We start from the raw sequence: 144,179 nt of genomic DNA, 5'->3' as shown, positions 1-144,179 counted from the left end.
GAATAAAGACCTGACTCAGGTTGATGCCATAACAATGATGCCAATAAAATGCCTTTGGGTTTATGCAGCACTTCACCATTTAAAAAGTGCTTTCAACAACTCTATAAAGACAAATTTAATCACCTAGGTCAAATTGAACAATTGCTTGAAAGTCACAATTTGCTGAAACTCATATAAGAGGAAATAGAGAATCTAATTAGGCCTATATTTATTAAAGATATTAAACCAATGATCAATAACCTTCCAAAACAGAAAACACCAGGCCCAGGTGGTGAGTTCTACAAAACATTTAAGGAACAAATTATTTCAACTCTCTACCACCTCTGGAGGGGCAGTCAGATGGTTTGATTCAGCAGTGTTAACATGCAACATTAAATCTTAAGCCCTGCAAATGTTGATCACCTCACCAAAGTTGGTGCACAGATGGCAAATAAGTACATGAAAAGATGCCCCACATCACACGTCACCAGGGAAATACAAATTAAAACCACGATGAGACACCACTATAAACCTATCAGAACTGCAGAAGCCCAAAACAATGACACCACCAAATGCTAGTGAGGGTGCACAGCTACACAAACCTTCATTCACGGCTGGTGGGAACGCAAAATGGTACAGCCACACTGGGAGAAGTGGTATGCTTTTAAACACTCTTACCACGTATCCCAGCAACAGTGCTCCTTGGTATTTACCCAAAGAAGCTGAAATCTTGTATCCACACAAAAACCTGCACATGGATGTTTATAGCAGCTTTATTCATAATTGCCAAAACTTGGAAGCAACCAAGATGTCCTTCAGTAGATGAATGGATGAACAAACTATGGTAGATCCAGACAATGAAATATTGTTTAGTGCTGAAAAGAAATCAGTCATCAGTTGTGGAAAAACAAAAACAAGGAGGAAACTAAAATGCATATTACTAAGTGAAAGAAGCCAATTTGAAAAGACTACAGACTGTGTAATTCCAACTACATGACACTCCGTTAAAGGCAAAACATGGACACAGTAAAATGATCAGTGATTGCCAGGGGTTAAAGTAGGTGGGGATGAACAGGCAAAGCACAGAGGATTTTTAGGGCAGTGAAAACACTCTGTATAATTTTGTTAACCAGTGTCACTCCAATAAATTCAATATAAAGGAAAAGGAAACACTCTGATACTATAATGCTGTACATCTTCCAAACCCACAGAACGTACAACACTATGAGCGAACCCTCGCGGAAGCCATCGACTTGGGGTGATGACACGGTAGCGACACAGGTCCTATAACTCTAGTCAACGTAACACTCTGCTGCGCGATGTTGATAACGCAGGAGGCCACGCACGTTGGGGTGAGGGGAAGAAGGGGAAGAAGGAAAAATCTGCGTATCTTCTCCTTAATCTGGCTGTGAGCTTAAAATTGCTCTAGAAATTGTCTTTAAAAAAAGCACTTCCACATACATTACTCTTATAGCTGTGTGAAGTATGTGTTTTATAGAAGTCTTGTTTTGTGTAAAGTCTTTCATTCTTATTAGTGCATTGTTGCTTTGGAAGTGGTAGCAATTCCACATTCCTGCCTCTCTATAATTTTCTATTTAGGTAACTAACATTTATTTATCCTTTCAAGGAACTTTCTCAAAGAGTTTTTTATTTAAAACTCAAAAAGGGTCTAATGGTTTCAGTTTTACACATGAGGAAAGGTTAGCACGTGGTTAGGAAAATGCTAGGCCCATCCTGGACCTGAACTGCTGACTCCTGATCTTATCGGTAGGCCACGCTCTTGTGTAATAAGGTGTATCACATAGGGCATCTCTTGATGCCTCGTTCCAGGAAGCAGCTGGGAAAAGGTTACAGGAATGGCGGAGGCAGGGCAAAGGGTTCCTGCAGGGCGACCCTGATCCCTCTGTCACACGAGCCTCCTGGAAGAGCTGGCCCAGGAGATACTCATTCACCCAAAGATGAGGAAGACCTGCAAAAGAACCCACCCAGCAGTGACACCTGGAGAACCTGGGCTCTGCTCCTCTGATATTGGCCGTGGCTCACCGTTCAGGCCACAGGGGCCTCTCCCAGCTCCAGTCAAGGCCCTGACGACGCCAGCTCTGCTCTGGACCCCTCAGAAGGTGAAATGACAGCACCGCTCCATTCTGGCTCTCCCCGGAGGCGAATGTGACCCTGGGAGCTTTTTCCTCACCAGGGTCAAGTGAGCACGGGTCCAGCAATTTGAGGGGGTCACGGTGCAAGGCGAGACTGTGGATGCCCAATAGGGTTGTGAACTGTGAGCCTGTAATGAGCTAGTGGAGTGCCCACTCCCAGAAAGTAGGAAGGTCTTTGGCACGCTGCAGCCAGGTCAAGAGGTTGTTTCCTTTCTGAGAGGACTCTAACTGAAAATACACTGCCTCTCAGAGAAGGACATGCCCTTCTGGGGGGAAAAGCGCCCAGCACAGGTGTCAAACACAAGACCTCTCAGGGCAGAAGCCAGCCGCTCTGTGCCAGGTGGTCAGACCACATGCGGCTCCAGCTCACAAGCTCAGGACTTGTCTGCGCTGAGGGTGAAGAATGCAGTGGGACCTGGGCCTGAGGATTCTCCCTCGTTCCTGACAAGTGGGGTCCAGGAAGAGGAGCTAGGAGGGCATCACACAGACGGGAGGAGGCCTCCGAGACCACAGGCCGAGAGAGAAGCTGGCCCTTACCAGTGTTTTTCTGGGAGACACATTTAAAACCCATTTCATAGTTTACATGCTTGGATAGTAAACTGATCTCTTTCCTTCTTTTTTTGAGGGGGTTATGGGGAGAAGTGGAAAGAGAAGCGAGGCCAATAACAAAGCTGACAACGGCTGAATTAAATGTCTTCACTGTATGGGAAGAAAATATTTGGCCGTAGGATTAAAAACGAAAAACCTTAGAATAACAATAAATACAGCACAGTGGACAAGTGCCCCAGGGGAGGTCTGTGCACTTGATCCAGAACTGCAAATGTAAACTTGAAATCTCTTTGAAGTCTTAGGCTTGGCCTTTGAAATTCACGTAATTTTGCATTCTGCCCATTAGTGTTTATTTTAATATGAAAATAATATTTTCCCCCCAAACCTTCAAATAAAGCCCAGTGCTTCAGGAAGGTGTGTCAGGGGCTCCACGGAGACCAGTATGATATAACCGGGAGTTTGAATAATCAGGTCTCCAAAACTCTATGTGCATCTAGAGTACCTGCTGGTTGACAGTCTGGCTGCCACGTGTGACATGGAGACAGTAGACACAGATCCCAGGCTCTGAGTGGCATGGGGACCGCAGAGGACCCCTCCCCACATGACTGTGGGCAGACACGCTGCCGAGCACATTCCATAAGGCACACCAGGTAAACACATTGTATCTGGAAGCAGACACACACGAAGGTCTCAGGGGTGGCTAGGACCTTGAGTGTCCTTGTCATAGTCTGCGTTAGTTCAGGTGGGCCAGGTTGTCATAGCAAAACACACAAACAGGCAACGGCTCAACACAATAAAAATGTAACAGTCCTCAGGAATTCAGGGAGGCAGCTCTGCTCCACACAGTCAGATAAGAGCACAGGCTGATGATGGCTCTGCAATCTTGAACATGTGGCCTCCAAGGTCACCTGGGGGTTGCCGCCCCCATCACCCAGAAGAGGAAAAGAGCAGTCAGAAAATGAATGGGAAGTTTTTACAGGCCAGGCCTGGAAGTGACTCACACAGACTTCCTGTTCACATTCCATTCATTGTTACTCAGTCATATGATCATACTGAATTGCAAGGAAGTCTGGGAAAGCAAATCTTGCTGTATGTTCAGGAAGGACAGGCAAACACAGATCTTATAGACCAGCACTCTGCCACATCACCTGAGGCCAGGAAACCCCACAAAGCTATGTACATTCATTTCTGAGTCGTTAAATGACATAGTGGCTACGTGGGGTACCAGCACAGTTCTGGGTCCCCTCCAATACTCTAGTTATGTTAAAGACATTCTGCCCCAAATCAGTAAATTATGGGGAAGTTTACTGGTTCTTTTTCTGAACATCAAGTTTTCCAAAAGTTTAACCTGATTCAGTTAATTCCAGGCCCTCTGTAATGCAATTAATAAAAATGCTTGTCACTCTAAGACCTAACTTTTCTTCCTAAAACTATCTCTTTACTTATAAAACTGTATTCCATTTTAACTTCTTAAAATATTTTATTTAATTCTTTTTAGAGAGAGGGGACAGGACAGAGAAAGAGAGGGAAACAGATGCGTGAGAGAAACACTGATCAGTTGCTTCTCACCTGCCCCCAACAGGGGACCTGGCCCATACCCCAGGTATGTGCCCTAATGGGAATCCAACCAGTGACCTTTCGGTTTTTCGGAACAATGCCCAACCCACTGAGCCACACTGGTCAGGGCTCCACTTTAACTTTAAAAAAATTAATTAGTAACAAGCATTTCTCTGGAGCACAGGAAGTACCAATGAGACATTCAAAACAGCTTGAAAAAACACAATGATCCTTTACATATGATCACTTTTTATACTACGTTCACCTTCCTGACTTACTTCATTGGTTAGGCTACCACAACTGTAATTTGTAGTTTTGAAAGTTGGAATGATAATTACTTGCAAAATGTCACCAGCATGACATCTATGACAGAGCTTCCGAAATGAAACACACTCTATTCAGATTTAGAGTCAGAACTGGCATAAACTGCTTTGCTAGCAGCTCTGACTAGAAGGTAAGTGTCCTGTACCTGTACCTCTCAGTCCTCCCCAAGGCAGATTATGTAAGCCCCGCATCCGAGACTGAGGACACCTTGGATGTGCGCAGTCTCCTCACCAGGCTCTGGTTTCTGGAACAATGGCACCCATCTCAAAGCTCAGACAAGTCTGCTGATGCTTTTACCCCTCCTCTCAGCGATACCGTGTCAAGCCTTGCCTATCGTACATCCTGAGCTGCACCTTTTAACCTTTACTAAAGGCCACCATGTTGCACAATTCCAAAGCACATCACCATGTTCTCTTGGGACATGAAAGCCCTCCCTTCATCCTAGGAATTCAGGAGGGTTGCATCTGAATTCAGGTGGTTCTTCATACTCCAGTTACATCACACAGGAAATATTACAGCAGCTGCAACTGACTGTAAAGTGGTGAGGGGTGGTGCCAGCAGGGGGCAATTTTAATACAATGGTTTAGAAACAAAACGACTACAAATATTTGGTGATACAAATAAAATAGGGCAAATATGAGTTTAAGTGTAGCTTGGAGGAAAGTGAAGGAAATCCTAGAAGTCAGAAATAGTGAGCTAAAAACCAGAGCAGCGAGCATATGATCTGATAATAGGAATGCCCCGGAGGTGAGATGGTCAGCCCCCAACAGCTTGACGCTTGAATGTCAAGTAATCCCGCCACGGCAGGAGGCAGAGTTTCAGTCCCATGTGAGTAAGGGGGATCAAGACTCCTATAGCAAGTGGGGGCCCTTCAAGAATGACACCCTCAATAAAAGACTAGACTAGATAAATATCCCATGAAATCACTTACTGCACTGGGAGTCCAAAAAAAAACCCTTCCAGGGAATTTACAACTGTACTTCATGCATACTTGGGGTTCGATTTCACACTAACAACATGTTTCAGGAAAACCCAATTCAAGAAGAGAATATAAAAATTGTTCCAGCCCATGCAACTCCCCAGGACACCGAACTCAGGCTGCACAACACTTCCACAGAGAATGAGCTCACAGCCAAAACTCTTAAAATGCCTGTGGAAATAATCCGTTATGATGAAGGGCCAACAGATATAATAATAAACAATAGTGTTATAACCAAAGAAGTTTAGGTAATTGAATAACTTTATAGATAGTAAAATGAGAATATCTGACATGATTCATACCAAAAAGAAAATGAACTCATAAGAAAAAATAAACATATCAAAAATGAAACCAGGCAAGAAATGAAAAATAAACACAAAAATTTAGAAATAAGAAGCTAGCAATGGAAATTAAAAACTCAGTGGATAGGTGTCATCTAATAAGACGAAGCTGGTCTGAGCATCAGCACACTAGAAAGCAAGTGTGAGGGAATTATACAATATGCACTACACAGATGAAGTGATGGAAAATATTAAAGAGAAGTTAAGAGATACTCAACTGAATGAAAACTTCCAAACATATCTAGCACAAGTTACAGAAAAAGACAACCAAGGTTTGAAGAGAACCAGTATTCATAAAAAGAATGACTAAACATTTTCAGAATTGATCATACTAAATAAAACACATCCATACCTGACTGCACCATGGTAAAACTGTAAATCAAAAGGCAAAGAGAAAAACTTAAAAGCAACCAGTGAGAACCTCCCTTAGACTGGTACAGATATACCATAACAGCAGCAATAAAGCCCAGAAAGACAACACTAAATAACGATGACGTGTTTGCAGAGAGTGAGGAGGGACAGAAAGTAAAGCACCACGAGTTCTGTGATGTGTAGGAGGAAGGCAGAAAAAATGACTCAGCACACATTTCCTGAATTCAGGTACAAGTTAAAAATTAAAAGGTAACTGTGAAAAGAATAGAAATAGAATATACAAGTTCCAAAGCAGTGACAGCAAAATAAGGAAAGAGAATTAAGAAAACTTAATCATTCTAGCACAAAGCAGAAAAGGAGAATATAAGAAAAAAGAGCCCTGGCTGGTGTGGCTCAGTGGACTGAGTGCTGGCCTGTGAACCAAAAGGCCGCTGGATTGATTCCCAGTCAGGCCACATGCCTGGGTTGCAGGCCAGGTCCCCCCAGTAGGGGGAGGGAGAAAGGCAACCACACACTGATGTTTCTCTCCCTCTCTTTCTCCTTCCCTTCCCCTCTCTCTAAAAATAAATAAAATCTTAAAGAAAGAAATTTCCATATAATAAGCATATATGTTATGCACAAAAATGCAAAATAATATGGTATAAAGTTTTAAAATCATAATAAATATGGAATATATAAATATGTATTAAAATAAGTATTGTATAATATAAATTAATTAAACCTATGTTAGATTTAATTTAATTCATAAAAAAGGATGCAACTCACAAAAGACTTAATACAATTGAGTGTAAACATACGGAATGAATTCTCAGCCTCAGAATAATTAAAGAAACAATGAATTCACATATGGATCTGAAAATGACAATCCTTAGTGTGAAGGAGTGGGCAAAGTGACTTTTTCTAAAAACCATTGAATGTAAAGTGAATTGGAGCAAATTTCTGAAATATGGTTTGCAACATGCATTAAAAGTCTCAACATACACACATCTAGCAATTACATGTTGAGGAAATAATCAGTCATGTGTGCGATAATTTATCTCAGTTATAGTATCAGAAACCTGAACTCTAAATATCAAACAATTAAGACAGCTATGAAATTACTACTGCTGCTGCTACTGATGGTAATAACAATAATAGTAATTAAAGATAATATTTATTAACAGTTTATTACCTGTCAGGTATTGTTCCAAATGCTTTACTGATTAACACATTTTAATCTCCATTATAACTATGTAAGATATTAGACTCATTCTTGTTTTATAGATAAGAAAACTAAGGCACACAGAATTTAGTAGTTTGCCTGGTTACTCAGTGATCAGGTGGAATAGTCCCTTCCCCGTTTTTGTTTTTTTCCTTTTTAGGAAGGTACTGTTTTTAGCGGTTTGTGCTTTCCCACTTCAAATGCTTTTTCAGGACACTCATCATGGCTGAGAGCCAAGGCCATGGGCAGACAGGTGGTTCTGAGGATTCGGTAATAACCAACATGGCATGTATGTAAGTAATGCCCTCGAGTTCCCTCCCCCAGTCTGTCAGGCTGTTTTATTTTTGTCACCTCTGTTTAATCTTAAATCATTCCCAGGATAAAACTTTCGCAGAAGACAAAAGGAAACTGGAAAACAGGTAAGACTATGAAGCCGGCGTGAGAGCCAATCCAAGCAGCTAGCACTGACTGGGACAGATTGTCCACGAATGTCCACAGCAGTGTTTTCCCCTCTCACGGACTCTTCCAGGACCTTGCTTCTCCCCCACCAGGAGGCGGAATCTGTGTCCCCTTGAACCTGGGTGGGGTCTTCAAAATCACTGTGGCACATGTGTTTGTTAGATTATGCAGCCTACAAAACATGCTCTAGGGAATACTGTGTTTTTATGACACTAAATACATGAAACAATACAATTAATAAATCCTAACATGGCAAAGACACATTATGCATGTTAGTATAAAAGTCATATTTTACACAGGCCAGAACAAGCATGGATGCACCATCACTGAAATAGTAACCATCTCTGCTTTGGGCACCGGGATTATGGGGAACTATTTAAAATTACTTTTTATTATCTCTACATGAAGCATATGAGTATATTACTCATGCACTTTGAAACAAAAAACTTCTAATTTCAAAGATAAATTGATGTGGCTGGGGAGATGGCTGGGGGAGGGAGTCAGAGTTAAAGGGAAAAGACATCTTCTGCCTGCCCGGCAGGAAGCTTCTTTGTTTCTGAGGTTTCCTGGTGCCACGTTTCCCCACCACCCCAGTTCGGCAGGTTCCTTCCCATCAACCCCCAGCATCTCCAGCTGTGCCTCTTGGCAGCTCTGGACTGTCCTGGGTCAGCTGCCTAGCCTTTGTTCTCTTGGTCCAATCCAAGAAGATGCTGAATTACCATGGGAGTCACATAGGTATTTCCTATATGTCATCTGAGGAAATGGGCCCAGGTATACAGTCCATAGTGGGAAACAATGGCAATTCATTAAATCCATTCAACAAATGTTTACTAGTGAGCGCCTACCATGTGACACACGCCATTTTTCAAGTCAAGCAACTCTGAATTCAAGGACAGTAAACTAAATCAGCCTCTTTCAACACACTCCTCCAGTACTTTTCTTTTTAAAGCATACAGATCACAACAACAAAGTTGCCTTCAACATAAACCCTGATCTTCTCCTTGGGCAAGATCATAAAAGTTCTACCTCTGAAAATAAGACTTTCCTGATTTATAGGTAAGCCCATGCACAGTGACAATGTCCAAGTAAGTATCTGATTGCAACTCATTTAGCTTCTTGAGTTCCTCCGTTTTCAATCATGCTTTACAGCATCCAAGCCCATCACCAAATGAAATAAAAGCCACAGCAAGAGGCACTGCTCACCTACTGTGTGCTACTTTCTAGCCTCACATTTAAGCAGTGAGCTGTTTGCCTCATCTGGGCAGAAAAGTCTTGCCTTAATGAAAGTTTAGAAAACACTTGCTGCTGAAACCACATTTTCCACCTCCAACTTGCCTAAGTCTAAACCAGCAGTCTTATGGGGCCGGCAGCCCTCCCAGGTTCAACCCTACCCTCAGGAAACGCTGCCAGCCTTTTTGGATGCAAACCTGGACAGATTCTTCAGAGCCGTCACATTTTTTCACCTTTGGCTCATGTAGGTCTTTCTAGCACTTCCTACTATGGACCCCGAGAAACAAGAAACTAAGAAGGGCTCTTGGTGGCTAATTGGGCTCAAATAAAAATGAATAAACAACAACAAAAACAGAGCCTAGCAGCCATTTCTACATAGCTCTCCTGCAAACTGCACTTCAGGGAGAAGTCTGCACTGAGCTCCCTGCCTCTGGGCTACAATGCCTGCTCGCACCGCCTTTCTGCCCTCTGAGCCAGCCCTTACAAAGCAGTTCTTGGAATCCTATTCGAACAAATAGGACTAAGGCTTTCCCATCCAATTGGAGCTCCAACCAACCAGAGCAGCTCTATTCTGACCAGTCAGGACGGGGCCTTTCGGATAATCCAACTGTGCATATTTGGAGTCCTTGTTTGCCTGAGGACAGACCAATCAGGGACCAGGGGCAGGGACTGCTGTCTATACAAACCAGCTTCCTTCTGGCTCTGGGACTGCACTTTCCCTTGAAGACTATAGACATCGATTCCCTGGGTGGTGAGCTCAAACCCGGAGCAGAGCCAAGCAGACCTGCGAGGGGCAGAGCAGAGCTGTGTAGAGGGAGAGGGGCCTGGCCCCAGGACTGCCTCACAGCCAGCACAGCACAGTTTGCACAGCTGTGGTGCATCGCAACTGGGGGTCTGCACTAAATAAAGTTTCCTTCTTTATGGCACCCAGAATTGGGGATTCCTGTTGGAGTTGAATTGGTGCCAATGACCACCAGTTGGCACTACAAAAGCAGTGTGCAAATCAACAGCGTCCAGGACTCTTTACAATAGCTGTGCTTCTCCTTAAAGTAAAATGCCGCTCAGAAAAATGGGGTTTAGTTTTTTATCTCTTACAAATTCTATACTCAATTTTTGAGATGCTAAAGAGACTTCATTTAATCTAGCAAGGAATCATTTAATCAATAAGAAATCAATCTGAGAAGGTACAAATAAAACTTTTTAAATAATATTTTCCTTGGCCTGTGTTTCACAGTTGGTTTTTAATGTACTTACTTAATTAATTTTATTTAATTTAAAAAGCATCTAAGTCAGCATAAACTTGACTTCCTTAGAACCCCAGCACTGATCTAAACTAAATTAACATAAGCTCTGAATAGATTATTGCTTTCCTGTTTCTCAGGGTGATTTCCGTGGTTATTAAAAGTTTATGTGAAATAATTTTAAGTGAAAAGAAAAATGGCTTTTCTTACTCAGTCAACAAAGAAACAAGGGAACGTGCCCCATAAAGTCGAGTCCCTTATGTTGTTTAATTGGACCAAGAACGAAGGAGCATGGTCATTCCTGCTCCCTGTATCCCTCTGTCTCCTTTCCCTCCCCACACAAAGAAACAAACAGCCTCCGGCAGTCAGACTCGGCTGTCCTGCTCGCACTGGTGTGAAGGGCCCTTTCCCTCAAAGCTGGAGGACAAATCTCACACACGTAGTGTAACGGAATCGAGGGCTTTGATACGTGTCTCAGTTCTCACCAGAGGGCCCTGCTGCTGAATCCTCTTCTGTGTCTTCTAGTGTCCTTGCAGCAAAGAAACATCCCCCCTCTGAGAAAAGTGTAAGCGATGGGTTTTTTACGTTTTTTTAATTTTTCTCCAGTAGGCACTAGCAAGTGCCAGTGCTACCGCTTTCACCCTCTTCACTTCCTCCAAGTGGATGGAATAGGTGGGCTGAGGTAGCCAATACAACATTTGTTTTATCAAAAGCTAAACATGTCTTGCCATGCCACGCAGGGCATCTCAAGTTGTGACCAAAATTTTACATGGACAGTAAAAAGACCATGAACTGGCCTTTTTCATTTCTGATTCTGTGCTGGGAAACTGAGCCCCAAGCAGCTCTAGAATAAGCCATTTCCTTTCAGGGGACTGAGGAAGGTTTTGTATTCTTAGCCATTCTAGATTCAACTGCAGAACCTCCTGTGGATGCAAGGCCATTCCTGCCCAGCTCCTCTCCAGCTATGGAAGTGGTCCTGATGTGGATTTCACTGGAAAAATGCTCATTACTTTTCAAATGGAAGTTGCAGTGTCTAATTACCAAAGAGACAAGAAATAACAAATGTTGGTGAGGATGTGGACAAATAGGAACCCCTGTGCACTGTTGGTGGGAATGCAGATTGGTGTAGCCACTGTGGAAGGCAGTATGGAGGTTCTGAAAAAATTAAAAATAAAATTACCATATAACCCAGCTATTCTCCTTTCAGAAATTTATCTGAAGAAAACAAAAATACTAATTTGAAAAGATATATGCATCCCCCTGTTTACCACAAAATATTTATAGTAACCAACACATGGAAACAAACTTAATGTTCATAGACAGCTGAATGGATAAGGAAAAGCATGGTGTGTGTATATACACTGGAATATTATTCAGCCTTTAAAAAGAATGAGATATTGCTATCTCATGCATGGGCCTTGCTGGCAATGTGCTAAGTGAAATAAATTAAACAGAGAAAGACAAATTCCATATGATCTCACTCATACATGGAATCTAAAAACAACAAAACACACATATACAACACACTCCAAGCTTATAGATACAGAGAACGAATTAGTGACTGCCAGAGGCAGAGATGGGGCGGGCTGGCAAAATGAATAGAGGGGGTCAGAAGGCACAGACTTCCAATCATAAAACAAGTCAGTCCTGAGAGGTAATGGGCAGCATGGTGGTTGTAGTTAATAACATCACACTGCATGTTTGAAAATTGCCAAGAGAGTAGTTCTTAAGAGCTCTCATCATAAAAAAAATTTCAATAATGTACATTGTTGGATGTTAGCTAGACTTACGGTGATGATCATTTTGCAATATATACAAGTATTGAATCATTACACTGTATACCTTAAACTGACATATCAGTGATACCTCAATTTAAAAAAAGAAAGAAAATTTGAGAGCCCCAAATGTTTTGGGCAGTAGCTCTCTGTGTATAGAGACTAGAAGGAAATATATTAACAGTGGTTAGCTCTGGGTTAGAGATTACGGGTAACATTTTTCTTCTTTAATGTGCTTTCAATTTTCAAAATTGTCTACAATGAGTATGTATTACATTTATAAGTTAAAACAAACCATTTAAATAGAGGACAGCGGACGATGTGGAAATGACAATGGCTCTCTCTAGAGACTCCAAGGATGCTGAGTTCTCAAGAAGCCAGAAGACTTCTTGCGGTCTATCGCTAGAAGGGAGATTTTCGGGAGCCTTTCAAAAGCCCCAGAGAGCACATCTGAATAAAACCCTGCATGCACTGACCCCGACTCCCAGGATGGTAATCTAGTACACGGTAAAGCAATAGGGAACGGAAAAACTACTTTGACTCTAAAAATAGTTCATAAGACACTGGGCTGGATACACAGCTCTAAAGCCTGTATTAACCAAGGAATTGGAGAAAAAAGGTCCATCGAGCTCCCTCTGCAGGTCTATGATAGTATTAACTGCCCGCCTATCATTCTTGGCTTCCTTAAAAGAATCCAAGACCCTGGTCAGCCAAGTGTAGGTTGGTTATTGCAATGTGAAATGAAACGTGCTGATGCCAAAAAAACTACATTAAAAAACTCTCCCTTGAGTTTCACTTTTGAGTTCATTCAGTTCCATAATGTTTGATTTTTTAAATGTGAGTATGTATTATATGTATAAGCTTTTTTCACTTTAAGAAATCTTTATAAATCAATAATTTTATAATCCAAATTACATTTCCTTGCTCAGTTATTAAATTCTGTTATTTAAAACAGAAGTGATATTCTGAGCTATCCCACTATAAAGACTTACAAAATTAAAGAAAGGAATGCTTTAAAGTTTTGTACCTGCTGAAAAAAATTTTTTGAGTCTATAAAACTGATTGATACAATAGGGTTCCTTTGTCTACATATCAAAATATTAATAGTGCTTATTTTACTAAAAATAATTTAATTAAAGCAAATACTTCCTCTTGTACATTCAATGGTAGCAAAGCAACACTGTATTTTAAACAAGCACAGGAAATAGAAATAGCCCTTCTAAATTCAGTCCTATAAAAAAAATTTAGTAGGGGGTGACTAAAATAGCATTATCAATAAATACTCAGCCCTGGCTGGTGTAGCTCAGTGGATTAAGTGTGGGCCTGCAAACCAAAGGATCGTGGTTCAATTCCCAGTCAGGGCACATGCCTGGGTTTCAGGCCAGTTCCCAGTAGGGAATGCATAAGAGGCAACCATACACTGATGTTTCTCTCCATCTCTCCTTCCCTTCCCCCTCTAAAGATAAATAAATAAAATCCTTGAAAAAAATAAATAAATACTCAAAATCAGAGCTGCAAGCCATCATTTCCAGCTCCAATAGACAAAGGCCTCCCTCAAGTTCTCAAGCTGCGTCACGGGAAAGGAATTGGTAAAGCAGGATGACAGAATCTCATGGAATGTAGTTTTCTCCTTTTTTTCCCCCGTAAATTTAAAAGTCAGCTCCTTGCTAATGTGCATCATTCCCCTCACCAGTAAAATGAGAGCAGGTGAAATCATGTCTGGAGATTTCTTTAAGCTTTAACCAAAAAAACCCCACAAATATGCGATAGTAATAATATATTTTGTTATCCAAGTATATATCAAAGAATGGATAGTTTCTATCCATAAACTGGGGCAAGAGGTGTAATCAGAAAACCTGGGGTCAAGTTTCATCTCTGCCACTTGCCAGTGTGCCACAGTGTAGCTTCTCTTGGTGTCTGTTTACTAAATGGTAACCCTGGGAATCCTAAAAACAGAGACGTAAAGGAAGAAAAGCTCCCATTTCCACAGCAGCAAGAAAAGGGGTACACCACCTAGGAATGCACATCACAAAAAACAAGCATGATTTGTTTGATGAACACTTTAAACACACAACTGAGAGAAGAGAATTTAAAGAAATGGAAGGATACCATGGTCTTAGATAGGCCTACTCAAGCTCATATTGCTGCTAACTCTTCCAAAATTAATCTACTAATTTAATACAATCCCAGTTTAAAATGCCCAGTTAGGTTTGAATGAAACTTGGCAAACTGATTCTAAAGTTCATATTAAAAAGTAAATAAACAAAATTAGCTAGGAAGATTCTGAAAGCTAGGAGCAAGAGAAAAATAAGCCATTTCATATATTAAAACAAATTACAAAACTATAACCTTTATTTATTTATTTAATTACTTACTTACTTACTTACTTACTTACTTATTTTTAGGCAGAGGGGAAGGGAGGGAGAAAGAAAGAGAGAGAGAAACATCAGTGCGTGGTTGCCTCTCATGTGCCCCTTACTGGGGACCTGGCCCATAACCCAGGCATGTGCCCTGACTGGGAATTGAACCAGCAACCCTTTGGTTTGCAGGCTGGTGCTCAATCCACTGAGCCACACCAGCCAGGGCTAAACCTATAATATTTAAACAGTGGAGTATTGGTATATTGATAAACAAATCAATGGAAGAATGTGAAAAAGCAGAAATAGACCCCAGTTCAAATAGAAACTTATATAATAAAGGTAGAATTATATAATGAAGGTAGATTTATTATATTATTATATAATAAAGGTAGAATTTAAAATCCATGAGAGAAAGTTGTGTGATTTAGACAGTAGTGTTGGTGCAGCCGGATAACCATCCAGAAAAAATAATGGCTATGAATTTTATATATTATACCAGGATAAATTCTAGATACATCAAGGGTTTAAACAAAAGAAATAATACTTTTTAAAGTATTAGTATAAACAAGATATGTTTTCAAAAATAATCTTGAAATGGAAAAGGCTCTTCATTCTATTTCATTGCTGTATATGTCTGTCTTTATGTCACTGTTTTGATTACTATAGTTTTGCAAAAAGTTTTGAAGTCAGGAAGTGTGAGTCCTCCAATTTTGTTATTTTTCAAGATGTTTTGGCTGTTCAGAGCCACTTAAAATTCTCTACAAAGTTTAGGATAGATCTTATAAAACATTATTAGAATTTTTTAAGAATTTTTCTTGCAAAGAAGCAGTGGATTGCTTTGGGTGTTATTGATATCTTAACAATACTGTCTTCTAATCCACGGACATGGAATGCTATTCCATTTACCAATGTCATTCATTTCTTTCAGCAATGTTTTGTAGTTTTCAGAGTATAAGTCTCTCACCTCCTTGGTTAGGTTTTCTTCCTAAGTATTGTATTGTATTGATATTTTATTTATTACTATTATTTTTTAAATCTTCACCAGAAAACATGCTTATTAATTTTAGAGAGAGGGGAAGGAAGGGAGAAAGAAAAAGAGAAACATTTCATCAGATGCCTCTTGTACGTACCCCAACCAGGGACAAAACCCCAACCTAGGCACATGCCCTGACTGGGAATCAAACATGTGACCTTTCATTTGAGGGACAATGCTCCAGTTGAGTCCCATTGGCCAGGGCTAGAATTGTTTTCTTAATTTCCTTTTCAGATGGTTTGCTCTTAGAGTGCCTAAATGCAGCTGGTTATTGTGGCTGCGATCCGTAATGTCCTTGCTTCTTCTGCAAGCCTCTGACTGCTGGGCGGTGTAACTAGCCAAATCAGGGTGTCCTTCATAAAAATTCTCTCAAGTTTGGGCAGGATTATGTTTAATTAGTTTCTCCCCAGTGTTTTCAAGTTTCTATTTTCTTGCCTCATTACGCTAGACAGGACTTTCAGGGTAATGTTTTATGGAAGTGTTAATAGTACACATTCTCTATAATTGGGTAGAAAACATTCAATAATTTAGTGTCAAATATGATGTTAGTTGTATTTTCTTGCATCTATTGATAGAATCATACTTTTTTTCTTCTTTGCTCTGATTTTAAAATATAAAACCAAGTTTGCATTTCTGGTGTGAGCACCACTCAGTCACAACGTGTTACACTTTTTACTTATTACTGAATTCAATTTGCCAATATTTGTTTATGTTTTTATAGGGGAACATTTTGTGCACAGGAATGCCCCACATTATTTCCACCTAAACCCCACTGGCCAGAACTCAGGCCAAGCTTAGCAGCTAGAGAAACTGGAAAATGTGAACAAATCACTAATTCTACCACAGAAATAAGAGATGTGAGGATAGAAATGAGCATGTCCATTCTTTAATCAGTCTCGCAGTGGGTAAGAGCATTCAAGTATATTAAGGAGAGAGTATTTGACTAGAACTTGCTGAGAATTTCCCAGAACTGATAAAAATACATGAATCCACATTCAAGAAAAACAATATATTCCAAGAGGGGCAAGTTTAAGGAAAATCCCTGCATAAACACATTATAGTAGACTACAGAACAGCTAAAACAAACAGAAAGAGAGAGGAGCTAGAGGGAAAAACAGCTCACTCGGAAAGAATTGCCAATATAACTAACAACAAATTTTCAATAGCAACACCAGATGCTGGAATAGTATGCAATCTCTTCAAAACACTGAGAGAATATAACCAAAAGCTTCAAGAATTAAGCAAACTGATCCTTCCCGAATTAAGATAAAATAGAGATACTTTTGGAAAATCAAAAACTGATACAATCTACCAAGAGAGCTACACTAGGGAAGATGGAAAATTATAGTATTTCTAAAATGCAAGTAGAAATGTAGAACAAATAAAACAGTAAAAAAATTTATATAAATGCCATTTACATAAAATAAAAATATTTAATTTTTAGGATTAAAGAAAAGAATAGAATTGGAACACTGAGTAACAAGAGTATGTAAATTGGAGAAGAACAAACAAAGCGAAAGTGTTTTGTGTGGTTTGGGAGAGTTTATTGGCTGAACATGTATGGCAAAGCTGTAAAGGTAACTACCAAAAGGGCTGAAGTAGTGTACACATGCCAGGGTGGATAAAAGAAAATTAAATTAAAAATTAAAGAACAAATATTCAATTTAAAAAGGGGAAAAACACAGATGAGTAAAAGAAATACAAAAACAAAGAATAGAAACAAGTTCAAATATAAAAATAACCACAATAAATATTTATATACTAACCTCATCAGTTAATAAGCAGAGATAACAAGACTGGAAAAAAATAAAACTGTCTAAGGGGACACACAAGAATGTTAAAAATACTGAATACTAAAAATAAAGGAGTGGATAATAATATACTGGTAAAATACTACTCAAAAATTTTTGAGGTTACATATATTTTTTAAAGATTTTATTTCTTTTTTAGAGAGAAAAGAAGGGACAGAGAGAAACATCAATGTGTGGTTGCCTCTTATGCGCCCCGCTACCGGGGACCTGGCCCCAACCCAGGCATGTGCCCTGACTGGGAATGGAACCAGCGACATTTTGGTTCATAGCTCAGTGCTCAACCCACCAAGCCACACCACTCAGGGCAAGGTTACATATTAACATCAAACAAAACACGATAGAACAGGAATAATTTATTAGGGACAAAAGAGAGTCAGTACATTAGGATAAACTTTGAATAATTCTAAAATTTAAGCAAATAAAACAATTGCATTGAAGTACATAAACAGCTTTTGTTTTCCTGTCTGGCATAGAGAGGCTTGGAACTTATGATCCCAACTTAACAACAATTGAAAAGCTGAACGACCTGAAAAATCAACTCTTTCTAGATCCATCAAGCATGTAAGGCCACATACTACCTCCCAAAACTGCAGAGCAAGACAGGCAAACACAGAAAATTATGCCTCACTGGAACAGAAGCATCTGTGAGAACCAGTACCAGGGTAGAAAATTCCTAAACTGTAATTGATAAATTGCTAGAGGCTCAGTGCGGGCAAGTCCGGGAGTAAAAACTGCGGGGAGGAAGGGGCACGCTTCTGTGACGTTAACCCCCAGAAGCTGTACCAGGACCTCACAGTGAGTTTCAGGGGAAAATCCCCTCCTGCTTCTGGCAGGGAGAAGGGACGCTGTCTTATGGAGATACACCAGATCATTCTGTTCTTCACAGCCAGGCCTGCCCTGAACAGAAACTGGCTGATCCGAGGTTAGCCTGTTGGGAGTTTTATTTAAGCTTAACCAACCCGGAGGGAAGGGAAATGCCCAAGTCCACCAGGCTACAGCCATCCATGTGAGACAAGGGAAACACCCAAGTCCAGCCACCCTCCCCCACCCCAGGGTTCGAGGTACGGTGGGAAAACACAACTTCAGCCTTCCTTTGGCATCCCGTCCCAATGAAGGAACTGTGGGGAGAGTCTGAGAACCACCTGAAAGTTCACAGCCCAGGTCCATGATTTACTAATACACTGAGACCCAATCATAGGACTATAGAACACCTTCCCTCCCCTCACACTTTCCCACTACATTATTAAAAGCCTGTTTACCAGAGTTCCTTTTACCCAGCACATCATGTCTGGCTTTCAGTAGAAAGGCACAAAGCATACCAACAGGCAAAAAAAAAAAGAAGACAGTTTTGACAACTTCACACTTATTCTGGGTAAATATTAACAAACTAGGAACACTTAACCTGATCAAAGGCGTTCACAACCACTTAAAGCAAACATCCCCAGTAACAGTGAACGCCTTCCCCTTAGGACCACAAACTGGGCCGGGCTGCCCTCCAGCCGCATACTTGTCAGCGGAGCACTGGCGGGAATGGCCGGTGCAGCAAGACCAGGAACAGAAATCGGCACTGTGGTCGCTGGATGAGGGGAAACAAGACTGTCCTAATTCACAGATGCTGTGACTCTTTATAAGGTGGGAGAATTTAACAAGGTCACAGAGTACAAAATCAATGTTCTGAAGTTAGATTCAGGGAGAAGTGTAATTTCATGTAATGGAATCGTATGACCAATTTTTCATGTAACCAAAAGTGTAACATATCTATGACTAAATGTTACACAAAGATTGTGGGAATTTATTTTTAGTAAGAATTTTTTAAAATTTAGATACACACTCTTCTTAGACGGAAAGACTCAATATCGAAAAGAGTCAGAAATTCTAACTCACACAGAGTCCATGTGATTCTGAAAAAAACCCCTAATAGGTCTTCTTTTGAGACTTGCTGGGCTGACCTTCAAATTGTATGGAAGAGCAAAGGGCCAAAGAGTCAAGATTTCTTGAAGCCCAAGAAGCTGAGGGAGTATAGCAAGAAGTCTGACTCTGCTTTTTGACATTTTTGATTGCTGAGAACTCCTAAGCCTCACCCCTCCTTCTTCCCATTGTGCCCACATCTGGACAAGCTGCTAAGAAGAGCTGATGGAAGGAGGGGTCCTTCGATCCCAGCAGGAGATTCAGTCCAGACGAGTTCCTATCCCTGCCGCCCCAGTCCCAGACCTACGCACAAAAGAACCAATTCCAGTCTCTCTCCTTGGTCTCTCAAGCCTTTTTGGATGGCGTGGGACGTCTGCCCCCGCTCTCCCCAAGGACCTCAAGGAACTCATAAACCTTGACATGCCCTCTTGGAGCTCATGTATGGCATTTGAGTCTAGACATCCGAAGCAAACTTTGGGCAAAGAGGGTCCATCTGCCTTGAGTAACCAAACAGAGAGCTCGCCTGGATGGGCAGAAGGAGGTCTGCAGTAGTTTGTTTGGAAAAAGACGCACAGGTTACAACTACCGCAACAGCTCTATTAACTGTGTGTCACGTCCTCACAGCTGTAAACCTACTTTTGCCTGCCCTCGTCTATCAAGACTTACTGAGAGCAGCTCGGCTGAGGGTCTGCTTGAGAATGGCTCTCTCCTGCGGGACCAGGACTCCCGGGTTGTTGCACATGGCCCTGGGGTAGGGTGGGTGGCCCTGATCACACACAGGTTTGTACGTAAAGGTGGGCAGTCTGGGTTTCATTTTCAGAATGAAGGAAAGCCATTGGGGAATTTCAAACAGGAAAAAAAAGTCATTTGATGTAAAGATCCATCTAACTATTATGGACTAAACTGAATCCCCCTCAAACTCATGTATTACAGCCCTAACCCTCAAGGTAACTACTGTGTTTTTTGGACTATAAGATGCGCTCCCCCCACAAATTTCAGGGGGAAATCAGGGTGCGTCTTATAGTCCAAATGTAGCTTACCTGGCTCATTGGGGGGGCGGGGGTGAGCGGCCATGAGTGGCCTCACAGGTTATTAAACATTTTACCTCATTTTTTGCTTCAAAAATTTTTTTCCTATTTTCCTCCTCTAAAACCTAGGTGTATCTTATGGTCTGGCATGTCTTATAGTCCTAAAAATACAGTACCTTTGGAGGTAATTAACAGGAAATGAGGTCCTGAGGGTGGGCACCTAATCTAATAGGACTGTCATCTTTACAAAAAGTGAAACAAACACCAGAGATTTCTGTCTCCACACTGTGAGGACACAGTGAGCAGGAGGCCATTTGCTCCCTGAAAGTTGCCTTGGGGGCACCTCGATCTTGGATCTCAGGATGGTGAAGATAAGTCTCTGCTGTCTAAACTGCCAGTACGCGGCACTTTGTTAGGGCGACCCAAGCAGACGGAGACACTAACTACCGTGCACACAGGGAAGGAGGGAAATCCGAACTGGAAGTGAGGGGGGCAGTGAGGAGACGCAGCATCTTGAGAGAGGGCATCAGCATTGCGGTGCCGGAGGCACACACGTCGGGGCTGTGCTTGAGGACAGCCCACGGGGCATGGTGCGGACTGGAGCTGCAGCACGGGGGAAATAAAGGACCAAATTCTAGATGTGTAGGTGGGTCAACAAATGAGACCAACCCTCTGTTTTTAGTTTGGACTTTAAGAAAAAATAACTGGGCTAACAAATAGAAATAAGCTTGAAGATGAATCAGAAGATATTTGCAGACAGAAAGGACAGTAAGAGTGTTGTATAAGTACTCACTAGCATTTGACAGTATTTGTAATGCATTTTTTTACGTACAGTAGGACACTAAAATCTCAGAGTAAGTCGAGGCAACAGCACCTGAAGGGGACGTGAACCACCGCTGCCCGAGGCTCCCACAGCAAGGCCTCACCTACGCTTCCTCTGCACGGCGGCCAATGACCCGAGCCCTCAGTGCGGGGACATGTACCTCTGACAAGTTCATACTGCTCTGAAATCATCTGGGCATGTATGAGAATAATTAACATTTTAATGAGCTTCCAGAAAGCTCTGTGAAGCCACTACTTGGATCCCAATGCCATCATTTTCAGAGAACACCAGCCCTCTTAAGAATAAGATTTCTAGTCAACAGAAGCAGCACAGAATGATTAAGGAGCAGAGAAAAACGGAAGTCATTAGGTTTTATGGAGACATATTTTTCCTGTTACTGAAAGTGTGTCCTGTTCTGGTCATGTTGAATGGCTTCTGAAAGATGACACTGTATGACCAGCCCTCTGCACGCCCAAGGGGCCGGTGTTCTTTTAATTCTCTTCCCTCCTTGCTGGGAGGAATGAAGCTGAGGCAGAAGAAACATACTGGAACACTCTTCCACGAAGCAAACTGCCATTCTTTCGTTATATGTCTGATTGGGCTTTAAATTTATTCATGTATCCCACTTACCATTCTAAAACCACACAATCAAAATTGAAATAATACCTTCAATTCATCCACATGCCGACACTGTAATTCTGACCTACTGACCAATATCCAGCCTTACTGTCTGCCGCTGTGGTGCAGGGAAGTGGTCAGAGAGCACAAAGGATTGTGGCTTTTCTGCATGGATATGCATATTGCAGCTTTTATTAGCAAATATTACCATGGAACTCATTACTAAAATCTTCCTACCCAAGACTAGTTATGTAAATTGCTTACTTAATCACTATAAACTTTTTGTAGATTACTATTTATGCCAAGAAATATACAACATAATCAGTATTATGTCAAAGTGCATTATAGTTTATTAATGCATTTCAGAACCAAAGATTATTACTTTGCAATGTATGAAGCATTATTTTTTCTTATGTCACATCTAGAATATATATAATCAACCTATAGTAAGTAGTAAAATTAAAACGCTATCCACCACTGTTTTCTTTTCATTGAAATGAACAGAGGTGTTCTCCACCACACACTGGCCTTGATGATATCATCCTGAGATAAGTCACACAGAGAAACAAAAATACTGTATGACATTTCTTATCTGGGGAATCTAAAAAGAACTAATCTCAAAAAACAGAAGGTAAAATGGCGGTCCCAGGGGGCTAAGGGAGGGGAATGGGAGAGCTGCCAGGTAAGGGGGCTTGCAACTCACAGATGAGTCAGTCCTGGAGATCTCACACACAGCACAGCGAGGACAGACAACAAAACTGTTTTATAAACACTACACTTGCATAAGACCCGATCTTCATTGTTTCCACGATAGAAGAGACAATTACGACTTGACAGAAGTATTAGCGAGTGCTACAATGGCAATCGTATGGTAATTGAATGTATCATATTAGTAAGTTCTATAAACTTAGTTATGTCAATTTAAAAAAAAGTAAAAGCCTCAATTGTATTGTAAAAGATTTGACTAAACACTTCAATAAAGAATATATAATTATAAAGGTTTAAAAAAGTATATTTTACATAATAGTAAGAATATAACAAAGAAGATATAAATAGGATACCAGCAAGGTGATTGACTAGAAGCTCCAAACCTAGATCTTCTCAGAAGCAATAATGTAACTTCTCGCAGACCAAAATACCCCTAGGAAGACTGGAGTACAGTAGGCATCTGCAGAACCCAGTGGAACACAAAAGCCCAGGATGGCTGCAGAGAAAAATTCGGGATGTATTCTACCTGGGCCATGCTGGCCCCAGGCCATAGTCACTTGGCACCAAGAGATCCCCTTGTCCCACAGACAAGGAAGGAAAGAAAACCAGGGAAACAGTATCTCACCAAGTGGAGAATATCAATTAAGAGACAAAAACTAGGAATAGAAACCAAATAATTTATAGCAGAAAATGATAACAATTAAAATTTAAAAAATTCACTGGAAGGAAATAACAAAAGATGTGAGCATGCAGAAGAAAGAATCAGTGAGCTCTGGGTCGGTAAGTTGAGATTATCCACGGTGGAGAGCAGGAAGACAAACGCACAAGCCTGAGGGAAAGGGGTCAGGACTTGACAGATCTGTGGACTCTGACCAAGCCTGTCAACATGCCCCAACAGAAACCCGAGGAGAGAGGAGAGAAAAGGCGGCAGAAAGAGCAGGTGAAGAAATACTGGCTGAAAACCCCCCAAATTTAGTGAGAGATATAAACCTACACATTCAACAATGTTACCAAACTCTAGTTAGGGTAAGTTCAGAGATCCATCCTAAGACACTCTATAATTAAACCATCAAAGCCAAAGTGCCTTGGAAGCACCAAGAAAAAGTAATTTATTGTGAACAAGGAATCCTCAGTAAGATTAAGAGCTAGTTTCTTATTAGAAATCATGGAGGTCCAAGGCAGTAGATATATTTAAAGTGGTAAAAAGGAACAAAAAATCCCTGTTAAACAGGAAGACTGTATCTGGCAAAACTATCCATCTTTCCAAAAATGAAGGAGCAATAGGACTTCCCTAGATAAACAGGAGCCCAGGCAGGTAGGTATCCGTAGACCTGTCTTACGAGAAACGCTAAAGGAAACCTTCAGGCATTATCTAGAAATAAAGAGCATCATAAATGTGAATACATGGGTAAACAGAAGAGCCAGAATTATTGTATTTTTTGTTTGCAATTTTTATTTTCTATATGACTTAAGAGATAAATGCATATATTAATTATAAATCTGTGCAATGGCCATATATATATAAAGATTAATTTGACAATTTAATTTGAAGGTATAAAGGGGACAGAACTATATAAGAGCATAGGTTTTTGTACACTACTGAAGCTAAACTGGTATTGATTCAAACTAGATTGTTACACATTTAAGATGTTAATTTTAATCCCCAGGATAACCATAAAGTAAAAAATATACAGAAATGTAAATAAGAGTATCAAAATAATATCCTAGAACAAATAAATACAGGAATTAAAAAAGTAAAGACATAGATAGCAGAATGGCAGAAGTACTTAATCAGTAACTGTTTTTAAATGAAAATAGATTAAGCTCTCCCATTAAAAGGCAGAGTTGGCAGAACGGTTTAGAAATATAATCCAACTAAACGCTGTGTGCGCCCTCTTCTCCAGCATTCTGCACAGCAAAGCACTGCGCACTCGTTTCCATCTTCTTCATTGAGGGAGTCCTGCTTCTTCCCAGAGCTGCAGCTGGAAACCCTCAGGGCAGCGCACTGGGAACACAGCAGGGCTCCTTGCGTTTCTTTCCTTTCTCTTAGGGCTCACTTTTTCTTTCCCTTTAGATTCAAATTCACGAAAACGTTTTTTGTTTTGTTTTGTTTTCATACCGTTCGTCTGGTATTTTAGTTATTATGAGGAAGAGTAAGTCAGTCCCTGTTACTCCATCTTGGCTGGAAGCAGAAGCCATTTTTTTAATTAAAATGTTTTTTGTCTATGAAAGTTATAGTTCTTAACCTATTCAATTTGTATTTTATTAGTCAACTTTGGTTTTCACTAATTACTCTACGAACTAATATAATAACCTCGTAATTGTCTAAGAAAAAAGGTATTTCTTTGGCCTTTAAAACGTCACTTTAATGACAAACAAAATCTTTTGATCTAAAAACATTAACTGTATTACATAGCAAAAAATGGATCTGGACATTTTTGGATACTTTTTAGGTTTAATGAAAATAATTTTGTGTCTGTCTATGCTCAATCTCTTCCTCTGAAAGCAGCTTTAGATGTGAAGACCCAAGTAAGAAAACTGCATGTGGGAATGTGAAAATACTGTTTTCAACCCTCGATTGGTTTAACCCAGACACAAAACCTGCAGACAGGAAGGGCTGACTGTATTTACTGAAAAAACCCACACCTAAGTGGACCCGTGCAGTTCAAACAATGTGGTTCAAGGGTCAGCTGCCTGATCTTATAGTGTCCTCCCAGCTGGAACCCAGGCCCCTGATTTCTTGCTAGCTTATGGCAGGGAGTGCTCTTGGCTCGTAGATGTCACCCTCAGGTCCTAGCCATGTCGTCCTCCACAGCATGGCGGCTACTTCTTCAAAGCCACCAGGAATTTCTCTCTCTCATCTGCTAAGGAGTCTTAGGTTGTAACAATCAAAGGAAAGATTCAGCCACCACCTTTGCTATTTGAGACAACCCCATCATCCATGGGCATGTGGGGTCCCATCACAGTCACAGGTCTGGTCACAGGTCTGTCACACCCAAGGACGGAGGATCACACAGGATGTAAACTCAAAGGTGGGAGGAGTCTGAGGGCTGTCAGAATTCTGCCTACAACAGCACGCATCAATTTCGATCTTCCTTTCAGAAAAAGAAGTTTCAAGATTTAAATGGAAGCTGAGCTCTTAAATTTTTTTAATTTTAAATTTTAAAGATAGGCTCTGGCTGGTGTAGCTCAGTGGATTGAGCATGGGCCTGCAAACCAGAGGATCGCGGTTGGATTCCCAGTCAGGGCACATGCCTGGGTTGCAGGCCAGTTCCCAGCCAGTTCCCAGCAGGTTGCACACAATACATTGTGTGTCCCCGGCACAGGCAACCATACATTGATATTTCTCTCCCTCTCTCCTTCCCTTCCCCTCTAAAGATAAATAAATAAAATATTTTAAAAAAGGATTTAAAAAAAAAGATAGTACTATACCTTTAAAATCATGGACTAAGATAGTGCAGAGAAGGGGTTAAGAGAAAGAAAAGTAATGCTTGACTACTAAACATGTGCCAGGCACTGTGCTGGGTTCCTTTATTTCATAGTTTATTCCACATCAGAGAAAAGAACTGCATTTGAACCGAGGAGGTCCTGTAAGAAACTTGTAGCCAAATCAAATATTAGACTGCTCTTAAGGCTTTCAAGTAGAGATAAGAAAATTACATGGTGATAACAACTGTCATTAAGCTGAAAGGCTAGACTAGTCTTTCTAAATTCTCCTTACTGCGTGATTGGGTCTGCCTTTGATCGTCTTAGAAAACAAATACTCTACACTTCGCAGCGTAATGAGCTTTATTTTTTCAAGAAAAGCAAAACATTTAATTACAGAGAATTTAAAACAGACTGTAGCTTATGTAACTAAATTTAATAACCTAAAATATTTTCTCCTAAATCAGGCTGTGCATACTTTATGAATCTATGAATAAGATTTATTTCAGAATGGCACTATGTGTATTTACATGTACATAATCATGGTCAAATCTATCTTCATCTGGATGATCAAATATAGCTAATACTGCTTGGAAAATGGGCACTTCAAAGGACTTTAGAGTTAGATAACATTTTAAACCACACATTTAAATTCAAATATTACTGAACATAACTTTCATCTTGAAGCATTGAGAAGTTTAAAGTACTGCCTTTGTTTAGAGCAATCAAGATAAAAACATCAAATAATCTGTTTTCAAAAATGATTTTATTAAATATTTACAGGCTTGAATTAAAGTCCCTGGTAAGACAGTGATGCTAGAATATATGTGACAAGTTATAACTACAAGTTGAAAACTCAAAATAATGATGGTTATTTTAATTTTTCTTTGTTAAAGAAATATAGGCTGACAACAGAGCTGAAAAACTACAAGTGTAAAATAACCAAACATTAAGAGAAATAACTGGCTCATATGATAGAAACACCTACATTATTTCACTGGTGTAAAAATGCACTAAAATTTCGTTCTTGGATAAGATATCCTGATAACATAGGCTTAAAGTTCAAGAGAATTTCTATACTTTCTCTTATAAACCATAAATTTTCCAAGATGCATTTTGGCCTGAAGTGCTTCATTCTTGTCTCAACCCCGATAAATATTTTGGAAAATTGGAAGAAAAACTGTGCTTCATAGTTGTTTGAACTGTCTCAATATGGTTGGAAAAAGAAAATATTTTCCCCATTCTTATTTGGGCATTTTGCACTCATTCACACATGGCATAAATTTAAACTTTGAATTGGCATGTACAAAATCCTCTATGAGGACATCACAGTCCAGAAATAAATGCTGGCACTTTTCTAACTTCTGAAGCAGGGCACAAGACACGTGCACTGTGCAACGTGCAGTGTCCTTGGCGGTGTGAAATAGGCATTTGTTCAGCCAGGTGTTTGCACTGTGACCCAAAGCCCAAGCCAACACATAGACAGCACATAGACAGCATTTGAAAGCTCTTTACAAGAAACCAAACTGAATGCATAATACACATCATTTCTATAGTTTAACGTACATGTGAGGATCAGAAGCTGGAATGGCAAAGAACTCAATGGTTTCCATAATGGCAGACTAGGTAACAGACACCCACTCTCTCACTGAAAACTACAAAAGCTCGGCAAAACAAAAGTCTGCACACTAAGCAGGCAGTGAAAAATGACAGGACTGCGGAGAACTAAACTTACACAGGTCAGCCTAGCATTTGGGGTGGCACTTTCCATAGGGCCATCTGCTGATGGGGCAATTCAGAATTTCAGAGTTAGCAGAACTTTCCAAAGACTCACTGGGAAAGTGGACCAACCCTGGAGCTCAGGGGCTACCAAGGAGAAGGGGTACTTTGGACTGGGCCATACTCTGAGTAAAGATGAACTAGAATCTGGAACTGAATCCAACTTCGAAACCTTGAGCCTTTTCTAAAATAGATTAAGTAGATCCAGGATCGTAAGTACTCCTACCTGCCTCCCCCAAGCAAAACTAAATCAATTGAAGCAAGACTAGCATCAGTCTTCCCAAAATAATCTTTGATTTCTCACATATGAAATAAGAACTGTCAGGATGGGTGGGGAAGGACAAAAGGGCCGCTGAACTACAACCCGGAAGAGAGGGCTGACGTCAAACCAGGGAGCCAGAGCCTGGGCTTTGCCAAAACGGTTCTCCGCATAGCAACCTGAGCCCAAGGAGAACCACCAATGATACATTGCCACTTTGTTCAGAGGGCACCAATCCCCAGCTCCCACGGAGAGAGCCAACGAAAATAAAACCCCACCAAATTCCCTGCTGGGGCAGCAACTTCTCCGGCCCCGCACTTTGCGGACCTTGGAATCTTGCCCAGGTGCGCAAACTCTATACTGCCTGACTTTGTGGCTGATTGGCATTTCTTCCTCGGTGAAGCCTAAGAAAACCTTTCAAGAACGACCAGGTAGGTGTACTGGGAGAGAAATCAACTGGTGAAAAACAGAGACCCAGAGAGGAACCAGATAATACAGTTATCAGACACAGCTTTAAAATAACTGTGTTTAATACTAGAAAATCAGACAAGATTGAGAATTTTGTCAGAAAATCAGAAAAAAATTAAAGTGTCAAGTGGAAATTCTAGAATTGCAACAGAAACCACAAAAATTACTGAAATTGATAATTCAATGAAAGGCTTTATAAAATTAGACATAACTGAAGAAAAAACTGGTGAACTCTAATACAGGTCAGGAAAATATTCAAAATGAAGAAAACAAGAATAGGAAATAATACAGGAAAGACTATGGTTCAAAGTTTTCTAAAACCTGATAAAAAATATTTTTAGGCCATTAAGTAATATCGAACAGCTCCGCAGCACATAATCACCGGTGCTGACACCCTCGGCACAAACCATGATGCGGGAAATCCCTTAGAGCAACTGGGATTTTTAAGACATCACATAAGAATTGCCCAGACACTTCAGAGACAGACCAAATATGCAGACGGTAAACAGATCCTTATTCAAACAAATACACTTGGGGAAAAAACAATGGTGATATCTAGGAGACAACTGAAAATTTGAACACTAAAATTGTTTTTGTTTTTCCATTTAGGTTTGAAAATGGTTTGTGATTATGTTAGAAAAAAGCTCTTATGGCCCTGACCTGAATGGCTCGGTTGGCTGAGCATCGACCTACAAAGCAAAAGGTTGCCAGTTTGATTCCCAATCAGGGCACACGCCTGGGCTGCGGGGTCAGTCCCTGGTCAGGGTGCGTACAAGAGGCAACTGATCAGTGTTTCTGTCTCACATCAATATTTCTCTCCCTTTCGATGTCCCTCCCCTCTCCTCTCTCTAAAGAATAAATTTTTTTAAGTTGTTATGATGTTAGAAAAAAGCTATTGAAGATATTTACATATTTATGAAATGACAGAATGACTGGAATTTTCTTAAAATAATACACAAGGGATAAGAAATGAGGTGGAAAATGAAAGACAATTTTCCGTAAGTGGATTGTGAAATGGGTGACAGATTTATGCAAATTCATTATACTTTTCAGTGTACTTGTGGATGTTCAAAAGGTTCTTAATAAAGTTTCATATAATTACTGGTCAGCTTGGCCATTGTAGTTTACTTGCCCATTTTAATTGCTTTAATAAGTTATCTTTACCTTTGTTTTTGCCTATTATAAATTTGTAGAGCTCATTATTTCTTAGAGAAATAAGGCCTTTTCCATTAATATCAGAATTTTTGAGCTGCATGAGGGTGTGTGTGTGGGGAGGGGCACAGTTCCCCATTTAGTCGGATGTATCAATATACAGTCAACCCTGAACAACACTGGGGTTAGAAGTGCTGACCAACTTATTCAAAAGTTGTGTGTAACCTACTCGGCCACCCACATTCACAAATTCCCAATTCCCAAGGGAGTTGATCCTTCAACACTGGTTTGACTGCATGGGTCAATTAAAAAAAATCCTGCACATAAGGACATGCAAAGTTCAAACTCATATTGTTCAAGGGCCAACTGTACTTATATAAATTCAAGTCATGAACAGACATACTCCCTTACTCCAAGTTTCTAATACTTATCCATGACTTTTTACCTTTTGATGTCCTTTCCCCTTCCACCTTTAAATTCCACCCCATCTGGAATCTATTTGGGTGTAAGAGTGAGAATGGAACCAAACTACTTTTTTCCAATAGCTACCAGTTGTCCCAGCAACTCACTGAGAATCCACCCTTCTGTTGATGTGAATGCTGCACTTTAGCATATTATTAAGTTTCCATGTACATCTTGAGTGTGTGTCTGCACTGTTTTATTGACTGGTCTACCTCAAATCACTAGCATTCTGTTTAAATTAGTTTTGTCTATTTTAATGTTATTTATCAAAATTAATTTTTTTCTCGTAGCTATTTTTGTATAATTGTTCTTCCAGATACACTTCTGGTGACTTTTCAAATTTTTTTTCAAAATGCTTATAGGATTTTGACTGCATCATTAATTCATAAATATATGTAAACAGAACTGTTACCCTTGCACTAAGTCCTTCTATTCCAGAATAAAAATCAGTTTTCCAGCGACTCCTACGTTAGTATGTCCTGATTTATGGTATCTGGTACATATAGTAAGCTGGGTACATGTTCATTGAATGAATGACTCCACTGCACCAGTATTTGGGGATTAAGGATATTAGAGAAGTCTGAAAATGCTACAGTCAGTGGCATTCATAAACAACACTTTTTGGATGTTACAGGAAACAGTTCTGTGCATTTTACTAATTAGAACCTTTAATCAGTATCTTTCCTGTACACCTGTACAAAAATGTTCACTGACACTCAGAATGACCTTAAAGCTCTGTACAATTCCAAGGTATCTTTACAGTCACAATAAACCAACATGCCATTTAATGCTGGTTTACCACAAAATGCACTTTCTTAAATCCCACTCCTTTGAAAATTGACAGTTTAAATAAGTACACGGGAAAGGGGAAAATTAGTTTGGGAAACGAGCTAATAGATTAATGTTCTGTTAAATTAGAAAGAAGTAATAAAGACATGAATTAAGCTAATGACAACAGAAATAGAGTGGAAAGATTTATCAGGTAAGGTGGAAAAGGGGGTTTGAAAGGATCCCAGAATTTGAGCTATGCTGGGAGAAAACAATGGCACTAACAACACGAAGAGGCAAATTATGAAGTTAGCCAGTTTTAAGGAATAAAGTTTTAATTTAACAGAGGCTGAACTGAGGGTAGAGGACTCTAGTTAAAGCAGAATAGAGATGAAGTCACATGCCCAGAGGCGATAACAAAGTTATAGAAATCAATGTTATCTGCAAAATGTGTTTATCTGAGCCCACCTTACCCTGTGCGCCAAATGAAGCCTAACTGCTCAAGGTTAAGTGTAGTTACTTCTTTTAAAAAAAGGTAGTCAAATCATACATACAAAATATAAAAATACACAAAAGGGGCTATGGTTTTCTCTTGTAAAGACTCAACTATATAAGCCTGAAGGAAACCACTCAATACTAGTAACTTTATAACCACTAATGCCAAAGAATCAGCACAGAATCCCCAAAGATGCTCACTGTGAGTTCAATTAGATGATAACAGGGAGGGGGTGTGAAGGGACATCATCGCACACTCATTCTAAATCGCCAAAAATAACTGCCAAAGGGCGGGGGGGAGGCGGTAAAAGGTGAAGCTTGAAGCTTGTTTTATATCATGTGTATTATAAAAATAACAATATACATTTTGAATGGAGAGGAAAAGATCAGGCTTTGAGTTTCAGATTCCATTGCAAGACACCAGCCAGCTTCATAATCCACACTTTACTGTTTAAAGACAGTTTGAAGGAGAGAGAGAACATTTCAGTATACCATTCTACATCATACTCCAAGTCTTTGTGTAAACTAAGCAAATATTAATTAAAACACTCATTACTAAGCTGTATTAATCTAAGCCAAGTACCTTTAATATAGCTTTGATTCCAGAGTTCTGAAAGGTGGATTGGATACATATACATAGTTAACACAGGGATCACATTTAAAATACAAATACTGAATTTTTGAATTTTGTTAATTTTAAGAGAGAGGACAAGGAGAGAAAAATCCAGACTTGTTATTCCACTTGTTTGTGCATTGACTGGTTGCTTCTTGTATGTGCCCTCACCAGGGATCGAATCCAAAACCTTGGTGTATGAGGACAACACTCTAGCCAACTGAGCTACAGGCTGGGCTCAAATACTATATTTTTAAATAAATTGCAGTGATCTTATATATCTGGTATCATGGATACTTCAGATTAAAAACTTTATCTAAAATAAACAATTTCCGGAAATTGCTCCATGGGAATTCCAGAGGAACATTGTAATGTTTATATTCTTTGGAATATGTATCTTAAGTAATTGAACTCAGCATGGAAACCAAAATAAGCTTTTCAAGTATTTAAAATAAATTTTCTAACGTCATCCCAAGGTGAAAAGTAATTTCTGGTCATGTTTTCATTCCTTTCCAAGTATATATTACAAAGAATTTCTCATTAATAAGTCTTTACATAAAATTATGTATGTTGACCTAGTATTTCCTGATGATAGCTTTAAACTACTTAATTTTTACTCCCTTATTAAATATTAAGATGACTCTTCTGAGGTATATGACAGTCAGTTTCTGGACCTTTATGGAAGACTTAAAAGTAAAGTTTTACCTAACTTAATGATGAGACTTATCATGGGCAATTTGTGGGCAAAATTAAAAAAAAGAAAAGCTGTGATCCGAAACTACTTGGTATCAACATACTGTCTAAAAGCATTGCTTTAATTTTTATTCACCTTATACCAAAACCTTCAGTAGTTTACCGCTGAAAATATAGGCTGGGTCAAAAGTAGGTTTACAGCTGTGAGTACGTGAAAGTTTATTCTTGTACCATTTCCAAAAGAACTGTAAACCTACTTTTGCCCCACCCTGTACATTCGTCTTCTTACAACCTGTTACTGGCAGCCCTTCACCTTTTCACTCGACCTCAACTCTGCTGAGCATCACAGGAAAACTGTGTCCCAGTCTGAACTGTCCTCCCCAGCCCTGCCCCTCTTTCCTGACTCCCACGAAGGCTGTTCTTCGTTTCCCCGCAACAGTCCCTTTGCCCTCCTGTGGCCCACGTAACATCCCCTCAACACCTCCCCTCACCTACCCAGTATGATAAAGCTCTGATCAGCTCAGGCAGAAATGGCTTCATTTCTGTAGCATTTTGAACATTCCATGCCTACAACCTTTCCTGACTGAATTGAAATACAATGACAGCTACTCACTAACCGAATTGTGCCAAACTCTGGGCAGGGAGTGGAAAGCTGCCCCGGGACAAGCTGCCAGTGCTCGGTTGCTCATCCGGTGGATTTAGTGCAGATGCTTGGTGGGCTGGCTTAAATTATTCATGCAAATGCAGCTTCTCCCTACTAGGGCACCAGCAGGCCCCAATGAACTGAAGAGAGCTGTGCCTTTCAGACCACGGAATTTCAAGAAGATGAAGTGACTTGAAACAATTGAATTCTATTAGCACTGGACTACAGCCCTAGAGCAAAAAGAAGAGGCGAGTAGAAAAAGACAGCAGGAGAACGTCCTACTTAAACTGTCTTTATTCTCTCTCCTCCACGATGACTGAAGGTCTGTGAGGAGAGATTACACATTGCTTTTTTTAGAACGTCTCTGGCCAATTCTCTAACTTCCTAAATTTAGGCAGGCAATAACTCCAGGAATCATACTACTGAGCTTTAAATCTGTAATGACGTATAACTGATTGATATACATCTAGTCTGTGTAGGCTCATACCAAAACTACTTTCATATGCTGAATAAAACTCATTGTAAGTGAAAGTTACTGAAAGTCTACTAATAGCTAAAAAAAAAAAAAACTAGAAAAAAACTTTTAACTAAAAAATGATAATCACAAGTAACTGATTATCCCCAAGATGTAATAAAAACTATCTTTTAAAAATTTGGAATGTGAGAGAAAACTAGTATGATGGTAAACAAGACTTACCTCCTCACAAAACCACATCAAAACTGCAACTAAACTAATTAACACCATCATTCAGAACTGTCAGAAATCAAGCTGAATGGAAGTCCAATGGAATTAAAGAAGAAACCACATCTAGGAAACCACATGGTAGGAAGATTGGAGACACGGAACAGGCTTGTCCCTCACCCACATATGGCAAGGAAAATCCAGGAGTCAGGGGTCCCAGCCCCACAACAGGCCTTCCAGCCCACATTTCAAGCCAGGAAGACAAATCTCCATAACTTCTGGATGTAAAAACCAGTGGAGGTTTAGGCTGTGGAAGGCAAAACCTGCTGGATTCCCAGGCAGTTCCTCTCAAAGGGCCTGTGCACAGACTTAGTCTCACTCCCTCTGAGCTCTAGTGCGGGGACAGCAGATTGAAAGGCACCAGAAAAATAGAGGGAGAAACTGAATTGTGGCATCAGGAGAAGAGCTGGGGAGCAGCGTTCTCCCAGACAGAAGTGCTGGCAGAGGCCACTGTTCCTTTTCTGAACTGCCCTACATAGAGTCGGCGGGTGGGCACCATATCTGAGATTCTATTAACTTAGCTTACTCTGTTTGTCCCACCCTGGTGATTCCTTGAGGCTCTGCCCCACCCAACTTTCAGGCCTGCCCACGCTGTTTCCAGGGGCTTTCCCATACAAATAGCTTGTCTTGGCTTATGCTTCAGGTTTTCCTAAATTCTCTCAAGCAAGCGGCCGCTGGTCTCAGGAAGCCTTATACCTATTGCTGCAGCAGCCAGCCTTGGTTCACAGGTTGGCCTCGCTGAGGTACCTCAAGCCCAGCAAAAGTAGCAGCCAGGTAGCTGTGCAATGAACAAAGGCAGTGACTGACACTGGCCTGCACCTCCTGGGAAGCCCTAGAGCCTCATACCCAGTGGACAGCTATAGACCACGTCAGAGTACCACCACCCAACCACCTCCACAAGCAACACACTGAAGGGGAGAACTCAGCAGGGACCAAAAAGTCCTGCTCTGTGGAGTGGGCCCCTGCACAGCTGTACCTCCACAGTGGTTGGAAGTTGGTTCTAGCCAGTCCTTGAAGCAGATCAGCCTGGGTTCAGTCCCTCCCACTGACCTGCCAGCAGCAATCAAGGCTCAACTACAAGAGGAGGGTGTACACAGCCCACACGGTGGGCATAGCTCACATACCCAGCTTGGGGAATAGCAGAGGGTATGCCATTGGACCCTATGGGACACTTACTACATTTGGCGACTCTTCCAAGCTAGGGAGTCATAGCACTCTACCTAATATATAAAAACAAACATGGGGAGGCTGCCACAATGAAGAGACAGGGAAGCAAGGCCCAAATGAAAGAACAGAACAAAAATCCAAAACCAAAACTAAACAAAATGGAGATAAGCAAGCTATTCTAATGGAGAGAAAGTAAAATGGAAAAAACAAGCTATTAGGTACAGTTTAAAACGCTGGTTATAAGGATCCTCGAGGAACTTAGTGGAAGAGCAGATGAATTTCAACAGCATGGAAGAGGGCATGAAATCCATAAAAACAGAACCAGTCAGAAATCAAGAATACACTAACTGAAATGAAGAACAATTTACAGGGAATCAACAGTAGAGTGGATGAAGCCAAGAATTAAACCAGCAATTTGGAATATAAGGAAGCAAAAAACACCCAATCAAAATAACAAGAAGAAAAAAGGAATTAAAAAAAATGAGGACAGTACAAGGAGCTTCTGGGCCAACTTCAAGCATACGAACATTCTCATCCCGGGGGTGCTGAAGAGAGACGGCAAGAAACAGGACCTACTGGGAAAAGTAATGACAAAAATGTATCTTGGTGAAGGACACAGACATACAAGTCCAGGAAGTGCCGAGTCCCAAACAAAATAAACCCAAAGAGCCTCACACCAAAACACAGCATAATTAAGATGCCAAAGTTTAAACACGAAGAAAGAATCTTAAAAGTACCAAAAGAAAAGTAGTTACTTACCTACAAGGGAGTTCCCATAAGACTGAAGGCTGAGTTCTCAACCTGTGCGGCTAGAAGGGATTGGCAAGAAACACTCAAGGTGACAAAAGCAGGGACCTGGAGCCAACACTACTCTACCCAGCAAAACTACCATCTGTAATCATAGGGCAGAAGTTGCCCAGACAAGAAAAAGTCAAAGGAGTTCATCATTACCAAACCATTATTATATGAAATGTTAAAGGGATTTATTTAAGAAAAAGATTTTTAAAATGAGCTATAAAATGGCAACAAATACATTTCTCTCAACAATTGAATCTAAAACACAAAGTAAAATAAACAAGCAGAGCAGAAACAGAATCACAGATACAGAGATCGTTTTGATGGTAGCCAGTTGGGAGGGCGGTTGGGGGGATGAACTAAAAAGGTGACGGGATCAAGAAGTACAAATTGGTTGTTACAGAATAGCCACGGGGATGTCGAGTACAGCACAGGGAACAGAGCAGCCAAAGAACATGTTTGCATGACCCTTGGACATGGGCAACGGTGTGGGGACTGCCTGGTATAAGGCTGGGTGGAAGGGAGCAAAGGAGGAAAAACTGGGACTACTGTAAGTGCCATAATCAATAAAATATCATTTAAAAAATGAAAATAAAAAATTTGAGTGATACAATGAACTTATAAGAAAACGTTAAATTTGGTTATAGTCCATATTCAGTTAAAACTTTATATTAAAAGATCACTGTATAGAAAAATTAAGTTTGATTCTGAAAAGTAAAACAGACCCACAGGGCCAAAAATCATTCTATAAATTATAAAAAAGAAAATGCTAGCACATACATATATTTTATGTACTTATATGACCATTTTAGACTTAACACCAATCTAAGAGAAAAATGCCCAAATAAAGAAAAAAATCGTACCATTTAGAAGCTGTTAAATACTTATGCTTTTAAAACCTCTCTTAAGAATACTGATACTTATTTGTTGGTTTCAGAAGTTGGCTATACACAGAACTTCTTTGCCTCATAACAATTCTATTAGTTTCCCAAAATAACCAAAGCAGAGCTCATTATAGTTTGTGACTGAAAATTTACGTGGGAAATTATTTTGAAAAACACTATATACTCTAAATCTGAATTCTGAGCAGTCAAGAATAGTAATCACATACCACAAACACAAAAAAAGGAATAGCTACAGAGAAGTACCAAGTACTATATGTCACGCTCAAGACATATGTACCTCACTCAGTCAGTCTTCACAAGAAGCTGTGCAGTGGGCACCACTGTCATCCCATGGAACAACTGGGAGCCCACGGGGACCAAGTAATTTACCAAGAAGCCCGTCTAGCTCAAGTCCGTGTTTTCAAACACCACACTTCTTAAAATGGAAGTTACTTCATAGGAAATGTAATGGAATTATATTTCAATACACATCTATTTCCTATAGGAAATAAAGAAGTTTTCAAAAAAGAAGAGATACCAGAAATATTACAGATTAATAGTAATAGGGTTTTAATGTTTAAAACAGAAAAACTAAATATTTAAAATACAATGTACCAAAATGGCATAGAACACCCAGAACACAGTGACTTAAGTGTCTGCATTCATCTTTTAAAAACATGAACATTTTTTCAAAATCATTACCAACTCCCTTTAGTTTATATGTGAATAAAAGCACTTTGCTCACAGAATACAAAAACACATACCAAAGAGTATTATCAAAATGTGAAGCTTTATTGCATTAATCGACTGTACATAAACCTAGGGACTGACAAGGGTGTTGACAATGATTCTAAAACAAATTTGTTACCATTCGCTTTGTACAGTGTATCTATTAAAGTACATTTCAATCTTCATCCACCTGTTTCTTGTAGCTGATGTTTTAATAAAGTGCCTGTCTCGTAGCCTTATCAGCCTGAAAACGTCCCAGAACTTGAGACCGGATCAAGGGCCCGGGGAGAAGACTGAAGATCACGAAAAGAGGAGACACCAGGTGAAAGTTGAGCTTTGTGAAAACTCTACCAGGCATTTTCTAGGATACAACCAGCTCTCAAAGCCAAGCAGCAGCCATTATGCCTGAGTACTAACTGTTCTTTTCCCACTGGTGTTTGTGGAATTTTCTGTACTGCTACTTTTTATGGATTCCAACAAGTTTTTAACCCTTTCACTTGCAGGCTTCTTCCTTTTCTTCTGGGCATGAGACATGCTGTTTGTCACAGAAGGCAGCAGCAGGGCTGCCAGCCCCCATGGCTGATTACTTGATGGGGAAGGGTGACTTTTATCTTCCTGATGTAAAATCCAGGCACTTTCTCTGGCCAGATCTACAAATTTTTGCAGCTGGCTTTGGCTTACATTTTTGCTGATGTTGAGAGAAGTTTCAAAAGGGTTCTGAATGTGCAGTGGAGAAGATTCAGGTTTGTTCTGTTCCCTTCCCTATAGATTATTACAAGGAAGAAAAAACATATACACACATGAAGGACTCAGAATTAAGAACAGTTTGCCTTAATAAAATGTCAAAAACATGTAAAATACCAGCATTAACTTCACAGAGTAAAGAATTTCTTTCCGAAAAGGACTAGGTATGTATGCATGTTTTGCATCTGTGTGTACATACGCACTGCTGACTTATTTCCATCAGTTTTATGAGCATTCTTTAGAGAAAAATTCATCTGGTTTATGAGCTATGGACAATGATGTTCAGTTGAGAGTATCTGGACTAAGTCAATCAATAAGAGTATTTTAAAATAACATCTTTTAACAGGATAAAACTGGGAAGGAAAAAAAATGAAAAAGAAAAATGGCAGAATGCAAGGTAAAGATACATTTGTTTTCCAGATTTGTTAAACATACATCTACTACAACAGGAATAGAAGCACACAATATGAGAGTCCTTAAATTAAATATAATAGCGTGTTCTGGGTATAAAATCAGAAAAGAAACAGGATTACCCATCATTCACTTTAAAACACTGAAACTTTCCTATTTCATCATTCTTGAAGATCCAACTTAAGTAAGGCTCTGCCATGTATGACGGCTCATAGGGAAAACAGAAAAAAACCTGCAGCCATGACTCCATGAACTGACATAATCTTTTCCTTTCAAAATGACACCATTTCTTATTTAAAATTACAAAACAAATGCTCAGGATTCTGCAGCGTGAGCAAGCACGTGTTTATTCCCTAACTCCTCTCATTCTACTGCTCAGCAGAGCTCCTGCCTGTCTGTCATCTCTGAGCCCTCAGGGGTAAGAACACAAAAAGGATAAGGAATTTCAAGCGTTCAGTGTCCTTTTTCTAAACTGGAATCTAATTACTAATTAGATTGTATTCCAGAGCTCTGTCTTAGCCCCTCTCCTCCCCACATTTTTTAAAACAAAATCTCCATCAGCAGGATAAAAGTTAAGAAAGAATGAAAAAAGGAGAGCTGAAGGAACAACAAATCTGAGTATGTGTTTTAGAAAGCCAATCTTATAAGGGTTTAATTGAATGTCCAAAATGGCCAACAGGATAAACCCAATCAGAGAAGGATCTCAAGTACCCACCTCCACTTACAAACAAATTTTGCCTAGGGGGTCTGCGATTTCTTTTTCAGAAAAATGTCTATCGCTCTAGCTATTCAGAAGAACCAAAATCAGAAATCCACTTACCTAAATAAATTAAAACCTAAGGGCCTGAATTGAGGAACTCACTAAAATCTAGCTTTGAGACCAGAAATCCAATTTGTTCTCTAGAACACAAATCCCATTTAAAAAGAACTCTATGTAAAATTATGCTTTCCAGAAAACTTTTCAAAATATATTTCATGTTTTGAAAGATACAGTATTAAATGTTGAAAGATCTGGCTTTTGCTCTTCCAAAAAAAAAAAAAACTAGATGATTGATCTTGGTCAACTTATGTATCTCCTCTAGGCATCAATTTCCTTATTAGTATCTATTACTGTAAAACTGAAATGTAGTAACATTTTTTAAAGTGCTTTGAAAGCTGGGTGGAGGTGCTTGAAATGTGGCTGTTAGGGGCTGTTAAACCCTCACTACCATTTAAGGGTCTCTCTGTGCTCTGCCTGACCGTGGGGAGGGGTGCACGCCGGTTGGTTAGCAGGAAGAAGCATGCACGGCAGCAGCAGTCACACGGGCCCCCCCCCCCCCCCCGCTTGGGTGTGAAGACACATGTTATACGCAGGGTTTTAGGAAGAGGAGCTGGCTGGTCAACTGGAACATGTATGTTCCTGACAGGGGTGCTGGTTTCTCTCCTGAGGGACAGGATGTCACTAAAGCAGGTCTTTTGATATAATAAAAAATTTTTAATGCAAAAGAAGTTTAGATTTTAATATTTGTAGGATTTAAAGACTGTTTTACAGAATTGCTTGTTTGCTTCTACAGTCTTCTTCCTATCCTCTCCTTTAAAGGAGAGGGGGGTAGGGCTGGGGTCAAATGTAATTTTGTGTCTCGGTGTCTGTTCTGAGTGAAATATTCCCTCATTAAGATTCCAAAAAATTTTTTTTCTTTAATAATAAAAAATAAACCCCACCTTCATTTCTTAAAATAAAAAAAACTAAACATTAGCCCTGGCTGGTGTGGCTCAGTGGATTGAGTGCCGGCCTGTGAACCAAAGGGTCACCGGATGGATTCCCAGTCAGGGCACATGCCTGGGTTGCAGGCCAAACCCCCATTGTGGGGCACATGAGAGGCAAGTACACATTGACGTTTCTCTCCCTTTCTCCCTCTCATTCCCTCTCTAAAAAATAAAATAAAACCTTAAAAAAAGAAACCCTAAACATAAGTACAGTACATCAGATACCTAATCACCAAATATTAAAATATTATTTACCTGTCGAACATTTATGGAATTTTTATTGAAAGCGAAATTTCCAAAATATTCAAAAAATTCCTTTAGTAATAATTCTGCAAAAAAAAAAAGAGAACATGAATAATAAGGGAAAAGTCTGTTCCAATAAAAAAAGAGAACAAAAAAGGAAAGAAGAAAAACACCTACCTAGTGTTTCTGTGTTTTCTGAAGGTTTAATTCTATTCAAGTCACAAATAAATGTACAGTTGTGGCCTTCTATTATACATTTATCTTCTGCATCTTACATAAACAGAAATAAAAATATTTCACATTATACTTCAAAGATAGACCCTATTAAGAAAACTGTCGTTAAATAAATTAGTTATAGATTAATATTTCCTATTACTGTATCGCATAAATTTACAATTAACAGGATTTAAAACTCCATTTAAAAGATTTAGACTAATTATACCACAGTAACATGAACAGTACATTTACTTTAGCCTACCAGAATTGCCTACCAACAACCGACAAAAGATTCTTACCGTATCTTTTGAGGTGATCAGTTTTCTAGTTACAAATGAAAGTGCAGACAGTTCCCGTCTTTCACCAACTCAAGTCTTGGCACTATTTTTGATCAATAATATTTCATTCTGATCTCCATTTCCACTCTTATCATCTTTCTATACATTATTTTTAACAATCCACCCACAACACAAACTGAAAGCTCTAAGAGTTTTATAAAAACCAAGTAATTTCTATAATGCAGTCCTTTAAAAGAGACTGGAATTCAGTACAATAAACTTAACACTACACTGGATGTAAACATTCCCCTTTCCTAATAGTAGTGGGTTGACCAAAAAGTCTGTTTAGTTTTTTCCATAATATAAAAGACATATGTTTTATTTTTACCAATAACTTTATTACTTTGGTACTTTAAGTATGTTGGCTGTCACCCACATGATATAACATTGATTGTCCTGAATTAAAGTCTCAATGCAAGTGCTACCAACCTCAACCGGCCTCCCTGACTGCAGAGCATCGTCCGGCAAGAAACCCCCAGCATGAAACCTCACAAACCACTTCTGACAGGTTTGATCAGTCACAGCACTTTCTCCACACACTGCACAAATCATTTTTTTTGCATTTCTGTTGTCTTTTTACCTTTCTTGAAATAATAAAGCATAATGTGCTGAAAATATTGCTTGATTTTCTCCTGCCTTCAGTATTCAAATGCCTACATAAAAATTCACAAATTTTGTTAAGGTTTTTTAATGCACACTTACATGACAGCTGTTACAATACAGCTGTCAAATGGTGACAGCTGTCAAATGAAGTTAAAGACAACTTGTTCCCAATGAAGTTAAGGACAACTAAGCACTACTAGAGCCATCTTACAGAAAAAAAACCCTTTTTGACCAACCCAATATTTATATCTATAGAGATAACCATTTCCTTAATTATTGATAAATGTACAACTACCATAAAATCCCTCAGCATTCTAATCCACCTTTCACTGTACAAATACACAAGTTCTCAATCTTCAAAAACCAAGTCAATGGCCACCTCACCTGAAAGCATTTCCTAACTCCAAAGTTGGTGACCTCCCCTGTTGTCCCTTTAGTGCTTATCTGACTGCATGTTGGTTGTGTGGATGCAGTCTTCTCCCCTACACCAGCCTGGGACCACACGGCCGCTGTCCTATTTGTTACTGCCTCTCCATCCAGTCTAATCCAGAACAAGTGCCTAACAGACAGCAGGCACATAAGCAATAATTTGAATGATCCCTGGTGTTTGATCTTGCATGCTTAACTACAATTGTCAGAGAGGAATTAGAAAGAGACAAGGTAAATCAACAGACAAAGTCAAGTCCTACCTGCTCCTCCCACCATGCCACATGCTCCAATAACACTCAGCCTCTCAGGGAGGCAGCCTCTCTATATCCTGGGTATGAGCACAGACTAAAGATGGTAAAAGAAACGCAAGCATCTATATTCACCCCCTCCTAAAACACCACTAAAATAATAGTAAAATGATATAAAATTTTAAAGATCAAGAACAGAAGAGATAAGAGCAATAAAAATTTTTAAACTTAGGGACAGATGACCAAGTAGCAGTGACTCAGGAGATACAGAACACTAAACCCTAACCAGCAGCAAAGAAGGCCAAGAAGCAGCCAGACACACAAGGCAGCGCCCCTGTGGGCCCAGGGACTGCAGGGCCACCCACTCCCTGCACAACTGGAAGCTTGTGGATTAGACTCCACCCTCCCCCACCCCCAACTCTTCTTCTCTAACAGAAAACTTCAATATGCCAGTAGCCTAGCCTGTTCTTCCGGGGGGGGGATTAAAAGAGTCACTTCTGGGGACTATGAATAGCCCAAAAGGAATGACCCAGAGATTCTGACATCTAAAGTTCCTCCAAATAAAAAAGTACAGCCCCATTACCCTACAATGAACATTCATCAGACAACAAACCCCACCTAAACTCAGAGACTGAAATTAACTTTCTGGTTTCTAACTCACACAGAAGTAGAAATTTGAAGATCACCAGGCATCTGAGGAAGGTCTCTAACATAAGACTAAACAAAACAAAATAAAAAGCTGTTTAGAAAAAACAAGAGGCTAGGCAAGGAAGAATTAATAGAATACTTCCTGCTTCTGACTCCTGCAAGAAAAGATACAGACAATCGGTAGCAAGTTTGAGATTTAATTAATGTTAAGTACATAAAAACTAAGCAAACAAACAAAAAAGTAAGTAGTACTGAAATCTATACTGATCCCCAAAAGATAAAAAGTTAGGTAGAAAAGGAAATCAGTCTTAGTGTCCATGGGTCAGATATGAATAATGTTTACAAAGTCATAATCGTGTCAAGAGTGCACACCACGATTGTGCTATATAGCTACTTCCCGAATTTGGTGGGTGTGTGCTGGGGGTACAAGAAAAACAGAGTTAGTTCCTCCTATTCCATAAGGGAAGTCATAGATGGTACCTAAACCTAGAAGTCAAGAAACCACAATTCAAGCATTTTATTTTAGAAATAAGGGTGGTTTAAAATATCAAACAGATCAGTGGTTTGAGTTAAAGTGGTTGCTTGCCTAGACAGAACAGGCTCGGAGGGCGAGTTACTGTTACAAAGTTTGTAGAACATTTTTACTCTTCATCTAGGTACACGTATGAATTTGACAGAACTGAACTTTAAAAACCAGGTTTTTTTCATCAGACAACATTAAGAGAGTGAAAAGGGAAGCAGTGTACACATATCCGAGATATACACATACAAAGTGTGTGACAAAGGACTCATATGCAAAACATACAAAAATTCCTACGAATAAAAAATAACAGATAATCCAGTAAGAAAAGGCAATGACTTAGAGAAACCTCACAAGGGACACTCAAAGAGCTAATATATAAAAAGATGCTCAATTTCATTAGTTATTGGGGAAAAGAAACTCAAACCACACCATAAAGCCAATACACATGCCTTAAGAAGAGCTACCTAAGAAAAAGGCAGCACCAGGTACTGCAAAGACACGCAGCAATTAGAACTTGTATACAATGCCCATGGGAGTGACACCTGGGAAAACTGGCAGTGTCTCTGAAGCTGAATATACCCAAATTCTAAGATTCAGAAATTCCACTCCTGTATCAGGGGGAACACTTTGTAAAGTATATAATTACCTAACCACTATGCTGTACACCTGTAACTAGTACAAAATAAAATTGATGTAAACTGTAATTAAAAAATAAAGAAATAAAAGTTTTTCATTTAAAATGAAAAAAAAAAGAAAAAAGAAATTCCACTGCGACTATCACCCGCACTCACCAAAAGAAACGTGCCGGAACTGTCCCACTAGTACTACACCCGTACAGTTCCAAACTTCAAATTACTCATATGCACATCAAAAATAGGCTTTAATTTTTTTTGGTATATTCACACAACGGAATCCTACACAACAATGGAAACAAATGGTCCACAAATACACTAACAATATGAATGACTCTCCTAAAAATCATGCTGAGAGGGAAAACAGCACACACAAAATAACATACTCTATGATGCCTTTTATACGAGCTGTAACAGGTAAAATTAATCCGTGCTGTGAAAAGAGCTGGGTGGGGAAGGGGTGCAGTGACTGGAAGGGAGCCCGGCTGCCATTTCTGGGGCACTTCATTCAATTTCATAGTGGTTACAAGGACGTGTTCAGTTTACGAATGTTGATGCACATACATGTACTTCTATGTGTATTCTATCTACGCTCTGAAAACTGTCTGTGTTTGAATTCTAGCATGCTCTATGTCTTCTTAGGAAATTTAGATAGATACTCTCCCAAAGCCTTCATTTCCTCACCTGCAAAATGAAAACAGTAACTCTGCCCCATGAGGTTTGCTGGAGGACTGAATGAGATGATGCATAAAATTTTTTAGCCAACTTGCCTGGCACAGAGTTGGCACTCAGTAAGTTGTTACTGGATCACACAGAGCTACCAATCAGAGCGCTCCTCTATGCTGGGGTCTCTGCATCAAATCTGTTAAAGATGCTACCCAGTCATTTCTTCCTCAAGCCTTCAATTCCCTGCGGAAATGACAAGAATCCTAAACAAACAAACAAACAAAAACCTTCTAACTGTTTATAAGCAGAGAGGCACTAAGTACAGAAGTAAATATAACAAAGGCAGCAAAGCCAAAAAAAAAAGAATAAAACACACAAGAAAATAAGAGACATGGAGGAAAGTAGTGGAATTTTAAGAAAACGGAAAGAACAGAAATTCCAGGCTAATCAAAATATGAAAGGTGCTATCATGCTCATTATAAACAGCCTTCAAGTTTAAAATGTTCACCCACCCATTTGAAATCTATTTACTGAACTTTTACTCCAGACCCAATGTTATGCCAAGAATGAAGATCTGAAAGGAGCCAAACAGCCTGCCCTAGAAAAGCTTGGCAAAGGCCTGCGGATCAAAGAACTACAACAATCGTAACAAAGTTGTTACGATACAGGTGTGCCCAGGGTGCTTGGATGCCAACAGAGCACTACCTCCTGGCAAGAAGGCAAGAAAGACCTAACAAAATGGTACCTTCAACTGGGTTTCTCTCTCTCTTCCCTGGCTGAATCTTGAAGAGGTTCTCCATGTAAAAAGAGGTAGGGCCAGAGGGGTGAAAATGGAAGAACATCTGAGGATCCACAGAGGAGTTTAAAGTGCTGAAGCTCCTGATTTGCACACAGGAATGAATGCAGAAGAAGAGAAAAAGGAAGCTCACAAAGGGCCCTAAATACAAGACTATAAAGTTTGGACTTGAACTTACTTTAGGTTCCAAACAGTGGTTAACAAAGTTCTGAAAAGGTCTATGTATTACAGAAATTCATGCTGTTTTCCAATAAAAAGCAAGAAGTAAGCAAGCAAAACACATGTCTTCTTTTATAAAAATGTACAAATTGACAGCTTTTATCTGAATATCAAATGGGAAAAATTCTTTTATAGCAAACTCAAGATACTGCTAGAACGTCAAAGACCAAAGCAATAATTATATCAAATTATCTTTGCATTCATTGGCAATTCATACCTAAAATGCCTGCAAAAAACAGCCTGAAAATACCTCATACCATGTTTAAAAAGGTGAAAACCTTTAAACAACCATTTGTTATTTTGAAATAGAAAAATGAAGAATTCCAAACCTCCTTTCACCTGTTTTGATGCCATAGATGTGACCAAATTTTAATTTGTTTTAAAATAGATTTAAAATAAGAACTCAGCAAGTTAATTTAAATTTGCCCACAAATAATATTCTTTTTCCAAAATAATTATTAGAATTTTAAACCTCTGTACTAGACTGAGTTCCTGAGAATATTGTCCATATCCCCACTGCACCAAAAATAACACCAAACACACAGTAAGTAACCGATAAATAAAACAGTGAATGAGGACGAGCATGGGCACTGCCCTCTATTTCAATCTCAAAAGTGGGAAACATGACCACCACTCCACCTGCAAACTTCCTACTTTCCATTAACCTGTCACACTGAGCTGTTTTAGAGCCCAATTTCTGCCTGTACTTAAAGCGTTCACAGGAAAGAAAAGATTATTTATAATTTATTTATAATTATTTATAATTATTTATTTATAATTATTTATTTATAAATTATTATTTATAATGTATAAAGATTATTTATAATTGGAATAAGGGAAAGTGGCATAGAAGACAGAATCAACAGAACAACGTAGAAAAGCAGTGTGCACAAGAGCTGAGACAAGACCTCACGAGTGTACTCACAGTACTGGCAGGAGTACAGAAAGCACAGAGAGGAGGTGGGAAGGAGGCTGGAACACTGTTGGGGCTAGACAGAGGGAAGTCTCAAACAACCAGCTAAGGAAACTGAGGTTTACTCTGTACGGAATAAAGCCCCTTTTGAAGTCACTTTAAACAGGGAAGTTTTAGACATGTCCTTTAAAAGAATTACCTGGCAGCAATAAAAAGGTTGGGCAGACTACAGAATGTAATACATTTGAAGTGTATCCCCAAATTATCTTCCTTTTAGAATTTAGGGTTTTAATACTTTGATATCTCCTCAAGCTTCAAGTGTATCAAAATTTCAATTTTTTAATATTATAAGTTAAGTAGCATACTGATTTTAAATTTTATCTAAGATTGCTTATAATTTTTTTTAAAAAATTAGGATCTTAAAACATCATGAAACAATTTTTAGCAACTGACAGAAATCTGAAAATCGGTTCAAATTTACACAGCCATCTACGAATCTATAATATGTTGTCTCCCGTCCCCGCCCCGTCCCCAGGCTTGGTCAAACTGAGGGAGAGGCTCAACTGTCTCATGATAGTTGTAAACACCCTTGTCAACTGATATAAAAAGACTAAACAAAACAGATTTCTCAAAAAATTCTATAGGCCTCAGCTTCAGAAATCATCTGCTCTTATGACCCCTAGTGGGCACTAAAAAATAAAAAGCACTTAAATTTAAGATAAGATGCTTTAAAAATACAGGCAACAAATTATAAGACTAATAAACAAAACACACAACTTTGATAACACATGGTAATGATATTCATTCAAAATGTCAGAAAGAAAAGAGACGCTGCTTCTAGTCTTACCTGCTAGGGTTTTCAAGTAGTCTAGTGCTGGAAGAACAGGAGGCGATCTCCGCTGGAGAAAGAAGATGACCATCATTGTAAGGGAGAAATTTGTGATCCAAGCACCAGGAATACTACTCGTTAGAGAATGTGCTCGAGCCCAACACCGGACACTGAACACCAAGGCTCTCACTCGTGAGTCCAGGGCACTGTATATATAAAGGAGTTCAGAACTTTTCAAGGCAATCCTTCAAAAGAGAAAAATAAGAAGAATTTTCAACCCACCAAATTATGATCCCAAGGAGAATAAAACACAAAACTGGAAACACCTAAATATCTTCCAATATCTGAATGTCTTCAGAATACCATGACCAGGAAACCAAAAGCATAATGTATTCACAATATAAAATTTTTTTAAAGATTTTATTTATTTATAGAGAGAGGGGAAGGGAGGGAGAAAGAGAGGGAGAGAAATATCAACGTGTGGTTGCCACTCATGCACCCCCAACTGGGGACCTGGCCCACAACCCAGGCATGTGCCCTGACTAAGAATCAAACTGGCAACTGTTTGGTTCGTAGGCCAGCACTCAATCCACTGAGCCACATCAGCCAGAGCTGCAACATGAAATTTAATGTAAATGGTTGAATATCAAATATATTCATTACCATTAAAACTTTCTTCTAAATGTTGACAATTACAACACAGTTCTAAAACTCAGAATTTTTAAATCAAAGTTCCTAAACATGACTTGCATAAATAAAACACACTATGTAAGTGCTATTTAATAATTACTAATAAAGGCAGGTAATGGCTTTGCACCTCAGTTTTACACCGTGCTTATCTAGTCCTTTGGTACATGAGCAAGCCTAAAAACAGAAGTAAATATTCTACTTATTTTACCAAGAAAGTATAAATGTCTTAAAATTCAGCCAAAGTTACTTAAGTCTACTACTTGTAAAACCAAAACCGACAAAGATAAAGTATCTATTAAGAAATCAAACTCCAGAGCTTATTTTCCACGTTTCCTGGTCATAACGTTACAATGCAAAGAATTATTAATTAGAAATATTTTTAAATATTTAAGTACCTACTGATCAAAATGTATTTCTAATTTCTCAAAGAACAGACATAGGCACAAAATTATTTAACAGTATCAATCTCAAACTCTCTATAAAAGTACCACAATGGCATTTACTTACTGTGTATAAAGAGAACAGAATAATAAATGGCAAATCGGAAACTCACAATGATTAAATGTTTTACAATATAGTATGCAGTTCCTATAAATACCACATGGAAAAAATTTTTTTCTATCAAAAATCATTTTTGTAAAAGCTGTTTTTATGCAACTTGTGATGTTATCTTTATTTTAGAATAAAAATATTTTACCTATATAAATGAAGCTAACTTAAGCCAAAAAATAAATATCAAATAGTGTGGAGTATCCAATATAAAGAAATGATGCAAGGATTAAAAACCTGAAGCCTATTAAAACAAATGCTTAAAAACCTGTCCCAACAAGACAATGATAATTACAGACAAAGATAAATGTCATGTTGTTCTCATTTACATACCAGAAATAAAATAATATTAGAAAGTGCAGTGTCTATTTTTACTTCTTTTTGCTCCATTGGCCACTTAAGAGAAATTCAGAAGTACTCAGCACTATGTTGTTAGTGAACCCTTGGGTTTAATTAAAACTACTCTAGATAGGATTTTCTGAATATTTTTAGTTACGATTACTTATGTAACAGATAATATAGTGAAATAAAATGCATGCAATGAGAATACCAGAATTACAAAATAAACTTCTTCCCCTGGCCAGCATGGCTCAGTTGGTTGACTGTTGGCCCATGAACCAAAAGGTTACAGGTTCAATTCCCAGTCAGGGCACATGCCTGAGCTGCAGGTTCAGTTCCCTGTTGGGGCATGTGCAAGAGACAACCAATGAATGTTTCTCTCTCACATCAGTATTTCCCTCCCTTACCTTCCCTGTAAAAAGAAAATAAATAAATACTACTTTTAAAAATAAATGAAAAATAAACTCAATTAATAATGTTTTCCCTATTGAGAATAAAAGAAAAGAAAAAGTAATTAGAGTATATAAAGGAACTAGTTATTCTCATCCTCTTTTTTTTAAGCAAACAGGTTGCTAGGATAATGAAATGAAAATATGCTAAAGAAAAATGTACATATGCTAAAGCCACTCAGACTACATTCTGACTTAAATAAAGACCGTATTTAAGTTTAAGACACAAAGCTGACTATGTCTGAAGGTAATTCAGAAGTCACACTCAAGTTGATACTTTACTTTCTAAGTGTATTAGAAGCTTACACAGAGAAGACTATATACTACTATTTACTAAAGGTACTTTATGTTGTCATCAGGCTGCATAAATAATAACAATGAAATGCAATTCTCCCAGAAAATGTTAGGTATGGTAACATTTTAACACAATATCCTAACATTTTAGTTGTGAATACCAAAAACTAGTGCATCTAACCGAAAATATTTCCTACTTTTTGAACCCCATGTTCAAATCTTTAAAAGATTATTATTAAAGCACATCTATGACTCCAAAGCTACTAGACAGTTCATTACAAGAAAAACTATACTAACATCTTATAATGTTCACATCTAAGATGATAAACTTAATTGATCATACCTATTGTTAGCAGTCAAATCACACTGAAATCCAGAGGCCTGGTGTGAGAACCTCACTAGTGGACACCGAGCATTTAGTATTTTTTGTACACCCACACAACCAGGGCCAAAGTGGTCAAGGCATTCTCCTATCACAGACAGAATCTTCTGAGTTGCAATTCTTTCTGAAGCAGCATTTTTCACTTGAAATTCCATCAGAAAGTTTCCTGAGGTCTGAATAATAAAAACATTTATAAATAGAATATTTTTATAAAAAGGAATTTTTTACATAATCTTTTCTAAAAGGATGCTCTAAGTCATTTCTAGCAAAAACAAATCAAAACAAAAACAAAAAACGAAACACAGGCAAAAGCAGAAGACAGTACATGCACAAGATCAGAAGATCAACAGAAGACAAGACAGCTTTGACAGACTTAACTATATAGAAAGGAATTTAATATTTAATAAAATAAGCTCTGCAAATTACTGGGGAAATATTACTACTCAACAAATGAGTTATGGGGCCACAAAAAAACTAACAACAAACAAACAACAACCCAAATCCCTACTTTGGTCCAAAAACCAAAATATCAACATAAATCAAAGGCATTGTAAAACACTGTACCAGTGAAGAACTAGAAGACAATGGTTGAATAGTTTTACAATCTCAAAGTAGTGAGGGATTCACTAAGTATTACACAAAATTTTAGAACACACAAAAGAAGAAATACAATTATATAAAAATTAAAACCAAGCCCTGGCTGGTGTAGCTCAGTGGATTGAGTGCAGGCCTGCAAACCAAAGGATTGCAGTTTGATTCCCAGTCAGGGCACATGCCTGGGTTGCAGGCCAATTCCCAGCAGGGGACGAATAAGAGGCAACCATACATTGATATTTCTCTCTCTCTCTCCTTCCCTTCCCCTCTAAAGATAAATAAATAAAATCTTTAAAAAAATTAAAACCATCTTAAGGCAAAGTAAAAACCCAGTACTAGTTAAAAGACAAAGTAAGACAAATGTCACATAAGGACTACTTTCCTTAATTTATGAAGGGTTTGTACACATGAAAGAGAGGAAAACCTACCCAATTCTAAAAATGGGCAAAAACAACTTGAATACGAAACCAACAGAATAAACTGGCTGGTGTAGCTCAGTGGATTGAGTGCAGGCCTATGAACCAAAGTATTGCCAGTTTGATTCCCAGTCAGGGCCCACGCCTGGGTTGCAGGCCATATCCCCAGTATGGTGTGTGTTAGAGGCAACCGCACATTGAGTTTCACCCCCTCTCTTTCTCCCTCCCTTCCCCATCTCTCTAAAATAAATAAAATCTTTTTTAAAAAGTAATTCTTAAAAAAATTTTCCTTATAAAAAAAAGAAATAGCCCTGGCTGGTGTAGCTCAGTGGATTGAGCGCGGGCCTGAGAACCACATGATCACGGTTCAATTCCCAGTCAGGGCACATGCCTGGGTTGCAGGCCAGCTCCTGGCAGGGGACTCACGAGAGGCAACCATACATTGCTACTTCTCTCCTTCTCTCCTTCCCTTCCTCTCTAAAGATAAACAAATAAAATCTTAAAAAAAAAAAAAGAAATCAACAGAATAAAAATGGCTAAGAAACATAGTAAAACATGTTCTTGTTTTCTGAAACTAAAGAAATTAGAACTAAGTTAAGACCCTGAATAGCCTCTTCTTGAAAAAGAAGGACAAAGCAGGAGGGATCACAATACCTAATATCAAACTACACTACAAGGACACTGGAATCAAACAGTCTGGAACTGGCATAAGAACAGACACATAGATCACTGGAACAGAATAGAGAGCCCAGAAATAAACTGATGTTTCTACGGTCAATTAACATTTGACAAACGGGGCAGGAGAATACAATGGAGTAAAAATAGCTTCTTCAATACATGGTATTAGGAAAAACTGCACTGGTACATACAAAAAACTGAAACTAGACCAGCAACTGACACGATAAACCAAACAAACTCAAAATGGATAAAAGACTTAAGTGTAAGTCATGAAACCATAAAAGTCCTAGAGGAAAACATAGGCAGTAAAATTTCATATATGCCATGCAGCAATATTTTTAAAAATGCATCTCCTAGAGCAAGGAAAATAAAGGAAAAAAATAAACAAACTACATCAAAGTAAAAAGCTTCTGCATGGCTAACTAAAAAAAACATCATCAAAACAAAAAGGGAACGAACCATATGCAAGAATATATTTGCCAATGATACCTCAGACAAGGGTTTCATCTCCAAGATATATAAAGAACTATATGACTCAACACCAGGAAAACAAAAATACAACTAAAAAATGGGCAAAGGACCTGAATGGACACTTCTCCAAGGAGGACATATGGAGGGCCCAGAGACATATGAAAGGATGCTCAGCATCACTAGCCATCAGAGAGATGCAAATTAAAACCACAATGAGATTATTACCTAACACTGGTCAGAATGGCCATCATAAACAAACCAACAAACAAGTGCAGGCGAGGATGTGGGGAAAAGGGAACCCTAGTGCACTGTTGGTGGGAATGCAGACTGGTGCAGTCACTGTGGAAAACAGTACAGAAATTCCCTCAAAAAACTAAAAATGTAACTTTTGACCCAGCAATTCCACTGCTAAGATTATACCCTAAGATGTCTGATACTGCTGGGAATATACACTAAGAATCCCCAGTCAGCAAATTCACCAAATCAAAAGAACTTATGCACCCCTATGTTCATAGCAGTGTTATTTACAATATCCAAGTGATGGAAACAGCCGAAGTGCCCATCAGTAAATGAGTGGATCAAAGAACCATGGCACATTTACACAATGGAATTCTATGCAGCAGAAAGAAGGAGCTCCTACCCTTTGCAACAGCATGGATAGAACTGAAGAATATTATGCAAGTGAAATAAGCCAGTTGGTGAAAGATACCATATGATCTCACCTGTAAGAGGAACCTAATGAACAAAATAAACTAATGAGCAAAATAGAACCAGAGTATGAAAATGAGGAACAGACTGACAGTGACCAGAAGAGAAGGGGGAGAGGGATAATGGTGGGAGAAGGGGAAAGGACTAGTCAAGGAACATGTATGAATGACCCATGGACATGGACAACAGCGTGGGGAATGACTGTGAGAGTGGGGGGAGGGGGCATGGACGAAGGACAACAAAGGGGGAAAAATTGGGACAAGTGTAATAGAATAAAATATTTAATAATAATTAAAAAACAGCCCAGGCTGGTGTACCTTAGTGGATTGAGAGCAGGCCTGCAAACCAGAGTTGCAGGTTCCATTCCCAGTCAGGGCATATGCCTGGGCTGCAGGCCAAGTCCCCAATAGGGGGCGCTCAAGAGGCAACTACACACTAATGTTTCTCTTCGTCCCTTCCCCTCTCTAAAAAATAAATAAAAACTTAAAAAAAAAAACAGAAAACAAATAAACCTAACTATATCTTAAATTAATACCATAATTAGACTAAAGGGGAATATAAAGTAAGTATCCTAACAATTCTTGAACCCAGGATCTTATCTACATACTCTTACAATTTAAAAAATACTAGAAACAAACAAAAGAAATTAAAATAGCAATGAGACTGTATTTATCAGTCTGGCAAAGGCAAAAAGGCTGACAGAACCAGCACTAATGGGGGTAGAGAAACATGTATATACTACCAGAGGAAATGTAAACTGGAGTATAATTTTTGGATGACTTCAATATTATTGAAATTTTAGGTGTATACTTTGACTAGCTGTTACAACACTAGGACATTACCCCAAAGGAATACTTGCATAAATGAGTCAATTTACCAAGCCGTTCACTCACTGCAGCATTATCTGTGGGGCTCCCTACCCTCAACCACTCTACCTTCTAGAAATTCCTACTAAAAAGATTCAGGCCCCAACAATGTTGATGATGGAAATCTACCCACCCACTCACCCCCTACTCTCAGCCCAGCGGCCCAGACCTGGGCAACTGATCTAAGCACTGTCAGATGTATCATTCATACAGAGACGGTTCAGAGGCAACCACATGGCTGAAATATGTAACTCAGAAGTTCTGGGCCAGGTGCATTGTATACCACAAAGAAGAAAATGTAAAGAAAATCAATAGCAGTAGAGGGAAGTAAAGGGGAAAAAGATAAATCAAATTTGTAGGGAGAAAGAAAGAACACTTCATGGATTCTTGATAGTTTACACATCCTAGTTCTAGTCCGTTCCTAAGACTCATCCACATTCCTGACCATGCATTCTATCATGCCGCTTTCCTTTGTTTAAGTTAGTTTGGATTGGGTTCTATTATGTACAACAAAAGACTATTACCTAATGTAGTAGTTAATGAAGGTGGGAAAAAAGATACCACCTTAGTTGTCTAAAAAACAAAGGCTTAGTTAAATAAACAATGGTACATAAATTCCAGGGAATATTCTGAAGGCATTGAAAAGGATGGAGTAGACTGAACTGCCAAAACACTATTAACTAGGGGAAAAAATTAGGTTATAATCTATAAAAATTAACTTCGTGGTTAAAAAAAAAAGCATTTGTAAATGAAAAGTACCCAGAACAAAATAAACTATTCAGAAAAGTTAGTTCTTGAAGTGGTAGGACCATAACAGATAATAACATTATACATTTTTGTAATTATTACTTTATAACCATTAAAAAAGATTTAAAAATATACAAATGTGACATGTAAACAAACAATTCTCACAAATCAACATGTTATATTTTCTCTATTTACTAGATTTCTACTTACTGGCAAACTTTTACATTAAATTAAAAAATAAATTTCATTTAAAAAACATTAAAATTTCAAATATCTAGTTCATTTCTTTTGCTATAACATCTTTATAACTTTTGTTCCCCTAGTCCATTGTATTTTAAAATACAAACACACAAATTTATATGGAAGGAGAAATTCAAACAAGAGAAACCAATAAGTAAAGCATGGATCTCCTTAATGAAAACGCAAAGAAGGTAAAACATTGTCTATCAAGATTAAAAACGTCTTCTATCAAGGAGACATTCATGCCCTGGCTGGTATGGCTCAGTTGGTTAGAGCACTGTCCCACAACCGAAAGGTTGTAGGTTTGATTCCTGGTCAGGGCACATACCTAGGTTGTGGGTCTGGTTCCCAGTCAGGCCCATATGGGAAGCAATCAATCGATGTTTCTCTCTCTCCCTCTCTCCCTTCCTGTCTCTCTAAAAGAAATAAAAAATGTCCTTGGGTGAGGATTAAAAAAAAAACTACAATGAAATACCACTTCACACCTGTTAGAATGGCTATCATTAATAACAAGTAGTAACAACTTGGAGAAGCTGTGGAGAAAAAGGAACCCTCAGTCACTACTGGTGGGAATGTAACTGGTACCGCAGCTATGGAAAACTGTGAAGGTTCCTTAAAAAATTAATATGAGTTACCATATGACTCTGCAACCCCTCTCCTGGGTATCTATCCAAAAACGTTTATTTGCAAAGCTGTATGTATCCCTATGTTCACTGCAGCGTTATTCACAGTGACCAGCAGATGGAAACAACCAGAGTGTCCTTCAATAGAGGACTGGATAAAGAAGATGTGGTCCATACAATGGAATACCACTCACCCATAAGAAAACACTAAATACTGTCATTTGCGACAACATGTATGGATCTCAAGATCACACTAAGCAAAATAAGTCAGATGGAAAAAGTCAAGAACCATATGATCTTGCTCTCATGTGGGATATAAAATGGAAAGCAACAAATGAACAAACAAGACAAACAACAACAACACAGACACAGACAATAGTACGGTGGTTACCAGACATACAAGTGACGGAAGATTTGATTTGGGGTGGCAAATACACAATACAATACATAGATGATGTATTGTAGACTTGGACACTGGAGTTGAAACTTACATAATTTTATTAACCAATGTCACCCCAATATATTTCATTTTAAAAAGGTTAAGCAGGTATAGGAAAAAAGACGTATGTGGGGTTCAATCATCTCAGGATGGCAAACGAAAGGCAATAGGGAAAGTAGAATCACATTAGTTGATAGAGGGATATTGTTGGATTGCATCCTCGGATGCAAAGAAAGGGTTAGAAACAGAAGAGATAATGTAATTTTTTAAAAATTAAATTATATAAATGAGAAAAGAATAAAATCACTGAGGTAAGAGAAATGAAACCACCACCATAAAATTGGTCTAAGTAATGGAATTACAGCCAGGATACTGACAAACTGAACTATGGGCAGGAATGTGAGTGTTACTAAATCGATTCACCAAAATTTCTGCATCCCCTTTCTGATTCACATTCCTGCCTCTCTGATGTTAAGTACAGTCACATGACTTGCTTTGCCAATGAAAATGTGAGCAGCAGCTTCATGCATCACTTCCAGGCAAAAGCTTCAAGAGCCAGGGCTCAGTCCTCCACTTGACCTTCCCACTGCGCCGGTGATGGCGGAAGCGTGATCAGCCTGGGTGCTGCAGAGACACCTGTCTGGAGTGCCTGCTGACCTGCTTTGGCCAAGCGGCCTCAGCAAGAGACAGCCAGTGATGTGGGAGCCACTGAAATTTGGGAGCTGTTTGTTATGAAAGCATAACCAAGTCTAATCTGGCTGACATAAGAAGAGATGGAGAATCACATGAGGTAACTAGATTTCTGCACAGAAGTCAAACACTGCAATTATGGAAGATACAGATGAAAAAACACACCATTAAGAGCAAAAGTTAAGATCCTTTAAAAAATTACTCTTCTCCATCAGATAAATAAAAATTAGAAAAATTCTTCATATACAGCTAAATCAATAGATAATTCTTATTAACTGTTATTCCTTGTAACACTACTTAATTTCTGATGTTATAAAAGTATTATTACAAGTTCTTCCTAATCTCACAAGTATACTACTATCTAACAAAGATAAAACAGAAGTTAAGCACCTTCACCATAGCAATAATTTAGATAACAGAAAATAGGACTGAGCCACCAATTTTCACCTGTTACTTAAATTCACTAGAATACCGAAACCTTTAAGAGAAAGAAAAACTGAAGAGCAAAGGCAGATGTTAACTTCTGGCTTTGCACTAAAATAATCTGTCATAAGTTAGATGGCACATTTCATATTTATACATCTTTCACACATTAAAAACTTTACGAAAATTTACAATTTTAGTTAGGAAATAACTTCTATTTACTCCCTAGCAAATCATCTGTTCAATGGCTGTGCTACACAGGATGAGGTCTACATAGCGCTGTAAGCCACACAGAAGTCTAGCACACTCTTCCTAAGTGCCCTCAGCCCAGGCTGAAGAATAAAACAGGCACACAGCGAATTACATGCTGGTTAACTTCACTCTGTTAGACACGACGGTTACTAAGAACACGAACAGAGTATACACATTCTAAACTTTAAGAGGAAAGGGAAGGCAGGAGTAAAGGAAGCATTAATCCAAGAGCAGGAGGAAAGAGAATGAAGAGCAACAAAAAAGCTTAGAAAATAGAGAATGAAAATTAGAAAGACATGAATCCAAAAATTATCAGTAATAATAAATGCAGTGAACTCAAAGACTCACAGTAAAAGCACAAAATTTAGTGAGCTGCTATTTCTAAGAGATACACCCTAAATGTAACAACATTCATAAAGGCTGAAAAGAAAGATAAAAAAGAAGACATGTGAGACAAATAGCAAGTGGACACCTAAACAAACAAAAAGAATTTAAGGAGAAAGTATTAGAGATAAAGGACATAATTTAATGATAAATGAATAACAGAAACCCAAGAAAATATAATAATCACATCCCTATATACCTGTATGTACCTAATGCAGCCATTGAACAAAACAAAAATCAAAAGAATTCTAAGTTAAAGACAAAGATCATGAGATTTAAAAATATTCCAATAACCAGATAACACAGATAAGAAATTAGTTAAGACACAGATATTTTGAGTAACACAGTAATGTTGGCCTAACCTAAAAGCTTCTGAACTTTTGAAAATAACCATTATGTATAAATAGAATAGTACTAAAAATGGTCACATATTAGACAAATAAAAAGAAGGCTTTACAATCTCAAAGATTCAATATCAAATAGACCATATTCTTTAACCACAATGTTTACATTAGAAATCAACAGTTATAATTTTATTCAAAGATTTTTTTACTTTTCTAATACCTTAATTTTAGTGATCTAAAGAAACATACCTTGTGAGCACTGGACTTTCCAATTTCATCTAGATCCAAAAGCATGTCCAAATCACACCCCAATTTCCCAAAACCATTCACGGAAGAGCCAAAGGGTCTGACTTCACAGTGTGGAAAATACGCAGCTGCTATGTCTTCGATGAGTGAACAGGTGAGATAGCGCAGCTTCTCGTTCTCCTCTGTCAGCTGGAACTCCTTCAACAGAGTGTTTAGCTGATCGTCCACCTAGCTGGCCAGAACAACACCAACAAAGTACAAAAATGCACAAGTCATATAAAATAATTGTCCTTTCACATCTAGAGACTTAATGGCTTTGGAGACCTACTTTAAAATACCCAATCTTTTTCTCTTCAGCCTTGACAAGATTTATTAAAATACCCTTCAAAAGGCACTGAGAAATAATGACACTAGCAAAATAAAAGTGACCAGAATTAAATTACTACTTTTCTTAGGCATTCAGAACCAAGTACTGTAAAAGGAAGATGAAAACAGTAAGATGCTCCAGAAGAGGTCAAAAAACAACCACAAAACTAGACATTTTAAAAGAAGTTGAACAGTAAGATGCTCCAGAAGAGGTCAAAAAACAACCACAAAACTAGACATTTTAAAAGAAGTTGGGTAGACAAAGGATCTAATGTTAAAGGCAAGAAACACTAGAAATAAGCAATGCTTCAAGTAATGAAGGCCCAAGGTCTATGCTCTTTAAAATAACAATCCATATTTTGTGTGTGTATGTTACACACACAAAATATGTATGTATGTGTGTGTGCGTTTCAACATCAGTATGTGACTGATGTTGAAATGATTACATTTTCAAGGTATAAACTAGAATTAAATATTTAAAATACAAATCATAGCATAAATGCTCATATTTGAAAATAATATCAATAACAAAGCATTCAAGAAAAATAAATAAAAGAACTATAAAAGAAGTAAAATTTTAAAAATCAGAAAATTGCCCTGGCTGGTGTGGCTCAGTGGATTGAGCACCGGCCTGCAAACAGAAGGGTCGCCAATTCAATTCCTAGTCAGGGCACATGCCTGGGTAGCAGGCCAAGTCTGCATGTGTAAGAGGCAGCCAAACGGTGTTTCTCTCCCTCTCTTTCTATCTATCTTCTCTCTCTCTAAAAATGAAATCTTTTTTAAAGAAATTAGAAAATCAAAGCAAAAAAAGTATTTTGATAAATAAAACCATGGACCGATTCTTTGAAAGGACTACTAAACTAGCTAAACCTTTGAAAAATCTAATAAGAAAAACAAAAACTAATATAAACATTATTAGAGCAGAAAAAAATAAAACCAGAAATCAGATATTTTAAAATTTGGAGAACAATGTCATGTACAAATTACGTCACTATAATGACAAGAAAAAGAAAGCCTCAGTACTCTAAAAGCCCAAAACCTGAGAAGAATATGGTCACTTCTGAGGAATACAAATGGGGTATGGGGGCGGGAAGTGGGGACAGATCACATTCACTTCTCACTCAACATATTCTATACTTTAAATATTGAATAGTAAGAGTTTATAATATACAAAATAATGCAAACACACACTTTTGTGTCAAGGAAGTATTCCTATAAACTTACACTCTCGGCATTACAAAGTAATTCAAAAAGCTTCTTATTTGAGGGAGGCGACTGGCTACTGCATGATATACAGGACTGCTCAGAAGTCTGGCTGGATGGATTCTTCAACTTTAAATTGAAGAAACGTGACCTGAATGGAATCGCGGCCTCTGTGCCCACGCTCAGAGTACGAGTCACACTCTGCAGTGAAGCTACACTATCCTTTTGACAAAATTCTACAACAGCATAAAGACCCTATAACAGAAACAGAAAAACAGAACACATTTCAAAATTATGTAGTTGCCGCAATATTTAGTTCATATCTCAAAGCAATTATCATGAACAGATATTAATGTTTAAAATTTACAAATGATATGCTTCTAACAAAAACATTGGTTTTAATAGTCACAAACAGATTAAGAAAAGGAACACCATAAAGTGAGACTAGTCAGAAGTTGAAAAGAATGCTGAAATCAAAATTTAACAGCAAACAAAGATCCCTCCCACTGGCCTTTATCCCTAAAATAATGTAACTATTTAAAGTATTCAAGTAATAAAATCCTTCAGTTAGATACTGCTTATAATTCTGCAATCCTCCTATATTTCTATTTCCTTATCAAAAAAAACTCATTAAAGAAATTTAGATAAGAAAAAACGTAAGATAACAAAAGAATTTAACTTTACCATATTGCAAAGAGGCAAGAAATTTTAAAAAATAAGTTATACTGTTTTTCAAATACTTACAAAACTTTCAAAGAAAAAATGATTATTAATAGGTCCATGTTGGGATAAATATTTGAGAAACTTTTTTTCACTGATTTTATTTGGGCAAAGTATTAGAACAGTCCGCTGTGCCTGTTCTCGTCTTTCTTTTTGTACTTCAGAGAATCTCTTTTTGGGAGTCCTGTCTTCAGAGCCTATGAATGAGACAAAAATCATTTCCAACACACGTACATGTGTGAAACTTAAAGCATATTTTATAAGGTATGTAAAAATTTTACATCCAACTAAAACAACTTTATCCAAATTTCATCTTCTTTTCTCCTAAGGGCGAAGCCACTAGACTCCTTCAATTTTCATTTTATCATTCTCTTGTGACTGTCATTAAAACTGCCCAGTTACTGTTTTGATTTACTATATTCAATGCATAGTGGTAAAGAGAGATCCACAAGTTTTTAAAAGCAAAACCAGTAAAGTAAAATCACGTAGTTAACATTTCCACAACTACACACACACAAAGTCTGTGTTGAGTGTAACATTCCATAGCCTGAAATTGTTTCCAGCTTGAGTGCAATGAGACAATGAAGTTAGAAATTTAATGTAGTGAAGTTATTACACTTGTTCTTTGTCAAGGGTCTTGATGGGGCTCAAGGCATCGACTACCAACGTGCTCAGGGAAATCAAAGAATATAAAACCTAGCTGCTACTTGTAAAGAGCACATGATAATTTTACTCAAGAAATACAGGGCAAATTTTTTTTCCCCACTAAAAACCATTCCAGGGGTTAGGGATTTTACAATCACAGGAAATGAAGACAACAGCTGTGATAGTCAAGAATTTACTCCTACTAACCCACTGACCACAAAGGAATAATAAACAAGTGAACCAAATATAAGGAGAAAGAAAAATTATTCAAGTTAAAGCCAAACACTGAACCTTAGAAACTCATTTTTTTATCCAACATATTTGACTTATAGTTGGGCGGCTTAACAGTGCTTCTTCTAAAACTCTGGAATGGTACATTCTGGGGATTATAAACCACCGTCGGTGTCCAGTACCAATACCCTCAACAAAATTCCAAAGAGATTAAACAGAAAATGTAACTGATGCATGGAAACCAATTGAGGCTTTTAATTTCATTTTCTTTCAAAAAGTTGTTATAAAACTGGTAAATAAAGGAAATACTGGAAACAAACTGTACTTTGATTTCAGCAAACTCCAAAATATCCTCATAAAGCTCTTTCATATAATTTTTCAAATTCAGGTAAAAGATTATTTTGATTTTTTCCCTTTGAAGAAAGCTATGATAGAGCACACGAACATGGAGTTTCTGGCAGCCATGCTCCCCTCCATTAACATCCCGAAACTGAAGAATCTGAGTCAATAAAGCCACCAAAACAATAATAGCTGAGGAAAACAGCGATACCTCCCATTCACCACACCCATTCAGTCAGTCCTAAAGCAGCTACGTGTCTTTCTGGAGTTTGCTTTCCTGGGTTGGTATTCCTCCCTTATCTACTGAAGCTAATTTGAGTTAGTTTCTGTCACCTGCACCCAAGAGTCCTGAATAATACACTACATAATTCTTACTCTTCTATCAGGTATTCTTATATCTTCCCACTAATCACGTGAAAGCTGAACCAAAACTAAGATTAACATGGAAATGGGAAATGAGATTTTAGCTCATTATAAGCATCTTTTCAACCATTAATGCTTACCAAAAATGAAATTGCCTGGTTTATGAAATGGTATCTTCCTTGTTACTAGGGATGTTTTGGCAATGAGTTCTCCCATTGAGTGAAAAACTGACATTTGGATATTTCCCAGGTTCCTTTCCATTATAAAATTACATGCTTCTAAGTGAATAAGTGCAGTTACCTTTTCTTTTTAAAACTGAAGAAATTCAAATGAAAATTTTGTTACTTGTTATGTCCCACAAGAGTCCCTGAATAGTCAGTTTATTACCCTAATGATACAAAATGAGACACATTTCCTAAGAAAAACAACAAAGCCATATGTAATAAGTGAGTACAGACTTGGAATCAGGTTTTACCCTTGGCCACTGAACAGCTGGGTAAGTCTGATTTTGCCACATAGTCTAGCCCTTTCCTCATCTATCAAAAGGAGCAATAAGAATTCCCTCTATACCTACTTTACAGAGTTCAATTCTTTAAAAAACATATGAAAAAACTCTAAAATATAAACTACCACACAGATGCTAAATTATAATAGTTTCTTTGTTAAAAGCTAATTGTTTAAACAAAAAAAAATAGGTTTTTTGGCAAAATCCTTAGTCAAATTCTCAGAGTTTTGTAAGAATTTTTAACAGAAGCAGCTTCTAACTAAATACAACCCAATCATTATTCAACTGAAATGTCATATTTAATGCCTTTCCGACTGTCAATGAATCTTTCCTGCAGTCTGATGACAAGAGCAAGCCTATCATTTATTTCATCGCAAAATGTTTTACTTGTTTAGCTTACTTTAGAACTGTTCCCAGATATAATTTCATATCTAAAAACTACAGCTCCAAGCAACAGCCGAAATTAACACGCATTTTGTTTAACACACTTCAGGTTTAAATTAACTCAGCTACGTGACCACCATGCACAAGTCACTTAGCTCTTTGAGCCTCTTTCTACAGCTGTAAAATGGAGACACTGACACATTTCTTGCTATATTGTTTTAAGGGCTGTAAATAACGTACACAGCTCTAGGATTACAGGAGGTGTTCAATAATAGGGGGCTTCTCATTACAAAAGCACACTATTGCTATTGTGGGGCAATAGCCTGTTCCAGTGAACGCCTATCTGTTACCAGGTTTATTTTGCTCAAAACGGATAAAAGAATAAACGGCAGCAAATTTCATTGGCAGAGACCTACATTTGTGAGCCAGGAATACCGGTTATTCATCAAGATTTCACTATACTTGGCCTCCATCAGCAACTTGTATCAAAATCAGGCACGTTTGTGAATGATAAAGTAACTGAATGGGTATGTGGCATCCATGTTATTATTTGGAGCATTATTTCGCCGGACTGTAAAACACTAGCAAATTGTATTCTTGACATGAACGTCAGTGATTTAAACAATTTCATTACGGAGCACAGGAGTCTGCAAAAAAGTAACCCCACCACCATGACCAGCAGGGGCGACCCTAGGTTCCCGTAGTGACTGACATTAGAGGAGCACGGAACGAAGCCTCACCCTATTGTCAAAAGTTCCGCGGCCGTTTCCACGGGCCACGCGTGGGCCCGCGATCCCAGTCTCTTCCCCCTTCCCTCGCCCTCGGACGGTCCGGGCTTTAGAGCAAACCGAGGACACGAGGCCATCACCTGTCTCTGCGATCCCCAAGGACTGCTCTTCTCTCCTGGCGTCTACAGCCACAGTTCCTGGGCCACTGAGAAGCCTGTGGATTGGACGCAGGACTTGGCTTCGCTGAGCACAGATGGGTAAACGAGTCAACAAACTCACACCGCGAGCCGCCATTGTCAAAGTAGCAGGAACGCTAAGACGAAAGGGCACGCGGTTGCTGCGCAAGCGCGCCGAGGAGAAAAGAATGGGAAGCCTAGAGGGTCAAACTAGGCGAAAGACGTTCGCTTATAAAAGAAGATATTAGTCCGGAATGAAGACAGTGAGCTTTCAGACGTGTTATGTTTCCACTCTCCCGCCGTTCTGTAAAAAAAAAAGAACCCAATAGATTGACCATGCCACCTTCTCTTTCAAATAAAGTCGTGAAAAGAAACAAAGCAAGGTCATGAGGAAAAACTGACTTTGGAATTTACACTTTGAGTATAAGTGACGACAGTTTTTCCTTACCAAACACTGTTCTAAGTCCTGTGTTGATTCTTAATCCTTACAGCAGCCCTATGAGAGAGGATTATCTCTGCTTATTTATGCAGACTTTAACGCACGCACAAGTTAAGTAATATTTCTAAAGTCACATGGCCATTTGGGGCAGAGATGGCAGTTAAAGCTAGGTTGTCTTGTATAGGGTTTATTTTTCTTCTTGTACACAAGTTGTTAAGATTTAACCCATGTACTAAACAATTCACCCCTTTAGGAAAGCACGCAATGGTCTTTGTTTGCAGTATAAGCCACAAGATTGTCCGAAATTCACCACAATCATTGTTAGAACATTTCCTCGCCTTCCGAAGAAACCTGTTACTCGTTAACTGTCGCGCCTGCCCCACCCCACACTCCCCCTAGCTCTTAATAACTATTCGCCTGCTTTCTGTCTCTATGGAATAGACATTCTAGACATTCTCTACTCTAGACATTTCATATAAACAGAATCATGCAATATGTTGTTTTTTTGTGACTGGCTTCATTCAAGGTTCATCCGTGTCGTATCAGCTTTCAGTACTTCATTCCTTTCTACGGCCAAATAGTATTCCACCGTATCAAGTTCAAAGACAAACTGGGGCATATTAAAAACGTTGAGTTTATTCTGGCAAAAATTAATTCGAGCCGGGAAGTAACCCATCTAGCAGACAGACAGGAACTCTCTCTAAGGAGTTGCACAGAACGAAAGACTCGCAGCCGGCGGGGGGGGGGGGGGGTGGTGGGGGGGTGAACAATGACGTCACGCCGGCGAAAAAAGCGGATTGGTGGTTGCCGAGTTACCACTTCCCGCGAGGGCGGGGCTCTCAGTTAAATCGATTTCATACCTGGGTAGTGCTGATCTGGTGATGACTGATTCCGTTTCCAAAAGAGCTAAAACTGTAAAAAGTTAAATTTGTGTGGAGACGTGGAGCTTAGCAAAAGCAAGTCCACTTTGGGCCTGTTGCTTGTTTCTAATAATGGATATGCCCCGTGTGGTTATCTATTCATTAGTTAACGGACACATGAGTCGTTTACATCTTTTTGCTACTGTAATTGATGCTCCTATGAACATTCATGTAAAAGCTTTCGTGTGAGCACATGTTTTTACTTCTCTTGGGTAGGAGTGCTGAGTCATATAATTATTCTTTATTTATTCTTCTGAGGAACTACTAGGCTGTTTTCCAAAGCAGCTGCACATTTTCATTCTCACTAGTGGGGTACAAGGGTTCCAATTTCTGCACGTTCTTGCCAATATTTGTTCTTTTCTGTTTTGTTTTTTTTAAATAATAGTCATCTTAATGGGTATCTCACTTTTCATTTGCATTTTCCTGATGAATGTTGAGTTCTCTTCATGTAATTATTGGCTTTTTGCATATTTTCTTTGGAAAAATGTTTATTCAGACCAGGTATTTTAAAATTAGATTGTCTATTATTGTTTGAAGAGTCCTTTATATATTCTAGTTATAAGCCCCTTATCAGATATGTAATTTGCTAATATAATATCCCATTCTGAGGGATGAATTTCCCTTTCTTGACAGTTTCCTTTGAAACAAAGTTAATTTTGATGAAATCCATTTATCTATTTTCCCTTTTATTGCTTATGCTTTTAGTGTCATATTTAAGAGACATTGCCTAATTCAAGTTTGTAAAGGTTTACCCCTGTGGGTTTTTTCTAAGGTATTTTTATATTTTTAGCTCTTACATTTAGGTCTTTGATCCATTTTGAGTTAATTTTTATGTATGGTATGAGGTAGGGGTCCAACCTCATGGTTTTGGGTGTGGATATCCAATTGCCTCCCACACCGTTTGTTGTAAAGACTCTCCTTTCTTCATTAAGTGGTATTGTCATGCTTACTGGAGTCAGTTCATCATAAGACTCCTGGGTTTATTTCTGGATTCTCAACTCCGTGCCATTGATCTCTGTGTATTCTTCTGCCAGTACCACACTCTGTCTTAACTACTGTAGCTTTGTAGTAAATTTTAAAATTGAGAAGTGTGAGTCCTCCACCTTTTTCTTTTTCAAAATTGTTTTGGCTATTAAGGGTACCTGCATTGCCATATGAATTTCAGGATGAACTTGTCAATTGCTGCCATAAAGGCAGCTAGGATTTTGATAGAGATTGTATTGAATCTTGAGCTCAATTTCAGGAGTATTGTCATCTTAACAATATTAAATCTTCTAAAACATGAAACAGGAGGAGCTTCCATTTATTTACTTCTTATTTAAATTCTCTCAACAATATTTTCTAATTTTCAGTGTTTAAGCCTTACACTTAATTTATTTCTAAGTATTTTATGCTTTGTGACACTATTATAAATATTTTTCTCAATTTTGTTTTTGGATTCACTGAATCAAGTTAAGGAAATATAACTGATTTCTATATATTGACATTGTATCCTGTATTCTCACTGACTCATTTATTAGTTCTAATAAGTTTTTTATTTGTAGATGCCTTAAACTTTTCTATGTGGCAGATTATGTCATCTACAAAGACAGTTTTACTTCTTTCTTTACAATGTTGCAGCTTTTATTTCACTTCCTTGCCAAATTACCCTGGCTAGCACCTCTGGTACAATACAGAATATAAGAGGTAAGAATGCACATCCTTAAAGTGTTTCTGTTGTCACTGAAAAAGTATTCAGTCTTTCACCATAAAGTGAATGGTGGCTGTGGCTGTTTTTCAGATGCCCTTTATCAGGCTGAAGAATTTACTTTCTCTTTTTGTTTGTTAAGCTTTTTTTTTCATAAGTTGTATCTTGTCAAATGCTGTATTTTTTCCCATCTATCAAAATGATCTTATGGTTTAGTTTTTTTATTCCTTTAATATGATATATTACAGTAATTGATCTTCAGTTGTTAAACCAACCTTGCATTCCTGGGTAACCCCACTGGGTCGTGGCATATAATTGTTTTTACCTATTGCAGCATTCAGCTTGCCTTAATTTTTATATCCTTGTAACTAGTTTGCGTCTCTTTACCATGTTCAGTATAGTCTGCTCTCAGCCCTCTGGCTAGAATGTTATGATCATGACATTCTTTTTCTCAAAACCCAGGAGCTTCTTTCCCACTCTATTATTTGCGGAACCAGGATTTGTAATAAAAATTAAAATGTAAACCATGTCTGAGTTTCTTTGAACTACTTGAAGAACAACCTTTAAAAATGTCCTTCAGATAGTTTGGCAATATTTGTCAGAATTACAAATGCATATGTGCTTTGATCCAGCAATTCTACTTCTAGAAATTTATTTATAGATATACTCGCTCAGTCTTGCAGCTGATTTATTAGAGCAAAAGATAGTAACCTAAATAAACAAGCCCTTTATTTAGTGATCTGGAACTACCTTCAAGATATATTATTAAAGTTGCTAAGTCAAACAGACAAAGAGTAGGACACTGTACACACAGACACACACAGCGACACAACGCACTTGCCTGTGTGTGTGCTGACTGTGTTTGGAAGGACACACAAAAAACTGATGGTCTTGGTTGATTTTGGAAATAAAACTGAAATGCTGAAAGACAAGTGTGGAAAGAGAATTATTTATACCTTTTATACCTTTGAATTTTTAAAGATTTTTAAACATACAATTCTAAAGTTTATTTTAAAGATTTAAAATACTTCTTAATTCAAATGTAAAATGTGTTTATTTAATCTTTTTTGTCTACAAATCCTCTATGTTGAATATGTGTTACTTTCATATTTGGAAAATTTTCAACGAAGTTATTTGACACATTGGGAAAATGGACTTTATTGACAAAGAATTACCCCTCTACCTATTTTTTTTTTACCAAGGCATTCAAGTAAAAGAAATGCAAACTGCCGCTAAAAATGAAGTCATGACTTTTCCTATGTTATACAGCTATTAAATAAAAATTTAACTATTAGGAAAAATGTAAGATGCCTTCAGATCTACAGTTTGCTTCAGAGGAGATGAATTTAGTATTTAACGATCAGGGAAGGCAGGGAAACTCACTTTTTTCTTTCACTTTTCTTGTACCCTCTTAATTTTGTCCCATGTATTTTTCCTGGGAGAAAGAGGAAGTACTACTTTGGATCTTGCATATAACTTTGTTAATGAAGTTATTATGTAAATTCTTAAATGTGGTCAAATACCTTTAAATATCATATAAACCTTTATCAATCATATACATATTCTAAATTTATTATAATTCAAACTGACCATTCACATCCATAACTTTGGGATTTTATTGATTTTGCTACCAATATTACTTTTCAACTGTTATTTGCATCTCTACAGTTCTAGATATTCATAGACTTAATAAAGTAAAAGTTTATATTAAAATCATATCTTCTTTTATTTAATCCTTATGAGTGGGTTATAGAAACCATGGAGTTAAGATTGGCATGATGTTCTCTGAAATAAAATTTATGAAATATGTAAATCCATCATCTGATAAGACACCTGTTTAATATATTCGGTGTGCTCATTATATAATCACTTCTGGTTGTATTTATAGGCACGAGCCCTCCCAGCCTCTCCAGAAGTCCAGGCCAGGAGGCCTTTTATGAATTATAGCTTGGGTAACAGCATGCCAATCCCAACTGTTCACTGAAATTCAGTACTAGAGTTTGCTGGGATTTATAAGGTACAAGTAAAATTGTCAAAGTTATTTCTCATGGTTATATTGTTCAAAGAGATAAATCATTCCTGTGCTGTTTCCATTGAAATGATGGTGAATTCTTCTACCAGTTCATGTGTATCTGAGATCTAAAAGACATCATCACCTTTCAATATTTGAAGCAATCGCTGAGGCTCGTTCTCATATTCATATGGGCAGCGTTCATTATCTCTTTCGAGAGTCTGTCTCAGATGGTTCAAGAATCTCAGGCACAGGCTTCTACCATCCAAGTGGACAGACAGTCCTGTCAACAAACTCCATGACACACACAGATTTTCTGCTGCTGCTGTTTCCATTATCGCCACACGGGGTCACTGTTGTAAGCTGGTGGTTTTACAGAGTGGAAAGTATAGGCTTCCAAAGGTAGGAGGCAGCAAGGCAGTGCTGGTCAATATGCCCTAATTAAAAAAAAAAAAAGCTTACATTGATTTTGAACTTACTGTAGGCCAGTATGGTATTGTGTCTGATTGCATCATCTTATTTAAACCTTACAATATGCCTGTGGATGTTATTATTATTCTCATCTTATAGATGCAAAACCAGAAATGCAAAAAGCTTAGGTAAAATGACCAATGTTATAGGGTAAGTAGTGATTCTAACCCAAGTGTGACTGACTTTCCACTCACTGTGATTATAAATCCTTCAATGTGTTCATGTTTTTGACCTAATAATTCCACTTTTAGGGATCTATCCCATTTACAGATGTACATAAAGGTTTCCACACAAGGATGTTCAGTGCAGTGTATAATGATGAGAATATCAGAGACGATCTAAAGGCTCAACAGGGAAGGCCTAGTTAGTTTATAATCCATCCACATATTTGAACACTAATATGCTTATTAAGTGATTAATATGAGCCAGTCACAGTACTAAGCATTTTGTTTCTTAGTTAACTCCCACAAAACCCTAGGACATAGGTATTATCATATTTCATTTCATCTAAGACATCATCTTAGAAGACACTCCATTATTTTATGCACCACTAAAAAAAGGCTGCCAATTAATCTAGGAGGCAATACTTTTTCATTGTAAATGGTGAGGTGTACTCTGACTTCAGAGATATTAAACTATAGGGAGAATGTTCATTTTAGAATTGATACAAATAAGCTATTATCATCCCTCATTTTATGGATAAAGAAACTAAGGTGCACGGAAATTAAATAATTTTCCAAAGTTTAAAAGAATAAAAAGGCTGCGAATGAAGGTACAACAGGAATCAGAGTGACCAACAGTCCAATTCTCTCTCTTTCTCTCTCTCTCTTTCTCTCTCTCTCTCCACCCCCCTTAAACAAATTTTTTCAAAAAGCCTAGAAAGCATCCTTAAAAAGAGTAATTCAGGTATCTCAAAACAGAGACGGCTTTTGGACAGGCCTTAAATCGTGGAAAGTGTTTCTGTTAGGACCAGAGGCACCTCTTTGATTCAGTGAATTAAACAGCTCGGAGCTACAAAGTTTAGTGTCACTCAAAGTTTAGTGTCTTCTTCACTCATTCTCCATGTAAACAATCAGCATTAACAACTTTACTTTTTTCCCTGTGATTTTTTTCTATGCAGATGTTGCTATTTGGGGAAAATGAAATGACAGATTCAAAGTCACGCACAGATGCTTGTAAACAAATGTTCTGAAGTGTGAACATCAGCTTTGATTTTGTGTATATCACACTAAGCTCCACTTCTCTTTTTGGAGGGAGGCTAGGGAACATTGCTCCAGGGCCCTGATCTGGCATCAGAAGCCTTTGGTGAGTTTACTGAAATATAAAGAGTTCTGACACTGATGGTTGCCAGAGATAGGAGAGAGGGTGAAAAAGATGAAGCGATTAAGAAGTATAAATTGGCAGTTAGAGAATAGTCACGGGATGTGTAGTCAGTGATACTGTATTAACCATGTATGGTGCCAGGTCGGTGCTAGACTTACAAGGGAAACACTTTGTAATAATTTTCTAGCCACTATGCTGTATACCTGAAATTATTATAAAATAATATTGAATGTTAAAAAAATTTTAAAACCAGAAAAAGTGAAATAAAAATAGAATTCTGGATTGTACTGTCAGATTTATTAATCAGATTATCAAGGGGTGGGATTTAGGAATCTGCCTTTTTTACAAGTTGTTAGGTGTGCTGACCCTGAGAACCACTGCTGGAGACCATCACTACGGATGTACCACCCCACGGAATTCCACACCTTTCATAAGAGGTTGTCTTACGCCATGAAAACACTTGGCAATTGTAAGCATTGTAATCTAGCAATTGTAAGCATTCACTACTTTTCTTTATAGAGAAACACTGAGTGCTATTTTGCTATATTTTGTTATAATAAAAATATTTGCTATGGTTGCTAAATGCATTTATACTAATTTTTATTCAGGTTACATTTATTGATTTACTTATATGTGATTGATAATTATGATCCCATCTTTTAATTAATGAGTTTTAGGCATTGACATCCCAACAAGCTCATGATCTCAGACCCATAGTCATCAACACAGAAATACTCATTTCGACTCTCACCACATTCAATGCTAACTCATCTTCTTTTAAAAAAAAATGAATGAGAGGAAAAATGAATGAGAAGAAAAAAAAAGAAGGTAGAAAAAAGCCTTTGGAGAGGCAAGAGGGAAGTGAGACTGCTTTGTCTTGTCTTTTCCTGTGGAGGCTGCTGTCCCCTGTCACAGCCATCTGTCACTAGCTCCCTTGTCCTCCTTTCTGCAAAGGCTTGTCCAGTCTTCTGCAGAGGCTGCTGCACTGCAGTGGCCTACAGTGAGACTGTCTCCGCATGGGCAGCAGGGCTGCAGGCCACGGTTGAGGCACAGGAAACCCACTGGGATAGGGACTAGGGGCCCCTGGAAAAGTATGCTCTCACTCCTTGGGATGGAGCCCATGTTTTCTGGCAGGGTCAAGCCACCTCTGCTTGGTGTGTGGCAACACAGCTGGGTTGGGAAAAGAGAAGCCTGCCTAAAAAGCCTCACAGCTGAAGCCCCAAACATTAAAAAGTGGTTACTGTCTGTTCCATTGTTCTAAAAATAAGCACTCCATGAAAGTCCCCAAAACACATAAATAAGGTTTAGGTTGACCTTTCTAGAGAAACAGTTAAGATCTCCCTAAAACCTCTGCAAACTATGCAAAGTATTCAATAATTCCTTAGTTGGGTATTTCCTGGAAAATGTCCTGTTTCTTATCAATTTCAGATATTTTTCCAAGAACCCCAGGGAGATTTGCAGTGGAATAATCCAGTTCACATGGTAAAAATGAAACCACTACTACACAATCTATGATGCAATAAATAAAGAGCCACCAGAGAAAACCCGAAAGTTTGGTATCTTAAAGAGAAAAACCACAGTGATATGGCTTCGACCTGCTGAACTGGTTACCCGGGTTTCTGGACGCACAGACTAAGGGTTTCTGTAACTAACTAGAGCCCTAGTCAGTTGAAAGAAAAACCCGGCCTCCACCAAGACCTGTTCCAGTTCCCCGCCACACTGAAAGACATTACATTTTATCACTCTTTATATGCCATTTGTTTCTACAAAGTTTCACTTAATATTTTCTTCATTTAAACATTGTATTAAAGACCATCTTTACAAAGCAATCTGATTTTATAAATACCCTTAGTGTCCAGAGAGATCGAGTAGGTTTTCCAAAGCGCACAGCTTGTGAAAGGTGAAAAACTAAAAAAGAAAGAAAGATATGAAGAACAAAAAGAAAAATGCATGTGGATGTTATGTAACACTAAACACCGTGTTCTTTTTTTCATTCCAAACTTTGCATCAGGAAAAAAGATACAGTGTAGTTGTATCTAGGTAATTGATTACCATGTTTTGTACTGTATAATGTTCACTTTTTTACCCAAATTTTTTAGGGAAAGATAAGAATGTACATTACACATGGATAGTGCTAATTCCACATCTATAAAAATGTTTTTGTTTTATTTATGCTTATGCATTAAAAGTGTAACTCTAGAAAGCAATAATAATATCTGTACATTCAAAAATAAATGCTAAGCCCTGGCTGGTGTAGCTCAGTGGATTGAGCACGGGCCTGCGAACCAGAGGATCGCGGTTCGATTCCCAGTCCAGGGCACATGCCTGGGTTGCAGGCGGGTTCCCTGCAGGCCAACTCCCAGCAGGGGATGCACAAAAGACAACCATACATTGATGTTTCTCTCCCTCTCTCCTTCCCCTCTAAAGATAAATAAATAAATAAAATCTTTTTTAAAAAATAAAATAAATGCTAAAAGCCCTCTATAATTCCAAAATAAATATCTACATATAAATAAATAAATAAATAAATAAATAAATAAATAAATTTTTAAATTAAGAGTTTTTTTTCCTGAAAGTTTGGGCCAAAAACATGGGTGCACATTATACATGGTCAAATATGGTATCTTTGCTTACAGTGTATTTATGGGCACTACACAGAGCAACATTTCTTTATGCTGCTTTTCTCTGAAAGGAGCTGCATGTTACAGGAATGACAGGTTAGATTCGTGCGTCAAACAGCTAGCCTATTGGCATGGGTCTGTTATTTGCTAGGGACTGGCTAAGTCACCCCTTGACCATTTTCATCCCTTACAAAGCGAAGGTGTTGGATTAAATCACTTCTAAGGTCTTTGCTTACTTTGAGAATCTACCCACATCAGCTAAAAACAAAATTGCAGCCTGGAGTGGAATGACAGCTACTCCTACCCAGCGACCTTTGACCTACACCAGGTTGCTACAATCCACAGCATTGTCTTTCTGTGAGGGGCACATTCACAGGAAGACCCTCTCTCACACAAGGAAGGTAGGTCCACTCCGCAGCTTCTCTCGCACCTTTTTTTACTTTCTCTACCTTGCTCATTTACTTCACGGGAGGAAGTTGTCACAAGTATAGTCTCATCTGTGTTTACTTATCCAGTGTCTCTCTCTCTGTCCCCAAGTTATAGGCTCCCTGAAGGTCATGACCTTGTCCCCTGCTGTTTCCCAGCATCTGAAATTATGACTGGCACATAATAAAACACTCAAATATATATATTGAATGAGTGAGTGAGCAAAATGCCTTTAAAATGACCCAGTGGTTATTCTTTGCCTTTCACTTGTAAAGCTGACTTTAGAAGCAGTTACCAGAGGTAAAGATCACAAAATCTGAATTTCCGTGCATTACAAAGGAAATCAGAATGCTGTTCACTAAAAGCTAAACAGTATGTTTTCTCTGATCTGAGTGGGGACACATTTTATTATCTTTATTTTCCAGAATGTCTTTATTGAACATGAATTGTTTTGCAATCAGATTTAAGCTTTTTAAAAGTCGGAGCTCTTGGTGTGTTTTTCTGGGGGCAGTTAAAGCTATAACCTGTGCACTCAAGATAGGGCTTCTGGGACCCTGGAGACGCATCTGGAGCTTCTCCATCTTTGATTGACTGGAGTCTCTTTATGCCCGCCCCCTTGGAGGTCTGCCCCAGGCTGTCCTCATGAAGCTTGGATGCCCTGAGTGCACCAGGAGAGCTGGGGTCAAATTTTGGCTCTGTGTGTTATCTTAGCATCTACCACAAGTCACTGACCTCTAAATCTCAGATTCCTCAAATGTAAAACAAGGTGAATTTCAGCCAATTTCAGCAATTTTCAGGGTTATTGTGTTAGTGATAACACCTAACAAGTAAATGGAAGTATGTTTTTTGTAAGTATTTTAGTACAGTCTAAACACATGTAATAATTGATTTACCTTTTCTCCTAATGTCAAAGGTTATAACAACTTTTGATAGTACAATATAAAAAAAACAAAGTGAAAATAAAGTAGCTTTAGTTTTTTTCCCCTTCTATAAATAAAAAGCCCCAAGGCTCTCTGAATTCAAGTGATTGGCCCAAGGTCACATGGACAGAAACTGCCAGAGCAGATGTTTGAATACAGAAAGTACTCTTAACTAGCCCTGTATTTCCCAGGAACATCCCCCTCAAGCTTTCTGAACTTCAAACCTCAGGGTCCCAAGCCTCCATCTATGGAATGTGACTTCCCCAGGTGATTCCTATGAGGCGAGTGGGAGACACTGATCCTAAATGCAGCCAGCATTAGCATGGCAGTTTAGATTCTGAGGGACAGTGGCCCATCCCACTGCCTAGTGGCCAGGCTCACAGTGCTGCAGCTTGGCTCTGGGGTGGTGGGGGGAGGGGGTGGCACTGAGGAGCTTCTCCCCTTCCCCTGGCTCTGCCCTTCTTCTAGAGCTGAAGCTGGAGGAAGGCCTTGACTAACAGAAAGATGGAGGCCCACTGTTGCCCTTCCTTGCTAGAGATTTTCCTACCTGGGTAGAAATAAGAGAAATACAGATGTATTATTGAATATTAGAAAAAGTCAAGTAGAGTACAAACACAAAATTGATAACTTAAAAAGTATCTGAGAATGTAAAATGTACCTATAGGTCGCGGTGGGCCAATACACATTTAACAACAGCTGTCTGAAAACTCTGCCCCTGAGTGCAGAGTTTTCTCAAGGCAGCATTTGCTGACTTGTGTGGCAGAAATACTCCCACTATGGCCGATGTGAAGCTTCCAGCGTGAGGGCCCCAGATGCAGAGTTGGAAAGTGAGGCTCAGATGCATGTCATGTTACACTATTTCCACCACGCAGTTATAAGAGACATGAGTAACCTCAGGAGCCTAGAAAATTATAAGATGTATTATGTAATCAGAAAGTGTGAAGTACTATTTATTACCTTTAGTTTTAATGTATATTTTATTCACTTGTCATTTTATATCATTTCACTTTTAATAACGACTGCATTTCAAACCAACTCTCACAGATCCTGAGGGTCGAACATGGCTCTGTAAGCAGGTAGCAATGGGCTCCATCCAGCACGCCACAGGCTTTGGGCGTCTGGGCAGAGGACTCCTGGTGTGGGGAGGGCAGTGGCCCGCTAGCCTGGATGGAGAGTCTCCATGGATCTGGGTGGGCCAGGGGGTGGGGGTGGAGGCAGGAAGCTGGCCTGGCACCATCAACATTCTTAGGAATCTTAGAATCTTAGGACCAGGCCTTAAGCCCCAGCTGTGCCCCACACACCCATCGCCCTACCCCGAACCAGGGTGGGAGGAGGCAGGGGATCTCTCCGGGTGTCTGCAGACCCCTAGAGGAATTAAAGCTGGTTTACCTGAAGGATAAGGGAAACTAGCATTCCATTTCTGAGGCCCTCTGGGCCCAGCCCTCCCCAAGGTCTCTATTTCTGGAAGATAGCTGAAATTCCTGCCTCTCCTCTCCCAGTTAGAGATGAAAGTTTAAAAATACAAAGACCAGATTGCAGACCAGGTATGTCTGCAATCCACTCACGTCTTGAGGAAGGGGGCCAGAGGTTAGAGCCTGAAAAGGAAAAGTCAGCCTCCTCCAAAAGAGAGGCTGGGATGGGAAAATGACCCAAGACATTTCACAAGTGGCCTGTGGTCAGCCCAGCTGTGCATGGAGGTGCCTTTGCAGTGGGAGGCAGATACAGGAAGTGGTTAATTTGGGTTTAGGGTCACATGAACGTGGATTAGCATCAGTTTTCTTGGAGTGTCACGGTAGTCCCCTTATCTAAACACTATATATACTATGTTTTTTTCCTGTATATAACAACATACCTATGATAAAGTTTAATTTAGAAATTATTCACAGTAAGTAACAATAGCATAATAAAATAGAACATCTATAACTATTCTATAATAAAGTTATGTGAATGTGGTCTCTCAAAATATCATATTGTCCTGTACTCACCCTTCTTGTGATGATGCGAGATGATGCAATGCCTACCTGATGAGATGAGGCGGGGTGATTTACAGAGGCATCTCGAGTTTAGGATGATTTAAACACTGCAATACAGATGCTGAGACAGACCTTCTGATAACAAAGAGGCTACTGAGTGACTATAGGCTAGAAGCGCATGCAGCGTGGAGATGCTGAACAGACATGATTCCTGTCCCAGATGGGACAGCGCAAGACAGAAAAAGATTTCTCTTTGTTACTCAGAACTGTGCACAGTTTAAGACTTACAAATATTTATTTTTGTAATTTTCCATTTAATATTTTTGGACCACGATTCAGTATAGGTAACAGAAACCCCAGAGAGCAAAACTATAGATAAGGGGAACTACAGTACTTACTCTCTTTGAACTCAAGTAAATCCCACACCCAAATGGACAGACTAGAGCTCCCCTCAGGGGTGTCACCAGATGATCCAATAAAAGGATTTAGGGATGCAGTCGGTGCTCAAAATGCAATAGCTCTTATTGCTATTTTTAATATGAATGGAGTATATAATGATGCTTCATGATTATGAGATCCATCAAGCAAAGCATCTTGATACTAAGAAAAAAGTTTTGATGAACATGAATCCAGGGCTTTAATAAAGAACGACATCTCTGTATCCACGCAGAGAGAGGGTCTGCTGTCCGTCGTTTTTAGTTCTCTAACATAACTGCAAGAGCAAAGACAAAATGTGTTCAACCAACTTGGCTTAAAACAAGTCAAATGCAGATAAGCACACCACACCTCTCCTGACCAGCTCCCTCACATTGGCAAGTGAAGAATACGATTTCAAAGGAGGTTAGGAAATTATTGCTGTTGGGGAGTAGGGTATTCTAGTGTTTTTCTCTACCTACAGATTTACATTTGCAGGTACAGAGTGGGGATCAGACTGAAGCACTTTTTTAAACTGAATCCTCTCCTCACTCAAACAATATGTCGGTGACAGTTCCCTGACATCAAGGTAGGGCGCTTTCTGTGCAGCACATGTAGGTGATAGGAGTGCCGGGGCGAGGGCCCGAGGGCCACAAGGAATGGCAGGAGGTGCTCCAGGTTGCACATGGGGCCCCTGGTCTGTGCAGGAGTGCTCTAACTAAGGACATGCTGCTCCCGGCAGGTGGGAAAGTGTCACTGCTAAACCTGTCTCCCCCTCACACTTTCAGATGTGAAAAGTGAAAGCTCTTGCACAGGCCTGAGCACAGAGCCTTGTACAACTTCCGAGCCACGTGGTCATTCTGGAAGCCCAAGGTTAAGAAATGCTGTAGCAGGACTTTCCATTCGGGAGGTGGAGGAGAGAAGCACAGAGCAGTGGTTTCTGTTTCCAAAATGTGGTTCAAGGACCTCAAATTTGAGGAAGCCACAGCACAAAGCAATGAATAAAAACACATACCATACAAAATAATGCAATAATAATGAGGCACTTCGAGAGACCTAAGTTGTAGCTTTCTGCAGAGGAGAACAGAAGGCCTCTGACTGATAGACCGGCCCCCGTTTACAGGCAGAAACAGCCACAACTAAGCATATTTAGGAACTTCCCTTCCCCTCCCACAGCAACTGGGGGATTTCTCTCCCCTCCCCGACACTAGGACTCCATCTCCTCCACCCCAGCCCATGTCTCTCCTGCAGTTGTTGTTCTCACTTTGCAAGGTGATGGCAAAGGTTGGTGAGTACAGTGCTGTCCTGAAAAGTGAGAAGGCAAAAGGAAGAGGCTAGAGGAAATTGTCCCTTTCATTTTGTCTGCACTCCACCCCCAAAGTCCTACGGAGGATGTGGAGGGGAGAGGCCTGCAGCAGCAGAGGGCATGCTGACTCTGTCACGAATGCATTATAGATCCTCCTTTACTCCTCAAGTCAGTCAGATGGGGCCAGGCGCTCCAAGGCCTGTCGCCTCTGCAGTCTCACCTGAGACTGCTGTGGGGTGCTGCTGGGGGAGAGCAGAATCTCCGATGCACCATGTGGTCTCCACAAGTCTGAGGGACATCAACCCAGAGATGCTGAATGAGGGAAGCAGGGCCAGCAGCTGCAGGATCCAGGCCCTTCTGGAGGAAGGGCTTTGTGTCTCAGGTACCAGAGCAGCCCGGCCGAAGCCCACGGAATAGCCAGCAGTGGAGGTGGGGCTTGAGATGGGGCTGTTGGTTCTCCAGCTGGGGAAGGCAGCCCTAAATCCCCTCCTCCACTGGGTATTTCACCTTTGGGCTGACTTACTGTCTTTTTAGTAGTGTGCAAGCTAACGGATGAAAGCAAGTTAAAATTTGACATTGTGAAAGATTTAATATAAAAAAGATCAACTATAATCAAAATCCACTCACATAAGAAAGTTAACATATGCCAGTGAAAGAAAAAGAAGAGTTGCTGGGTTCTTAAAATACACTTCAACAGTTCAAAACTTTTAAAAGGAACAACAATGGTTTCCAATCTGTTATCTTCTGTCTATGCAGTTTCTCACCTGAAGGTTATTATCAGAAGTTGGAATCGGTCACTATTCAAACATCTTAATTGGTAAATGTGTATAGTTGTTACAATAAAACCACGTATTAGGTTGGCCAAAAAGTTCATTTCGCTTTTTCCGTAAAATAAAAGTCATTTTTCATTTCCACCAATAACTTTATTGATTTGGATATTTTGAGTATGTCGGCTATCTCCTATGTGGTATAACGTTAATCTCAATTAATGCCTGGATTTGATCACTATCAACTTCAACTTGTCCACCCGACTGCGGAGCATCATCCAGAGAGAAATCTCCAGCACGAACCTTCACAAACCACTTCTGACACATTCAGTCAGTCAAAGCACCTTCTCCATACACTGCAGAAATCTTTTTTGTGTATTTCAGTTGTGCCTTTATATTTCTTGAAATAATAAAGTGTAATATGCTGAAAAGTTGTGTATTTTCTTCCATCTTCAATATTAAAATGGCTACAAAAATTCACCAGTTTGGTAAGTTTTTTTTTAAAAAATGCACACTGATTTGACAGCTGTTACAATACAATCTAACAAAATTGTTTCAAATGAAGTTAAAGACAATTAAGTGCTACTGGAGCTGTTGTACAGAAAAAAGTGAAACGAACTTTCTTGGCCCTCCCGATAGAAAACAGTTATGCTCATGAAGTCAAGCTCAAGTTCCTCTTTAAAAATATCTTATTTGAAGCTTTATTCAAAATCAGTATTTAATTATTTTCCTCAAAATCTTTGTATTTTATTGTTACAATTTAAGAAAACCAAACACATTTTCCACCAACCCACATGTAGGCATTCCCTAATTTATTCCAGTTTATCCCAGTATTCTCTAAAATATTGTATTTTATAAGTATGCAAAATACTGGCAAGCAATGTCCTGTTACATTTACTAGCATAGAGCCCCATGTGGGGTGGGCCTCCACAGGCCAATGCACTGTCCAGTAACTTACCCATTGTCAATGATTTTGATTCCATGAGTAAGTTCTGATTTCCAAACTACAGATTACAAACCCATCACTGCCCCGACCTGCGACTAGAGAGAAAGCCTCTTCAACTTACAACTTATTTTTAAAGTGCATTTTGTTTCCTGACAACAGCTTCAAGAGGTCTGGTTGGTAATGTACTTGTTAGTGGCTTCTTGAGTAACTCTACCACCTGTGCGTACTGGCTCAGGTGACTTCTCTCTGGCCAGGTTAAACCTCACTTTCCTAGCACTCCTAAAAGAACGGGATTGCTTTTGAAAGCCCAGGTTAATGGTCCTGATCAAAGCCCTGGCCATGTAGCTCAGTTGGTTAGAATGTTGTTCAGATACACCAAGGTTGGGGGTTCCACTTCTGGTCAGGGCACACACAAGAAGCAACAAAGAATGCATAAATAAGTGGAACAACAAACATGTCTCTCTTCCTCCTTTCTTTCTCTGAAGTCAATAATTAAAAAAGAATAAGTCTCATAAAAATACACAAGGAGTTTTTCAAACTTTTTCTTTCTTTTTAGTTCTCCTTCAGTCTCTTCCGACTCACCAGATACAATCTCTGTTAGTGTTTTAAAATGTTTTTGAGTAACACCTCTTAATACACTCTGTTAAGTGAGATCTTCTATGGGGTAAGCCAGAGAGAATCCTGCAGCAGCAACTATCTCTCCAGTCCCTAAAATGCAGCTGTGTCTGGAAGTTAGGCTAATACTTAGTTCCCAGAAGATTAGGTGTGGTTTTAATGATCTCACTCGAGTGGGTGGGGGCAAAATGGTTCCATGTTTCTATTTTTAAAATGCTTATAAAGATCACCCTTTGTTGGTCAAAGGCAGCACATGATGGACAGAATGGTCTCAGGCCACCATTGGAAGTAACAACCTGGCCAACCTGGTTTACAGAAAAAAAAAAAAAAGCATTCAAACTTCATTGTCAGCCAAGACTGGGATAATCTGCTCTTGAGACTTGGCCATAGTCCACAGAGTTCCAGTCCAGACCACGGGGGTTCTTCCCAGCTTCCTGGGCATGCAATCCCTGGCCAGTTAGAGCCCCAGGGTTGGTGCAAGTCTTGCTCCCCCCATCCAGAATCTGAAAGACAAGTTCCCCAAGAAGGGCTTTTCCACCAGGCGCCTGGGACTCCTCCACTTCCCGAGTTCACGTGGAGTTTTCGATGCAGTTTTGAATGAGCTTGGGTTCTGGAAAGGGCAGGGCGTGGCCTCAGAGTGATGAGGCCTTCGAACCCGGGTGCTGCCAGGTGGATAAGACACAGGGGATGTCTACCTAGTATCTCTCCTCAGGGCTGTCTTGCCAAATGTCTGGCTCATAGTAAGTGCTTGACACTAAGGCAGTGTTGGGGGCTGGGGTGGGGGGAGCGAAGGGCGGGCTGCAACTCAGTAAATACTGGGAATGTCCTGCCAAGTTGTTTCATGAAGAGGCGCTATTTTCCTAGAACTATTGTATTTCGGCTTTAACTGGAGTAAACACTTTCCACTCAAGAAGGAAGAACACTATAAACGAACTTTGGTCTTCTTTCCAATCAGGACAGAGAATCCCGGACTCACAGCCGGGGTTAGGAGGAAGAGATCGGTTGACACACTTCGTAGCGGGGCGGTGACATAAAATAACCAGGTCCAATAAAAAATAAAACCGGGTTTTTTCCGGCGGAGTACAGCAGCCCCACTCCAGGTGCTCGTCCTCCAGGTTCTGGCCCAGCCTGCGGCAGCCTTAACCAAACCTTTAAACCCAAGTACGTGGGTCCGGACCAGCGGCAGTAGCACTGCGCGTTTCGTGTTGAACCGGAACCTGGACGAGGCTAGAGGAGGCCAGACGTTACTGCGCCTCCTGCAGCGCAGCAGGGACAACACATGCACCTTAGTCGCCAGGGGAATGGTGGCCCGGGAAAGGGCCTGGGCGGCTCTCCGCTTGGGCCTCGAACACCAGAATAACACCGAGGGTGCTCGCTCATTAGGGGATACGATCTTCTTCCTGGGACCCAGAACGGGTGTGGAGGCATGGTCGCGCTTTATAACTCCACCAGGTTTTCCAGCCACTAGGTCCGAGGGAAAACTCAAGGGTGTCTCAGGCGCTCGACTACTGTCCCCGGCCCGTAGGTGGCGTGGCGATCCCCCGACTCGAGCGCTCAGAGCCAGCTCCTCCCAAAAAGGCGCTCGCTCCTCCCTCATCTCGCCTTCCACTCCGCCCGGGAGCCCGAGGGCAAACTGGGGAGGGAGGTGGGGGGGCGAGGGGGGAGGACGGAATTTCCCTGCGCTGGGGCTTCGGCTTCCCCGCAATTCTTTCTGTTTACGGAGAGAAAGGGGAAATGGAAAAGGCGGAGAGGCGGTGGCCAGCGTGCGCTGCGCCGCCCCTCCGCCGGCTCAGACGCTGTGAGTCAGGGGCAGACGTGGACGGCCGGGGCTCGTTAGTCCGCTCAGGTCTGGACGAGGCACCGCGCTCTGGGGCCGGTCGCCCTGGCTCCAGCCTCTTCCACCGCCGGACCTCGGTGTCTCGGCGCGCCCGGCTCTGGAGGGTCGGCCACCTGCTGCGCGCCAAGCCGTCGGGGAGAGGTAGCTGGAGCGCCCAGGCTGCGGGGGCAAGCGGAGGCAGCAGGTAACCCAGAATTCGGGGGTTTAGGGGGTTATCTTCTAGTCTCAGCTCTCCCTGATACCCCACCTCTCTTGCTGAGAGGGAGGGTGTCCCCGGGAGGGGGTAGATTCCGGGGCTCCTGAAGGTGGGGGCGTGCCGGCCTCTCGCTTGGCTGCGCTTCCGTCCTCCCGGCGGGTCGCGGCTGCGGCCACCCCAGCTGGAAAGCACCTTGCGCAAGGGTCTCACGCGCCGTGGACTCGCGACTCCGCCCCCTTCCTCCTCCTTCCCGGATCCCTAGCTTACCGGCAGTGCTTGCCGGACAGTGAGCGGGGAAGCAGGGTCCCGGGCCGCCGCGCCTTCCACCGCGAATGCCTCCCGGACGGCTGCATTCTCCGTGCCGACTCCCAGTGAGTGCACCTTAGAGGCTGGGGGCCCCGCTGCCCTCGGCCAAATGACGAGTGCTTTCAAATTGACAAACTCTTAAAAGCTCCCTTAACTTTGAGGATCGGAAGGAAGGGAGTGCGGCGGGCGGGGCGGGGGGAGTTGGCGGAGCAATGAGGAGTCTGAAGAGCTGAAACTTAATTTCATGCTTATACCCTCCGGTAAAGGGTGAGTAGAGCAGAACACGAATGCCGGGCTTTGGTCTAAGAATATTACGAGGCGAAAAGTTATTTCGCAGATATTTTCCAGTGGTAATGCGATAGCAGGACTCCGAAATTCTTCTAGTTCTGGGTGCAGAACAGTGCTTAGAAAGCAGCACGAGCTTATCCCAAAAGTAGACAGAGAAGGCCACCAGCGGTCTTTAAGTGAAGACATTACAGTGTCTACCTGTTTCACTTTTGGAAAGATATATTTTGATCCAGAATAAAGGGCGTCCTGATAAGAACAGGGAACGAAACAGTAATACAGCTGCCTTACGGATCTGTGGCCTAAGTCTCAGGTATTTGCCAAGTAGAATATAATCTGCTTCCAGCAGACGCCCCCAGCTGTGATGGGTTGAATTTGTGTACGACACTCCGGGCACTTGGCCCTTTACGACTTCGTTCTATAAGGAAAATTAGGTGATTGAGGCATATAGAGGTTCTGGAACAGGGTGACTGTGCTTCTGTACAGCTAACTGCACCATTCGGGGGCTTTTTGTTAACAAAAAGATATACTAAGAGATGTGCTCTGAGGGTCAGTGTGCTATTTTGGCTGAAAAATTGCTTAAATGGGAAGTAATTCGCATATGATCATCCTTTGTTAGGCAGAAGCTGATGCCTGTAACCTTAGCCATTTTTATTCCCACTTGCCAGGAACCCTCACTTTTGTTTTTGTGCTGCACAGGGCCAAGAGTTTAACCTTAATGTTTAGCAATAGGATTTCCTCTTGGTTTAATGGGTGATTTCTGAAGTAATTTGAAGCAAATCATTTTACTGTATTTACCCATCTCTCCATTTCTAAAAGTGGCACAGTCACCTACTTTGTTAAGAAGTAGGCATTTTATGAGGATTTTAAACCATGTGGGGAAGGGTCTTTATTATTAAAGTCCAATATCTTCACAATCCACACTGTTTCTACGTGGGTACTGGTGATGCACAACTTGGAAATCTGCTAAATGTCTGCTAAGTTTAGGCTTGAAAGTGCTGAGGCTCTTTGCAGGGGTACTTAGTGGGCGGACTGGTCATCAGGGCTGCTCCCCGGAGCGCCGGTTTGCGTGAGAGGAGCTTCATGTTGCTAAGGAATTATGCCTGGCTCTGATGATACGCTCAGTCATACACTCCTCCACCTCTCCTGCCCTCCTTCGTGGCCTCCCTCCTGCTCCCTTCCCCCTCCTGCCCTGCCCCACTGTGAAGTTTAGGGTTGTGTGTATTTAAGCTCCTACTTAGGTTTTACATATAGATACTTGAGCATTTCTGCAGGATATAAAAACTGTAACCTGCCTTTCCTCTCAGGATCAGCCGACTGACTTGTAAACTGTATGGACTTTTCCTCTTCTTTCTTAAGTCACATTACTATCAGGAACTTTATTTTCTCTCAAGTCAGCCATTTGATAAGTCAGTCCAGCAGCCTTGGAACTTTCCAGTCAGTGGGGTCCTAGATCAGGCTATTTTTGTTTTAACTTCTGTTTTTCAGTAAATTCTACAAGTAGAAACTGCAACTAAATGGCTCAATGAAACCCAAGTCAGTGTTCCTCCCTTAACTGGAGAAATTCTTTTCATAACTCAACAGACTCCAAGAGTGTATACGATTTTGAGAGGGAGCTTTCTTTCCCTCTCGATGCAACTGTGGGGATAACAGCCATCAAAACATTTCATAGGGTTCTGCCATTTTTTTCTCTGTCTTTTGTTTTAGATACAATCTTTAAAACCTTACTGTGCAGAAGCTGGGGACTAGGTAGCCACATCCCACTTGCAGATAAGAAAGGAGGCCTAATGCAATATGTGCAAAGCCAGGTGGCTGACTCTGTCCTTGTGTCTTTTGTGCACAGAATAGCACTTACAAATGACACAGCTTCTTTACCATGCACCAGACCCTGCTCCAGGCACATGAGCTCCTTTAACCCTCACAGCCGTCCTGTGAGGTAGGTGCACTTGTGATTCCACTCAACGGATGGGGGAGTTGAGGTGCACAGCTAAGGTGTTATAGCCCGAGTCATGCAGACATTAGAAGAGGGGCAAGATTTGATCCCAGGCAGTGTGAGTCTAGATGGAATTTCAGACTGCGGGATGCTACATTGCTTTTCTGAAGCTCAGTACATCACATCAGAAAATGAATGTCACATTAACGATGACACAACATTGAATGATTCTTTTCTTGTGTTTTTGAATTATTTAATTTTTAAAAATTGTATTAAGTTTATTGGGGTGGCATTTGTTAAAAATTATATAGGTTTCAAGTGCACAACTCTGTAATATACCATCTGTATATCGCGTGGTTCTTTTCTGAAATGAGGTGCACTCAGAGGCCGGTGGCCGAGTGGTGGGTTGCGTGTGGGACATTTCCTGGAGCCTTGCTCTGCAGCTGCAGGCAGTCCTTTCCGCTCTGAGTGTGGAATGTGTTAGGCTTGTGCTCCTGTGCATCTGCGACACCTTCAGAGCGGGGCTGTGCTTTGGGGAGTGCGATGGTTTAAGAAGACATACAGGCCTCCAGATTCTTTTAGGTTGCTTACATTTTTTTATCTTTAATTGGGTTGTTCTAAAATTCTGAGCATCATTTTTACCCTTGGCTTACCTTCTTTTTCTCATTTACAAGTTTCCAGGTGCAGCACCTGATGGGTATGTAAGAACAGAAGTACAATAGTGGCTAATATAGTTGATTGGCCTTAATTTGAGTGTTGCCTATGATAAATTTGGCTTTCTTGGCCTCTTTGTAAGACCACGACTTCTACAGGGTCATTGATCTACGTGTTAACTTTCTTGGCACCTTGAGGTGTATGCCTTATAGTAAAAAATTATGGTCTCAAGGGAGGCCAGCTGACTCACAGGGTAAATGAATCTTCTTTCCTTTTTTCATACCCTTTGCTGGCAGAAGGAGATTTTTCCCCTGTCTAAATGAGCTGTTTAAGTCATTTGCATCAGAATTATTCCTGAGCGCTGACCTATTATCATCAATTTGCTTAAATTAAAATCCATTTAACATGATTCTAGCTCTGGGGCCTGAATTTTGTTTGTGAGGTTAGCTCCTGGATGTGGTCAAGTAGTTCTTTTTCCTTTAACACCCAAGGCATAAAAGGCATGAGACCCACGCAGGGAGGGTTGCTGCCTTGGGGGAGCTGCAGGGTTGGAAGCTGTAAAGGACCTGGAGCCTCAGCTCCTGGGGTTCCTGAGCTGTTTGTGTTTAGGGAAAGTTTGTTTTCAGTGGCTATGGCTGATGCCACCTACTTAGTCAGTAAGGAGTAAGCTGTCTGGATCTCAGGTTTCCCCTCTGCAGAGTGAGTGAGCTGGGCTAAAGGTTATCTAAGGTCCCTTGCTTCCCTGTCAACTTGAACTCACACATCACACAGAGCCCTCGTTTTTTAAATAAAGACATGTAGAAGCCCTATCATTTTATGTCAGCTTCCCACAGATTTCAAATGCCAAAACACAAATATAGTGAACATAGTATTTATGTTTTCTTTTGCAGGCTCTCTGGAAAGCACAACAGTAATGGAGTACATGAGCACTGGAAGTGATAATAAAGAAGAAATTGATTTATTAATTAACCACTTGAATGTGTCTGATGTAATAGACATTATGGAAAATCTTTACGTGAGTGAAGAGCCAGCGGGTTATGAACCCAGCCTGATGACCATGTGTCAAGACAGCAATCAGAACGAGGAGCGTTCGGAGTCCCTGCGGCTCAGCGGCCAGGAGGGGCCGTGGCTGTCGTCAGTCAGATACGGGACCGTGGAGGACCTGCTAGCTTTTGCAAACCACATATCCAATACCGCAAAGCGTCTTTATGGACACAGACGACAGGAATCTGGAATTTTATTAAATATGGTATGTCTTTTCCTGGTCAGTTGAGTGCTGTGTGTGTAGCTTAACCCCTGTAGCATTTGAACTTGCTTTACACTGGCTGCCAGGTAGCATTTTTTAAAATGTAATATTTGTAAGAATCATCTTCATGTTAAAGATACAAAAAGAATCTTCATTAAAAGTTCCATTAAATATTTTTGTAGTGCTACAAATAGGGGATGAAGAGAAGTGTATTTTAATTTAACAATTAATTAAAAAGCTGAGTCATTAGGAAGAAGAGAAAGGCTTAATGAGAATCCTGCATCTGAGGGGGGAATAATTAATATTTCTGAAGGTGAGTTATTTTCTTCTTTTTTCCTTGTCCCATCTAGAAAAGTCACAACATCAATACTGGCTAAATTCAGTTGTAGAAACGTGTAGTGGGTAGGCAGTAAATAGCTATCTATAGATTCACTCTCTTTAATTGACACGGTATGGATGACACATGACATACTTGCTTAGACCCAAGTATGCAAATAATCCAAAATATTATGACAACACTTTGTTGCCACACGAGTAGATCAGGTGATGTGTTTAGGTGTGCCTGGCGTTCTCTCAGTCTCTTAGTGTGTCAGAGGTGATTGTAGGTTGGCTAAAGGTGATCTAATTTTTGAAAAAGAACAATTAACAAAGTAGTAGGTGGTAACTTGCAGAGCACGCTTATGGATGAAAGTGACTCCTTTGACTTTGATGCATGTAAACAGCAAAGTGGCCCCTGTGCGGGGAAGGTCAGTGCTGAGCAGTAAAGAGTCTGGACAAAAAATTTAATGCTTTTGGGTTTTCTGCATACTACAGATTCATTCAGTTAAAAACAACACAGTAATTTAGGACAGCTATATAGTGAATAATTTTATTAGAAGCCAGTTATGTTCATCTGTAGTTCAAGTTGGAGGAAGATTACACTTTATATAGTTGTATGATTTATTTTGGTCTAGTGTACCAAATTGTATTTAATAGTTGACAAAGTACTTTACATTGAGAATATTACTTCAGCTAATCATTAAACTAGAAGCAACACCTGGTTTTCGTAAGTAAAATACAGCTAAAGAACTCCAGTTCAAAAAATACATATATATATATATATGCTTACAATGACAAACATAATTGGTTATGTATTTCTTTTTTTTAAGATTTTACTTATTTATCTTTAGAGGGGAAGGAGAGAGGGAAAGAAACATCAATGTATGGTTGCCTTTCATGTGTCCCCTGCTGGGAACTGGCCTGCAGGGAACCTGCCTGCAACTCAGGCATGTGCCCTGACTGGGAATCGGACCACGATCCTCTGGTTCGCAGGCCTGTGCTCAATCTACTGAGCTACACCAGCCAGGGCCTGCATTTCTATTTTTAACATTTATTTGTCAAAATGGACATTTTAAGGGAAAATATGCAGAATAAACAAATTATTTTAGCTTGTAAATATGTAGAGACTCAGGTATGTTTCCCCTGGCCCCTCAGACTGGTGAGAGACGGGACATAGACCTTCACAGGGAATGCACAGAAACAATTCAGGAAACTTACAACCTGAAGGTTTTGGAGTTAAAAAAAAAAAGCCAAGTCAGAAAAGGAGAGTAATGAAGACATTTAAAGAAAGTGGAAATTCTAGATGAGCTAACGGTCACAGTAGAGTGTCAATTCTTGTCATTGGATCTATGCCCTGTCAATGAAGAAATCTGTATTTCGGAGGAAATTTAAGAATAGGACATATATTGGGTTGCCAAAATGTTTGTTTAGTTCTTTTCCTCAAACTGAATTTTCATTTTCATCAATAACTCTAATAATTGGATATTTTGAGTGTGTTGCTATCTCCCACTATTGACTTCTAGTGAGTAGAGGCCAGGGGTGCTGCTAAACACCTTCCAGTGCATAAGACAGCCCCACAGCAAAGAGTTTTATGGCCAAAATGGCCACAGTGCCAAGAAACTTCACAAGGCACCTTCTCCATACATTGTCCAGATATTTTTTTGCATTTCAGTTGTGTTTTTACCTTTCTTGAAATAATAAAGCATAATACTTGGAAGATGTTGATTATTTTCTTCCATCATCAGTGTTAAAGTGGGTCCACAAAAATTCATCAATTTTGATAAAATGAAATTTTTATCAAAGTTTTAGAAATTTTTTAGAAATGCGTGCTGATAGGACAGCTGTCACAATACAGTCTAACAAAATTATTTTGAATGAAGTTAAAGACTAACTAAGCACTACTAGATCCATCATAGGAAAAAAACTAAATTAACTTTTTGGCCAACTCAATTATAAGGCAGGGATCTTGAAAACTTAAAAAAGATGTTTTACTTTAAAATTGATCAGAAATGTAAAATATAAAGCAAGGAGACTTAAAAACAAACCAGAATAGCGAGAAAGCCTTAAAATCCACGGGAACGTGGACCGTGCCTCCCTGGGAAAAGCAGGCCAGTGTCAGGTGCCTCGGGGCCCTGGGTGGCTTTCCTGTCACTGCCCTTAAGAATCAGCTCCATCCCTGTGGCTGCTGCAGCCCGTCACAGCTCTGCGTTTCGTGAGGAATGAATTACCCAGGAAACATGCTTTCTGTCCCTGATCGTAGCCAGAGACAAGATGGTCCAGGGTGCAGGTTTACTTCAGCTCCCTTTCATCCTCACATCGGGGTCTCCTTGGAACCATCTTGTGGTCAAAAGCTTTCTCTTCCCAGGGTCTTCCCCCCAATACCCTCTCCAAATCTTTCTCTTTGGGGCTTCATTTGCTGCTCTGTCTCTCTGCTCTACAAAATGACAGCTAATTATCTACCAAACAGCTTGGTTCCATGACAAAGTCTACTCTAAGTGTATCTACGCATGGACCAAATGCTTTCATTCAAGTGTTTGCCATTCATTTGCTAGACATAGCTGGAGCAGCCCCAGAGTGTTAGTGCTTTTCCAGATGCTGGAGATGCAGTACTGAATGGTTTGTGCCTTCTGGTAGCTTAGTGCACGGCGATTGCAAGAGGCAAGTAAACAGGCAATTATAATGCAATGTGGTACTTCCCAGGACAACTACGCTATGATTGCTGTGGGGATGGTCAGACAGAGTACCTCACACAGCCATGGGGTGGGGGGTAGGGCAGCCAGGAGATTGTCAGAGAGGCTTCCAAGGGGAATTGATGCCTAAGTTACTGAGTTAGACTCAGCCAGATAAAGGGGTGGGGAGCAGAGCATTCCAGCTGAAGAGAAGAGCATGCGCAAAAGCCTGGAGGCGTGGAGACATGGAGTATTCTGGGCAACCAAGCACCACAGTGCCTGTGGAGGCAATTGGTTAACTAGGGTGGAGGTACCACACCCTAGGAATTACAAAAATATCCTGAAGCACAGCCATGTTAAGTGATGGTTCACGTGTGTGTGCAGGTATATGCTCTTTTCCTAAAAATACTTCATAAAGATTTCACCAACTCCCAGCAGGTTCGGGGAAGAAACTAGGAGATTAACACTGGGGTTGCTTTGTATTAGATGCTTTTCAGGTTATTGATAGTCTAGACAATTCATAACCCGATCTGGGGTGCATGACCTAAAGTGGGTTCCAAACACTTGACTCTGTGATGATATGAGGAGCTGAAGGGCCCTCAAGGCCCCCTCCCAGACATGGGTGTGAGATGCTGCATGCTGTTCTTCAGAGGCTGGTTCTGGCTTCTCGGGGCTAGAAAAACCTTAAAGATACTGATCAAACCATCTCCTGTCTGATGCTGCAATCACCCCACTGATCATCTCCAGTAACTGCTGGAGCTATGATGAAGAGTTAATCATGTCGTGGGACATTTAATTTCGTATTTGGCCAATTCTGATTATAAGACAGTCCTTCCTCCAATAACACTAAAATCCATCTCTGATTCCTCTTAGTCCTGTTTCTACTCTTTGGCCATCAGAAGGTATATGGAATAAGTAGTGGGGAAGACTGTGATTGTGAGCCCATAAATTAAACTGCTTGTGTGTGTATCTTAGCTCTGAAATGGATTAGCTGTGTGACCTTGAGCTACGTAGCACACCCCTCTGTGCCTCAGTTTACTTACTGGAAAATGGGTAACATGACAGCACTTACTCCATAGTTGCTGTTAGAAAGAATGCCGAAGGCACGTGACCTGTTTACACATCGTGAGTGTTGAAAGAACACGAACCATTGCGGTATTTATTGTATATAATTGTTGCTCTCCTTCCTCGTGACAGTCCTGGCGATATTTTGAAAATCGCCTGTTCCTCACATTTCCTCTCCTCTTTCACAAGCACATCTCACTGTGTCGGCTACCTCTTGGGTATTGTAGTGTCAGTTGTCCCCAGCATCTGGGCTCCCTCTTAATGCAGGCCTGTGCAGTGCCTGTCTCGAAGCCCAGAACATGAGTGTGGCAGGCCATTTGTGACGTGACCAGCAGAGTGAGACAGGGCCAGCTGTGCCTGTGTTCTAGGTCATTGGCTCTTTTCGTGGAGCCCGAGGACTCATTCATTTCATAGCAACCACATCACATGGGTCTCTTATGAAATTTCTTTTTACTGAAACACCTAAGGATTTTTCTGGGTACTTCAGTGCTGCTTCTGGCCCAGTATTGTCCAGTGCCTGTGACAGTGGCCTGGATGAGGAAGTCAAAGGTTTATCATGTCTGCACTTGCAGTTGAAGAATTGGCAGAAACAAGCAGCACAAAGATCCACAAGATTATTTGGTAGGGCCCCTAGAAAGAAGAAGAAGAAGAAGAGGGGAAAACAAAAGCATCTCAAACCCAAATAGGGAAGGTCCAGGGCAAGGGGAAAACCAGGGGCTGTGCAGAAACTGCAAAGCAGCCTCTCACCCTGTACGCTAGGGCCTGTCCTCAAAGGTGGCCGTGGAGACCTTGTGGGGCATTCAGAGGGGTCGCCCTGCCTGCGGCAGACTGTGAAATAGGGGTGAAGGCCCTTGCAGGACTTAATCCAAAGAAGAGAAGGCTAAGGTGTGTTCAGTGACATGTAAACATAGGCTTTTAATAACTGGTTTGGGTCATGGCTTAGCTTTAATTATAGCTTCCTGGAAGATAAAAGGCTCTTATCCAAAGGATAGGAGTGGTGGCTTTGGGGTCAGGCAGCTCTGAGTTTGAATCCTGACTTTGTCACTGACTCGAGTTACTTAACCTTTGAAGCCAGTTTTCTCGTATTTAAAAAGGAGATAAAAATAGCGCTGTGTAGGACTGTTGTGAGATTTCAGTGAGATAATGTGCCAAGTACTGAGGATAGTGCCTGTTCGGTAATTGGCGCTGGGTATGTGGCTGCTATTATGTGCTTCATCCTCTGAGACAGAATAAGAGGACACAGGTCAAATTGGATTATAACACATTTTAGTTTAACAAAAGTAAAGCTTTCATGGCAGTGAGTTAAACACTGAAGTGGACGACCAAGAGGCTCTGGTGAAATTGGAGCTGTAAATATGTAATCACAAGAAAGACAAGTAAGAAACTATTTTATATGTAAATTATTTATCTATATCTTTTTTTAAAAGAAAGGTAATATTCGAGTACAGTCAAATGTGGTGTGAGCATGGTTCTGCCTGAATGTGGGAGGGAACTAGATTCATCACGTTCTTATCTGGAAAAAGAGGCCTCCCGTACCTCCTAACTCGAGGTGACACACTTCTTGAAAGGAGGTCATATGTCCGACGAGTTAAGTCTGTGGTCTGCCCTCTGTCATTTCCCCTCCAAGGCTCTGCGCAGGGTCCCACGGAGGCTCTGCTCAGTAAATAGTTCATTCTTCACTGACGTGACTTCACATTTCTAAGTATTCAGGTTACTCTGTTGCGTGCCCTAATAGTGAGCACATCTGTTTGCGGAGTGCGCCGCTAAGATTAGCCATCGCGGAGACCGAGCAAATAGCCCTTCCGGTTAGCGGAACCGTTTCGGGCGCAGAGGCCCGTGAGGACCCCCTCCCCATCCCCCCTCCCGGCATCTGTGCGTGAGCCAGGTGTCCATTCCCTCCCTGTGTGCCCTGTGGCCCCCTTTCGCTTCATCTGTACTTATAACATGATGCTGCTTTGGCAGTTGCACGATTCCCGAATTCATAATCTGGTTACACTGAGGAAACAGTTGTATTTCTGAGACACTTTATCCCTTGGAAAAACACTTTAAACATTTTTCAGGCCTGTACGCCATGTCATGTCTCTTGTGGACTACCTTATTAGTTTGTTTTGATTTTAGTTATTTCTCTGTTTAATATTTTACTCTTTAAAAATGGAGATAGACCTTATATGCGGTAAAATACACAGATCTTAAATGTGCAGTTTGATGAGTTTTTACAAATGCAGCCGCTCCTAACCCACACGGCTATCAGAATACATCCCTTGGTTTTGGAGTGGACTGGTTTTGAAATCTCTTGTTCTGAGTGCTTGCTGTTCGAGGTCAGGGGTCATCCATCTCTTAGGCATAGCTGCCTCTCCAGCACCAAACACAGTGCCTGGGACATATTATGCACTCGATAAGTATTAAGTGAGTAAGTAGATGAGGAATAATTCTGCCCTTACTTTATATAGGTAGCACCGTCAACTCATAGCTCTGGTATAACACCTTGTTTTTCAGAGTCCTCCATGATCCTCAGTCTATTTCCACACTCTCTCTGGGTGCATCATGTGTGAGTAATAGCTATGTGGACTAACAGGCTTGCACGGTCTAATTGGAAGCAAGTCACCTTGCAGGCACAGTTTGTATTTATGCAATCTTTATTTTTGGCCTCGTGGTCACAGTAGTCACGCTCCCTTAGGTAAATCATTTCTAAGTTCTACTTGGCAATTAATGGCTCCTGAGTAGGTGGAAATCTGATCAGGTCCGACCAGGGATGGACATGTCTCTGTTACATGCTTTCTCTGCCTTGCCGAAACTAAATATAGTCCCTGCACACTGTTAGGATTACACACAGTGACACGAATTTCAGACACTGCGCGGAGGAATGCAATCTAAAGTAACCAGTTTTTAGAGGGCGTGTCTTAGAAAAGTACTTTGCTGGGATTCTCACTCTCCTGCATTTTTATTTGTTGTAGGTAATCACTCCCCAAAATGGACGCTATCAGATAGACTCTGATGTTCTCCTCGTCCCCTGGAAGCTGACTTACAGGAATATTGGCTCCGATTTCATTCCTCGAGGGGCCTTTGGGAAAGTGTACTTAGCACAAGATATAAAGACTAAGAAAAGAATGGCATGTAAACTGGTATGTACTCTGCAACCAGACAGCACACACTGCATGTTTAAGATTGTGTCATCGCTTTGTTTATTTGCATTACTCAAAACTTGTTACCTTTCAATTGGATCTGGTCTAAGGCTGCCCTGTCCAACAGCAACTGTGTTTGATGGATTTGGTTGCTACCTGGGGTCGTTCAGCCCCGAAATCTGCCATAGCGCACCGTTGATTTTAATCCAGTTTGCCATGATAAAAAAAAGAAAGTGCTGGCTAATTTAGCACCAGTTTGGATAATGTCATCTCACGTCACCCCTCTTGTGGTGGGGGTCAGGCGGAAGAGCAGGTCCGTTTAGGAGCAAAGCCTTGTGCTGCTCCTTTGGTCCCACTCCCTGGGGATGGGGGACTGGCAGGGAAGCAGAAACTGGAAAAGGGTTGAATTTAAAGAGACCAATTATTAAAAAGATCCCATCTCTGCTTATTAGCCCATCATTGGGCACGTGGCTGTCAAAAGCTACGTACTAGAGTGTCCATGGCAGCACTGTTTGTAATAGTCCCAAGAAAATAAATGCTTTACAATAACAATAATGTAGATGAATCTCCTAATTGTTACATTGAACTAAAATAGCCAGACACAAAATAAGATCTGCAGTAGGAGATTCTACTTGTAGAAGGCCAAAAACAGGCTAACGAAATCCATGCTGTTAGAAGTCAGGTTAGTGGGCTCCTGGGGACTGGAAGGGGGCCCACAGGGGTCTCTGGGTGTGGGTGGAGTTGTGCTTCTTCATCGTGATGATGGTTCCATGGGTGTGTTCGGCTGGTAATTCATTGAGTTTGATACTTAACCAGTGTTACACTTTTATGTGTGTCTGTTTTACTTTAAAACATTTTAAGTGCAACAAACTCACTTGATTTAACCGAAATAAAATAAAAAAAATTGTTGAATGTCATCTCACTCCCTGTTGTCAATTTAAAAGATTGACGATATGTTGGCCTCATTTGTTCCTTCATAAAAATTTGGTGGACTCTCTGGTATTAGAAGAAAAAGAGCGGGCATCATAATAAGCCACGTGAAGCTTGCACTCAGAAGGGACATGTTCAAGTTCTTTTCAAAAAGCCTGGTGACGTTTTACAAAGCTCTTAGAACCCAAGTGTCCATGTTGCACTTCCCTCATAAAAGGCATGGGAAATAGCTTGCTTGTTTTCCTCTTCGTACTTATATTTAGCTTTTAAGCTATATTTTTTCTTAGAAAAGAAAAGCATGTGATTACCAATGCCAGGCAGATCAAAAGACAGTAGGCAGAAGAGTTCCCTCTCCTTGAGGGAACTACTGTTAACAGGTTCTTACGTATCCTTCCAAAAAGTTTCTGTGGACATACAGTTTAAGTTTTCTTTTCTGTTTTTTTTTGCAAGTGGGAAAATAATATATGTACTTCTTCATCTTTTATCATCTAGCACTATATTTTGGAGACATTTTATATCTATTTACACTGAAAATTTTACTTCTTTCTTTATGAATGACTTTTTTTTTATCCTCACCTGAGGACATGCTTATTGATTGTAGAGAAAGGAGAAGAGAAGGAGAAAAAGAGAAACATTGATATGAGAGGGGAAACATCAGTTGGTTACCTCTTATACACCCCCTAACTGGGGACCAAACCTGCAACCTAGACATGTGTCCTGACCGGGAATCAAACTCATGACCCTTCCGTTTATAGCACAATGCTTCAGCTAGCTGAGCCACACCAGTCAGGGCCAAGTGCTTATTTTAAATGCATTGTTAGAGCGTGAGCTGTGGGACCAAAGACATTATTTCATGACAAGAAATGCTGAAAAAATGACCTAAAATCTAAGTATTTTAGAAATTACATCTATAATAGATAATAAACCACCTCTTATGATTCAGTCATAAATGATTCTTTGGTTGGATTTCTGTACTCTAAATGAAAATAATAATTTATACTCCTTTTGTTTTTTAATTTCCTTATTTTGAATTGTTTATGTAAAACCAACATTAAAGACTCATCTCAAGTCAACATTATTTCAACAAGGCAGTATAATCTTATATAGATCAGGGCACCTGGAGGGTGTTTATTTGTCTCCTACTTTGTGGGTTGACCTAAATTACAGTCACCTCCTGGTCTCTAAGGGGTAGTGGTTCCAGGAAACCCCAAAGATACCAAAGTCTTCAGATGCTTACACCCCTTTTAGTTGGTCCTCCGTGTCCATGGGTGAGGAACCTGTATTGACCTGGGGTTGCGTAGAATCTTACCGGTATTTTTGTATTTTAGATTCCAGTGGATCAATTTAAGCCATCCGATGTGGAAATCCAAGCTTGTTTTCGGCACGAGAACATCGCTGAGTTATATGGCGCCGTCCTATGGGGTGAAACTGTCCATCTTTTTATGGAAGCAGGCGAGGGCGGATCTGTTCTGGAGAAACTGGAGAGCTGTGGACCAATGAGAGAATTTGAAATTATTTGGGTGACAAAGCATGTTCTCAAGGGACTTGATTTTCTACACTCAAAGAAAGTGATTCACCATGATATTAAACGTGAGTTATCTTTGGATATGTACCTTTCTGTCTTACAGAGACTCAGACAGGAGGCAAATGGGTGCTTTCCTTCTTCAATCTAAAGATCCTCGGTGGTAGGAAGCACAGTTCCCTTGGAGCACTTGGTACTTTCCTCCTCTGTGCTTCCAAAACACCTTTTAGAATCAAGAGGGGTCACTGGACTTTCAGCATCACAAGGAACGGTCCCTATCCAGGCACGGGAACGATTAGAGCTGCACATCTGTTAAGTGCTGCCTATGCCTTTACGGCTTTTAATGTACTTAAACACACACACATCCATATCTTTCTGAGAAACAAATAGCTTTTAAGTTTTGAACGTCAAATTGGCAATAGTTTATTCCACAAGCCTTCACTGACCGCTTTCTAGGAGTAAGTGATGATGAGGAAATGTGTGAGAGGCACTCTCTGTGGACCCTTAAAGATCAATTGGAGTACCAAAACTTTCACTGAAACAAATGGGTGTTTTACTTTTTCTGTTTTAGAAAGTGGATTGATAATATGCTTATGTCATAGAATTTGAAACTCAATCTCTTGGTCATTATTGTGTTTTTTTCTAGCTTGAGATATAATTGACATATTACACTGTATAAGTTTAAGGCATACAGTGTAATGATTTGATATTAACCTAATTGCGTTATTAACCTAACCTAACCTAACCTGACCTAATATATATATATATATATATATATATATATATATATATATATCAAAATGAGTACCACAATTAGGTTAATTAACTAATGATTATCACCGTACATAGTTACAATTTGTTTTTGGTGGTGAGAACTTTTAAATCCACTCTTTTAGCATGTTTCTGATGTGCCGTGTGGCATTGCTAACTGTAGTTACAATGCCGTATGTGACATCCCCAGAACTTACTCATGTTGTAACTGCAATTTTTCCCCTTTGACCACACTCACCTGTTTTCCCCACCCACTGGCTCTGGCAATCACCAGTCTGTTCTGTTTTTATGAGTTGGGATTTTTTAGATTCCACATAGAAGTGAGATTACACCGTGTTTGCCTTTCTCTGTCTGACTTATTTCACTTCGTACAATGCCCTCAGGTTCCATCTAGGTTGTCACAAATAGTAAGATTTCCTCCTTTTTTGTGGCTGAATAACATTGGTCACGCACACACACACATATCACATTTTCCTTACCCGTTTTTCCATCAGTGAACACTGAGGTAGTTTCCATGTCTTAGCTGTTGGATCTTGAACATTGTTAGGGACTACAGTCATTTATGTCCACCTCGGCTGAATTCCCAACAGATCTGAAGTGATTTCGCCTACGCTCTCAGCCTCCTTTTTTGACTATCTTACACCCATTTCAGTAGGGAAAGCTTCTCAGGCTATTCTGATTTGGGACTTGCTGTTTTAGATAGTGTTTTTATTTTATTTATGTGTAGGTGGACAGTTTTATACTAAAAATGTTCTTCTTTTTATAGCTAGCAACATTGTTTTCATGTCCACAAAAGCCGTTTTGGTGGATTTTGGCCTCAGTGTTCAGATGACTGAAGACATCTATTTTCCTAAGGACCTCCGTGGAACAGAGGTATAATTATATTCCTACAAGAATGGTCAATATTTTATAGAGTAAAAATGAAAAATGTTCTAGCATTACTGCAGAAAGGACAAAGAGGGGGAGAAAAGCCATTGTGTTAAATGTTTATTACCGTTGGAACATACTTAACGAGGACTGGTTTTGGGCCACGTGTTCTCTTTGGAGCTTTACGTGAATGGTTTTTGATCCTCAGCACAAGCTTCTTGTTGGTAAATACTGTTATTGTAGGCAAGTACTGTTATGATTCCTGTTTTACAATAAGCAAACGAGATTGAAGAGTTCAAAATAAAGTGCCCATAGCTTCTCAGCTAGTTATAGATCAGGAACTTGAACCCAGTTTTTTTCTGAGTCTAAAGTCTAAGATCTAAGTGCTGTATACATTTATAATATAACTAATGTGTATGTTTTTACACATTACCGTTTTGGTTCATTTATAGCCACAATTCTCATAGTTGTTAATTGATGACTGACAACATTTTAGATCTATCTTTAATCCTAGGGATCTTATAATAAACCTCAAGTTTATTATAGCATAGATGAATTGTATTGAAGATGTGAACTAGTTATAATACTTCTATTTGGGAAGCAAAATAAAGCAAAACCAAAACAAAACTTTCCTGAATCTAAATGAGGCTCAGGAAAATACGTTCCTGGGTTTTCAGGAAAAAATTAATTGAACACCCACATTATTAAGTTGATAGTTGATTTACATGCCAAGTGCCTGTTGAGCCTCTGCTAGCTGGTAGGCCACTGTAGAGGGAACTGTGTTCAATTTACCCAGATCATTAACAGAGCAACAATTTAGTTCACTGCTAGTTACGACAGCCAATGGGGGATAAAATTGGGAAGGTCAATAGGTGCAGTTGCTGCCTCCCTTGCCCATCCCACTGCAGTGGGTGCTTAACTCTCAGCCTCCCAACCCCGTGCCCTTCTCCCCACTGGAAGTGCCTCCAGATGCTGGAGGGAGAGAACTTTGCCCCAAGAGTACCAGGTCAGTCTTAGAGTGCAACCTGGTATCAACCTTTAGTCTAGCTGGTAGACACATCAATTGCACTGAATTCAATTGCAATGCAAAAAAAAAAAAGCTTCATTTCAAAACAAGGTTCTGCAAGCCTTTTATTTTTTCTTTTTAAGACCTTATTTTTAGAGAGAGGGAAAGGGAGGGAGAAAGAGAGGGAGAGACATGTTGATTGGTTGCATCTCTCATCTTCCCCAACTCGTGACCAGACCTACAACCCAGGCATGTGCCCGACCAGGAATCAAATCAGCAATGTTTCACTTGGCATGATGATGCCCAACCAACTAAGCCACACCGGTCAGGGCCGTAAGCCTTTTCTTAACTCTTAGAGAGCAAAAACTACCCCGAGCAGCAGAAGAAATCCTTGTTTTTGCTGATATTACTGAAGTTATTCTGGAAAATACTTGAGAGAGGATGCTTGATGGTCATCTTGGAGCAGAATAATATTCACAAGAGAAAACTGTAGACTTTTTAAAAAAATGCTTTAGCCCAGGATCTTTAAGAGTACTTCACCAAAGCACAAAATCTATTAATACTCAATGCTGATGACTTTTTTGTGGAAAATGTTCATATTTGGCATATTTTGGCATTAGTCAGAAGTTCAGATACGTGACACTCCAGCATTTTTTCCTGGAGCCAGCTTGAGAAACAAACTGCTTATGGTATTAAAAAATGGAAAATACCTTTTTCTTTCTGGCAGAATGATCAAACTGAACATTTTGCAATGTCTGGAGGAAGACATGCCCTTGCTGGGATTGTCCAGCACAAAAAGAATGTGTTCTTGAGTATGAGATAATCTTACTACCCTTGCATAGTGTATGAATTTGGTTATTTTAACCAAATATAAATTGCTTCAATTAGCTTTGGTGTTTAGTGTTTATAGTTACAAACTTTCTTCTAAATCAGCCTATGTTTACCATCTGTGTGGTACTTAGGAGCTGATATTTGATCATGAGCAAGGTTGTGAAGTCACCAGTGGACATTTATCAGCAAGCTTGTTTTTCTCAAACTTAAAGACTCAGTATGATACAGTGAGTCAAAGTCAACTGTATGGACTTGTTTTCCATTGGAACTTATTCACTTGATTACTTAGTAGCGGTAGACGATTTTTGGTCCCTGCAATATAGCTCATCAGTGCAGACACTAGTCATCTCTATTGGCTCTGTCTCTCTCTCAGCATTTACATTCAGAACATTGTATTGTAACCACATAATACATGGGAGTGGGCAAAAGCAGGTTTATAGTTTTGAGCACTTGAAACACAGAAGTTATTCTTGTATTACTTATTATTATATTATTTATTAGTATTACAGCTGTAAACTTACTTTTGTCCAACCCAGTATACAGGGTTAATCTGGTATATATTTAATCTATGGTTTTTTAATTGTATGGTGCAGAGAAAGAATAAATAAGAAATGTAGGTAGCTAATTAGAATCACTGTTATAGTATGGTCCTTTTTAGAAAGTTTTTATATTCTTCTGATTTCAATGCTTGGTCTTTGTGTAAGTTCACATATAATCATCATATGTGTAGACACACATACACACACAATCTCTTTCCCTTTCTAATAAATGTGCTGAGAGGTGAGGGCCTTGACCCCTGACGTGACACCCAGTTCCCCCTGCCAGTGCCCATGCCTGAGGGTGTTTCACTCTCAGAGCCTCTCCCTGATCTCCGTGTCATCTGTCAGCTAGCCTGCAGAGTCCACAGGCTCCGTGCCCTGCTGCCCTGGCTCTTGCAGAACTGGAGGAAGCAGAGCCTCTGAGCTACTGGGCCCTGCAGCCCTGGGCAATCTGCCTGAGGGGCAGCAGCCAGATCAGCAGGTGGACAGGACACTGCTGTCCCCAGATGTTAGTCACATAGAGCCTGCAGAGGCCTGCTGCACCGCTGCTGTGGGTTCCACCAACAGTAAACACTTTGCCTGATCCTTCTGTTGGGGGGTGGGGTATGCCTTACTGACATTGACTCCTACTACTGCATCACTTTGTGATGGTGTTGAGTAAGGTCCTTCAAGACCTGTTTCTGCTTCAGGGGAAGTTTGAGAACAAGAAAATTGGTTTGGCCAGTTTGCTGAGAGAGAGAGAGAGAGAGCGTGCGTGAGAGCACCAGGGCCAGCTGAGAAGTGTGTTGTAGGAAGTAATTGAGCAGGGTTTAGATGGGGAAACCGGGCAATTTCCCCAGTTTCTGTAAGCCAGTTCTTTACTTATTTACTTTGATATGTATTCTGGGACCACTTACTCCTCTTTACTCCCCTGACAGACAATACAGAATTTCTTAAAGTGAAATATTGTTCATTAAAGTATGTCTGGACCAGCCATAAATACAGGTCATTGGGCACCAGGGTCTATTTTCTTTTTCTCTTTCTTTTTTAAGTGTAGAAACAAACACTCCTTAGAGAAACTACTTCTAAATCTAGCCCTACTTTCCAAGCAGAGACTCCTGAAACCAAATTGAACTGACACATTATCAACATGGCCTTGAATGTTTAGTCACTGGGCAGCTGCATGGGAGGTAGAAATAACTAGTTCATAGAAATGACTAATTAAGATCACTTTTACAACATTTCACTTTTTTTAAAAGATTTTATTTATTTATTTATCTTTAGAGGGGAAGGAGAGAGGGAGAGAAACATCAATGTATGGCTGCCTCCCATGCGTCCCCTGCTGGGAGTTGGCCTGCAGGGAACTGGCCTGCAACCCAGACATGTGCCCTGACTGGGAATCGAACCGAGATCCTTTGGTTCGCAGGCCTGCGCTCAATCCACTGACCTAACATTTCACTTTTTAAAGTTCTTCTCTTTCAAGTGTCCAGTGTTAATACCATGTGGGCTTCTACCATTTTTTATGACTGCAGGTAATTAGAGGTTCGGCCATTTAGTAACAAACAGGAAGTGAAGAGTATTTGTGGTGTCTACTTAAACATGGAAGGAAGTGGTGTTTTAGCAGAAGCGTTAGACATGCAACAGTGCTTTGCAGCACTCTGATGAGCGGGGATCCCAGGTGGCTGTCCATTACCCTGCTCAGCTTACAGGAGCACGGCAATGGTGCTTCCCTGAAGGGATGAAGGTGCAATAGATATGATATCAATGAATGGGCCACCTTCCAGAACTGGACTGGGGAGACCCGTACAATGAGGGCAGTCAAACTGATGTTTCCTGCTGCTTTTTCAGATTTACATGAGCCCAGAAGTGATCCTGTGCAGGGGCCATTCAACCAAGGCAGACATCTACAGCCTGGGGGCCACGCTCATCCACATGCAGACGGGCACCCCACCCTGGGTGAAGCGCTACCCTCGCTCAGCCTACCCCTCCTACCTGTACATAGTAAGTGGGGGTCCCCTGGGACTTAAGGGGGTGGGATTCCACCTGCTCAGGAAAGCTGCTCTCTTTCCTGTGTGCGATGTTGGTGAGCTAGTGGCCCACGAAAGGCAGCCAAAAGTTCTTCCCACGTGGAGGAAGCCTCATTCTCTTAAAGAAGGCATTGCTAGTTTAGTGGGAACTCACTAAAATGTATTTTGGGCATTAATGATATGCTATTCTGTTAAATATGTAATGATAAAATGCCACTTAGTAGCCTCAGAGTTGCATAAATCTTTGAGCCAAAGCAATCGTATATGTTCTTTGAACACTTAAAGTATTAAGTTATAGATACCCACACCAGGTTGGCCCGTAGTGAAACATGCAACTCCTGCTTTATTGTTGGGAGACTTAGGAACAGATACTTCCTTGGGACGGCATGGTGACCCTTGGGCCGCTGTTGGGATATAAAGCTGTTGGTGTTTATTCAAACCTAGCCTGTACCTCTTCGCTGCACCAACAGATGGGTTTAGCCTGGTGTTTTTAGGAAATTAAAGGGTAACTTGTGTCAGGGTATGAACTGTATTTGCTGCAGGGCATGAGGTGGGAGATGGCTGAGTTTCCAGTTCGTGTTGATGGAGTACTTTTCCTCTGGAGCGGGTGGTTTCAGGTCTGATGCTTACATGTACTGAGAGGGCTCGTTTGTTGATAGATCCACAAACAGGCCCCTCCGTTAGAGGACATTGCGGACGACTGCAGTCCCGGCATGAGAGAGCTGATAGAGGCTGCCCTGGAGAGGAACCCCAATCACCGCCCCAGGGCAGCAGACCTACTCAAACATGAGGCCCTGAACCCCCCGAGAGAGGACCAGCCACGCTGTCAGAGTCTGGACTCTGCCCTCTTTGAGCGGAAGAGGTTGCTGAGTAGGAAGGAGTTGGAACTTCCAGAGAACATTGCAGGTATGGACACCCCGCTGTGCGTGCTGCCCGGCTTCCCTTCTTTCTCTGTCACCATCTCTCCGCGGATGGAGTGTGAACACACTTAGAAAAAAGAATAAAGGGACTTCTTCACTGCCATGAGTTCTTTGAGAGATTTCAATAAGAATGTTAGCGAAAGCATTTTTAAAAAAGTGATTAATTTACCAGCAAGTTGTAATAGGTTTTTAGTGCAGGTGTAACACAGTCATTGAGAATTGCATCTGACTTGCCTTTATGCAACACAGAATAGCATTTGCCTTCAAAAGCAGATCGAGCAGGACAGTTCTGTTGTTGGTAAAGAGTGGGGTTCTGTGAAGTGCAGTTATGGTAAAAGCCACGCCAGTCCTTGCTCGGAAATGTCAAGGCACTGCTCTGCCCAGATGAAGTGTTGTTTGAAGTCAGGCTGCATTTCTGTCTTCCCTTAAACCGCTATGAGTCTCTCCCATTTAGAGAATCAGCACATATTCCCGGAGCTTTGAATATGTGTGGGAGGGAGTTCTATTTTTGTTATTAAAATCTGTGGCATTCTTAATCCATTTAGGTCCAAACCCAGATGTCAAGCCTGGAATGGTTGTTTGCATTTCTGTGCTTCTTGTCTGACTTCTCCATATTTAAAGAGAACCATCTGGGGTGTTGGAAAATATACAAGGATTTCTAGCTAATTTCTGGCTGTCATTGACTCTTTTTTGAAGTCTCTTGTATATGACATATTATGTGAATTAGTACATGGTGTTCAGTTCTGTAGCTCTTTAGTAAAACTAGGGCTTGAATGCTATTTCATTAGGCCCAACCTATTATTTTATTGTATTTTATTTTTTTGCAGAAGAAACAAGTATTTAGTGTTGAACATGTTTCCTGGTCATTTATTTTATGTTTTCAATGTTTCCCTTTTCAGATTCTTCATGTACAGGAAGCACGGAGGAGTCTGAGATGCTAAAGAGACAGCGTTCTCTCTACATTGACTTTGGAGCCCTGGCTGGCTATTTCAACCTTGTCCGGGGTCCACCAACATTAGAATATGGCTGACTGATGACATCGTTGGCTCTAAATGAAGACTCAGCTTTTATCTCCCGGAAGCTTGTTCTGCTGACTCTACACAGGGGCTCTGTCTAGTGCATTGGAGCACTTACTAGCTGGCACTGTGGGCTCCCATGACTCATGAATGTGACTCTATGTGGCTCCTGTGTGTTTGATTTGTGCAGCTGCCCAGGTACCCACCAGGGCTGAAGGTTCTCATTTCTCAGGTGGTGTGACTGAAGGGGAGGAAGTTAAGCATGCATAGAAGGATGGTTTCTGGTGACTGATTTCATTCACTGTGCACTTTGTTGAGATTTTTAAAAATACCAATTATAAGAGTAATATATTAGCCTAAAATTACTATTCTTGATTCTAACTTAAGTATGGGAAGTTCATTTAATGCAGAATAGTTGTTTTGTATATATCAGTATATAATATATGCTAACTCTCTGAGCCTGTGTTGGTAGATTCTAGTTTAAATTAAAGTTATTATATTTTGGGTGAATAGAACAACTTGAATATTGTAGCAATAAGCTGAACTAGTGTCCCTAAAGTGGCTCGCCGGCCAGTGAGGAGCCACCCGACAGCAGGCCACTAGTGCTGGGTTCTGTTGTGTTCCTATGGAAACATTTTGTACTGTATGTGCCATGCTTAAAACATTTAAAACACGACGTTTTGAATGTGGATAAAACTGTGTAAACCACATAATTTCTGTACATCCCAAAGGATGAGAACGTGACCTTCATGAAAAGTGGAAACTTTTGTCAATTCTTAATGATGCTACTTTTGTACCTCCTATGACTATTTTCTTTCAAGCATTTGTATATTAAAATAGCATACTATGTATGTTTTATATCAAATGCCCTCATGACTCTTTCTTATATATATTTTTAACATTGTAAAGTATCTGCATATTCCTACTTAAAGTATTTTTTTACATCGTGGAAATGAAACCAACACTTTTATCCAGTGTGATTGGTCAAGTCTACTGAATAAATTCAGTGTTTTACCTTAATTATTGTGAAAGGTGTGATTCTCACCCAGGACTGGAGGTGTGCTCTAAGGGGTGGGATATAGGTTAGAGGGGAACATGTATCGTAAGGAGGCAGAAGATACCTGAGAGCTTTGCAAATCGTATGCATGCTTCTCCTGTATTGCTGCTGCATCAGGCTGTTGTCATCTGCGCTAGGTTGCATCCCTTCGGTGTACTGAGGTGAAAAATTGTGAGCTGCCGGTTCAGGCTAAGCGTGGTTCTACTTTTGATGCTGTTTTTTTTTACATTTATACTACTTTGGAATATATGTGTATACTTGCATGCTCTGTGCCTCTTAGTGTTTGGCAAGTTAGTAACTCGCCTTTGCAGAAGGTGGATAAGCAAAATACACAAAAAGCTATTTATCGGGTAATTTAAAAGGTGAGTGGAGACATAAAGGGACGTGAACATAGTAGCGGTAAAAATCATCACTCTTAGGGTTGGAGGACCAACAGAAGCAGGTGGGAAATAAAGTGTGTCAGAGGGATTTGTGAGAGGGAGAGGTTTTTTGGGAAAAAAAAACCAGAGTATTTTATGAAGATGTCCCTTGAGCTGAGCTTAATTAAGTAGAAATGAAAGAATATTCCAAGTTACACATGCATGACCTGAAAATAATAACCTCTCAACAAATATTCGTTGAATAGATTATGAAGGAATTGAGTGAGCAAAGATCGAGAGGACAAAATATGGAAACGGTGGGTGGGGGCAGTAAGTTTGTTTGGGGCCTGTGTGGTGGGAAATAAGCCGCACAGAAAGAACGGGGATGAGCAGGCAGCTTCGAACCCCAGGCTAATGAGTTTAGACCATATTTTAGGAAGCCAGCGAAATCTGAGTAGGGAAGTGACACACTAGAGCAACGATTTCTGGACTGTTGATCTGTCCGTGGTCTGTAGAAAAAACTGGAAGCAGAGAGAAATCGTAGTCGTCGTTAGTTAGGAGGTCCTGGATTGGGGTGACAGTAAGATCAGAGGGGGCAAAATGAAAAGAGGATAAAAAGATCGGCCAGTTGGCCCAAGCGCTGATTGGAGTTGGTGGAGGAGGAGGAAGGGAAAAACTGAGGGAAATATTTGGGAGGAATGGCAGAAAGAGGAAAAGAAACGAGGCAACAAGAGGAAGTTTTGAAGGGAAGGGGTGATTCTGTGGGGAAAGGCTGTATACTGTAGTGTAGGGAAAGGTGGGCCACGCAGGTCTGCAGAGCTGAGCGAAGTCCCGGCAGCGCGGGGGTTGGGAGCTGTCTGCGCCGAGACCCTGACTGGGGTCCCCGGTGGGGAGCGCGCCGAGCGTCTCGGCATCTGCGGGTCCAGAGCCGGCCCTCCGGCTGGAATCCGAGGTGCAGGCCTCCCGGTTTCCAGTTTTCACCTGGGGTGGACCTCAGCGGCTCGGAGGAGGAGGATTCCAGTGTCTATCCAGCCCCAATTCAAGGGACTCTTTGGAACCTAAGGATAACGCAGTTGCCGACCGCGACCCCGGCGGGACCGGCGAGCGCGCGCTTCCCCGCCCGAGGCGCGTCCCCGAGGCGCGGAGGCGCGGCCCGGGTCGCCTAGCAACCCGGGACAACAGCTGGACCAGAACTGCAGCGCAGGCCCCAGCGGTTGCGGCGGTTGCGGATCTCCAGGGGTCTCCAGGCAGGTAAAGACAGGTGGGCGGCTGCCCCGCTGCCTAGCGGGGTGGAGAGGCCCAAGGCAGAGTTCCCAGCTAAACTTGGGGACCGAGGAGGTGCCGCGCACGTGGGGACATCAGGGGCAGCTAAAGGGTCACCTCTGTTAGGCTGGAGGAGGGGTGGGTTTCGTAAGCTGCCGGGTCAGCTCCCACGTCACAGGCAGCAGACTCAGACCCCGAGAAGACAGGCGAGGGGTTCAGATTCCGATACTTGACTCAGGAAGCGGGTCTGCTCTGGCTCTCCTCCTCCCCTGCGAGTCTTCTCAAAATAAATCTCCCCGTTAGCAAGTATTTAAGATCGCCGAGGCCGAAAGTTCACGAAGGAGAAATACGAGTAATCAATAAATTCATGAAAAAAATTGTGGTTCCTCTTCAATAGTCAAGAAGCTACAAGTTTAAAGCTGACTTGTTTTCATACCCAATGCGAAGAGGTTCAAAACTTTGTTATTCTGCAGCTAGGGATTTATCCTAATGAAACCACTGAGAATGTGGATGATGCCTAAGAGTTCACTCATTTATGTCTAATGTTCATTGCTGCCTTGTCCATTATTCCATAAAACTGGTTGCTTAACATTGCTAACTGCCTGGACACACAGTGGATTTTTAAATATGTTTTAAATGACATGATATGCTGATCCATTGGAGAGGACTGGAGCAATAAGTGGAGACTGAAATTTTAAATCCTGTTCATCAATTTAAGACTTTATTAGGAAAAATGGTCCCAGGAAGGGAAGTCGAGAACAGGGGATAGAAATCCAGGGAGGATGGTAAAGTCACTGTAGAAAACTCACACACAAAAGGAACTATATCAAAATAGTATTTTCTCCCAGAGCTTATTTCTGAGTGACTTTTGTTTTATTCCGTGTGTCCTTCTTGGCTTTTACAAATTCTCTATAGTGAAGCGTATTACCTGTATAAAGTGGTAAACTTAAAAAGGGTTAAAATGGTAAGATTTACATATATTTTACTGCAATAAAAGAAATCAAGACAAGTGGTGAAGTAGGGGAAACAGGTGTGATTTGCTTCAGAAAGTCAAAAAGATTTATCTTCTTAATTCAACATCTCTGTAGCGTTAAAGGAAAATCTTCAAAGAGTAAATTAATATAAGGTAACTTAATTGTCTCATGTTCATTTTAAGTGAAAGGGGTTTACAATATTTTTTTAAACATTAGGGTCATCTCCAAGGCTCCTTGTCCCTGGCCTATGCCAGCTGTATACTTCCTCCCCTGTTAACAATTACACCCATACGGTGATAAAGACACAAACTGAACACTTCCTGCTTCACAGCAGAGCCTAGGACCAGCTGCACCACTGTGATCCTGTATGTTTGGACCGCTCCAACCTCTGCACTCTTCAGTCCGCAGTTACTCAAAACCACTGTGCTGAGATAGGAACAACAGTTTCCTAAGTGAAAATCAGAGGTCTTGAAACAACTTGATGCCGGTGCAATTTAATTGCTTCCCAAATATCCACAAGAAGTTCTTTTGTTAATTTAAGACTGCTGTATTTCAGAATTGGTTATTAAGGGCTATGAAATCTGCCTTTTCAAGGGATTAATCATGGGATAGACTTTCATTTATCCAGAATAGTTTCTGCTTGAGTGAAATATTATAGGCACAGAATCTACGGTCTGTGTGCTTTTTAAAGCACCTAAGATGTGTGAGACAAAAAAGAGTCTAAAATATGAAGATGGGAAAAGTAATGTTAAATTAAATGTTTTGCATTAATATTAAAATTTGATTACATTTGAAAATAACTTCCTCATGTTGTAGGAATTTCCAGGTGCACAAGCTGATTGCTGAGAAGTTTTAACTGCAATGTTTTAAAACAGTTTATGATGAAAAATATATGTAATGGGGGATGTAGGTACATTTTAACTTCTTAATACATTGGATACAGTGTGAGGAGGTGCATCAGAGTAAGCTTGCCCAGGCCATCAAACATCTCAAAAGTTGTGTAACCTGAAGTTAGACACCTGGCCCATGGGTTTCCGTGAACATGGGGCTTTTTAACATGTGTGATAAGTTCTGGTCGGTGCCTCTAATGCCAGGAGCTGCTCGTCTCCCTTGACAAGTCATCTGACCTGACCCTGGCACTGTGGATTCTCTCCAGGGATTTTCTTTCTCAGGATTTCTTTTCAGACTGTAGTAATTTGCTCGAAACTAGAAAGTAAATCAGAGATTGCCTAATGCCACACGTAATCTCACACATTCTCTCTGGAGAAATTTGGAAGATTTCTAGTGTTATTCGAACAGTAACCCACATCTTGGAAAGTTTTCTGTGCCCAGGTGGAGTTATTCCTCTGTGCCGTATCAACCACGTCTACTATTTCCTTGAGTTTTTTCCACACAGGCATGGACACATGAGGGCAGGTAGAAAAGGGTCTTGCAAGCAGTAATTGTGATTTCCCAAAAGTACATTTCTTTGTACTTTGAACTCTTAATTACTTTTCATTAAACTATAGATTATAACAGAGAAAACTTTGTTATCTGGGAAGATGACAAAGTGTTCATCTGGGGTTGGTAGATCTTGGGTATGATTCACAAAATCCTGACTCCCAGGAACAGTGGAGCATTCATTTTTCTGAATGCTGAATGTCTACTAAGCACTGTTCTAGGTGCTTGGGATAGCTCAATGCAAGAAAGCAAACAAAAATTCTCTTTGCAGCAAAACATTCTTGCATCTCTCAAAATAATTTGGACTTCACCTCCCAACCCCTATATAAGTGAGGGATCAGCATGGTAAATGAAAAGTTCAAAGTCATGTCACTAACGTATCCTCTTTCTTTCCAAACTGGAAGCCAGGACTAATGCCCAACAATGTTATCGATCAGTTACTTTAAAATTATGGCTTGGGTAGGGAGGTAGGTAACATGTTTGTACATGTTTTGTACAGTTCTGTATGCAATAATTTCTGCATGCATCACATAGTCTTTTGGGGGTAAAATTTAAAGGAAATAAACCTTGTAAAGACACATGTAACTGAGAAATTTTTACATATATAATGTATAAATGACACTTTAACCATTTATTGCATCTTTTCCCAGAATGGGTAAAAAGGTAAAGAAGAAAGCAGAACCTCCTCCTAAGGATGTGGTAAGTTTCTGATTTGAATACTAGTAGCACGTTAACAACCAGTTTTAAAAATAAATTTTTCAAACAGTTTGGCATATACCAGTGTACACATGAGTACACAGTGGCAGAAGTCCAAAAAAAAACTGGTCAGACGAGATGAGTCAGAGAAATCTAACATTATATAAACAAACAAACATTGTCATTACATAATTAGCACAATTAGAGAGTGATTATTAGCTTTTCCAGCATGTGGATAACATGTTTATAAGCCAAGTTAATGAATAAATAGTTTTAGTTTGTTCTTTTAAATACTTTACATTTGTCAGTCTATCATTAATGTTAATTACCCAAGTGCATTTTCCAAGTTAACTGGAAGCTATGCTGTGGTTGTTAGACATGTACACAAGGTTGTTGGAAGGTAACCCTTTGGACATCAGGTGTGTTCTCCAATTCTGTGGAGAGAGAAGTCTGGGCTCATCCTCATTTTCTATTCCAAATGCTGAAGCAGTACATTTCTTGCAACAAAGCCCTATTGCTTTCTCTTAAAGGCATATTTTTATCTTCTCTCTTTACATTTTTTGAATTACTGAAACATTGTGTTTAAAATAAAAAATGACCTTGGACAATTTTGAGTTTAGAAAGTTGTTTTGAAAGACACATGGTGTGATTTTCTTCAAATCAAACATGAATGGAAAAAAATAAGTACCATGTAGTCAACTCATAGGACTTGACAGTTTGAAGGAAACTGAGCCGAGCGTAGGAACCTCCCTCCAGCACTGGGACATCGTGGTTACAGATGGGAGCTCCAGTCCAGCCCTGCCTCTCATAACGTCTGTGTGCGTGTGTTTAATGAAGTGGCCGGATTTGGACAAATTATTTCAGTTTTTCTTCATGTCTTCAATGGGAATCGTAATGTCCAACTCATTTTGGTTTTTGTATGAGTTATTGTAAAATGAAATAAAACACAATAAAGTTCTTGGTGCCTGGCACATAGTTAACACTCAGTAACTAACATTTAAACCTTGGGAATCCTTTAGAATCTGCCATACACACGCACACACAGACACACTATGTAACTACTTACAGATGACACTTCAGTGCAGTTGGAAGCCCCTGTCTGTCCGGGTCTAAGAAAGCTTTGCAGAGAAGGTCATTGTGGTATCCTGACATATCCCGACATATCAGCCTGGCTGCTCTCCTTTGGATATACTTTTAAAATATTATAAATTCTCTTATTTTTTTAGTGCATTCTGGGTTTGCATTACCTGTCTTTGCTGCAAAAGGGCAGTATTGCCATCTTATTACTAGAAAGTGGACTCATGAGCACAATACTTGATGACAAACACTTTCTGATTAAAGTTAGAATTAAGAGACTATTAATCAATGGATATATTTGTCAAAGACACTTTTTGTAATTTTATCATGTCTCGCTGCTATTATCCTCTATCCTGATCCTTGGGGAGACACATGGAGACCTGAGCGACCATCCCAGTCCTAGCCTCAACAAAGCCTAGCTCCGCCTCCTCGGTTCATAGCAGCCCAAGGCCACGTGGCAATTACCAATGGCCCCGACTGCTACTTTTCCTAAGGGTCTTTTCACCTTTCCCCTATTCTGACTTTATGCTAAAAAGTTGACAGAGTAGTATGAAAATCACTCTTCTGCCTTGTAAATTCTAGTACTTTATTTTTTTTCTTTTTTCCATTTTTTTATTTAATTATTTTTCAAGTACAGTTTTCTGTCTATTACTCCCATCCCATCCCACCCCCATGCTCCCTCCTCCCTCCCATTTCCACCCTTCTCAGTTGTTGTCCATGTATCCTTTATATATGTTCCTCTAAATCCCTCCCCTAGTACTTTAAAACAGTATGCTACAATTTAAGGTATGTGAAGTTGGAATGTGTTACAAGGTATACGTCTTCAAGGCCTAGGCAGGGTTTGATGTACAAATTATAAATGAAAACCAGATTTTAAAAAGGGATATATAACTGCTTGAGAAAATACATTTTTTATATCAACTAATGGTAGTTTTGTACTTACGATTTCTTGAAATCAGTGCTTCCAAAGATTTTTTTATCCACCCCCCATTTATAAACTTTTTCTTGAAGCATAATACACATACAGAAAAGTGCACAAAAAGATACAGCTCCATTGGTTTTTGTGCAATGAACACACCCAGGTAACCGGCACCCAGATAAAAAAACAAACGTGACCAGTCCTCCAGCAGCCCCTCCGGACCCCCAAGGACTCCAGCTTCATCACGTGGTGGGACCGGTGTTTGAACCATGGAAATGGAACCATGAAGTGTTTTCTGTTTGCCTGACTTCTGTTCAACAGTACATTTTTGAGATTTAGCCATAGATCTCAAAATGTTGTGTATAATTATGACTTTTTATTGCTGTATAACATTTCCTTGTATGAAAATACCTCAGTTTACCTGTCCATTCTAGCACTGACACAGAGTTTGAGTGGATTCCCCTTTGGGGAATTATAGACTGTGGAGCCACGAACATTCTACTGAATGTCCAAGGTTTTTTATCTTCAGTAGTCTTTCATCTGCTGGTTAAAATGGGTAATAATAGGGTCAAAGAGAAGAATGAATGTTGGGTGATACAGTTGAAACAAAAAGCTCTCCTTGTTTTTCTTAATATTCTTCTTTTCGAGACACACAATAATACGTGCATATGTGGTTTACTGCTCTCCATTGCTTCTCATAAAAGGGAACACTAGCTAAGAAGATGGCTATAGGAAGATATGGCTTAAGCAACAAATAGAACTATATTCTGCCTGCCCAAATTATTTCCACGTTTGACCGAAAGGCTGTTTGTGATACTGTAACACAAGGCAAACTTCCTGAAGAACGGCTGCATTAAAAATCACTAGCAGAAATGACCTTAGCAGGCAGTAGTTAGTATAAGGCAAGATATTCAGCAATGAAGGCTCTGGAATTAACTGTCAGAGTCTGAATCCTCACTCCATCTATCACCCACCATCTATGATCTGAGGAAATTTTCTTTTTTCTTTCTTTTTTAACTATAGTTTATTGATTATGCTATTACAGTTGCCCAAATTATTTTCTCCTGTTTATCTGCCTCCTCCCTGTACCCCTCCCCACACTCCAACATTCGCACATCCCCTTTGTTCATGTCCATGGTTTGTATGTGTCAGCTCTTTGGCATCTACATCTCCCATACTATTCTTAACTGCCCCCACCCAATCTATTTTGTACCTACCATTTATGCCTTTTATTCCCTGTACCTTTCCCCCTATTCTCCCCCTTTCCCTCTCCACTGATAACCCTCCACGTGATCCCAATTTCTGTGATTCTGTTTTTGTTCTAGTTGTTTTCTTAGTTTTTGTTTTTTTAGGTTCAGTAGTTGATGTGAGTTTGTGGTCGTTTTACTGTTCATAGTTTTTGATATCCTTCTATTTCTTAATAAGTCCCTTTAACATTTCATATAATAAGGGCTTGGTGATGATGAACTCCTTTAACTTGACCTTATCTGAGAAGCACTTTATCTGCCCTTCCATTCTAAATGATAGCTTTGCTGGATAGAGCCATCTTGGAGGTAGGTCCTTGCCTTTCATGACTTTGAATACTTCTCTCCAGTCCCTTCTTGCCTATAAAGTTTCTTTGGAGAAATCAGCTGGTAGTCTTATGGGTACTCTTTTGTAGGTAACTCTTTTCCTCTTGCTGCTTTTCAGATTCTCTCTTTGTCTTTAATCTTGGATAACTTAATTATGATGTGCCTTGGTGTGTTCCTCCTTGGGTCTAATTTCTTTGAGACTCTCTGAGCTTCCTGGACTTCCTGGAATTCTATTTGCTTTTCCAGATTGGGAAAGTTTTTCTTCATTATTTGTTCAAATAAGTTTTCCATTTCATGCTCTTCCTTTTTCTCTTCTTCTGGCACCCCTGTGGTTCAAATGTTGGAGTGTTTGAAGTTGTCCCAGATGTTTCTAAGCCTCTCCTCATTTTTTTGAATTCTTGTTTCTTCATTCTGTTCCAGTTGGATGTTTATTTCTTCCTTCTGTTCTAAATCATTGATTTGAATCCCAGTTTCCTTCCCTTCACTGTTAGTTCCCTGTATATTTTTCTTTATTTCCCTTTATGTAGGTTTCATTTCTTCCTTAATTTTGTGACTGAGCTCAGTGAATTCCTTGAGCATCCTGATTACCAGTTTTTTGAACTCTGCTTCAGATAGGTTATCTATGTCCTTATCGCTTAGTTCCTTTTCTGGAGTTTTAATCTGTTCTTTCATTTGGGCCATATTGCTTTGTCTTGGTGCACCTGTTACATTGTAAGGGGCGGAGCCTTAGGTATTTGCTAGGCAGGGCAACCCTCTCTGCTGTATTGTGGTGCTGTCTGTGGGGGAGGGGGTCAGAGAGGGAACCGTGCTGCTTGCTCTGCTCCCGGCCCACTTTCTGTCACTTCCCTCACTTCCCACAAGCAGATTGTGCTGATGAGCAGGTGAGTGGGTTTATGTGCATTTTAGGACCCTGTGGGCCTCTCCAATGGACTCTCATGTGAGGCTGGAGTTTCCCTTGCCACAGCAACCCCACAGATGATTTTTTATAGCCAGGGGTTTTGAGTCTTTTCCTTTCTCCAGCACTGAAACCTTGGGTTTTGTGGTCTGTTTTACTCCCTCATTGTTTCTCCCAGCTTTCTGTGTGAGAATGTGGGATGACCCACAAGGTCCGAAGCCTTGCCTTGCCGGGTGTCCTTTCTGCCCCGGCTGCTGGGCTCAGCCTTTCCTACCAGTCTGGATGAATGTTTCTTTAACTCCTTGGTTGTTGCATTTCCATGCAATTTACTCGCTGGCAGTTTTGGTTGTTCTCTGCTTTTAAATTCTTCTTTTGGTTGTGTGAAGAAGGGAATCATTTCTGCCTTTATCTCCATCTTGGCCATAACCCTTGAGGCAAATTTCTTAACCTCTGTGTACCCAGTGAGGATGTAAGGCTATCCACTTCACAGGATATCTACTCATAGAAATGAGGGAAGGTTAGATCAGTACAGGAAGCTTCAAACAGTGCCTGGCACCAGTTAGGAACTCAGTGCTGTTATCATTAATGACATAGTTAAGGGCTCTGTCCATCCTTCTGCAGAACTACAGAAGGAGGCAGGCGATCCACTGAAATTCCTGGAGGCCTAGTGTGTAACCATCATGGTTCATGGTCAGGTCTTCGAATTTATGAGCATGATAATTTTATTCTTAGTATTTAAGAGGCAAGCAAGCTTCAGTGGATAAATCACAGTATCTAACCTCACAAGAGACTACAACCTGGCTCTGAAATATCAACGATTAAGTATCAACTGAACATTTATGTTAGTGGGTCAGCAACTTCTCTCCCTGGTTAAGTGCTTATGGGGTCTAAGCCTGGTGAGTATTGAATCAGAGCAACACACAATAGTGTGTTCTCTCACCTGGGAAACCAAACCTAGTTCTTTGGAAGACTGGCATGTCTCCTGGGGCTTGTTTTTGCAGAACCTTCTACATCAGCCTCACAACTCTACCTTTAACTCTTTGTCAGAGACTACTGAAACTGCCACAGACTTTTTCTAGAAAGGAAGCATCATAGAGACTTATCTTTCTCCTTCATCACAGATAAACCACCATGAATAAGAAATACAGTATGAATTCATAAATAATACACATATATGAAAGTGCATAAATATTTATCAGCTTGCTCACCTTGCTCTAAATGTTTGTTACCTTGAATTAAGTTGTAAAGCAAACTAGAGGCCAGACAAACTAGCTGTTTTCATTTAACCTTCACACTTTTTAGCATATTTTAACTGCTATGTAGTCTCTACTAAAAGTTCTTACTAGAGTGGTGCAGTCTACTTCCCTCTGTATCTGTTCCTCTTTTCCTGTGTAATTGGTTCCTCATGATCTGACACCAGTGATGTGGTCCATACCTTCCAATAAAAATCAAAGAAGCCTTTTATTTGGACTTACCAGCACCATAGAAGCATTTAGCTCTCATGATTTATGTACTTGTCACTCCGTTTGATTTTGTAACTTTGTGTTCTTTAGATTTGTGCTAATCCACCAACTAGCCACATGTGATTATTTAAATTTAAATCTATAATAATTAAACATATGCTAGTTAAAACTAACAATTAAAAAATGAAAAATCACCCTGGCTGGTGTAGCTCAGTGGATTGAGCGCAGGCCTGTAAAGCAAAGTATCGAGGTTCGATTCCTAGTCAGGGCACATGCCTAGGTTGCAAGCCAGTTCCCAGTTCCTGGAGTTCCTGGCAGGGGACGTACAAGAGGCAACCATACATTGATATTTCTCTCTCTCTCTCTCTCCTTCCCTTCCCCTCTAAAGATGAATAAATAAAATTAAAAAATCAGTTCCTTCGTCATATTAGTTAGACTTCAAGTGCTCAAGTGTCACCTGTGGCTATGACTGGCACTGGAGAACGCAGAGTCAGCGTTTCCATCACCAGAGTTCTGTCGGACAGCACTGTTCTAGACAGTCTAGTTTTTTCCAGACATATAAAGTGTCCCTATAAGCCTATGGCCCCTCTAATTGACTGAGCTTGAAATTCACAGCTAAACCAAATGGTTGCCCTTTCTCTTTTTTCTTTGTAAATAATTTTGGTTCATCATTTATTTTGCTCAGTGTGAAATTATAATTTCACAACCAGCTTGTTGGTGACTGATTGTTTCTCACAGGAAGGCAGATGGGATGTGTAATTACAATGCAGTATTATTTATGTAGTTGTGTTAGAGCTATCATTTTATTCTCGGTGCCTTTTTAAATAAGAAATTGCTATGATGCTGTGGACTCTGCAGGAGGAACAAATGCCACGCCAAGCTTCCCCTCTCTGCCAAATATCGGTGCTCCTCCTCCTCAGGCAGCTCTTCAGTGCAAACACTCACAGTCTCAGTCTGCGCTTCAAGCTCCTCAGACACCAGATTACCCTTCCCTTAATGAGGACGGCAAATACTGAAGTGTTTTCTAAACCCTTGAAGAAGGATGAAAAGCACATGCTACGGTGGTTGTTTGAGTGCACTTTCATGTACTCTACTGCTCCGAGTATTCGTTCTGTGGAGATCATGACATATCCGTGTTTCAACATAGCATATTTATTCCCATCCTTGTAAAATCAGCTCTAAAAATACTGAAATGTCCGAGGGCTCTGAAGTGAGAGTTCTAAAATGGAAGGGAAATTTGTTGTGAACGGGAGTTGGTGGAGAAGGTAATCTGCCAGAACGCTAGGGAAACTGTCCTAAGCAGCAAAGCTGATCCAAGGCTGTGATTCTCAGGGGCTCGGCACAGGGGCCGGGGGCCTTATGGGGTAGGATGGGAACTGTGGACACTCTCCCCTCAAAAATGCACACAAAAAGTTTGCATCCAGTTTCAGTGGGAAAATGCATCCTTAGAGCAGCCCACTGATGGTTCCGTGAATCCCTGAGAAACTTCTCTCCTTACATCAACAGACAACACACAGCTAAGGTACTTTAGGCCAGAATCATAAAAAAGAAGTTCCTGGAGGTACTTTACAGACGTTTATCGAATTTTCATTCCCCAGATTTAGTCTAGGTAATGGAGATAGAGAAAAATATAGTTCTTTGCCTGAAGAAATTCATTCATTTATTGGACCAATATTGTTCTACATCCTGGGCATATACATGAGAACAAAACAAAGTTCAGGCCTCAAAGCAGCACCCATTCTAGTTGGGGAAATAATCCATTAACAAATAATAATATAATTCAGGTAGTGATAAGATCCATACAGAAAAAGCAGGATACAGGATGGAGATTGATGGGATCTGCATCACCATCAACTGGATCTACTTCTGGGCAAGCATTCCTGCGGGGGGGGGGGTGCATTTTAGAAAGACTTAAATGGAATCCAGAAATCTGCTATGCCAATATCTGGCTGAGAGTATCCCAGCCGATAGCAATAACTAAGGCTTGATTTCATGTGTTTGAGGAATGCCAAGAGGGTTGATGTGCCTGGAGATTAGTAAGCAAGGAGTTAGGAGATGGGTCACCAAGGTGGTGGGGTGGTAAGATCATATGGACATTTTAGGCTTTGTTAAAAAGTTGAATTTTCTTTCCCTAATGTGCAAAAAAGTGTATCCATTGGAAGGTTACAAGTTGAAAAGTAGCAATAACTAAGTTATATTAAAACAAAAAAAAATAGATTCTACATGAGTCAAATCATATGGTACTTATTTTTTCTCTGACTGGCTTATTTCACTTAGCATAATGTTTTCAGATCCATCCATGCTGTCTGAAAAGTTAAATTGGTTCTTTTTAATTGCTAAATAGTATTCCATTATGTAAATGTCCCATGGTTGCTTTATCTCCTCTTCTACTGATGGACATTTGGGCTACTTTCCACATCTTGGCTACTGTAAATAATGTTGCAATGAACATAAAAGTGAAAATATTCTTTCAAGTTAGTGTTTTGGGTTTATCTGAATAAATTCCAAAAAGTGGAATTGCTAGGTCAAAAGGCAGTTCCATTTTTAATTTTTTGAGGTAACTCCATACTGCTTTTCACAGTAACTGCATCAATCTACATTCCCACCAATGGTGCAGGAGGGTTCCCTTTTCTCCATATTCTCACCAACACTTGTTGTTTTTGATTTATTGATGATAGCCATTCTGACAGGTGTGAGGTGATATCTCATTGTGGTTTTAATTTGCATTTCTCTAATGATTAGTGGCATGAGTATATTTTCATATATCTACTGACCATCTCTATGTCATCTTTGGAAAAGTGTCTATTGAGGTCCTTTGCCCATTTTTAATTAGATTGTTTGGTTTTTTAGCATAGAGTTTTGTAAATTCTGGTGTTTTTTAATGAACAAAGTGAACTAACAAGCAAAATAGAGACAGACTCATAGATAGACAGCAGGCAGACAGCTCCAGGGGTGGAGGTTGAGGCGGTGGAGGGGTTGAGCGAAAAAGAAAAATAGAAAGGACTCATGATTATGGACAACAGTGAGGTGACTGTGGGGCACGAGAGTGGAGTGCGTGGAGGTACGGGAAGGTTTGGGGGGGATTGATGGGCAAAATAAAAAAACAACTTAAAAAACAACCAAAAAAAGATCATTCTAGCTACAATGTGTAAGAAGAGTGTAAACTAAAAGCCAGTTTGGAGGCTATTCCGGACAGAAAGCTGGGACTAGGGGTTACTGTGGAGAGGAAGTGGCCAGAGTGAGCACACAGGCCAAAGGTAGATGTGACGGAATTTGCTGATGGATCATACGTGGGGTGTGGGAAAGAGAGGAGCTGACATGTTTCAAGGTTCTTGGACTGAACAACTGAGTAAACTACGGTAAAACACACTGAAGTGAACGTGTAAGACTAAGGGACAGTGCAGTGTGTTAAGTGCTATTGTATAGAAATACTGAGGAATGTAGCTGTGGGAAAGAAAAGAAAACTCAAAGACTTTTAATACCTAAACTCTCATGAATAAAATGTAGTAAAGAACATACCCAGAAAGATGGAGACCTATTGAATAAGCCATAAACTTCTATAATTTTAAGCGTTATTTTATTACTTTAATTCTCTAGAAATAAAATAAAACTATCAAGAAGCTGTAGGTGGCATGGAGATCACTGATGATGACCTTAGTGACAACTACTTTGGTGACTTGATGAGGGAGAAAGTCAGCTAGATGTTCACTGGGAGGTGGAGTGGGAAAATGAAAAATAAATAGTTCATCAGATTTTTTGCTCTGAAAGGGTTGATTGAGTAAAATGCAAGTAAAGCAAATACTAGTGTTCATTTATGGCTTGGGTTTTGTAAAATAGATTGATGAGAAGATAAACAAGGAGCGTTCGGGTTTGGCAGGAGTGTTATTAAAACAGTAGGTCATAAAACTCGAGTAGCATAAGAAATGAAGTGAAAAGACTGCTGATGTGAAATTAGAGGGAGTAAATGGATGGGGATCTCAGTGAAACTGAAGGACAGCTGTGGTGGGAGTAGCTGAATGGTGAAGCTGTACCTTTCGTCATGTGCTGGTTGGCCACCAAGAAACCCTTAAGGTCTGAACACTGTGTGTGCCAAGAAGGCAGAGTAGGCTAAGCAGGCAGAGTGAGTAGGCAAAGGAAAACTGGTGGGATATGAAGCATAACAGCAGAAGACAAAGGCGAGTGATAGGTGGATGCCATGGAGTCAGAATCAAGTAGAAGACACAGAAGAAAACTTTAAAAAGCAATGAGAACCTTTCTGCTTCTGAGTAGGACATAACAGAGGTGGGTCACTATGGCAACTATGGAAAGCAGATGGCGTTTAAAATATCACAGAAGGGCCACAGAAAGGCCAATTAAAAAGACTGATAGTACCAAGTGTTGGTCAGGATGTGGAACTCTTATTCATAGCTGGTGGGAATGTAAATTGTTAAACACTTTAGAAAGCTGTTCAACTATAACTGTGAGAGGTAAACATATGTCCACCTTATGACTCATCAGTTTTATTCCTCAACATATGCCCAAGAGAAGTGAGGGCACATATCCACAAAAAAGGTATGATATGAATAAGAATATTCATTTTAGCTTTATCCATGACAGCCTCAAGCTGCAATGAAAGAAACCAAACTGGTATATCCATAGAGTGGAACACCATATAGCCATAAAAATACGACTTAGTAAAACAATAATGTGAATGAATCTCAAATACAGTGTGCTGATTTTCAGAAGGCAGATGCGAAAGATGTAATGTTGGGTCGTTCCATTTATATGAAGCTCAAGAACAGGAACAACTAAGTGATGACTCTAAAACTCAGGATAATGGTTCTCTTTCTGGGAGGGTTTTGGAGAAGGAGTGTGAGAAAATATTCAGGGGTGATAGAAATGTTCTGTATCTTGGCTAGAGGGGTATTGTATTCTGAAAGATCCAGTGGAAGAAATATCAGCCAATATAAAAAAACAGAGTAGATTTTGCTTTTTAACCCAATCTGACAATCTTATTGAAGTTTATTTACCCTATTGATGTTTAGTTTAATTGCTGATATACTTGATTTTATTCCTATTATTTTACAGTAAGTTTTTGGTTTTTCTTTGCTGTATTTTTTGTATTTTCTTTTTTTCTGAGGTGAACAAGTTATTTCTCACCCCCCCTTTTAAAAAAATTTGAACTTTTACTATTCATCTACAGCCTTTAAATACACATATCTAAACCTATATTTTTCTATTAATATAAAAAACAAGTAATAACCAGGCAACAGTCCTATTCTCTTTGCCAAAAATTACCTTTACCTGGGTTTTGTTGAGGAAACATACAACTTAGCTTTTTTCCCCCCTTAGAATGTGTCATTATTGTTTCAGGAAGCTTTCTTAAGAATTAATTACATTATGATTCATAACATCATTATCTACAGTTAACTACAATATATATTTTATCACATTAATCTACCCCTATTGTTTTTATATTTTGTATTCCCCAATTCTGGATGGAGTTTTTGCTAAGTAATTTGAGTGTATAGTTGAGATACCTGCTGAGTCTGCAAATTCCTGGACAAGTCTCTTTTAATGTATGAATGGTCACTTAGCCAGATGTAAATCTCTAGCATTGCAATCTTTTTCTCTCTGAGAATTGTTGATTAACCTCAGTAGAAAGTTGGGTGAAGGGAGGGTATAGGTCATTTGTTGAGACCTCATCTTTCTTTATTATTCAATTTTATTTCTGCTTTCTAGTGTATATTTTCTATTTAGTCAAGCTCCTATTTTATCATCATAAACACAACATTTATTCCTATTTAAACCTTTCTAGTATTGTTCTCCCTTTTAAATATTCTTCCTCCTTATCTCAAGCTACTTTATTTTATTCATTTTTCAAATCTTATCTAAAATTCTACCACCTCCATGGGCCTTTCTCCATTTACCCCAATTCATATTAATTTCCCTTCCTCGTCACAACATTTATTATCTCTGCCATATGTTTTTGTACTTCCTAGAATTCTAGAATTTTATATCTGGAAGAGATCTAAGAAACATTTCCAACTCCCTAACTTTTCAGATTAAAAAAGAGGTGGTCAGTAAGCCACATTTATAACCCAATTGACCCCAAGTCTTCTGGCATTCTGGGGCTACCCTTTAACGCCTGGATAAAATACTTCTCACACCTCAATCCCCAAATACCTCCAGAAGTTCTTCCTTAAAAGTCCTCATGTTCTGCAGATCAGTTGCAGCCAGCATCCTAGCCATCGCTCTGGGCTCCGCTGGAAGCTGTAGTTTTCCTCACTGGGCACATCACTGGAAACCTACAAGTGCCTCCAGCCTGGTGTGAAGGGCAGACTTTGACTGAGGATTTGTCTCTCCACAAAGAGTCTAAGAGGCTTGAGAATGAACAACACAACTTACATAATTCCTATTGTTTCTAGTTTAAAGTTAGACATACACGAATGACAGCTTTAATTTGGATGTTAGGTAATGATGCCCTAAAATCCAACAGTTATTTCCCCTCCAGAAGGGATTTTTATCCCAGCCACGTCCTTTCAGGTCATTGCTTACTGCTGTCTTCTCTGTCCTCTTCACTATTCCAGCCGCACACAATTATGCCTCCTTCTGCAGAGTGATCTGTCTCTGCATCTTCTAGCTGTAACCGAGCACCCATTTTTGTTGCATCCCAGAACACAATATCCCAGCTTTCCATTTAGGAAGGGCTAACACAAAGAACCAGCTAAAGCTTTGAAATACATTTTTTCCCTTTAACTTAAGCAGAACTTCCTCCTCCACCAGTCTCTGGAAATGGAAGAAAAATAGTGTAATAATTTACTTTCTCCTCGATAAAGAGAGTCCACAGGTATCATAAGTTTGTTACTGTTCATCTCAGCTGCATGTGAGTTCTCAAGGTCTCACAGCAGGGTGCAGGTCTTCTCAGAGTCCTATTTCTTTCTTTTTTTAAATCTTTACTGATTCTTAAAAAATCCTCACCCAAGGATATGTTTACTGATTTTACTGAGAGGGGAAAAGGAAGAGAAAGAGAAACATCAATCAGTTGTCTTCTGTACATACCCGAACTATGAACCAAACATGCAACCTAGATACGTGCCCTGACCAGGGATCGAACTTGCAACATTTTAGTGTCTGGGACGATGCTCCAACCAACTGAGCCACCAGGCCAGGGCCCTATGCTTTCCTTTATACTGTATTACCATTTCACCTGTTCTAGACTTTATGCAATTTTACATTTTTGTATGTTTTCTATTGCTTTTAAATTTTTTTACATACATAATTGCTGCTTTCCCACAAAGAGCGTAGTGGTCAGAAAGGAGATACTGATTATCGAAATTGTCAGGGCATCCAATATACACAGGTGCTCAAGGATTCTTGTTTATTGATTAAGAATTATAATAACATATGCCATTCAGTGAGTATCTATTATGTGCCAGACAATGTGCTCAGTGCTTTAGGAACATGATCTCTACTTCTCTCCTTAATCCTTTGAGAAAGGCATTATTATACCCATTACAGAAAAGGAGACTGAAACTATGGTGGCTTAGGTAACTCGTCTGATTCCACCTGCTAAATTGAGAGACCAGTTCTGCCAGATTCCAAAACGCTTTGCTCTTTCCACCATATTCTGGGTATTCCAAAGCTGCCGTGTTGACAGCTTTCTCTGTATTAGTAATGTTTTCTTCTTTTTTAATAAAAACTTTACAGTGCACTTACTGGCCAGTGCCACATTGTTTTGTAAGATAGTGTTATTTTTTAAGTATTAAGACACCATTCATTTTTCATGTGCTTTTAAAGCTCAAATGTGAACCTGATACTTTTCTCTCTGTATTTCAGTTTGACCCATTAACAATTGAAAGCAAAAATGTAGCAACTGTGGTGTTAATGCTTAATTCTCCAGAAGAAGAAATTTTGGCCAAAGCCTGTGAAGCCATTTATAAATTTGCTTTAAAAGGTTTGATTTTTTCAGTTTATCTATTTCATTAGTTGCTTAAAATATTTACTACAAAAAGAGCACTTCTCTCCCCAGACTTTCCCTTTACCCAGTCTTTAACTGCCTTCCAGTCAGATGAATTCTTTCAGACAACCAAATATTATTTAACGCACTACCTGAAGGTAATGTCTCTCCCTAAGTGCCTAACTTAATCTGAAGGAGTAATTTTGTCACTGGGTAGAAGAGTCATCCAGAAGATTTTATTGTAGTTTAAAAAATTGTGAATGGTACAGGAGCTGGAAGAACTCCCAGTGGTCAAAGCCAAAATAATTAGAACAACAAAATTAAGTAGTGTTGGTTTATAACCCAAAGTAGAAAATAAATACCCATGAGTCTATACTACAATAAGCAAGTGATTAAGTGATCAATAAATGAATGATGAAATAAATAAATGGAGAAGGAAAGACAGATTTCCCACGCAGAAGAATTCCCAGTAACTTATGCAGATACTCTGCCCTCCAGGAGGCAAAATATAACTCTTCTAGGTGTGGGCTGTGCACAGTGACTTCTTTCCAAAGAGGACAACATGGAAACAGGGAAAAATGAACAAGTTTACGGTGGAGAAACCTGACAGAACCACTTCAGCCAGGTGCTCAAAACCAGTCAACAGTGCTAAGTCTTGGTGATAATCTTGTAGCAAAGTCAATGGCCTTAACACAATATAATGAAAATGACATGCCTTTGTTATTCTCCCCTCCCCAACCTGTAACCCCTGTCTAATTATGATTTAAAAAAATCAAATTCCCATTCAGAGACATTCAACAAATACCTAGCCAGTGCCCCTCCACGCTGGCACAGCTACCAAAATAAGGCAAGTCTGGGGAACTCCCACAGCCGAGCGGAGCTGAGGGTACGTGGTGACAAGAAGTCCTGGGGGACCCTGCACTGGGCCCTGGAGCAGGAAGAGAACATTAGGCTCAAACTAGGAACTCCAAATAAATGATTGATTTTAGTTAATAATCACATATCAACAGTGGTTCATTAACTGTAGCAAATTACCTACTAATGTAAAATATTAATAATGGGAAACTTGTGCGATATATGTGGGAACTCCTTATACTATCTTTGCACTAAAAACTGTTATAAAAAGTAAAGTTTGTTAAAACATGGCAAAATGTCCCAAATTACATTCTGTTCAGAGATTTATTCATAGATGATTTACAAACATTAGAGATGGTTGTATTTTGGTTCATTCCAAATGGTGATAAAATTAGATTTTTATTATACTGCCTAACATTTTAATTGGGACTATTTGAAGAGTTTAGTGTAACTTGGTATTTCTAACAAGACCTTTTAAACTAAGGAGCAATTTGATTTTAAAGAAATAATGATACAATACTGGTTGGGACTTGTACAAGAGAAAACAAAATATTTGGTTAACAAATGGTGAAATACCTTGTATCACTCTTGTGATCATTGGGAATCTGGACAAAAACTAGAGTGGTTCTGGAAGGTGTAGTTTATGAGCAGATTATGTAGAATTCTGAGTCAATTTCAGGGAGACCTTGGATTATGCGGCTGTAGTAGCGTAAGTCTCATTCAGGTTTACAGAGTCATCATAAGTCATCTGGCTGTCTTATGTACCTAATTATATATCTCCTTTTATATGACATGTGGCAAATAAGTAAGTAGGCATCTATCTTATGTTTAATCAGTACAGAAGTTATGATAAGGGGCCGGGTTTACCACCACCCCGCCCCACCTGAAACAACCAATAAAATAGGCAAAATATATAAAGTAGCAGTTGGCAAAACACTACTAGATGATGCAGGACAGTGACCACCAAGAGACAGGAAACAAAGGAAATAAGCCCTTGACTTCCCGGGCTTCTTGATTTCAGAGCGTTTCCAGGCCGCAGCACAAGATGGGTAGCTGGTGCAGAGCCAACTGGACTCTGTGAATTGCGAAGGCAGAACGGAGGGTCCAAGGCGACGAAGACAGCAAGAGTTTTCAGGTTAGAGTAGCAGAGAGGAAAGAGTTGCACTGAGAGAGAACTCGAGATCTGCAAAGGGTCCCACTCAAGTATGAGCCTGCGTGCTGATCAGCACATACGTGTGAGGGAAGCACGTGAAGTCAGACAAAGAACCGGCAGGATGAGTGGCAACAGTGCCTGGGGCTCGCACTGGGCCGGAAGTAGTGCCTGTTCTCCTGGCCGGACTGAAAAGCCTCAAGATGCGTGGACCTCTGTGCAGAATACACAGGGGGCTTGATTGTAGTTAGAAATAATTAGACCTAGATTGAGCACTGTTCTGAAGGATCTGATAGGATCGAATTTTTTCCAGATAACTGTGTCCTAGAACAAACTTCTAAAATACAAAAATATCCATTATCTAGGTAGGTAAAATACACAGTGTCTGGAATCCAGTAAAAAATTATTAGGCATCAAAAAGAAGCAGGAAAAAAACCTATAATGAGGATATAAATCAGTAAGCAAACAAAGTGATCCAATATATGTGTGACTGGAGTTTCTGAAAAAGACAAAGGACATAAAAAGTATTTTTAAAAATAATGGCCAGAAGTACCCCTAATTTGATGAAAACTCCAAGCCCACTGATCTAAGAATCTCATCAAAACCCAGCAAAATGAATATGAAGAAAATGACACCAACTCACATCACAATCAAATTGCTTGAAACCAGTAGTAAAGAGAAAATAAGCAGCCAGAAAACAGCCCTGGCCAATGCGGCTCCGTTGGCTGGAGCGCTGTCCCGTGAACTGCACAGTTGCAGGTTTCGATTCTCCGTCAGGGCACGTGCCTGGGCTGGGGGTTCATCCCCAGTTGGGGTGCATATGGGGGGCAGCTGATTGATGTTTCTTTCCCACATTGATGTTTCTCTCTCTCTCTTCCTTCCCCTCTCTCCAAAATCAATGAGCATGTCCTTGATTGAGGATGAAAAAAAAGCCAGAAAACAAATGTTACATTCAGAGGAGCCAGTGTGAGGATGACAACGGATTTGTCACCACTAATGATATAGTCAAGAAGTCAGTGGAGTAATGTCTTTAAAGTACTACAGGAAAAATGAAAACTTTCAACCTAGAAAAATAGAAACTCAACAAAAATATTTTTTGAAAAACCGGAAACAAAGTCCTTTTCAGACATTCAAAAGCTGAAGCAGTTCATTGCAGGCAGGGCCACACTGCTGACTGTGGTAGAGTAGGTAGTTCAGGCAAAAAGCAAAATGATGCCAGATGAAACTGTGGATCTACAAAAAGAATAAAGCTAGAGTACTAGAAATAGTGACAAATAGGGTATTTTTCAAATTTAAATCACTTAAAAGGCAAAGTGGTTATTTTAAACAAAAATAATAATCACGTATCTGCGGTCTGAAGCACGTGTGTAAGACACCGACAACAGCAACACGAGGACACTGTTGGAAGGCCCTCACACAGCTGCTGGGGAGTGTGCCGCCATAGGCCGTGTGTGCTACAGATCCTAATACAGCTGGGGAAATAATAGAACAAAGAGTAACATCAAATAAGCCAACAAAGGAAGTGAAATAAAATCATAAGAAATATTTAGTGTATACAAAGAAAGGGAAGATAAAGAATGATGGAACACATAAAAACAAATGACAAGATGGCAGATTTAAGCCTAATCATATTGAAAATCAAGTGACATGTAAATGGTGTAAGTACTTTAATTAATAGGGAAAGAGTGTTATACTGGGTAAAATGCAAGAGCAAACTGCATGCCGTGATGAGTAATGCACTTAGAATGTGACATAAATTGTTTGAAAGTAAAAGGAGGGAAAAATATCCTATGATAGCACCAATCAAAAGAAAGATGGGGTAGCTGTATTAATATCATAAAAGTAGATAGAAGAGATAGTAGTAGAGGTAAAGAAGGTCATTTTATAATGATAAAGAGATCAACTACTCAAGGGGCTCTGAAAAGTCCCAACTAGTTATATACTTAATGGCATATCTTCAAAATACATGAAGCTAGAAGTTCAAGGAGAATTAGATATCCACAATTATAACAGGGGATTTTGATGCCCCCGTGAATAAATGAAAGTACAAGTCGATAGTAAATCCTTAAGGATCTAAAAATTTGAAACTGCAATATGAATTAATTTAACTTCATTGATGTTTACAGAACACTCCAAACAGAGCAGAATACACATTCTTTTCAAGTGAATAGAGAACATTTTTCAAAATTGACCATCTTCTGGGCCGTGAAGCAAGGTTTAATCAATTTAGAATAATTCCAATTATAGAAATTATGTCATACCACAATAGAATTAAATTAAAATCAATGAGCATGTCCTTGATTGAGGACAAAAAAAGAGCCAGAAAACAATAACACAAAAAACTGGAGACCATCATTCAATAGAAAGTAAATAACACACTTCTATGTGTATTAATTACTTTTGTAATTAATTATGCAATTAATTATGTCAGCATGTGACTGGCACTGTCCAGGGCACTGAGGATGTGGATGGATAGAACAGAAAGGCTGTCCTCCTCGTGGGAAGTTAAGTTATAGTGGAGTAGGCAAACAGTGCATGGAGGTCATTGTGTGGTATGAGAAAATAAAGTGGGAGAGAGAGAGATAAGGAAGACTTGGTTGTGCTAATGATATTAGATGGGGTGGTCAGAGGAGCCCTCTCTGGAGGTGCAAGGCGAGCAGTCATTGTCTTTTAAAATTGAAATACTTTTTTTCTTGAGTTAGTATAATGTAATTTGTCTCCCTGTATTTGAATGACAATGCTAAGTGAAATAAGTAAATCAGAAAAGTCTAAGAACCATATGATTTTACTCATATGTGGGATATAAAACAGAAACTCATAGACATAGACAGACAACAGCATGCTGGTTACCAGAAGGAAGGGGCTGGGGATGGCAAAGGGTAAAAGAAGCCGAGTACAGGTGGCAGACTTTGGGTGGTGGGCACACAATGCAGTATACAGGTCACATATCATATAAATGTACACTTGGAACCTATATGATTCTATTCACCCCAATAACTTTAATTTAAAAAAAGAGGAAGCCAGCTTTGTAAATGTGACAGGGTAGGCAGAGCAGCCAATGTCTAGCATGCCTGTGCTCTAAAATCTTCTCTGAGAGAAACATGTGTGGCCTCAGAGGAGTGTGAAAGGCAGACGGCAAATAAGGAACTAGAATCAGAGAAGTTTTGGTGAAATTGATAATATCCATGCATGATTCTATTTTTACCTATAATGTCAGGTGAGGAAAATAAATCAACCCTCCTTGAACTTGGAGCTGTGGAAACTTTGACTAAACTGCTCACCCATGAAGACAAAATTGTGAGAAGAAATGCTACTATGATCATTGGAATCCTGGTTTCTAATAGTAAGTAGCAATTTTTTAAAATAAATCTGACATAATGCCTTATCTTTCTTTTAAGTTTAATGTGAAGGGATTTATTTTAATTTTATTTAATCTGGCTTTAATATCAATGGAAAAGTAAAATATGATTCAACAAATATATGATCTCACATTTTAAGGAATATTTTTAAAATATAAAAGTATGTGCAAATACTCTCTAACTTGGTGAGGTAGTATGTTCCAGTCTTACAAGTTAGGAGAGCAGTCACTGTCTTTTAAAATTGCAATAATTTTTTTCTTGAGTTATTATAATTTAATTTGTCTGCCTATATCTAAATTACACTTTATATGTATTTTGTAGTGAAGGAAGACCAGGGTAAAGAGTTTTGATACATCAATTTTTTTGAAGCCACAAACTATATTTTGCCCAAAATAAATTTAGACATTTATTTACTCCTTAAAATCAGGCCTCTTACTTGCTTAAATATTTTTATGTACTTATAGGGTGGAATAATAGTATTACTTAAAATACACTGGTATGTCTATTAGAATTTCAGTTTGGACCAAAACCATGCAAGTAAAGGCAGTCCCTAACTAATAGATTATACTATTTGGTAGGTTTCTGAGTTAGCCAACAAAAGCTTTGCAACTTATAATAAAAAATGATATTCTTGGTGGAGACTGAATTCTAATTATCAGGCTGCTGGTAATAAACATGTATATCATAGGGGTTGGCTAAAACCATCATACCTTCTCCCATAGTTTCCCCCAACATCCTTCCAGAATAATAAGTCATGTTTCCAGAATAATCTGTAAGTAAATGCATCTCTGAAATGACGCAGTTAATTTATCATCTTTGGCCATTCTTTTAAAACTGCATTATTATTATTATTATTATTATTATTATTATTATTAGAGAAAGGAGAAGGGAAGGAGAAAGAGAGGAAGTGAAACATCGATGTGCGAGAGAAACATCAATTGGCTGCCTTTCCTATGTCCCCAACTGAGGACCTGGCCTGCAACCCAGGCATGTGCCCTGATTAGAAATCAAACTGGTGACCTTATGGTTGACAGGCCAGTGGTCAACCCACAGAGCCACACCAGCCAGGACGTCTTTGGTCATTCTTAAAAAATTGCTGCTCCTTCAGAAATTTGTATCTTCATATGGTTTTCACACATTTAATAATATCACTATATTCATGTTTTTCTTTTTTCAATTTTGCTTGTTGCTCATAATATTACTACACTCATAGTGGATGAACCAACAAAATGTTCCAATGGACTTCCAGGTTCTAAAAGGATTGCTGTGAGAACCATCTTTCCTTTTGGCAGTTGCAAACAAATTCTTTTTCTTCTCCTTTTCTTCCTCCTCCTTCTTTTTCTCGTTGTTCTAGAGTGGTTAAGCTATGTGTCTGTGCTAAGCCTGGGTCGTTTGAGACAGGCACTTAAATTACTTTGTTAAACATTTTTATCAAAATGGAGCTGTTGTCTTCTTTTGCCTGCCAGTTGTATTTAGCTTGATGAGGTCATATAACAGAGATTCATTTAATGAAATCAATTAAAGAGAGATTTCATCAGGATCCTAGTGAGGAGAAGTAGCCCTTGAAACCAAGATTTCACTTAAGGCAATCTGAAGATCTTGCCATCTTAGGAAAAGTCTGATATAAAAGAATATGCAAAGTCAAGGATAAATTAGATGGTCAATATTATACAACCCCAAAATTGTAAATAAGAATGCAGTTAAAACAGATTGCATGAAGGTGTTATTGGCCAAGAAATTCATTTTATTTTTTTCATAAGATGGTTCTAGTAGGGCTTAGTTGTCTTTAACTTTATTTGAAACAATTTTGTTAGACCGTGTTGTGACAGCTGTCATACCAGTGTGTATTTAAACAAAACATCAAAATTGGTAAATTTTTGTGTAGCCAGTCTAATATTGAACATGGAAGAATATATGCAACAACTTCAGAGTATTATGCTTTATTATTTCAAGAAAGGTAAAGATGCAACTGAAACACAAAAAAAGATTTGCCCAGTGTACAGAGAAGGTGCTGTGACTGATCGAATGTGTTAAAAAGTGGTTTGCGAAGTTTGTTGGTACTATTGACATTTTGGCCAAATAATTCTTTTCTGTGGGGCTGTCTTACGCATTGAGAGATATTCAGCAGCACCCCTGGCCTCTACCCACTAGAAGCCTATAATAGCAGGCTGTAGCCGAGGTACTCAAAATATCCAAATCAATAAAGTTGTTTGTGAAAATGAAAAATGTGTCTTTTGTTTTATGGAAAAAACTAAATGGACTTTTTGGCCAACCCAGTACTCCAGGTAGTAAGGTGCTGGCAGTTGTGCAACAACCTAAAATTGAAGGTGTCACACTGCTTAGCTAGAACATGTTTGTGTGACCCAGCTACGAGTGGGAGTTTCCTCTCAGATGCCCTATCGGAGTGTTCTCTGGGGAGAAAGCAGGGGACAGAGATCAACGGTGTGTTTAAAGTGATGGGAGTGGCAGTTTACCCATTGTTTTTACTGAATTAACCTCAAGAAAAGAAAGGTTCTTTGAATAGTCTGATGTCAAAAAGAAGAATAGGAAATTGATCGGTGTTGTTGTCAATTTACAAGTGCTGCCCGGGAATCAGAATTATCCATTGAGCCATAAGGAAATGGTTCAGTGGATGGATGTGCGAGGTCTGTTGTTGAACAGAGTTGGGCCAAATTCATATCTAGAAGGGAGTTTCATGGCACGGAGAATCCTCTGATGACAAGTTTCAACTCGTCTGAGCAGACCGAGGCACGGGGTCACATACAACGCTGCTAGGTGGGCTCTGCCCGCGCACGGAGCAGATCCTCCCTGCGGAGAAGTAGGAGGAGCAGAGAGGACGTGCACAGAGCGTGAGTCGTCTTCACCTCAAGGTCAGTGGTACAGCAGGAACTTGGAAGTACGTGGAAGGTTATGTTGTGTGCTAAGTGGGGAGTGTACTAGGAGACCTAAAAGCCCAGAGATATTTTTCTTCCACCATGTAAAAACAGGAGACGTTGGTGTGGCCTTCACAAAAGACACTCCAAGCAATACACCATGGACTCATTCTCTTCTCACAAGAGAAGAGAATGCCGATAGATTCTTCCAGAGGGTGCACATCTCTGCAGTTTATTGGGACACTTGCGAGGATCTGAGTATTGTGAAAGGCTATTATATGTTAACTCGTGGAGGTAATGCATTTACTATAAATGAGTTTCAACTATAAAATAATGTCTTCCACCGTGGGCCACAACACTTCTCAGAAGCTCGATTATTCTTTTGTACTTCAAGCCTATTTACATCCATACAGCTGGCTGTAATTTTGCTGGCTCTGGTTTAGCCATTTGGAACAGAAGCAGCTAAATTGAAGAATGGCCATGTTCTCGAATCCCACAGGAAAAGGTGTCCAAGAAAAGGCAAGAATATCCAGCGATTAATAAGGAAGAATTCATCCAGCAACCATGTGCTTCAGCTGCTGCAAAGTGAAATTTTTCAAAATTCTGATAATGCTAATTTGGGCTTACAGACAAAGATAACTGACCAAGAAGAAAAACTGCAAAACTAAAGTAGCAGCTGTGCTTTATTTCTCTGAAAGGGGGCTTAGAGATGGCAAAAAGGAAGCAGGGGCATACCTGTCTAGCCTTAATTATGCTCATATAAATAATACGAAAGTAAATTTAAAATCAATATATTTATCTTCAAGTATTTTTGGCATATTTGATAATAAAATAAAATGTAAACAAGATATATTGCCTTGACCGGTGTGGCTCAGTTGGTTGGGTGTTGTCCCACAAAGAGAAAGGTGGTCAGTTTGATTCCCAGTCAGGGCACAAACGTGGGCTGCAGGTTGGGTGCCTGGTAGGGGGTGTACAAAAAACAACTGGTCTGTTTCCCTCGCACATCGATGTTTCTCTCCTTCTCTCTCTTACCCTTTACCTCTCTAAAAATAAATGCATAAAATCTTTTTTAAAATAAAAAACAAGAAGTATCGATCCAAAGGAAGCTAAAGGTCATTTTTATGTGTATTCTGTAAGTTGAAATCAAGATTTTAAAACACCATCCCAACAAAACAAAAAATAATTACTATTATATGATAAACAAGTATAGGGCATAATAACTCAAATCTTTGATGTGTTCTAGGCACATTTTGTGGTTTTATGCTTATTTTTTCTAGTGTTTTGGAAGGCAATGTAATAGTTCAGTGATCACGGAGCTGGGGCTGGATTCTGCCTGGCGTTGGACCTGGGTGGCACCTGGCCTACCATCTGCTCACAGTGGGGTTTTGAGCCTCAATTTCCTTTTCTGTAAAATTAAATAATGATGGGACATATCTCACATGGGAATAGTCAACAGGCATGGCCATTATTATTGTTATTAATGATAAACATTAATATTTTGTTTCTTCTGTTGTAGATGATGTTAAAAAATTGTTAAGAGAATTAGATGTCATGAATTCTGTTATTGCTCAGCTTGCTCCAGAAGGTAAACTAGCATCCTATATGTATTTTAAAAAATAGGACTGCTGTATTTTTCACATTTGATTGTACTACTTATTGAAAATAGTTTATGGAATACCAATTGTGAATTGTCATTAAAATCTCTCAAACCAAGGTGGGCTCCACCCAAGGTAAGATTTGAGTAGAGCTTTGGCTTATAAAACATGCTTCAAAGTGATGGTTGAATAGGCATTTAGCATACTTGTGTTATTTCTTTGATATGCAGAAGAAGTAGTTATCCATGAGTTTGCTAGTCTTTGCCTAGCAAACATGTCTGCAGAGCCCACCAGCAAAGTGCAAATACTTGAACATGGTGGGTTAAAGCCCCTCATCAGACTGCTGAGCAGCCCAGACCCCGATGTGAAGAAGAATTCTATTGAGTGCGTTTACAACTTGGTCCAGGTAAGAGTAATTCCTAAATATGTGTTCTGACCAAAGTGATGATAGAATTTGCTTTCCCATATATGTTAAAAGAAGTTTAAACCTACCACTTTTGATTAATCAGTTCTTTTTGGTACTGTTTAGTAGTGATCTTTCGGAGATAAAATAAAGGAAGTTTAGTGTAAGTTCTTTTCAGTTTTCACACTTTATAAGTATTTGTCTCCCATGAAAGGACATTTTGGAAATGTATTTAAATTTTAAAAGAATATAATGGTTTACAAATTAAGGTGGGATCATTCTAGATAAAATAAATGTATTCCTTCTGAAACAGGAAATCTAATATTCACATTGAACTAGGGTTAAGCTGGGCAATTACCTACTGATCTAACCTTGTAATCTAAGCACATTGGATATAATATATGCCCTGGTCTGTGTACCAAGATTTTGGAGCAGGCTTGTATATTGGGGAAAGCCTAGTGAGCTGAGTACGCTGAACAGAACTCATTGTTCACAATTGCAAGGCGTGACCTCACTGTGCTGCTTTCTTTTTTAATGGAAACTGACCACCCTCTCCTCCCCAATCTGTGGTGCCTTTCCCGGTCCCCACCACTGCCCCACCTCCCAACCCAGCATGCACACCCTCACAGCCGCAGCAGCTCAGCTGCCTGACACAACGGACAGGCGTCTCTGCCTGTCTTCCTGCTCAGGTTCCTGAACAATTTCTGTGCACATTGGATCGACTTTAGGTCATTTGAAAATACAAAAACACCACTGTAAATAGCCAGCAGTAGAGTGTGAAAGGAAGAGGTGGGAGAGGGTATATTGAGAGGCAAACTGTCTAGACAAACAATATAGAGAAGGACCCAATGGGCTCATGCCAAAGGCAGCAAAAGCTTACATTCCTGGCCTTAGCCGTCCTTGCCACTTGGCTGGATGCTGACTGGTTTTACCTTTACTCCTCCCACAAAAGACGTCCTCAAGAAGCAGCTCAGCTTCGTTTCTCTTCTCTGGTTATTTAAGACTTACCCACATCCAATAGGTCCAAATAGTCCTCCAAGCATGTTTGCGTTTTAAATCCCCAAACTCATTACAGCTCTATTTCCCTATTTTTTATCAAACAGAAATAAAAAGACTTTACCCCCCACTATTCTCCACAACAGAAGTACTAATTGATAACAGTGCATGAATTTCCTAGGACAACCAAGTGGGTGGCTTCAAACACAGAAGTTTATTCTCTAACAGCTGTGAAGGCTGGAAGTCCGACAGCAGGGCGCCAGCAGGGCCATGCTCCTTCTGGGGCTCTGAGTAAAACCGTTCCTTGCCTCTTCTCAGCCTCTGACGGTGGCCGTCACTCCTTGGGATCACTTGGTTTGCAGCTGCAGTACAGCAGTGTCTCCCTCTGTCATTTCTCTCTCTTTATGAAGACACCAATTTTATAAGGACCCCACTGAGTACCCACCCTACTCCCCTATGACCTTACTTACACTTGCAATCACCCTGTTTCCAAATAAGGTCATATTTTGAGGGTTCGGACTTCAACGTACATTTTTGGAGGATACAAGTCAACCCCAAACAAACAGAAACCTAAAATTTTTACGTCTGAAGGAAGCTGAATACTAGCAGTTGAAGGATGGATAGAGGAAAGTTAAGATGAAAATGGGACCTTTTCTACCTTTAATACTATTTTACATTTACCATGTTTTCATTTAAAATGTCAGATTTGGGGAGATTTCCACGGCATTTTGTCTTGTTTTCTCCATTGCTCAGTCCAACCAACCTCCTCCCCACAACCCACACACATGAAATTGCAGACACACACTGCAGAGCAATTTGTCTAGACCCTAGTGACCCCTTGATGCTGTAAACGTCTTAAATAAAGGTCATGTGTCCGGACTGAGCCTGATGTGCATTTCCATGCACAGGGCCTGCTGATAGCACCGCGTGCATAGAAGCATTCCCTAAACAGTCCGTCTGAATGAAGATAATAAGGAACCGATGCCATCAACTCATTTTATCAAATACTATTTGAAACAGGACAGAGAGTGTGAAAAGACTTTCATTACGCATAGCTTTTGTTGTAACAGCATTTATAGTAGTAAGAATCTGCTGTATAATAAAGAAACAATAGATACTGAAAATGTCATAGATCATGTTTATTTCCCATTATTGACAATGTCTGCATAGTTAATATGAATGTTTTGGTGTTGTCGATTGAGAGTTTGCTTACCTTTATTTGTGAGTTATTTTGGAAGGGACTCTGGAATAAAAGATTTGAAAATTATAACAGAATATTTTTTGTTAAAAAAACTGAAGTTCTCTGTTCTTGAGACTATATTTTGCTTTATAAATTGCTTATTTGATCATTTGTGTTTCATGGCAGGATTTTCAGTGTCGAGCTATGCTTCAAGAACTGAATGCAATCCCTTCTATATTAGAGCTCTTGAAGTCAGAATATCCAGTGATTCAGTTGTTGGCTCTCAAAACCTTAGATGTTATTACAAATGACAAGGGTTCACGAGCGATGTTAAGAGACAATCAAGGACTGGACCACCTTATTAAGATCCTGGAAACTAAGGTATTTATAACATTTATTCAACTCTCTATGGGAAAATATCTCTCTCTTAAACATTGTTATAAAATGTGAATGGTAGAATATTTTAAAATGAAATTTATTGTGTTTAAGCATGGTACTAAGTATAGAGGACTAATTTGCTTGTCACTACATAGTTTATCAGCACGATTAAATCAAACTAATGATACTGGCCATTGTAAAATAATTTTTTAAATCCTCTGGGAGCTTTCTCAAAAAATTAAAAATAGAACCAGCATATGACTCAGCAATTCCATACATGTATATATACATGTATATATGTGTATATATATAATATTCCATAGCATAGAATAATTTTAATATTATTATTCCATGCCATGGAATATTATTCAGCCATAAAGTAAGAATGAAATCTTACCATTTGCAACAAGATGGTGGGACCTGGAAGGTATTATGCTGTGTGAAATAAGTCAGACAGTTAAAGACAAAAACATACGATCTTACTTATATAAGGACTCTGTAAAAAACAAAACAAGAAAACCAAGCTCGTACAGAAAACAGAATGCCAGTTGGCCATTCTGTTGGGGAAAATAGGTGAAGGGGTTCAAAAGATACAAATTTCCAGTTATAAACTAAATAAGTCATAGGAATGTAATGTACAGCATGGTGACTATAGTTCATAATACTGTATTGCATATTTGAAGGTGGCTAAGAAAATAGATCTTAAAAGTTGTCATCACAAGAAAAAAATTTGTAACTGTGTAAGGTGACAAATGTTGACTAAACTTACTGTGGAGATATTTGTAATATACACAAATATTGTATACCTGAAACTAATACAATGTTGATATGTCAATTATATCTCAATTAAAATTTTCTGGTTTAGAAGATTTAAGGTTTTTAAATTATTCTTCATGATTTTCATGAATTCCTGAAATGAGTAGAATTAGTCTTTTAGTCTTGTTCTGCCATAGTTTTCTCTAGGGTAAAGCGAGAAAAACAATGTATCCCACATGATGGAGGGTAATCTTGTTTTACTCCATCTACTGATTTAAATATTAATTTCACCTAAATAATTAAATTTTTTAGATCTGGAATAATGTTTGGTCAAACATCTGTATAACGTGGCCTCGCCAAGTTAAAACACAAACTAACCCTCACAGCTGTGCTCCTGCCGGTTTGGCACCAACACACATCTTCTTAAATCGTACTTTGTCCCCAGACAGACAACAGTAGGGCCCTCCTGCTGCCTAACGTGATGCGGGCATCCTGTGGACAACTGAAAATGCACCAGCACTTCCCCCAGAATAGGGTGTAAGGTCCTTGGATGATGTTTACTCTTCTCCTCTATACCCTACAACTTAAATACTATGATGTAAAATTAACAATACTTAAATACTAGATCCTAAAGTCATATTTCTTATGTAAGGAAATAAAAAAGGAAGACATTAAAGATATTGCATATACACACATATTCATAACAAAATAAGGAAGAACTATTCATGACAACTACAGCCTCTTTTCTACAACTGGTCATGTGGTCATAGTTGGTACTGAGAACTGCCTTCTTCCAGTACCCCTCCCATCTTCCCTTTGCCCTCAGCAAGTACCTCGGCTCATCTTAGCTCTTTGCATGGTGGGGCGACCCACGTGTCATTCCTGAAGGGTCTGGCTATTAGTGGTCTGCCTGGGTTGGGTTACTGAGCTTTCCATCTACTTTCCGCACAAGGCATGATAATACTAGGAGACACCCTGAGGGATCTCCTACTCTCTAGATAAACTCTTTCTTACCTCTGCTGTGGAGCAGCAGTCCCCTTCCCCCGGGTGGCAGGAATCAGTCACCCAGGCAGCACAGAAACTCCCTCTGCCTGCTGACTTAGAGGCATAAGGAGCCCAAAGCGGCCAGGTGACAATCTTTTTTTCTGCATCTCCTGGTGGATGCACTTCTCTCTTTAGAACTAAGACCTCTAGATCACCAGAGCATAAGGTCGCCAAGGCAGGAAGCAAAAATTTTGTTAGTGGGTCACTAGAGATAATAATAACGTGGTGTCACTCCCATTTCCACCCCTTGATTCCTGGACCCATGAACCTTGGCTGTCAGAGAAACAACATCATATATTAGATGCTGATTCAGAACCTGTATAGCGTCCTGGGGAAGCTGGCCCCAGACCTACAAGATACTGCCCCCTAGTTGGCCCTGCAACTGAATCATAAAAAGCCCCTTCCATCAAGCCAGCTGCTTTAGGATGATGGGGGCCAGGGTAAGGCCAGTGAACCCCATGAGTATGGGCCCACTGCCACACTTCTTTTGCTGTGAAGGGGGCTTGACCAGAAGCAATGCTGTGTGGAATACCATGATGGTAGCATAGCCTTCCTGTGTTTCTCTCACTTTAAGGATCCCCACCTTAAATTTCAAGGCTGCAGTTTCCACTGCTATGGGGTTTGGGAGATTGTGCAGGCAAGAAAGCCACACACTCACAATACTTCCCTCTGTCAACTGGAGATTTTAAGGAAAATATATGTTCTTCTGTTTGCTTTTTCAAAAAATATTTCCTTCAGATTTTAAAATTGTTGTCAGTGGGAGGTTCTATAGGCACCTTCACTTGGATACCATTGCTGGACATTTTCAGTAATTATTTTTATGTATAGAACACTTTGGACTAGGAGAAATGAGAAAAGATGGGGCAAATGGTTAGGGAGAGTGATGTTATGTTAATAAACAGAACTGTTTCCTTGGGCTTCTGTCCCAACAAAATGGATTACATTGTCTTCTGACTGACCTTAGTCCGTGTGTAAATTTGAAATGTATAAATTTCTTTTAGTAAAACTTTCTAAAGCTGTGTTTCCTTTTATTATTAGGAATTGAATGACCTTCATACAGAAGCACTTTCAGTGGTAGCCAGTTGCCTTGTGGATACGGATACTATGGTGCTGATTCAACCGACTGGGTTCTTAGGAGCTCTTAGCATTTGCAGAAAACTCCACAGTTCCTGATATTCAGAAGAATGCACCAAAAGCAGTTACTAAAGCAGCTTATGATCACATGTCTCAATTTATAGAGACTAAGCATACTATATTCTTGATTTTGATTAGTTCTGGCAAACATGAAAGTATTTGTTTTTAAATGATCATTTGAGATTAGAGCTACACTTACTATGTAAGCCCAAAATTCATCTCAATGCCAGTGAGTTAAAATAGAGATTGCTTTGTCAAGGATGTAATAAACTGAATATGATTTAATTATAACACTATCTTTTTCAAGTGATTCAATTCTAAATTAAGTTTTAAGCCTTTATTTCTCTTGATTTTTGGAATTATGCAGAATGTGTACATTGCTTATGATTCTGAAAACATTGTGTCAATAAATCCACATTTGGGACTATATCTACGTAGTCATTTCAAACTCCAGCTGGAGTCAGTGCCATGCTATGGAGCTGTGAGAAATAATATACTCCAACTGTATACGTGATACAATTTCATTTCAGTGGCAAGCTAGGTTGACATAAATCTGTAAAATATGAGAGATTAATTATACCACAAGCACTGATAAAATTATAGTTTTAATTTATGTATACTTGGAGCATATGATTTAGTAAAAGATTTTGACTTTATTTTCCCCCTTCCACATCACTTCTCATATAAATGATAACAACTTTGACTAGTTTAAGTGATTTATATTCTAAACATGTGTACTCATATCTGGATACATGTCTATGTGTATATTATGGGAAACATTTCATTTTCAACCCATACTGGATTTCTTGAAGACAAAGTTTTAATACCAGAAGCCAAACTGCACTGTGCAGTACATAGCTGATATAGAGTGGATTTTTGAGTTACATTATATGTGCCATATCTAAAAATAGGCTATACAATTAAGGTTTCTAATACTGGCAAAAGCTGGCTGTTTCAGTACTCTGTCCAATGGAGCTAGACCTTATCATATCTGGTCAGTTCTGTGTTCTGTCTGTCACAGACTGCAGCTATTTGAGACCCAAAGAGAGGGTAGTGGGAAGACAGGGACAATGTCACCCCTAAAATTTTCATCTATCTCAACTGCTCTTTGGATTGGTGTGGCTGGGCCATTCAAAGATTGTTTCGGCTCCTCTTGGGGTGGTGAGTTTTATGAGTCTGTCCTGATATTTTAGTTCTGCTACTAATTCCGCTGCTGCACTGCACTGACCTTGGCGTGTCATTATGAGTGAACCACGGCCTCTCTGGGCCTATTTCTTGGCTTATTTATTAGTGATTATTGAGCCACCCCTTGGTGTCAGTGAAGCTGGAACAGGCAAGTAAACAGGCAATCGCAATGCAGTGTTAAATGTGATGATGGAGGAACAAGGTCGCTCAGGAGGGTCACCTGATGCAGACTTGGGTCAGATAAGCCTTCCTGAAGCAGGAAGGACCTGTCCAGGCTGGAACCTAGAGAAGTAACAAAGCGTCTGGGCAAAGGAGCTCCTGGTGGAACGGGGGAGGATCAGCAGTGCTCTGAGGTGCAGGGACGGTGGGTGTGGAGGCCAGAGAGGGGCAGGGCCGGGTAAGCTGCAGAACTGAGAGTTTTCAGGATGGTCAGTGAGTAGAATGCAGCAGAAAACTGAGAGTTAGGGCTGTAGAAGTAGTGAAAAGTCAAGTGTTAATGAGTGCTGTAAACCAAGTTGAAGACTTTGAACTTTATATTGATAGCAACAAAGAGCCTTGAACTGACTTAGAGAGAAGAGAGGTCATTACAGATTTTCACTTTTAAAAGAAAGAGAGCTCCTGTTGCAAAGTGGAAAACAGATTGGAACTGTGCAGGGCCAGCCAAAAAAACCCCAAAACCAGGAAGGGGATTGCTGGGGTGACCTAGGTGAGAGGAGAGGGTGTCCTGAAGTGGAGATGTGGTGCTCGGGATGGACTCAGTGGCAAGGAGAATCACCAGCACAGTGCTTGGTACACTGGGAGGTCCGTAATTGTTTGTTGAATGACTACATGCATTGGGGGAGGGAGTAGATGATGTCCAGGCCAAGGTCAGGTTTCTGTTTTGGCAAGAAAGAAGTAGAATGGTGTCACTCACAGAAATAGGAACTATAAGAAGAGAAGCAGGTTTTGATTGAAAGAAAGGAAATTAGTCTTATTATTTTGTTTTTAAAGATTTATTTTTATTATATTTTAGAGAAAGGAGAAGGGAGGAAAAAGGGAGAAAAACATTAATGTGTGAGAGAAACATCAATCAGCTGCCTCCTGCATGCTCCCAACTGGCCTGTAACCCAGGCATGTGCCCCAACTGGGAATCAAACTGGCGACCTTTGGGTCCTCAGACTGATGTCCAACCCATTAAGCCACACCAGCCAGGGTTTATTATTATTTGTAACTGTGGTAAAATGCACATAATATGAAATTTATCATCTTAATCATTTAAGTAGCCAATAAGTAAATTCACTCAATCACTTGGTAGATTCACATGGCTGTGCATTCATCACCACCTTTCATCCACAGAGCTCTCTTCATCTTGCAAAACTGACTCTGTGCAGACTGAACAGTGACGTCCCACTTTCCCCTCCCTGCAGACCCTGGCGACTGCCACTCTTTCTGTCTCTATGATTTTGGCTATTCTAAGTACTTATATAAGTGGAATTCTACAGTAATTTTCCTTTTTTCACTGGCTTGTTTTACATAGCATGATGTTCTCAAGGTCTGACCATGTTATGACACGTGTCAGAATCCCGTCCTTTCTAAGGATGAGTCATACTCTGTTGCATGTGTAGACCTCGTTTTGTTGATCCACTCACCCGTCCATGGACATCTGGTTTGCTTCCACCTTCTGGCTACTGTGAATGATGCTGCTATGAATATGGACGTGCAAGTATCTCTCCAAGTCCCTGCTTTCAGTTCGTTAGGGAACATATCCAGAAGTCAAATTACTAGATTATATGGTAATTATAATCTAGGTTTAACATTTTGAGGAACTGCCGTACTGTTTTCCATAGTGGCTACACTAGTTTACATTCCCATAAGCAGAGCACCTGGGTTACAGTTTGTCCACTTCTCACAAAAACTGTTTTTTAAAGATTTTGTTTACTTTTTTTAGAGAGAGGAGAGGGAAGGTAGAAAACAAAGGAAACATCAATGTGTTATTGCCTCTCACATTGCCCACCCTGGGAATTTGCCTGCAATCCAGGCATGTGCCCTGAGTGGGAATAGAACTGGCGACTTTTTGGTTCACAGCCCACACTCAATCCACTGAGCTATACCAGCCAGGGCAACACTTACTTTTAATATTTTATTTTTTATTGAATTTATTGAAGAGACATTGGTTAATAAAATTATATAGGTTTCAGGTGTGCAATTCTATAACATATCATCTGTGTATTGTATTGTGTCTACTACCCTAAGACAAATCTCCTTCCATCACCATTTATCCCCCCGTAACTTCTTCAACCTCCTCCCACCAATTTTTTGATAGAGCCGTTCTATAGGATGACATGGTTATTTCACTGTGCTTTGATTTGTGTTTCCCTGAAATAACTGGTATGTTGAGCATCTTCTCCTTGTGCTTATCGACGATATCTATATCTTCTTTGGAGAAATGTCTATTCAAATCCTTTCCCTATGTTTTAACCCAGTGGTCTATTTTTGTTATTGTTTTTGAGTTGCAGAAGATCTTTATGTACTCTGATATTAACTTGTTA

At 39.8% G+C, this 144,179-nt stretch overlaps 3 protein-coding genes and 2 long non-coding RNA genes across 9 annotated transcripts; 4 read left to right on the top strand and 1 right to left on the bottom strand.

The window, feature by feature from the left end:
* Nucleotides 1–37,566: 37,566 nt before the first annotated feature.
* Nucleotides 37,567–64,376, bottom strand: MTPAP (mitochondrial poly(A) polymerase). Of its 3 annotated transcripts, none has more exons than XM_037058122.1 (9): nucleotides 64,177–64,376; nucleotides 60,866–61,038; nucleotides 60,143–60,376; nucleotides 58,556–58,780; nucleotides 50,393–50,604; nucleotides 47,747–47,973; nucleotides 40,846–40,938; nucleotides 40,681–40,754; nucleotides 37,567–38,286 (listed from the first exon to the last, which is right to left on the bottom strand). In XM_037058122.1, the coding sequence occupies exons 1-9, from the start codon at nucleotides 64,328–64,330 to the stop codon at nucleotides 37,924–37,926; spliced, it is 1,755 nt and encodes a 584-aa protein (XP_036914017.1). In that variant the 5' UTR covers nucleotides 64,331–64,376; the 3' UTR covers nucleotides 37,567–37,923. The 3 variants fall into 3 exon arrangements, with proteins under 3 accessions (XP_036914017.1, XP_036914019.1, XP_036914018.1); XM_037058124.1 differs by having other exon boundaries at nucleotides 64,128–64,348; XM_037058123.1 differs by lacking the exon at nucleotides 64,177–64,376 and adding an exon at nucleotides 62,560–63,037.
* Nucleotides 39,841–40,426, top strand: LOC118995179 (uncharacterized). Its single transcript, XR_005068221.1, has 3 exons — nucleotides 39,841–39,929; nucleotides 40,272–40,278; nucleotides 40,416–40,426. It is a non-coding gene; the product is annotated as an uncharacterized LOC118995179 (long non-coding RNA).
* Nucleotides 64,377–68,353: 3,977 nt separating the features above from the next.
* Nucleotides 68,354–71,523, top strand: LOC118995177 (uncharacterized). Its single transcript, XR_005068220.1, has 3 exons — nucleotides 68,354–69,275; nucleotides 70,994–71,045; nucleotides 71,413–71,523. It is a non-coding gene; the product is annotated as an uncharacterized LOC118995177 (long non-coding RNA).
* An 11,466-nt stretch (nucleotides 71,524–82,989) lies between these two features.
* MAP3K8 (mitogen-activated protein kinase kinase kinase 8) lies at nucleotides 82,990–106,084 on the top strand. Of its 3 annotated transcripts, none has more exons than XM_037058119.1 (8): nucleotides 82,990–83,072; nucleotides 87,153–87,511; nucleotides 94,515–94,682; nucleotides 96,941–97,202; nucleotides 98,672–98,778; nucleotides 102,976–103,128; nucleotides 103,814–104,060; nucleotides 104,974–106,084. In XM_037058119.1, exons 2-8 carry the CDS (start codon nucleotides 87,176–87,178, stop codon nucleotides 105,102–105,104), a joined length of 1,404 nt encoding a protein of 467 aa, XP_036914014.1. In that variant the 5' UTR covers nucleotides 82,990–83,072; nucleotides 87,153–87,175; the 3' UTR covers nucleotides 105,105–106,084. The 3 variants fall into 3 exon arrangements, with proteins under 3 accessions (XP_036914014.1, XP_036914015.1, XP_036914016.1); XM_037058120.1 differs by lacking the exon at nucleotides 82,990–83,072 and adding an exon at nucleotides 83,373–83,455; XM_037058121.1 differs by lacking the exon at nucleotides 82,990–83,072 and adding an exon at nucleotides 83,561–83,657.
* Nucleotides 106,085–106,185: 101 nt separating this feature from the next.
* LOC118995184 (armadillo repeat-containing protein 3-like) lies at nucleotides 106,186–140,622 on the top strand. The gene is made up of 9 exons (XM_037058127.1): nucleotides 106,186–106,192; nucleotides 107,433–107,757; nucleotides 110,834–110,882; nucleotides 124,623–124,740; nucleotides 129,966–130,091; nucleotides 134,497–134,565; nucleotides 134,806–134,981; nucleotides 137,341–137,535; nucleotides 140,371–140,622. The coding sequence occupies exons 1-9, from the start codon at nucleotides 106,186–106,188 to the stop codon at nucleotides 140,503–140,505; spliced, it is 1,200 nt and encodes a 399-aa protein (XP_036914022.1). The 3' UTR covers nucleotides 140,506–140,622.
* The last annotated feature ends 3,557 nt before the right edge of the window (nucleotides 140,623–144,179 follow it).

The sequence above is a fragment of the Sturnira hondurensis genome, unplaced genomic scaffold (assembly GCF_014824575.4).
Source record: "Sturnira hondurensis isolate 20B ecotype Veracruz unplaced genomic scaffold, ASM1482457v3 Scaffold0009906, whole genome shotgun sequence".
In the NCBI taxonomy this organism is placed as follows: Eukaryota; Metazoa; Chordata; class Mammalia; order Chiroptera; family Phyllostomidae; genus Sturnira; species Sturnira hondurensis.
This window is presented reverse-complemented; position numbering and strand designations above follow the sequence as displayed.

Excerpts from the sequence above, each read along its gene's own strand:
- MTPAP (XM_037058122.1), bottom strand. The coding sequence starts at position 64,330 with ATGGCGGCTCGCGGTGTGAGTTTGTTGACTCGTTTACCCATCTGTGCT. Across the intron at positions 47,974-50,392 it reads GATTTGACTGCTAACAATAG|GATTGCCTTGAAAAGTTCTG; the intron begins GTATGATCAATT and ends TCTCTTTTGAAG. Across the intron at positions 40,939-47,746 it reads CTACTTGAAAACCCTAGCAG|ATGCAGAAGATAAATGTATA; the intron begins GTAAGACTAGAA and ends TGTTTATGTAAG.
- LOC118995184 (XM_037058127.1), top strand. Across the intron at positions 107,758-110,833 it reads CTCCAGGGGTCTCCAGGCAG|AATGGGTAAAAAGGTAAAGA; the intron begins GTAAAGACAGGT and ends ATCTTTTCCCAG. Across the intron at positions 110,883-124,622 it reads AACCTCCTCCTAAGGATGTG|TTTGACCCATTAACAATTGA; the intron begins GTAAGTTTCTGA and ends TCTGTATTTCAG.
- MAP3K8 (XM_037058119.1), top strand. The coding sequence starts at position 87,176 with ATGGAGTACATGAGCACTGGAAGTGATAATAAAGAAGAAATTGATTTA. Across the intron at positions 97,203-98,671 it reads GATTCACCATGATATTAAAC|CTAGCAACATTGTTTTCATG; the intron begins GTGAGTTATCTT and ends TTCTTTTTATAG. Across the intron at positions 98,779-102,975 it reads AGGACCTCCGTGGAACAGAG|ATTTACATGAGCCCAGAAGT; the intron begins GTATAATTATAT and ends CTGCTTTTTCAG.